Genomic DNA, 143857 nt, shown 5'->3' on the forward strand with positions numbered 1-143857 from the left:
TGCAATGTTCTCACGTTACGTTTTGGTGGATGCCTTGATTTAACGTGGAAAATCTATGAAGTCTTATTTTGAAAGTGGTAAAATACCTTTTTAGAGTAGATTTTCTCACATTCCCATGGTTCTGTATTAAAATTTTCTGAACATGTGCTCAATACTATTAGGTAGCCCTTTTCATGCATTCCTTGGCAATGAACATGAAAATTGGATTATTGTTTGGAGAGTATTTTTTGGAGAGGAAGGTGCAACACACTATTGTACTTTGATCGACAATGTCTCCAGTTTATGTCACAAAACTTGAACAATTCATGGCTGAAGATGGGGATCTTCACCTAGAGGCTAGTACACGGCCCTGTTTCAAGAGGACTTATGAAAGCTGGAAATGGAACTCTCACGATCATTTTTGCCGGATTGTTCAAGCACGAGATGTGTTCCAAAGGCTTCTAACTACAGACGTGGTCTCATGGAATGCAATAATGACAAGGCATACATAACATGGATGTTGGTTGATGTGATTTTCATGTGGAAAAATGAAGCATACTCCTTGATCTTTTCATAACGATGAGTGGTGATGGTGTGGAGGTGAGAAGCATATTCTTGAGTGCAGAGGAGGCGTCTTGTAGCTAACCAAATTGTGGATATATCTTTCTTACCATGGCATTCATCAACAAAGATTTTGAACAAATTGCAAGGATTTGTAAAGGGCAATGGAAATGCTCTTGCATATTCACCAACGAGAGGTTGAGATAGAATAACACTTTATTGTAGAGGCCCAATTCCTATTTGCAAAACAATCTTTTGAATATGTCCACAACATGTGTCACTTTGGTTGAAGGAAAAAGAGGTTTTTGAAACCATGTATGACGGATATTGCACCATGGAATGCATTGATCACATGCTATGCAAACAAGGGTAATAGCTTTGTGCCATGAAGTAACTGGAAAAAATCCTACGTGAGAAGGTGAAAATAATATTAGACTACATTATTTGTGGTTTTCATAGGTCATCATGGCTAGAGCCATTGTAATGTTTTAGCCTAATCATTTCGTCATGTATGCAGAATTCTACTAATGAAGAATATATTTTTTTGAAAAAGAAAGAAAGAAAGTGGATTGCCCTAGTGGTATCCCTTTTCATGCATTCCTTGGAAATAAATGTGAAATTGAATTGTTCTAATAGTTTCACAAGAGTAAAACATAGTAGAAAGTATGGAGAGATAATAAGTATCCTCATGCAAATTCACACATGTTCTTTAGGAATAGGCATGAGAAAGTATGGGAATTAATTTGGAATATTAAAGTAGTTGATCAAACACTTTGATATCTATGTGTTGATTGTGAAAAATCTCACAAAAAAGAAAAAGATTGTTTCACTCCAAAAGATTTAGATGGGTCTATCAACCAAAGAAATCATCCCACAATATGTCAATATAATGCCTAATAGGAACAAGGAAAATCGAAGTGTTGGCATATTTGTTGTAGCAACAAACATCTATGCCAATTGAAAATCAATTGTTGATGTTGGATTGATGGTATAAATACTCTATCATCATTTAATACAACATTGAATCCTTAGGCATGAAACATTATGGGTTTGTAGTCGTTACACTTCAAATTTAATATTAAGTAGCGTGGATTCAACACAATTGGCGATCAAATCATTCACCAAACTTATGGACTAGTAGCGTGAATCCAACACTAATGGTTATCAAATCATTCAAAAGTGATGTTGATTCTTGGACCATCTTTCCAAGGAATTCAAAAAGGGCTAACTTGAATATGTAGTGAAAGCATATATCTTACTTGTATCACAACCAAAAAGATTGTGGTCCATGTGTACCCATGTTTATGATGTTGATATTCCTACACGTTCATGTACATATTCATCTAGATGCAGAATTACTAACTAAAATTTATCGTAATTTACATTAAAAACCCCAAAACATCATTTAATTACGGCCATTAAGTGTATAAGATGTATGAACAAATGCAAGAGGTGGACGGAACTTTTTTTGAACATAACATGAGTCCAATGGGATGAAAATGATCACATTTGCAAATGTAATTTATAGACATCACAGTTAAGAGCTAATGGAAAGTATTTTTACACAAGAAGCAGTTCATCATGAGATGCATTTTTGTAAGAATTAGCTAATGTATTGTGGCTCACATCAGTTTGCATTTAGGGCTATCATGCAATATTACCAAGTCCTTCCACGAGTATATGTCAATAGTTATGCCCATCCCATAAATCTAGGTCACGTGTCAATACATATGAATCAAATTCACGTTTTCCAAACCCTCTTATGCAAGGGTTAATTCAAGCAATAAGAATATATCTGATGGTCAATCGTGCATATACACCATGTGGACCGGACACATAAAACTTGAAAGGGAGACAGAGAAAACTAGGATAAGACCCTAAGGTATGTCATTTACTTAGCGAAACATTGGTTGAGCGCTCGAAGTTTCAGATCGAAGAATATTTCAGTTATCAAGCCTATGGAGAAAAACAAGCAAGAAATGGTTTCAACTATGTAAATTCCTTGGAGAAGCTTGTGTTGAGACATGCATTGGAAAAGGCAGGCTTCCAAACAATAGCTTTAGATCCGGAAAAACAATGGGGCAAAAAATGAAAAACAAATGCAAATAAATAAATAAATAATAGCAATGCAAACAAATATGTGAGTAGGAGGTAAATTTAGTGAGTAAATGCTAAAATTAATAAATAAAAAAGTGAGTAAATAACCACACAAATAAATAAATTATATATGTATATATACATATACGATAATGCAGTCACCAGTGAATAAGTAATTAATCGAAGATAAAATATGAATAAATAAATAAACGAACGAATGCGTGGTCGTCGCCTAGCCGCAAAAAAGAGGAAGCAAAAAGAACAAAAAAAATCGTCCGGACGCCAAACAAATTTAAATGTGGTACAAATTCTATGCAACCCTTTTTCACGTCCGCCTTCTTTCTCGTTCTCCTTCCTTCTTCTATCGTCATCGTCTTCTCTTTTCTTTCTATCTGTCTGTCTGTCTGTTGTTTTTCTGTCTTTGGTATAGCCTTCTCTCCTTTTTACCTCACCAAGATTTAGAGCAGATTTTTCTCTCGAAGAAGTCATGAATTCAAGGTTTGCTGCTGTGGCTTCTCGCCTTCTTCGATCTGCTCTCCCAGGTTTAATCTCTACGTCAGCCCCCATGCTTCCATAACCGTAGCTTCTCCCTCCCTCTCTTTCTCTCACATTCTCCATGCTTCCTCCATAGCCATAGCTTCTCTCTATCTTTACATCTCTCAATTAGGATCTTTTTGTGATATTTTCAAGAGATCTGATCATGTCCAGCAATCTAGGATGATCTGCATGTTCCTTCTTACTTCAGTTTGATCAACTGAGTTTCGTAATCTGTTCCTGAAATTTTAGCTGAATTTTTTTCATCATTTGTGCAGCATTTATCTGTTATATGCCACATGTCTTCTAATACTGCATGATCTACACTTTCTCAGAAAATTTTGTGAAATTTCTGAGTTACTCAAAGAAGGTTTCTGATATGGTTAAGCCTTTCTTTGGAATGACCAATTTCGGTTTAGTTATAGGCAGAAACTTTAACGTCTAGCTTAATCAGTTCACCAGTTACAATGTCTGACTTGATCAGCTGAACTGCAAATATATATATATATATATATATACATGCATAGCTGTTTTCATGTAGTTTCATCTCTTCTTGCGTTGTCCAGTGGGTTTTCTTACCATCTGATAACGTTGTTAATGAAAAATGAGCAGCAAGCTTTCAAAAACTTAATTGATTCTGGTGACGAGAATATCTGATCCAGTCATCTGAGTGTGTGTTATTCTTCATCATAACATATAACTGTTTTACCTGCGTTTTCATCTGTCCATAATATTCTGTGAAAATTCGAGTGTCCGTTTTATCAGCCACAGTAGGATTTTGACGTGGGAGCTGTAAAATTGATTGTCTTCATCATACTATAATACACATGCTAAACTAATATAATACAAACTCTTATCTGCATTATAAGTCATGTAAATAATAGAGCCCTTATATGTGTAATTCCTGCTACTCAGAAGCAGGAAAGTTTACAGGGCAGCTACATTTTGTTTTGTAGTGTTTATCATGAGTTATGGTTCTTATCTAGATCCATCTCTCTATCTCATAAATCACAGAGCCCTTATACGTATAATTCCTGCAACTCAGAAGCAGGAAAGTTTAGAGGCCAGCTACATTTTGTTTTGTAGTGTTTATCATGAGTTATGTTTCTTGTCTAGATCCATCTCTCTATCTCATTAAAAAAAGCTCCACGTTAGTCAATCTTTTAAGCCTGTTTATATAAGACATGGCTAGATCTAAAATCAGAACTAAAATGTAGAATATGTGTATAGTGTTTATCATGAGTTATGTTTCTTGTCTAGATCCATCTCTCTATCTCATTAAAAAAAACTCCACGTTAGTCAATCTTTTAAGCCTGTTTACATAAGACATGGCTAGATCTAAAATCAGAACTAAAATGTAGACTATTCTAAACGTAAAATTCGTGTTTTATAACAAGTTATTACAACAATTCCTTTAAGGCATAGATTCGAAGATAAATTCCCACAGTCACTCGCTGCAAATCCCAAATCAACTTTGAATTGACACCCTTAAAAGGAAAAAAACTAAATAGACCAGTTGGTATAATTTTTTACCCTAGCAGAACCAAGGCTCTTGGAAACTATAGCATAATAGGAAATAAGAGACCGATAACCTAAGTTAACCAGAAACAGGTGCAATTTGATGTAAAATTCTGAATCTTTTTTGTTTAAGAACACCATAATGCTTGCGGAGTTAGACCTATTGATGTGTTTTTGTGCTTTGCCAAGTGAACCATGTGTAAGTGTTTTTCTAATTGTATAAGGAAATCTGTACATTGTGCTTTGTTCTGGCCCTACTTAATTCTTTTAGATCAATTGGTCGATCTGATTTTTCTTCCCTTACCTGTGCAGAAAGCAGAGCACTTTCAACAGTGGCCATAGCGAAGGCTCAAGCTCCATCAAAACTCGCACATTTTGCTCAGTCCGAAAACACTGGTTATAGTAAATGGATTGGCGCAGCTGGAGCTCTCATATTGCCTGCTGCAGGTCTGCGAAACGTTGTTTTTGCTTCATTTTTTAAAAGACCGTCATTAAAATCTAAAATAAAGTCATTAAACAAATAATCATGTATTTCTTTGGGCTCTGTCTATGAGAATAACACTGTTGCCTTCATAAGTAAGCGTTGTATTAGCTCACAAAATAAAGTGAAGGAATACGAAGAACAACTCATAAAGAATTAGTTTATACCTTGAGTATTAATGATGTTTTGGAAAGAATGCTCATGGAAGCTTTTTTCTGATGTTAAAGTATTGTAAGCATTGTTTTAAGAGAATGTTTCACAGAATTGAAGTAAAGGCAAACAAAGAACATCATGTTGATATTTATGATATCTAAGGAATGTGTAACCGCAAGCTTTACTTTGTCCATTTCTACGTTGATACTTTATATACTTTTAGTAACTAAAATAAAGGCAAACAACGAGACACATCGCATAAAAACTATGAAGTTTGTGTTTAATACATTCTTGGATATGTAAAGATGTGAACTGTTTCCTGCTTTGATGTTGTGTTGCAGTGATGTTGGCTCAGAATCCAACCCTTGAAGCTGCAGAAGTAATTGAGTTAACTTTTTCTCCTAATTCTAGCTCTCATATTGCTTAGTTTTCTTTAGCATTCTTCTCAAATTTGCTTCTCATTAATTTTGTCTACTCACAGCTTGAGAGAACCTTCATAGCCATCAAGCCGGACGGTGTGCAAAGAGGACTGGTCAGAATGAGTTTTATTTGTCACCTATGTGTTTTCTTTGTTAATATTATAGAACCAGTTTCCTGTGCTCAATATTTTTCATTCATGTATTTTCAGATTTCGGAGATAATTAATCGATTTGAACGCAAGGGATACAAGCTTGTCGCTATCAAAATTGTCATTCCAACTAAAGAGTTTGCTCAACAACATTACCATGATTTAAAAGAGAGACCATTCTTCAATGGACTTTGTGACTTTCTCAGCTCTGGCCCTGTTATTGCTATGGTAAGAAAACAAGACGCATACGTAATGACAATAATGCTCATTTTCTCCTATGGAAGTTTATGACTACATATACATGCCAATCCTATAAAATCCATAACGCTCATTTTCTCCTATTAAACTTTGTGACTGTACTACATGCAAATTTTTGTCCAGAAACTAGTAATTAAAATTTGTGACCATATTTAAGTATTACATACAAATATTTGTCCCAGAAAATCCTTAAAGACACAATGCAAATAATAATGATTATATATAATTACCGACTATCATTCTTGTATTTTGCAATTATGCTTTGAAATCATGAACCAGATGAACCCTTACGAGACACCATCTTGTTGTAATGGTCTTATAGGTTTGGGAAGGTCAAGGTGTGATCAAGTATGGAAGGAAATTGATTGGGGCAACAAGTCCTCACAATTCTGAACCAGGAACAATTAGAGGAGACCTTGCTATTAGTGTTGGGAGGTGAGCTTCATATATGTCATTTAGATAATATGAAAGTACAAATATAACCTTTGAATACATGGTGTGGTTGAGTTCATATAGTTCATTATGATCATACACAAGCTTTTGAACTGGAAAACTCCAAAATATCCCTTCCCTGCTTTTTTCATTATTTTTCCAAGATAATTTGGCAAACCCCGCATCTCCGGTCAATTCATCCCCTTTGTACTCTCTTTGTGGGGTTGATGAAATAAGAGCAACTCAGGGGCAGTTGAGGAAATAAAGAAAAAGTTTGGGTTATAGAGTTTTGATCAAAGGTTAATATATGAACCCTGTTAATCCTTTGTTATTTGCAGAAACATCATCCATGGCAGTGATGGACCAGAAACTGCAAAGGATGAAATTGGCCTTTGGTTTAAACCTGAAGAATTGGTTAACTACACCTCAAATTCTGAGAAATGGCTTTATGAACCTTGAATTCAAGGTCTTTTTATGGTATATTCTAGAAAACGAAATACTTCTGCTGCTACATTTTTGCACAGATAAAGATGGTTTGATTGAAGCATATGTTTTACACTTGAGGTTTGTTCATATTCATAATTCTGGAAAAAAGGATATGAATGGTGACATGAATAAATCTGTTGTAGCGGTAATCGAGAAATAAGACAAACATTTTTAATCTTTGACTCATGTAATACAACTAATAACAATAGGGATTACAAACTGTCATCAAATATGTTGTTATAAACACTAACTACACTTGTCGCTATAAATATTGTTGTGGTGGTTTAGTTAATAAAAAACAGTAATTTAGAGTAAGGGCTAATAGGTCATACCATACAGAATTTTAAATCATCAAAGGAAAGGTAGCAACAGTCTACAGAATTCTTGGCTTAATTCTTAGTTTCTGAAATGGAAATGTTATTTTCTCTCACCTGTTTCTTCCACATCAGTGTTAACACGCATCCTTCCTCTGTCTCTCTTTGGTGTTTGTTAGAGAGAACAAAAGGTTTGATTGATCATCACCAAATGGTTAGGCTGCTTTTGAACCCTTGGGAAGTTGAAAAAAACTTAATCTGGTCTCTCTTCTTCTCCTAACGTGTGACAAGTTTATATACTAAGCAACATCTCCTCACACATCTCAACGTTAAAATATGAGAGTACATTATGCATGAATGGCCTTCAGGTTTGCATAGCACCTTCTCCAATACTGTGTTGGGTTGCTTGAATAGCAAACCAGACTGAATTCAAAGGCAAAAATGGCTTGTATGTCATTAACAATGCCTGTAATTTCTTGTGGACTTAGCATTTGGTTTGGAGGTGGTTATGACTTGAATCCATGACCTTGACACACAACTAGTTTCTTAATATGTATTTGAGGATAGCAGCAAAAAATACTCGGACTAGAATATATTCTTTACACCCACTAGAGAGTTCCAAAACTACTTTTCAACTTTCCAACACAGTTGGGTTCATCTCAGTGCAAGTAGCCTGGAGAATGGAGTACCCTGGTCAGCTGCCAAAAGAGGAATGCAAGTGCCTGGCAATCTATACTCAGAATTTCTGCCTACTTGATGGCATGGATGGCATATTGCAATGACTGTGTCCACCATGAACAAGACAGCACTCTCGAGGAGGAGCATAGCAGCATCACTAACAACCACCTTTATTGCAAGACATGTAACAGGTACCAAAGCCTAGGCCAACCTACAAAGACGGTTCAAATATCACAACAGCCGACAGTGCCTCTAGAAGCAATCTGTTTTCAGCATCAACACAAAGGATTAGAACGAATTATAACAAAACATAATTAATGTTCTTTTTTTAAGATGAAAAGTCAAGTTAAATGAAAACATAATTAATATTATATTTTTAAGATGATGAGGCAAGTTACAAGAAATTTGCAAGTGAAACAGATAGATGTTAACCTTCCACCATCACACAGAGCGGATTATAAGTAAATGTATTAATATACATTGGTCATAATGCCACATAAACCGTTTCACCTCTGACCTTTCAAAGTTTGATATTCAAATATGAGAACAACAGTTTTCACTGTATCACACATCCAGTGTGACTTCATAGTCGTGTGCCTGAAATTTCTTGATTCGGTAAAATATTATACGGAAGGATGTATTGTTTATCTTCCTATGTACATACAGCTCCTTTCTTTATTTCTCAAGATAATGGAGAACGCATATTACGTTAAAAGTGAAGAAAACACAAGCAAAACGTTCTTCTGCATTGCAACTGACAAACATATTGTAATAATGGATATATCACATCAACTATAGCTACAGGTGTATATGTTGCAGTCAAAATAACTTGTTTAGAGTTTTAAAAACAACTTAGAACAAGGATAAAAAATTGTAACACATACTTAGCAAAATAAAGGATATATCACATAAACTAAATTTAAAAATGTATACATATGTTCCAGTCAAAATAATTGTTTAGAGTTTTAAAAAAACCTTAGAATAAGGAGAAAAAATTGTGATAACACATATACTTACTTTAAATATAACAATTTAGGTTAGTCTTTCAAATATCTGTAATATTAGCTTATTCTTGTCAAGTATTTGTTTGTAATATCTAACTTTATCATAAATTTGGCGAACCTTTCAGAATCCATTGTCATTTGAAAAAATAGGTATGCATGACAAACGGCCCCCTTCTTGTGCGTGTAAGGTGTTTGGCAAAGAATAATGGTAGAAATAGACCAGCTTGTAAACAATCCAGAAAATAACAAGTTAGGGAATAGACCGCATTTTAAAACTTTTAAAGTACAAGAAAAACGAAAACCGTCTTGTAAACAACGACAGATAGCACAAGTAAGAAAAATAAAGCCACCTTGTGAAAGAAATAAAATCAAAGAAAGCAAATGGAAAAATAGACCATGTAAACAATCAATGAAAGCGGAATAGACCACCTTGAAAACAATCAAACAAGAGAGAATATTGAGTATTTGGTTAATTACTGAGAAACCAAAGTATAACTTGTAGTTGTCAACAATCAACGAACACAGAAAAACAAAAGAAAATTTGATAGCTGCACATTACGATGACGTGAGAAAATCTCAGAAAACCAGACTGAAGTAGACGTGAAAACAATCTCAGACAGATGTGACTGAAGGGGACATGGAAAAAGACATATTTGTCTGTGTATCAAGAGTTGCCATGGTGTCGAAGAGAACATAAGAGTTATGCAGAAATTCAAGAGATTATTACTGCATCAAATTTGATCAAATCAAAGGGCTTTGTGAAGCGTTTACTGCTACTTTATCAGGTGAGACAAAAGAAAACAGACAAGAGTAAGACGTTGAAATCAAACCTCATGAAACTTGTAAGGTCTCATGTATCTCTATATTTCTTCTTCTCGTTGTATAAAATTGGTCACCGCAGCCATAGGCTTTGTTCTTCTGGCATGATGAAACTGAAGTAGCAAATTTGTGTGCATAGAAAGCTGGCATGGCTTAAAAGAAACACAAACATAAGACAGTTTCAGAGAGTTTCTGCACAATGAAATATTTCTGAGCTTTAGAAGCAGGAGAAAGCGAAAGGATTTCAAAGAAAACCGTGGAAAAGACTTCATCATAACAGAAACTTGACACGAATGAAAACAAACATAAATTTTAGACAGTATTCCAGTGATTTTGATCAAAAGGAAACTAGCTGCGGATTAGAAGCAGATAAAACTGAGAAATTTCGAAAAAAACTGTGGAAAAGAGAGAACAAACTTGACGTGAATAAAAACCAACATAAATGTTGGACGAAACTCCAGCGATTATACGCAGGTAAAGCGGATAAATTTCGAAGAAAATAGCACTGCACAGCAAACAACAGGAACGGGAAACAAATGTTGAGAGAGAGAAAGAGATGGAGATCAGGATGAGGATGAAGGAAAATTTAAGGAAACAGGAAGGAAATAACACTGCAAAGAATCATACAAGAAACAAGAAGAACGGGAGGATGTGTGTGTGTGTGTGTGTGTGTGTGTGTGAGAGAGAGAGAGAGAGAGAGAGAGAGAATTACCTGTGAATACCGTGCTAGACATGGTGAGAGAGTGAACGGTAGAGGCATGGTTCCTTGGCGAGGTTTTGTTATGTCAATTTCCTAGAATGCCCCTGGAGCCGTGTTCATTTCTAAACCCTTAAACCCCCACAAATTGGGTTGCTTCTTCATTGCATTTAGACTTGAACCTTTTTGCGCACACACTCCACATCCACCACTAAGTCGATTAAATCACATTTCGCGGAATTACCTACACGTGATGCTTGATTTTCTCGAAATTAAATCGCATTACTTGAGATGGTGTTGTGCCAATGTTTTGTGTCACTTGGTGGTACACATACATAGCAGAATTTGTCTAACTAATTTGTAGTGTACGAGATAGCATTACGTCTTTGGTGGTCATGAACTCTACAACAATGGGGTTTTCCTTTTATGTTTCCATCACAAAATTTATTCACATTTCTTGCTTGTGATCATCATCCATACTAATAAACTTCTCCTGAAGCATATGGATTTACAAAGTCATGGCTCACAAGTCACAACAAAGGGTTGAGAATGATATTGTTGCTACAAATGTAGAATGTTCTTGTTGGTTGGTGGCCATTGATGGGTTTTTATCTTCCTAGAGTTTTTATCTTTCCAACATTTATTAATGTCTAAGATTTTACTCCTAATTTAGTTAATCTTTGATTGTAATCACTAGTTCACTCGTGACTCATTTTTCAGTCTCTTTTCTACGGCATCACAAGTCCTCTTTGTCTGCAAAGACCATCTAGGGTATCGTGAGACCTCTTTGTCTACAAAGACCATTTAGGGCATTGAGATGATATCATAGAGAACAATGTGGATGGTGTCATGATGTGGCATGGGGAATGGAAGAAAAAGCAATGAAGGTAGATGTCATGACAACTCAAGAATTTGCACATGGTAAAGATTGGATCAAGAAGTGACGAAAAGGAGTATAACAATGAATAGTAGATTAAGGAGTAAGAGTTATCATCTGGGGATGTTCACGATTCGATACTTGTTTTAGATTTATTAGATAAAGATCAAGTAACATTGTGCAACATGAATATGGGTAACTATGTTAAAGAACTTACGAGCAACATCACACACCCATTCAAAAACGCAAGACAATGGCATAATCCTAAGGTTGAACGTGCACACACAACAAAACATTTATTGTAGTTACAAGGTGAGTAACTGAAGTTAACCAATACATATGTATACACAATTAAACATTGTTAGTAAGTTAACTACTTCTCTAAGAGAAGTCATGTATGCATAATTGGTACATAGGGATCCAGAATTATTCAATAGTTAATTATCATTATTAATAAGTCAACTTCTTGTGTACTTGGTAGATAGAGTTCGGAGGTGTAGGAAGATTACATCAAGTAGTTAGTGAGCATCTATATTTTATGCTCTATATACTTCCTCATGTTTTCATAATTGCAATTGAGTAAGTGGCCTACAAATTATGCTCAATATTATCCCACTGCTTGTCACAACTTCGATTTCCCCAAGAGGCCCATAAATTATGCTATATATTATTCCTTTTGTTCTCATAATTGTGTTTCACCCATGATGTCTATAAAAAGATACCCACTGAGAAAATATCGAACAAGACAAATCCTTCATTAATGTTACCTTCATAGTTGTTAAAAAACGTGTATTCTACGTTTAGAGTAAGTTTTAGAATACTCTGAAGTATTCTACATTTTAGAACACCGTTTTTTAAAATTTGACGTATTCTACGTATTTAACAAGTATTTATCATTTCAAAAGAAAAGAAGAAAAAAGAAAAACTTTAAATTTTAAGAAGTATTCTACACGTATTGTAAGTATTCTACACATATTCTAAGTATTTTATGTATTTTATCTATAAAATACATATTCTAAGTGTTTTTTTTTAAAGTTAAAAAACTTGTAGGATACTTAGAATATGTATTCTACACGTATTTTATGCTAAGTATTTTACAACAATGGTTACATTCTCTCTCTCTCTCTCTCTCTCTCTCTCTCTCTCTCTCTCTCTCTCTCTCTCTCTCTCTCTCGATGAATGGGTAAATATCCCATTTTGTTGTAAACCAATTGTCTCATGGGCCAATTTTGGCCTTAGAAGATGTTAATATATCTTTTTTTCTCTTGGCACACATATACAGAGAGACTCTACCATGTCCCGAACCAACCACCCATTCCATTGCCTTCCACACCTCAATCTACCATGGGGACACTTTTTACACCACAATGGACCATGAACACAGTGGCCCCTATACATAAAGGAGGGGACCCAATGGACCCAGATACATATAGGACCATTATGGTAGGTCATACGCTCGCTAAACTATATGGTGCAATAATGGAAGCGGAGCTCAACGGTCATATGGAAACCTTAAGTCTTCGAGCACCTGAGCAGGTTGGCTTTAGACGAGCTTTCTCCACTATTGACCATATCTTCACACTTAGATGCTTAATTGACCAGACGAAGGCTCGCAAGAAGAAACTATATTGTTGCTTTGTGGACTTCCACAAAGCCTTTGACATAGTTCCTAGGAAGCGGTTGTTTGATAGGCTTAAAATCTTGGAGATACCAAATGACATGATCTGGGCCATCTATGCTCTATATGAACAACTCTCTGGGTGTGTAATATGCCCATGTGGCCTATCCGATTGTTTCACCAGCACCATTGGTGTAAAACAAGGTTGCCCACTATCACCGACTCTTTTTGGGATCTACATTGATGAGATCATTTATTTTATTGCTCGTAGGGGAGGCAGTTGAGTAACCATTGGGGGTACGCAAGTTAGTCTCTTATTCTACTCAGATGACATTGTCTTGCTCTCGAAGTGTGAACACGACCTACAAAAGCATCTTAATGCCCTAGATGACTTTTGCACACAACGAGGACTGGTAATGAATCTAGCGAAAACAAAAGTTCTTATCTTTCATACATTGTCTCGAGTGAGCAGTAAATGTCACCTAATCCTCTCTCATAACCCAATTGAGGTAGTTGGATCATATGTATATTTGGGAGCCACTTTTAGTGCTCATTCAAGTGAATTCTCGATGACCCAAACAACCAAAGATAGGCTAATGAGAGGGTATGCATCCCTCTCACTATTAGAGACAATGCCACCAAGAATACTTTCAAGAGCCACGGACTACGAGATGGCTCTTCGACTCATTAGTGACCCCTTCCCTCATGTATACATCAGTAGTATTGGCTCTAGGTCTACCATCTTTCATGTGGACGCAATTAGAGAGACCTTTGGTGACGATGTTATCACATCAACTCCAAAGAAAATCAACAGTACCACATGACATTATTAGAGCAGAGTTTAGTTTGCCCCCGATGTTAGTAGAAGCACTTTTTCAAGTGGTAGTTTTTATTCATCGGATACATAGCCAACCACAAGATAGGATATCCAGTCAAGCTTTTGAGGCATCCGGATCCCTATACGCGTCCGAAGACACTAGCTCTTGTTATAGCATTGTAGTGAGTTGGTTACTTGCAAATGGTATAGACATTAATAACCTACTTCCCCTCAAGTACAACCATGGGACTGATGAAGCTTTAATCTCTCATGAAGACCGTAATATTAAAGTAATACGCCAAGAAATATGGCAAATTTACGCCCGATTTAAATGAAGACACTAGCTCTGGGTATAGCATTGTAGTGAGTTGGTTACTTGCAAATGGTATAGACATTAATAACCTACCTCCCCTTAAGTACAACCATGGAACTGATCAAACTTTAATCTCTCATGAAGACTGTAATATTAAAGTAATACACCAAGAAATATGGCAAATTTACGCCCGATTTAAATGGATCACCCCACGAGAGCCACTCTCATCTAAAATGTTGTACTATAAGGAACACTTCTTGCACTTCTCTAGGTTAGGTTTTATTACAAGACCAAAATATCTAGATACATTCTTACCAAATGCACTAAGGGTGGCCATTGGACAACTTAGGATATCATCTCACCAACTTGAGATTGAGAATGGTCGTGCTAATAGATTTCCTAGAGAGGAAAGGCTATGTAGGTTATGTCACATAGAGATAGAGGATGAGTATCACTTTACATGCAAGTGTCCAACTTATACCGAGATAAGGGCGAAATACCAAGACATACTAGGACCCTCTCCCACCCTCTCCAAACTATTAGATACCCCGGATATAAAGAGACTAAAACAACATAGGGAGAATAAATTACAAAGTGTTAACCATAACCCTTTTCACCAACATGTAACTAATGTAATTTTTCAAAAACAAGGGGAAACAATGAATGTGGACACACCTACACCACTCGGCCTCTCTCTTGATGAAGCAGACATTCAAAGAACAACCAAACACCCTCGGATGTTGGGCTTCAAAGTTCCTTGACATGGAGTAGAAATGATTAAGAAGATAAGGGAACGTGAGCTACGCCTCCTAGAAGCTATGGTTGGGGTACCTTTTACATTGGAACCACGGGCCACATCCACCTCGAAACCCTTTGACCTCGCGCTTCTTTTCGAGAGACTTGGATTGAAATGAAACTTGGCCTAGTATAAAGCCATTTCCTTATGGAACATGTTTTTTTACTAGAACTATTTAGCTTAAGCTCTAGTTTATTTTATTTTATTTTTACTTTTGATGAATGGGTAAATACCCCATTTTTGTTGTAAACCAATTGTCTCATGGGCCAATTTTGGTTTTAAAAGACGTTAATATTTCTTTCTTTCTTTCTTCTTTCTTCTTTCTCTCACGCACACACACATCAATGGAAATCCCCATAGTTCTGCCTCTTTAACGCATGTGGTGATTCGATGGTGGTGATGAAGTCAACAAATAGTCATAATGTTGGAATTGAAGTGAAGTGGAAAATTATAATGTGAATGGTAGCAAATTGCAAAGACAAAGACCATGAAGGGGAAGAATGAGTGAATGAAGAAGGGAAGGGAAGAATGTTTTTGTCGTATCTTTCTCTACCATACTCTTTAAATATCCTAGATTTTGTAGATGTATGCACTTCAGAGAAGGTTTCCTATGGGCATGCCAAGGTATTACTAGATCAGGCATGGTTAATTGATCATACATGCTCGCATAATAGAAATTTTAGCATAGTTACAATATGTGTAACTAACATAACCAATAGTTATCTAACAATTCGTCATTATTATTAATAGGTCAACCACTAAAGTAGTGTGTACGTAATAGAAAAACATCCAAGCTGTAGGAAGATCCGAGTCTCGACCATGTTACTAGTGAGCATCTATATTTAATGCTTTACATTATTCTTCTAAGTCATAATTGGGATTAACACAATAGGCCTATAAAAGGATATCCTTGCAAGAAAATTTGAATTAGGCACATGCATTACTATCATAAGTCATGTTGTTATTCTCTCTATTTTTGTGTCTTTTTCTTTCCTTGGCTCCACCACTTTAACAAAATGTATGGGGATGTGAGAGAGGTTCTAGATAAAGAGAGAAGCCTAACTCAATTGAACATATGGTTGGAGATTCTCATCCCTCAACTTATCTTCTCTCTAATAAAAAATTTCGAAATTTGCCTGTTAATTTAATTAGCACAATAATATCATTGCATCAATAGTTCAGTCATTGATCATCGATTTTCATCAAGTTGCAAGCTTTCATAAGTACAAAATGCGCTCATTTTTATGGGCCATGCATATAGGGAAGGGCCACATTTAGCCATTTGAGTTGTGGTATCCAAACACAAGTAAAATAAACATCCACATAATGTTCAAGTTAAATGTTCATACCCTATTTTTTTCCAAAAAAGAATATACTCCATTAGTTAAATATGTCCTTATGTACACAACTTTAGTTCCCTTATCGGGTAGTCATTGCCTAAATTATCCTATCATCCTCAACTATTATATATACCCTGTGTTGATTGTACAAAATCTCGCCACCAAATGTCTACTTACATTTGGGTGACATCGCATATTTATCTTACACTTTCGCATATGTCTCTATATCTATTTCTTAGTTATCCACCCACTATCCATACACTTCTCTATGTATCTCATCTCATTCACACCCCTCTTTCAACTAACGGGATACCCTATTTATTGTTAAGTATATAGGTACAATTTGATACATAAATTAGACTGATTGTTAATTCTCATGTTACGTTATTCTAGTAAAACATGTATCATTCTTTTCTATATCTAATTTTGGTTTCTCAATTACACTTCAAATATTTGTATCTCTAGATTATCACTAACATTATTATTATTATTTCTAGGCCTATATTGATTCAATAATTGATAATTTTGACTTGAATTGTATCATAATTCATTACAAGATGTACTCAACCTAATTTTTCGATCATGGAAGGAATATGCAGTCTTAAATTTAAATGAGCTTAGGAGTCAATATTAATTATAGTAGTTTGGTATTCATCGAATTCATGTGATATTTGTTATCCATTTTAATTTGCTATCAAAGGGGCACATACATTCTTCACTCGCTAATTTTTAGTGTTAACTTCTACTTTAATTGACGTAAAAATAACATAACTGAAAAATGATCCATAAATTTTGGCACAATCAAAGAATCTAGATGGGTTATTGACTCATACATAACGATTTAGATCTCTCACACATAAAGTAGTTTGCTTAATAATCTTCATGTCACAATATCCATCCCCACTGCTTGGCACATTACGAGTATGGCTATCTATATGTTGGCTCTAGAGAAAATTCACCCAAAATAATATTTAGGTGAATCCTCGAGGGCTAGGGTTTGTGCCTATATAAGAAGGCTAGGTACCTTGTCATCAAGGTAGGCTTGATATATGTTGAGCCTATGTCGGTGTGGCTATGGCTCTTGTTATTTAAGCATGTGCAATCCTTGAGGAAACCAAGGTACAACTTCCGTCAACACTTGATGGTATGGAACATTGAGGAGGTTCAAGTCCGTCTCACATTGTTGTTAGGGGATACAATCCTCAATGGTTGCAAGCTCAAAGAGGACAATCACATTGCATTGACATGGCACACAGATCATCCTTGATGACAATGGATTAATAGTATTTGAAAGGGAGGTGCTCCTATTATGAGAATGGGCACATATGGTTTATATTTCAAACAAATGGTTTGCCTCTAGAAAAATATTCAAACACCAAGAATTAGGTGTATGAACCAAGGAGTTGTATCATTTTGCAAGAAATTGTACTTATTGTGAACATTGTACACTAGCATACAATGTGTGAATACCAAACAAGTTCTTGTACAATAAATATACAAAAAGACGAATGGACGAAGACACACACAAACAAATATTTGAAGGGAAGTGAGGAGAATAGAAAGCAACAAGAGTGCAAATTTTGCTCAAAAACTAGAATTGCCACATTAAGATGTCTTGCCACTAAAATACCGCAATTCTTTGTTAGCCACAAGCTAAACAATTTTGGTATGTAAGCCTTTGCATCATCTCACTTTGCAAAGAAAGAAACTTAGTTACTATTCATAAGAAAGTGTGAAAACATTACAATCTTTAGACATATAAGAGCCATTCATCTTGAAGAGTTAATTGTAGGAACGCAAAGTTATAGATTATAAATCTCAAATATGAGTCATAATATGAATAAAATGATGAATATTGTCCATCACTCAGATTGTAGTCCAAGAAGATCTAATATGTGTTTATAATCCCCTCTTATTTATTCAAGCTAGATTAGTTTTTACCCATCATATTATGAATAAAATTAGTAATACAATTTTCTTTCTTTGCATTATACATAAACATGCACCTCATATAACCACACTTCGTCATTTCTCAAATGAGCTCATATCACATAATGTAGAAATAATTATACATTGTGATTATCTTCTACTCAATTGGAATCACTCACTTAGATTGTCTTTGAAATATTTATTCAACTAATATATGTTTGAGTAATCAGTCAAATGTATCAAGTGCACACGAGGTCTCTTATATTCATATAGCTAACATGAGGTGAAAGACTTCTCTATCTCTTGTATTCATTGTGAGAGATGCAAAGGCACACATTTCATACATTATATTACATATGTTGTACAAAACAACGAAACCATTTTCTTATCCAAATTAGGAAACCACACTAAATTATACATGTGGGAGCCCATCCCTTTGTCCACCATTTGCACCATTGCTTCCATACATCTCAACTCACCTTCTCTTACTCACCTTCTCTTCTATGTGAGATGAGGATGTCGCACACATGTAAGAAAATATTCTATGCATATTTTGCCTTGAGCTAGTTTGCAACATTATTCCTTGATACAAACTAGATTCAACCCTCTCCATACACATTGTCGCCCCAATTTGCTCCCTACTCTCATTCTTCTCACAATCACAATGTTTATTAGTAAATTTCTTGAACATCGAGAGTCACTAAATTCCATAGATACTATGCAAAATAATTCACTTTTGGTCTCATTGGTCATATTTGACCTCGGTAAACAATACTAAAATCTCCATCTCTATCTCTCTATACTTTTTTGAGGATTTAACTAAGATCTTTAGGCAATTGCAAAAGGCGATTACAATGGCTTTACTACCGTGCTAGATCAATGGTTCTTAATGAAACCATTGTTGTAACAACATTACACGTCAAAAGAGCCCCCACTAACTTTTACGTACACATTTTCATCAAAAAACTTCCATTTGTATAAAACAACTTTTATACTTTGATCTCTTATAACCAATAAAAGGGGCTCCATTATTAAAGAACTTTTCTTAGGCATCTTTCCACGGTCATATGGTATATTGTGTCTCAATGGATCAACCAATGGTCGTTTTTAATATTTAGTTGTCAGTCAATGTACAAACCACATGATAACACACTAATGGATATTTGATCAATACATGTTATGTAAGAAATAAAGCCTTATTCACAATTAACAAAGACATCGGATTGTGTAATGAGAATCAAGATCATATATGTGCTTTGGGAGTTGGAAGCATGTTTTCATCATCAATAATGCACGACAACTTTTCTCTAATGAGCATACAAACAAAAGCATTTTTGTTGTCTCAAACAATATTACATTATTATGAAATATAAAAGCAACAAAGTCATCTCACTTAATAAGGTTATGGAATATGGGAAAGATATTTATAATACTTTGGTAAGTTTCACGTTCATAAGATCTCGATGAACATGTATTTGTTACATGCAGCCATAACCTTCTAAACGAATTCTAGAGGATAGTTTTAATGGTTTTATGAGCAGGAGTAGTGAGAAACCGGTTACCTTAGGACTTAGGACTTTTTTTATTGACCTCTTGCCCCTCCGATATTACTCATGTAATATAGAGACGAGGATGTGCCAAATTCTTTGACAAATTTTCAAGTGTGATCATATTTTGTTTTCTTCATAAAAAAAAGAAAGTTTTACACATTTTATTCGTTTCTCTATTCATTTCATCCTAGAGTAATCATGTAAGGTATTATGAAAGAGCCTAACGACAAAGTACAATAGAAGATCATGCAAGATCATGCATTAGGTTTAATTTTGGTTTTCTCCAAAAGTACATTAAAAAGTATTCCCATTAGAGAAAACAAACTCAACTCAACGAGGCAATCACACATCCTTCTTGTGATGCCAAGGTCACATTATGAATCCTAACTATATTGTTTTGAATTTCCCACATGTGATTTACAAAACTCCCATCCTTTGTGTGACACTTTCAAAATGCCAACATGTGCCTCACATCCAAAACTCACACATCCCTTACGACTCACATCCAACCAGCATCCCACCCACACAAAACATGATAGCATCACAATGACTTTCTTGCCCTTTCGCTCTACTTCCAATGTGCTTGTCCTTGATATGCTAATATAAAATCTAAAAGGTGTCCTTGCATAAACTATTGATTTTCAAAATAAACTTGCAAAGCAGCTCCACGAATACTAATCATGGTTGTTTATATCTTTTTCAACCTTCAACCATATTGTTATTGCTTCATTTATGTTTCTATGGTTTGTTGATATCATGCTTCTTTATTATGACAATACATGATCATTTTTTTCCTAGCTTTGGTATTTGGCCAACATTTGTTTAGAGATATGTATAGCGCCTCGGCAACACATTAATATTTGTACGTGTTCTTGCTTTATACTCTACCTCACAACTATCATCATGGTAAGATCCAATATACTGTTTATGAGACTATGAGATAAGAATATGATGCTATTGAATATTGTGATTTCCAACTAGAAGTTCATGTATTCTCCCCTTCTCCAAAACAATTGGTCATCCCTTACTTATGAACATTTTGCAATCTTGATAGCATATAAATGTTTTCATGTAGTTGTGGACTTACCATCTACATGCCACATGTAAAAGGTAAAAACGAGCGAGAAAGGGTTCCTCAATAGAACCACTTGCTTTAATAAATTGAAGTAAAGAAATAATAATGCATAAACATATTCCGAGATTGAATTGATAGTATGCCTAATGCTTTTAATAAAGCACTCTAGACAATGCAAATGCACCCCCCATCCCTTTCTTTTAACATGGCGCCATTATCTTGGTGGTCAAAATTAGACCAACAAACACGTTCATTCATGACCATGCCACGTTCTTATTTCAAAGCACATGTTGTATTGGTGTTTCACATTAATGTCTCATTGTCCCATGAGTTCGAGACAATCAATTGCATGTCTCACAATATATCTGTCTCTAAAGAATACAATGCTACTAGAAGGCCATATTTTTACTATCCCATAGGTGTGGATTCGAAATCAACAAATTTCACATTGGTCCATGCCCTCGTTGTCTTTTTGACACACAAGAGAATGCACAACTTTAGCATAACCCTCAAATTGTAATTAACTTTGCATTAATAATTATGTAGAAATATTTGGCCATTTTTCCATGATTCTTTTTGCTAACAAATCAAATATTTATCATTTTCTTCTTCATACTATACAATGGAGCAAAATTCAAACTTAGATTTGTTGAGTGGGGCATTGGACAATTCTAATCAAAATGAACTTCTAGTAATGATATTCAGCTTTATCTTTAATTGAGAAAAGTATATTATAAGTGTAGCTAGCTTGTCTAATTTTCAGGAATGGTATAGCAAGTCGTCTTTCCTGTTGCACTTCAAACATGCCTAGATAGGGAACCTAAAGCATCTCGCTCCAAGCACGACATGTTACGAACATATACACTTCTACTAGTAGATGACTTCCTGTTATTGTGATTTTAGTGTGTATGCCAAGAAACTCATCGAAATGCCAACCCAAGTAAACATCTTCCCATCAACGACTCGAGAGTATAATTTGAAATCAAAGAGAAGTCTTACAAAATCCTCTATTTTCAAGTTGATTTAAAGATGTAAAATAAAATAAAATCTGGTGTCCGTACGGAAAAAGAAAAGGTTTCCATTGCTTTCATTTTTTTAATTGCCAATATCTCACCCTTTTCATCACCCAAGGATATCTTCTTTGCACAATGACCTAGGTCACCTAACACATGAAGCTTTGAGTTGTGTGTGTGTGTGTGTGAGGGAGATAGTGAACTGCTAAGATATTTGTGTCTCGGAGTGCCTCGAACAAGTTTATAAAATGCATCCTTTCAATAGCAAAGGGCATGTGCCTAGAGATGCATTAAAGGAATTTATGAATGCTATCTCCCCCATAGCAAATGTCACTTTCGCCAATGTTGTTACTTTTACCAGTTGTGTTCGTATACAACCTCTGTATAATACGCACCTCGAAGCCCTTAATGGGACAGACAACTCAAGTTTTACCTTTTCGTGGATGTGAGCTTTTGACTAGTGCTATCCAATTCCTCTAATAAAACACTGTATATTTTCAAGCTTCAATCATACACATTCCCATCATCTCTCAAGCAACCTTTCAATTATTAGTGGACGGAATGCAAATTGCATGTCTTTTCAATGTCCAGTAAAAAGAGAATTATGTTCCTTACAAACATTTCTACCATATGTTCTTACTTGGATTCTTTCCCCATTTATTGTACAAGTCGCTTGGTTGTTTATCTCCGAAGATGTTACTTAAACTTGTCCTTACCTAAGGGATAAAATTTGTGGTCCCGAGATTGTCACTTCCCTCTGCAAGTACATCATTACTAGACTGGAGACATTTGGAGGCATAAGGTTTTCCTCGCCTAGGGCCAACATTTTAAGTCAATGTTCTTGGCATCACCTCTTCCTCGATCATCACGAGATTTTTCGAAACTTTGGTTACAACTTACATCTTTAATGTCAATGTATCACAACTTCGTACTGGTACTAGTAATTCATAGTTTGGTAAACCCCAAAAAAACACATAACACATGTTGCCTAGATCATTGTGTTAATCAGATTAACTAGTGTATACATTCGTTTGTTGCAATTGGAAACCTGTGGCAATTTCTGCTTCCTTTTGGTTAGATATGGATGGCTGGAGCTCACAAGGACTGCTTGAAAGATGCATACGATTTTGCATCACTCCATCAATTTTCTCAAAGGATTTTGCATACCATCCTGTATCATCACTATAGTAGACAATACTGTAAACTCAGTTTGCTTCAATTGCATTAGATACCATATAGTTAGTTTTAGCAGGCTTAAGGATCAATTATCTCCCATTAGTTACACAGCAGACCCTTCAATCAAACCCCCCACTATTACTTGCATTCGTGATATTGTATTAAGCCCCGTGTATACATTCGTTTGTTGCAATTGGAAACCTGTGGCAATTTCTGCTTCCTTTTGGTTAGATATGGATGGCTGGAGCTCACAAGGACTGCTTGAAAGATGCATACGATTTTGCATCACTCCATCAATTTTCTCAATGGATTTTGCATACCATCCTGTATCATCACTATAGTAGACAATACTGTAAACTCAGTTTGCTTCAATTGCACTAGATACCATATAGTTAGTTTTAGCAGGCTTAAGGATCAATTATCTCCCATTAGTTACACAGCAGACCCTTCAATCAAACCCCCCACTATTACTTGCATTCGTGATATTGTATTAAGCTCATAAACCAACAGTTATAAAGTTTTCGGAAACAAGATTTCCCGTACCCAAACACTTTCGTAATAGCAACACTGTTGCTAACTTTCACTAAATTTGCTCACGTTCCTTCTCAACCACACTAATTCATCCACACATACACTTGGCAAATAACTCTATGCATAACCTTAATACCACGATTTCACTTTATACCACGATTTCACTTTGGGAGATTAACCTTGTCAGAAAAGCAGTAAAATCTATATATAATAATCCAAGTAATTCAACAAAATTCAATATACCAACTCTCATTCAAAACATCGTACAAAATTACCAACTGCCTGGAAGGCTCAATAGCTTAAAAATCCAGGCAATGGTTTACACACACATACAAGTATTTGCATACATAATAAACATAACATATACGGTAAGGCTTTCTATGCACCATGATTAGAGAGACCTCTTCGTGGGCATTGCTTCCTATCATATAGCACTAGAGTATAGTTAAATAAACAATATAAAAACATCAAGATCTTTTTCATACTCTGCATCCCTCTGCAACATTAATCCAGGCAAGCTCTTCCATATCAAGATCAAAATTCAAATCATTTATTGTTTCTCCATCATCGAACATAACATCTTCTAATGCGTCCACAAGCTCTGCCCCAATGCTTCTAGATAAGTCTAAATCAAAATGTCTAAACTCTCCTCCAAAACAAAGGTTCTCTTCAAGGAGGAAAGGAGACATTATTGAGTTGAGATCTACAGCCATCGCATCGAGCTTTGCCCGAGCCCCTCCTACACCATTGTAGGTATGATGAACATCAACACTATACTGTGAAACTGATTGTGATGAGGAACAAGGCGAGGAAGAAGCATCCATGTTGCTTAGACAAGAACTCTGGAGAGAAACTGCAAAAACATAATTAAGGTCTATCAGATAAATGCCCAAGAGTTTAGCCAGACATTCCGAACCAAGATCTAACAAAGACGCACAAAATTTAAAAGCACGCATCAAGCCAAATTAACAGAGGCGAATGGTGGGCAACACTCAACAGCAGATTCGAAACAAGGTCAATCCAATACTAGGTAGCCAAAAGTTTATCCAAACCATTAACATCTGAAGACAAAGATGCCAAAAGATAGTCAGACAAAGCACTCAAGATCTCTTTAGCAGCAAGAGGACCGAAATATTCAACAAGGCATCGTGGACCAGTCTATAAGACGCAGATGAAAATTGCTCGACCAAACATACTAACCAACAGATATAGTAAAACCAGGCATACCAAACCCAGGGATCTCATATTCCCAAAGAAAGGTGAACAGAACACATCGTAATAACAAAGACTGTCTAAGGTGCCCATACAAAACAGGGCATATCACACTAGGCAAAAAGTCTTCAGGATCCGATCGCACCCAAATCTTCAACAGGACTGTAAGGTGCCCATACAAAACAGGGCATATCACACTTACACTTAAGATCAGCATGATATACCCTGTTGAACAAAACAGGGCAAAAAGTCTTCAAGATCCAGCCAGGCCCAAATCTTCAACAGGACATTTAACAACTAAAGTCTCTCAGAGATAAACGGGCTTAAATTAAACAAGAAGGCATATCAAATAGAGCAAGATCTCAAATAGGCAAATTTGTCCAGGAATTCTAACAAAATGTCAAACAGAGCACTGAACATAGTTTAAATCATCTTATTTGATTCATAGATTATCTAATAGATGAGAAACAGCACGATCTGTAATAATCTCTTGTTAAGATTAGTACCATCTCAATCTTCAAGAGACCAAGTAGTATCTGGCTTCGTTATGGTTTAAGAGGAGGTGGGGTGCCCAAAGACTCAGACTAGAATCAAATCCGAAGGTAAAAGACATTTGCATGATACAATATCAAATCAAAAGACAAAACCAATTACCTGAAACGGGAGATATTATAACCTCTGATTCATCTGGAAGGTCACTTTCAAGAACAGATGAGGGAGACTTCAACAGATAATCAAAACCAGCGCAAGATTGAACCAATTCAATGTCCATTTTTGGTAGCTTGTCATTACTCATAGAGCTCTTCAGAGATAAAACACCATCTGAAGACGAACAAGACAGTGGAGATGATGAAAGCCCATTACATATCATGCTGATCTTACATGTACTTGTACTGTTCTTGGCCGATCCTTCCACAAGATAAGGGCTCTCTTCTGAGAATTTCCCAATATATCTATTTTTCTCCTCTGATCCGCCAACAAGATATATATTTTTCTCTGTGATATCCTTCTTATAATTCTTCTTCTTCTTTAAGCTTTCATGAGTATCACTCTTCTTTTCTGTCATGAAATCATCAGCATCGTGATTCTTAATAGAACATCGGATTCTTTTTGCAGCAGCTTCATAGGCTTTTGCAGCAGCGGTAGGACTATCATATGTCCCAAGCCATAACCGAACTCCCCTCGAAGGATCTCTTATTTCTGCAGACCATTTTCCTCTTCTTCTTTGTCTCACTCCTGTGTATTGAGACTGCTTCCGCAAAACACTTCTCTGCTTCAAACTATTACTATGGTTATTGTTCTGTTTTGTGTTCTTCAGATTTTGTCTCTTCATCTTCTTCTTCTTCATCAAAGCTTCAGTTTTCCTTGAAAGTGGCCTTATGAAGTCTAAAGATCTCATGGAGTTACAGCTGAACGATCCATTCTGACCAATTTCAGAACAGAAGAAAGAAGGAGAAGGGGGGGTTGTAGAAGGAGAGGAGTGGGCAGGTATATATACCTCCCGTATCAGTCGTTTAGGAAAGATTCTTTCCTCGTCATCGCTAGAAGAATCCGTGGCATCAGGATCTGTGCAGATCAGGCGAATCTTCTGTAACGGTTGTAGAGTTTCTTCTATACGAAGTTTGTCTGAAGGTTTAACCAAAGGTTTCTTTTTCGCAGCCTGAGAGCTCACCGCAAGAACTGTCATTGTGGAATCGAGCGCTTACAATAATATGCAGATGACTTAAGGCGGCTATGGAAGCTGAAAGTCCACAGTTAAAAAGAGAAAACATATATTTAGGTATTAAACAAAAGGGAGTTCCATAGATTTTCAGTTCAAATATAACAGAGATTAGCATATAGGGCAGAAATAAGAAATACTTGCAGAGATAAGAACAGATCAGGGAAGATGGGAAGAAGGGAAGAGACAGAAGGAAGATAAGAAATTGACAGAGACAGAAAAAGGAAAGGAAAGAAGATGATGGAAGGAAGATAACTTGCAGGGATTCCCAAACAATCAGGAAGATAGAAGTCGACAGAAGACTTCATAGCAGAAACTTGCACTTAACAAAAGAATAGAGCGAAGACATGAAGGATTTGAAGGAAAAATTCAAGCAAAGGTGAAGGAAGATAGGAAGAAGAAGAATGACAAGGAAGAATACTCTACGAGATTAGCATTAAATTGGAAGGAAAGAAAAGGTGGAAGATTTAATTGCAGAAATTAACAATGAAAATGAAGAATATGAAGGGAGATTCGCATAGACTTACAAACAGAAGGAAGGAACAGAACGATTAAAGAGGATTTCCCACAGAGATTTGCATGAAATGGAAGTAGACGAATAAGAAGACGATGGCTAAAAAGACGGAGAGGAAGGAGGAGAGAGAGAGAGAGAGATGAAGGAAGATATGTACTCACAGTGTTCTAGTCCTTGTAATCCTGTGCAGAAAATGGAGAAGAGATAGGAGGACGCTATGTCGCGTGCTTTTCAGGGACATGGAATGAGGCGCTGAGCTGGGATCAGAAGAAACTCTGATATTTTTGGGGCTTCTGATGCCTGAACCAGGGTTAGGGAAACCTGTGAAATTTTAGGGTTTCGAGTTTTCTCTAGGCTTTATACAGAAAGAAACAAGTTTTTCGGGATTTGAGGCTTTTTTTTTTGTTTATGGAGAGACTCCAGAATTTTGAGGACCTCTCGGTTTCACAGAAACTATATGGTTTTTAGTTTAACAGCAGGTACTCTGAGATTTTAGGGTTACAGACACGGTTCTTTTACAGAGTTAGAAAAAGAAAAGAAATTTTCAGGGCAGGGAAGCTTGGGGGGTTAGGGTTGTCAGGGTTTTTTTTTTTATCTAGTGTTTTGAAGCCTTGTGTTTGGTAAGGAAGGCGTTTTTCTTTCTCTATGTTTTTAATTAGGGTTTTGAGCTTCAGTTCTGCAGCACGCGAAGGAAGGAAGGCTAGCAATAAACCCCTCTTCCTCCGCGGTGCTGAGAAGCAGAGAAAGGGAAAGAGAGAAGGGAGGAGTGAATGAAGGAGGGATATATAGAAGAATTAGAATAGATAAAGAAGAAATTAATGGAAAAGGAGTCGAAGAAGTCAAGCCTGTCGCGAAAGGCAGAGACAGAGAGATAAGACGGAGAAAGAGAGAAGAAGAAGAAGAAGGAGAAGGAGAAGGAGAAGGAGAGGTATATGATGAAGCGTGTAAAAGCTATGGTAGCTTTTTTACTTTAACTCTGTCTCTCTCGTTTAGTAAAAAGTCAGTCTAGTAATAATTAGGGTTTTCGTTTCTCTTTCCCTCTCTTCAGTAATAATTAGGGTTTTGGTTTCTTTCAGCAAGAATTAGGACTCCTGCAGTATTTCTAGGGTTTTTATTTCTGTGTCTTTAATAAGAATTATGGTTTCCATTTCTTTCTCTCTCTCTCTCTCTCTCCGATTGTGTCCTCCGTCAGGCTTTCAACACAGAATTAGGGTTTCTGTTTTCGTAGTGACTTCACTTCGTTAAGAATTTAGGGCACCCCTTTTCTCTCAGAATCTCTTCGTTAAGATTTTAGGGCTCCTTGTCACTCTGTTTCATCTTCTGTATAATAATCAGGGCTTTCTTTGGCTGTATAACTTTTGCTTTTCTCACTGCGAGGAGAATTAGGGTTTTCCTGCGTCATGAAGAATTAGGGTTTCATTCTCTCTCACTTCGTAAGTTCTCTCTCATTCTACCTCTTCACAGTCTCTGTTGCCACCGGAATGAATTCTCTCTCTCTCTCTTCTCATTAGACTTTAATAATCGAACAATTTTCCTCTCTCCTCCACTGCGATTTTGTTTTTCCTCTCTCTTATTCGACGATTATTCTCTCTCCTGTTCTCGGAATGAATTATCTCTCTCTTCGCATTAGGGTTTAATAATCAAATAATTTTCCTCTCTCCTCCACTGCGATTTTGTTTTTCCTCTCTCTTATTCGACGATTATTCTCTCTCCTGTTCTCGAATGAATTATCTCTCCCTTCTCATTAGAGTTTAATGATCAAACAATTTTCCTCTCTCCTCCACTGCGATTTTGTTTTTCCTCTCTCTTATTCGACGATTATTCTCTCTCCTTTTTTTACGGTAGCCGCCTTGGGAGTGAATGAATGCCTTTTATGTATCTCTCTCTCTCTCTCTCTCCTCATCAGGATTTTTAACAATGGCGAATTTTCCTCTCTCCTCCACGCCGAATTTCGTTTTCCTCTCTCTTGCTCAGTCAATTACTCCTGCCTTTTTTCATTCTTGAGGTTGCGTTTGGCGCCATTTATTCTGGGGATTTGCACCAAAAGCAAACCCTTTTTATACATTGTGTTGGTTCATTATTTTCGTGGGCATGTCCTGCGTTCACACTTGGCAGGGTGTCCAATAACACCCGGTTAGGAAGCCCTGCTTGTCTTGTCTTTGTCTTTGTCTCTGTCTCTTGGTCTCCGAATCTGTCTCTCTCTCGGGGATTGGATGCGTAGACAATGAGTACACTAGGTGGACAAACATGTTTCGCTATGCTTCATACTTCTCGCTTGTGCCCACACCTCGGTGACCAAAACCCCGCGACACTCATCCAACAGTTGACAAAGGCACCCACCCTTTTGGGGGGTGTTTGCCTTTCTTTCTTGTCCACTCTCTTTGTGAGAGTGGTGGATAAGATGAGGGGATGCAATGGATGTAACAAACGGGTGGACAAAACATGTTATACGACCGCAAATAACCCTATAAGCATTCATCCCCAAAAACAATATCATGGTGCCATGCGCGACAAAAGCGAAGTTTTTTCTTTTTTTATTATATACATGCATATTTATTTCCGATAAAGTTTTCGTCAAAAGAAAAGAAATATCATGGGTTTGCTATGTTCACACAATAAATAAAAAGGAAACAACCCTTGTGATAGAAAACATTACGGCCCGGTTCTCAGAGTTCAGGAAGGATTTCGCCTTATTTTAGCCGATAGCCATTTTTATGTTCAGTTAGTTAAATGTGAAGGTCAAGAAGATTTTAGCACACTTTCCAATGCTTTTAGGTTGTCATAAAACACGTCCCCTATTTTAGTTAGCCCATTAGGTGCCTTGTTTTCTCGCTCTCTTGAAACCCGCACATCAAATCGATGAACATGTGTTTTATTGCATTTGCCCTAGTTTCATGGTCTTCCACATGTTCCTCAAGAAAAATGGGGTGTGACTAGTAGACATCCGTCCACCTTCAAGTTTCTAGCTACCGAGATTAATGTCTCTTATGTGGACTTTTATCATCTTTAATGTTGTCCTTCTTTATGTGTAAGTCTATCATTTTTAGCACAATCACCACATAGTAGTCTCGTTTGTGGATTTCTATCATTTTTTGCACAACTATGCTTCAAAGTTCAAACTTTGTTGCAAAGCCTCAAATCTAATGCGTTGTTTTTTTAATGCAAAGGAAAATAATTGTACTTAAATATGAGACATGTGGAGGATTACAAATTCAAAAACATCTTGGGAGTGAGTACATACATATATGGATTTTTATGCAACTTTTTTTATGTTAAAAATGTTGTAGGAATGGGGGACAATCCATGATCTTGTCCTTTGGGCATAATGTCTTGTCTTACCGACAAATTGGTCTAGATTAGGTTCACAAGTTTTATGTGACATTGAGGTGGCAAATGTTGTTTGAGCAATAAGCTTGGTGATGAAGGGCAAAAACGTAATAATTTGTGAATGTACTACCTATAGGAAATAGGCATAAGGGTAGAAGGAAGGAGGACTCGAGAGTGAATTGATTTTTGAGGAGGAAAGTGGAGTAAGCACAATGAATGTTTATTTTATAACAAAAGAAGAGATTAGTATTCCAAATCCAAAAGTTCATAACCAAAGGCGAACAACATCACAAATCACACAAATAAAAGGTAATTGCGCTTCTTCACAAGTTGAATATGTAACCTTGTCTTCCAAATTCTCATTGTTGATATATATGAGTTATGCAATTTTTTATAGTTAATTATCTATCTCTTTTTAAACATTGGCTTGCTTAGTCATTGGGTTTAATTGGATTTGTGTTTATGGTGCATTTAATTTGTTGGCACGCAAGTGAAGTAACGACACATTACAATTAGAGGTTAATATGAGATTATTGGAAAGTGTATCCACACTTTTTTTATCTTTTAGAAGTAAAGCAGGCATATATAGTTAAAGTAGAAAGTGATGTCCTTTGCATTTTCCACATACATCCCATGTTGAATGTAATTATCCTTGCGCCACTTTGTGAAATGAAGTAACAAAGTTACACAAAATCATGGAACATTGGTTCACATGATTTTAAATTATTATTTTTCACCTGATTTTATTTGGGGAAGAGGATTTTCCCTATATTCATGTTTTCTCCCTCTCAAAACTTATATTCGTGTCAAATTTACCCCAAATAATAATTTAATGAATGTGATTAGTGATATACTAGACCTCGACTAATGTATTTCATTGGGACTAGTCACTTGGAGGATTGGCATCAAGATGAGCTCCATTGCTCGAAGTGTGCCAACAAGTCATTGTTGAGTCACTCAATATCTTGGATGTATTTATTCGATTGGAAATAAATACATAGTTTGTCAAAGTCTTCATACTTCCTTCTTTATCTAATAATACAAGCATGATGTTTCATCATTATTTACAACCATCATTGACATTATTCATTACTGTGGAAATGTTCGAGACACATAATGACCACAAAATGTACTCCATACAAATGAGAGATTGTTCCGGATGGGTTATCTTTGATTGAAAAGCAAGCAACCTAAATAAATAGTACACATGACTTTCTAAGGGTTTTCAATGTGATCATATTCACGCTACAAATATTTAAAAATAAAATATTGGTTTGCCATTGTCACGAATTTGCCAATTTTTTATTGTTTTGAAGTTCAACAACTTTTAAGTATGCATTACTATAGTTAACATGTTTATCTTTGATGTTAATCACTATAACAATATTATTAAAGTTAACACTACATAATTGTAGATTGAAAAGGTTGAAACTTGATTTGAGATAATTAGAAACCCTTCATTGATTCATTAGTCAATGTGCTATACTCTTGTATGTTCATAAATAGTTATCGACACAATCATCCAGTGAAAAAATGCTTCCTATTTGAGCCCATGAGGTCATGCATCTTATCCTAGGACAATTGGTTTACATGTCAACGTTTCATCTAATATAAAAACCTTGAATGGCGCACTGTGTATAATAACATAGTGCAAATAAAATAAATACCTCTTAGTTTGCGTATTTTCACAATGCCCATTTGTCAAGGTACAACACATTAATTGTATTTGTCAAGGTGCCATTTATATGATTAGGATGAATGTATGTATTTGCATTTGTTAAGGTGTCATGGATGGTCATGGGTATGCAATAGACATGTCAATAATGTATCATGCATTCGTCGTGGATGTATCATGTATACGTCGTGGATTGGAGGGGAAAACAATTTTAAATGCTTGCCAATTTGAGATGAAATCTCATATTTATAATAAAGGGCCTACATGTAGAAGAATTAAAAAGCTCAAACATTGCTTGCTCACAAAGCAAATCGTACTCAACCACACCTTTGATGTATAGACTCGATCACTTGGCCCATTTAGTTAGATCTTAGAATCAATTGTGATTGCATACGAGATCGCAAGCAGTGTCCAATGCAATAATTGACATTTAACCACACTTATCAATTATCAATTAGTGGAAACCTTTGAAACATCCACAAGTTTGATTTATCCCCTAAATGCCATACATACATTTCACTACGTTTTTAGTAGTCCCTCTCTCTCTCTTGACAAATAAACAAGGTCAACATGCAAGAAATCATACAATCAAACTCGTCCCCTCCCCCTCGCCCCGCATTTTTATATTTTTTGAGCGTGAAACAATGGAATAAAGGGAAATGACAAAACAACTTGAGGTATTTATTTATTTATTTCCAAAATGAAGCTACTTTCCCATTAGTTAGGAAGGATTATTACATAGAGAGTCTACAAGGAGACTTATACACACATCGGGGAGTCTTCCTCCGATCAAGTAAAAGAAGATGAGCCTACTTACAATGCCTTGCGGCCTAACTTAATGTAAGAAGCTACCTATATCTAAGGCGATGCCCTTCAATGTTGCCTAGTACGAGTCGGCTCTTGGGGCCTACAACGAAGAGTGGGTGGCAGGTGAGTAGGAAACAACCAACGTGGGGGTTGGTAGTTCCACCTCGGGCCACTCCCGCCTTGCATCACCATAGTGTGTTTAGGAAACAAGTTGAGGTATTTTTTTCAAGAGGGGTTTTTTCTCCAACACCACGAAAGCTTTTCATTTATTTCCTTTGAAATGCCCTCGAGTTTTTCCCATTTCCTCGAAATGGCGATGTCCGGATAGCAGGGCCATATAATTGCTCAGGTAGTGGATGGACGGACGGCATGAATTCATGGAGAGTAATATGGGAGTCTCCTTAGGAATATATATGTATGTAAAGAACAACCGAGGGAAGGGTGTGCGTGTCTATGTGTCTCGGGGGGATTGGGGGGGGGGTCATGTCTAGGAGGATCATGCAATATGGATGTCCTGTGTAGACCTTTGGTTTGAAAAAGCAAAAAAGAAAAGAGTCAAGAGAGAGGTTGCAGTGTCCGGCCTGGCAAGACGCCCAAGTGTGAAACCAACAGTGGAAGTCCATGGCCAGCCGAGCTTCCCGCCGCGTTCGCTTGGACTCACTCACTATTGTTATTCTTTTTTGTTCTCCTCCTCCTCTTCTTCTTCTTCTCCTTCTTCTTCTTCTTCTTCGATCGATCGATCGATCTTCTTCTTCCTCTAGCTCGATCGATCCATCTGCCATCTCTCTCTACATCGCTTCCTCCTCCTCCTCCTCAGAAGAAAATCCTCCAGTCATAACCCGAGCTCGTTATTCCTCCTTAGCTCTCTGATCTCCATGGATGCTTCTTCTGCTGTTGCAGCGAATGAAGATCACCAGCTCCCACCCCCCGTCTCGGAAGCGAAGGAACTAAAGGAACGAAAAGAAGATAATCCTAGTCACTCGGAAGTTCCCGTGAAAGAAGACGGAGAGGAGATCCATATTCATGACGTACAGAAGGAAGACAAGATCGATCCTTCTTTAATATCTGCAGCTGATCCGTCAGCAATATCATCTGCTGACGTTGCCCTTGAACGAATGCCTGATGAGCCAGTATTCGATGGAACTGAGAAATCTCCAGCGGACATGGAGAAATCTAGTTCTCAGGCAGAGAAATCGGATAGTATATATTCTGGAAAAAGCCAGACTTCTGCCTTCGATTTTGCTCGGAAAGGCGTGGATTGGCCTGAGAAGGCTGCTGCATTGAAAACTTTCGTGAAAGAGAGAGGAGCTGTGGTATCTAATGTATTGAGAAGACTTTCTGATAAAATGGAAGATATTACATTCAATACTGAGCAACCAAATGAGAATATGAAGATAGAAAACCTTGAATCTGTGGATCCTTTGCAAGAGAAAGTAGTTGAAGGTCCTATAATGAAAGGCAGAATTACTGTCTTTTCCAAATCTGGATGTCAAGATAGTAGGGCTGTCAGATCGTTACTGAGAAAGAAAGGAATCAAGTATGTGGAAATTAATGTGGACGTGTTTCCACAGAGAAAGCTAGAGCTAGAAGAGAGAACAGGAACTTCTAGTGTGCCACAGGTTTTCTTCAATGAATCCTTTGTTGGAGGTATAGACGAGCTCAATGCCATGGAAGATAAGAAAGAACTAGATGAAAGACTCAAGGAAGTGTATGAGACGGAATGCCCGTCAACTGCACCACTTGTTCCTGTGTACGGAGAGGATGAACCCCTTAATTCAAAGCTTGATGAGTTTGCAGACGTTGTTGCAAAATTGAAGGAGAAGGTTCAAGTGAAAGATCGATTTTATAAGATGAGATTGTTTAGTAGGTGTTTCCCAGCTGCAGAAGCTTTGGAAGTGTTCGCAGAAGATCAATATTGCGAGAATGAAGAAGTAAGCTAAATTTTCATATTTCCTCCATGCTTTGGTATGTAAACTATGAAATTTAGTCTATGTTATGCCAGTGCATGAAATATTCTGTATCACAATTTATACATTCGTAGAACACACTTGAATTTTTTTTATCTCAAACGAAATTCTTAGAACATTCCAACATCTTTTGGTTGAACTGTGCACGCTGTTTTTTTAAGTAGATCTAGTTTCGCAATTTGTACATTCTTAAAATTCACAGTCAAATTTTTATTATCTAGATATTTTATCACAAACAAAATTCTTAGAACACAAAAACATCTTTTGGTTGAACTGTGCACGCTGTTTTTTTAAGTAGATCTAGTTTCGCAATTCGTACATTCTTAAAATTCATAGTCAATTTTTTATTATCTAGATATTTTATCACAAACAAAATTCATAGAACACGCAAACAGCTTCTGGTTCAATTGTACATTCGAACATTATTTAAAACGAGATCTTCTATCACAGACTGTGCATTCTTTGGACGTGCTAACAATTATCTATGTAGGTCTTCTATAACAAGTTACAAGCTCGCAGGAACCACTAACGTCTTTTGGTTCATTTTAATATTTATCCAGCAAGATCTTCATAACAAATTGTACATTATAGAAATTGTTATTGTTTCTAAAAAAGTCTAGAATTTCTATCACGAATTCTTAATAAGAAAAAGCCCATCATACTTTGTTCACCATTAGGCCTACCTTCTAATTCATAAGAAAAGGCTGACCAAAAATGTTCTGGTAATGAACTTTAAATTTGAGGTATTTTTGAATGGATTTAATAAATGGGCCTCTGGGAGTCATGAGATGCGTTTCAAGGTATAGTCTGGCCTCTTCGAGGAATCAATACGGAGACAGAATCTTCAAGGTTCATACCCCTTTCTTATCCTTCCTAACGTCCAAAATAATCTTTAAAAGAATTCCATGTAGTTTTCATCTTATTCTTGATGCAAAATGATGTCGAATTCCATCTGATGTAAATGAATATGTTATAAGTACAAAACTATGATTTTGAACTGCGAAAGCTGACTTGTATCCTCTGCAATCAACCCTGGGCTTGATGAGATGTTAAGTAAAAATTCAAACTCTAGAAAGTAATAGAATAGAACATAGTAGTAAATATACTTCTCTATTATGGCATTGTGATCAAGCAAACAAGTTTGATCTTTGTATGTTATAAGTGGTTAATTTTTTGTTTAATTGATTAAATCTCAATCTTGTAGGGAGTGGATTATGGAAGAAAAGTTGGGGCCAAACATTTCTTCCATCATGTCTTGCAGTAAGTAGCTGTCTATTTGGTCAATCCTTTTCCATTCTCTGATCCATAAAGAATGTAATCTAGTTAGTTTTTGCTCATTGCAGTGATAATGTATTCGAAGATGGTAACCACCTCTATAGGTTTTTAGAGCATGATCCTGTTGTATCATCCAAATGTTTCAATTTCAGAGGAGCTATAAATATCTACGAGCCACTTCCTGCTACTGAGATAGAAGCTAATCTGAGAAAATTTGCCCTTGCGATAATTGACTCATATGTTTCAGATGATGGGAAACATGTTGATTATGAACGTATTTCCAGCAGTGAAGAATTTAGAAGGTATGCTTCTCTTTTGTGTAATGCAACATTCCTTTATTTTCTGCTTTACTTGATATATAATGTAATTATTCACAGGTATGTGAAAATGTCTGAGGAACTCCACCGCTTTGACCTCAGTTCATTTACAAGGGAGGAGAAACTTGCATTTTTTATAAATTTGCACAATATTATGACCATACATGCAATTATTCTGATGGGACATCCCAATGGACCGTTAGACAGAAGAAGACTCTTTGGTGATTTTCAGTATTTGGTTGGTGGTTATCCTTATTCTCTGTCAGCAATTCAAAATGGAGTGTTACGTGGGAATCGGCGACCACCTTATCAACTTATCAAGCCATTTGGACCAAAAGACAAAAGATTGCCGGTATGAAATTCTTAAGAATATTTTTCTGTATGTTTTTCACACACGAAACATCCCAAAGAAGTGAAATAATAACTCAAAGAAAAATAAATAGGATTCTTGTGTGAGCTCAATTTCCATGTACCATTATTGGGAATAGCAATATATGAATGCCAAATTGGTATTCTAGCTATGAGTGTGGAAAAGTTCTTGTGATGATGAGTAATCAATATACTTGTAGTTTATACATGCACAAAAGTATGTGTATTGTGTGAGTTAATGATATGTAGAAAAAGTTATGAGTCCTTGTTCAAGGTAAACTGAACTCTTTTTAATTATTTGCATTTCTCCATCCTTTCTCTGTGTTGACATCATTTTGAATATTTGCTATCAGATCAATATGAATCATTGAGAAGGTGAGAAACATTTCATCATTTTGTCTTTATCAATGCCATCACAAAGTTAGCATTGGTTCGATGAAATTGTGTTTAATATGATTGTACTACAACATTGTTCATTATTTACTACAACTGTTAAGAAATGTGTCCGTGGTGGTCTACTACATCGTATTGTGTTGTAGGAAGTAAGGACATCGCTAGGTACCAGGTAATACGAATAACATCTATTCTTGTCTCAAGGAGTGATCAAATCAGTCCATTGGATCTTTGTGAGTGTAAACATTGATGATATGGGTGGGCATCAGAGAAGACAGCTTTTTGTTCAGAAGTAGCATGATTGCTTTGATAACTTCTGCCTTCTTGAGCTAGACACTCAAGAGAAAATGATTGCATTATAATTGACTGTTCTGTCTGTACATGCTTCTTTGTGGTTCTTTTCACTATATCGTGTATAATGTGTGTATGTACAAACTGTGCATTTGTACATACATGGATGTCCTTACTTTTTAGTGTACATACATTTCCTTACTTTTTAGTGTGCTTTAAGGCAAGGGGATGTGTGTAGACTGTAGAGATGTTTCCATGATTACATATGACTACCATAAAAGTAAAGCTAGTTTTGTGAGAACCATGCAACAAAGTTTCTACATGTGGCTTGTACGTAAACTCATCTTCCTCATCAAGCTCATGATCTTGATGGTATAGCTCCACTGAGCATGATATTCGATATGCCTGGAGGAAATCTATGTCTGTCAGATATAGAGAGGCTCAAGATTCTCCTTCTCTGCATTCTGCTCTTAAAATTTTCATAATTAGATATACCTATCCTCATCCTTCATTGGTATATGTGTTGAATGCAATTTCCATTTTCTCACATCCTCTTTGATTTTGGGTCCAAGAGTTGAGTTTCTTCTTGTAATATGTCTGAGAAAGAATGTGCTCTAGCTCCTCTTGCATGAAATGGTCACACATGATAGCCTATGTACGTGCAATCTGCTATGTTCTTTTACATTTACATGGGCAAAAGTACCACCATCAGCCATATATGCATGACTGTTTTTTGAAGGTGAGCTTGATCAGCCTTTCAGTGTCCCACCAAGTTTTTCGTCCTCCCTTCAGTCACCTCATCCAGCTTAAACCCTTTATTCATCTCTTCCACATTAAACCCTTCATTCATCTCAACATCTTAGCATCTTAGCATCTTAGCATCTTATGATCATTTCCTTAATGTGCTGCAAAATATGTCCTAAACATGTGTCATGGGATCAGTAAAAAGCCTATTTCCCCCTTTTTATCAAAGCTTAAAATTTTTCCTCCAAATTTAAAAGCATAGATGCATAATGTGAATTGTAAGCCCGATCCTCTTATTCTCAATTATGGAAGGAGCGAGTTTATAATCAAGTTCCATGGTGGCTTCGTCCATACCCTACAAACACTCTTTATTCATCTCCACCACATTAAAACTTCCACTTTGACAAGTCTCCACAGCATGATTTGGAAATGTCAAAATATGTAGAGGCTCTCCATCCCATTTATGGTTTGCCCTGCTGCTATTATGATCTCTTTATTGTTTTAACTTGATTTATAAGCAGATGGGATATCTAACATTTCAACTCTTTTAGTTTGATTTATAAGCACATCAGCTAACATGTGATCTATTTGTTGCTTAATCACTGGTGACTAGGTCGCATTAACAGAACCTGAACCATTGATTCACTTCGCTCTTACAAGCTCATCACAGTCAAGCCCTGCGCTGAAGTGCTACTCTCCTGGAAATATTGATGCAGAGCTTAGAGCTGCTGTGCGTGCGTTTTTTCTGGATGGTGGTGTGGTAATTGATATGGATTCAAAGACTATTCATCTCAGCAAAATTATCAGCTGGTAATAAGGATGTTTATTTCTACCAATGTATCTGTCGTTTTTTTAAATTCTCAAAGTACTCTTCACTCTCTATAATTTCTTTCTTGCAAAGATAATTCGCAAAGGAGCAATTGTAGAGAGTTGATAGGGTTTAGGGTTTCTGATTCTAGGAGGGACATTTGTGTATTTCTGATTATATGAGGGCTATTTTTGTAGTTGTGGTATCTTGGCAAATTTCCCTTTGTTTTTGTGAGTAACTATGTATTGCTTGTCTAATGCTTTGGAGTTTTGTATTATAATGACAGGTATAGTGCTGACTTTGGCAAAAACGATCTAGAGATTTTGAGGTGGCTTGTGAATCATTTAGATCCAACTAATGCTGAGAATCTATTGGAGTTGCTTGATGGAAATCAATTCAAAGTTGTATACCAACCTTATGAATGGGCTCTCAATGCATAGAGGAAATGTGAATTTGCAAAATCTCGTTCTGTTTACCCAGGTGACAATAATCTCGTTTGGGTTTTTTTTATGTATATCTACGTCAATCACATAATATGAGAGATCATATTCTATTTTTTGAGAAATTTCCCTTATCAGCCATTTTATGGTCACATTGAAGAGAGTGATCTGCACTATTATTTGTAGTTATAATATTCAGGTTGCAGTCATTTGGCGGTAACCTGTGCACAATTTATTATTCCTAGAATAGAAGTGCTTCTTTATCGTTCTTATTCAATTCATTCTTCGTATCTTACCTATTTTTACTTGTATATGCGCTATGTTGATTGTTAGGTCAGATACTTATTAATTGTTAGGTCAGATACTTATTAATTGGCATTCAGTCTTCTATAAACTGGATTTTCTCATTGGGAAGATAATCTCATATCAATTCCTGTTGAACTTTCTACGCTTGAGAGCTTCCTTTGATTTATAAGGAAATTTCACGTTTTTGGTCAGTTAACCTCCATTCTTTTTTGTGAACTTATTGAAAGGATGGATTTTGTTATCATGGTTTTGCGTGCTATGTTAGGTTTTGATTGGGGCATATAGTATTGTATTATTTTCTGACTGTTATGAATTGTGTGGAAGACACAGTTCGGTGAACTCTTAGTGTATATCCATAATCCTTCTCATACATCCGTATAACATTCCCTTATTAGCTTTGTAGGTGTGTTTGCTTTTTTTGCACAATGTTTATGAATATTGCTTTACATAAAAGGACTAATAACCATTAGGAAATTCCATGTTTTCATGATGGCCAATCTAAATATTTGCCATCAATATTGTCATATCTTTTGCAATGAATTAGCAGTAAACTGCAGAAAATTTGCTCCTTTTGATGTTCTAAGATGCAAAATTAAATATTGGATTACCCGGGAAAACAAGGTTGTGGTATTTTTGGAATGTCCATAAATACAGAAAATTTAGCATACCATGTTAGAGGTGACTTGTCTTGATCATTGGTATGTTGAATTGTTATATTTAGAGAGGATTTCAAATGTTAAATGATGATAAAGTTTTGAACATTTTTGTATGCAGTTACGTATTGTTACATGCTGATAATTAGATTGTTCCATGTCTTTTTATCCCCAATTATCAAGAGAGATGAGAGCTATAGAGATGATATAAATTCAACAATCGGATAGACTTGGTATTCTGATAATTATATTGTTCTACAGGTTTTTATCCCCAACTATGAAGAGAGATGAGAGTTACTGAGATGTAGATATAACTTTAATAATTGGATAGACTTGGTATGATTTGTTGTTTACCCTTGATGAGATCAGTAAACTTGATAAGCTTTTACAAGTGTTAGACAGCATGCACAGAGTATGTATGTACTAAATCTAATTACATGGCTTGTTTAACATGCCTATATAATTATTATAGGACAATCATGCATGATGTATGCGTGCACAGAGCATGTACTAAATCTAATTACATGGCTTGTTTAACATCCCTATATAATTATTACAAGACAATCATGCATGATGTGTGCATTATCCTGCAACTCATTGGTAAAGCAAAGAACTATTACAAAATTCATCTTAAGGCTCATATTATAGCATAGTTTTGGTTAACTTCAATGGCTAACCTGTTTATTGTATTAAATCCATTGCTCTTTTCGCTGGATCACAATTAAATGGTGGATAACACCAACCAATCATGCAACTATATTAATGAGAAATTTAGATATCAAGAGAGAAAAATGTAACATTCTGAGGAAAATGTGATCATGGTCGTGGTCTTGTGCACCACATTTTGGTTTTACAAACAAAGATTCACTTCTTCGTCATTTGATGAGTGTGAAATGGCTAGGAAACCTATAGAACACTTGATTAAGAATTTTGACTATTTAGGAGTGAGGAGAGTCATTAAAGTTGAACAAGGGTCTAGTAGCCCACCTTATATACTTGTATAAACCATATAGGATGATTGTATGCGCTTCTATTGCTTGTTAAATGTATGTATTAATATGTTGCGCTGTTGTGTGGCTTGCCAACCCTTGCGCCTACACTCCTCTTGTATTACCCAAACTATCGTGCGTGCACGAGAGGCTATGGCAGCATGGAGTGAAAGGAGAAGCATTGAAGCATTCGAGGTTATCAAGATTGCTCAAAGCTGCTTTGTCATCCTAAGGGAATGATTTTAAGAGTAGGAAGGTTATCAAGATGCCCTCAATTAGGTGCAGAATAATCTAATCCTTTGGTAGTATAACAAGTCATACATCTAAGCATGTTTGCGCAGGTCACAAAGAACAGGGTAGTCATAAATTATGCATGTCCATATACATTCTCTATCAGCAGGCAAATGTTTGTGAACTTGTAATAATGATTCACAAGCAAAACTGTTTTTTATCCGTGAAGATTGCATTCCTATTTATAAAATTAGAAGTTCACACATAATATTCAGGATGGAGAGAAACGCCACATTTTTTTCCTTCACCGGCATTGCCATCATATTCATATGCATAGGTGAGACTGTCATTTTCATGAACTCATCAACTATCATAGCGACTCTTCATTCTGGCTGGCTGAACTTCATGATGAGTATTCTCTAAGTGTATACTAATTTAGCTGCTCAGTTTTCCACGACTTTAATGCATCTTCACATATAGCTTCTAGCTTAAGGGTGAGACCAAAAATGTTGAACCAACTACCGTTTCTACCAGTACAGGAGTGCGCATCTCAAGTAAACTCTTTGCACCCTGCTTCCTATCTGTAAACGTAACAGCTAAACTAAAGAATTATACAGTAAAATATACGAGTATGTCTTAAGTAAACTATTTGCAACCTGCTGCCTAACTGCAAAAGCAACAGCTAAACTTGAGAAATGTTGAACCAAATACCGTTTCTACCAGTACAGGAATGCGCGTCTCAAGTAAACTCTTTGCACCCTGCTTCCTATCTGTAAACGTAACAGCTAAACTAAAGAATTATACAGTAAAATATACGAGTATGTCTTAAGTAAACTATTTGCAACCTGCTGCCTAACTGCAAAAGCAACAGCTAAACTTGAGAATTATACAGTAAAAATATAACAATAATATCACCTACATCGTTCTGTCACAGTAAAACAGTTTCAAAATAACAAAGGATTCAAAATAAACACATTTAAGGTTGTTTAGACTCGTCGTACTACATGCTTCCATGAACAAAATAGTGACTCAATTAGAATAGGAGAAAGTTGCTTTTGACAATGTGCTTCCCAAGAATTTATACATCCACCTGCCACAGATAATGAAAAAACAGAAGTTGAAACTCCTTTATTTTCTTTTTACTCGTACATGACTAGGTGTGTACATTAGCAAATACAACGCTCCTGAATGGTTCAGAATTTAGCACTGTAAGCAAATGGAAACAAACTGTACCTTCAGAACCTAAAATTGAAGGGGTAAAACCCATTGGGCTCTAGATGTGTAACGAAACTCTTGATTGCATCAAATAAATATGAACACAACATAAAGAAGCACCATACACTTTTCAACTCAAATTTACCCACATACAGAAGTATATGATCACTGGAATGTAGAGTCCTTATGTGGTAAGTGAATATTTAGAAACTCTCATGGCAAGCACGCTCTTCATGTCCATGTGCCATCAATATTAGCGACATAAAGTTCCAAAGCCTTTTTTGTCCACATTTCAAGCCATGATTTTCAGTCACTATCTTTGAAGTCGTAGAGCTGCCGGATATTTCCTGAAGCTGCAAGTTTATCATGTAAATTCAAAACTCAATGGACAGTATGTTCAGCAAATCAGCAAAACACACAGGTATATTTGCAAGAAAAATCAAAGGTTTTCAATTTTCCTTTTTAACAAAATATAGTATATGTTTGAAGATAGGGTATTTTCATGGTTTATTAAATCTCACAGGCATTCTAATAAATAATAATTCTCGTTTCTCCTAGAAAACAAGGGTGAATGGACTTGAATCAGACCAAGAATAATTGAAAAATCTTGGAACGTATGCTTAGCAATCACTCTATGGGGAACTCAATCTTATTTTCTTACCATGGAGCCATTCTCGAAAATGAACATGAATAGCTTGCGATAGGTCTTGTCTCCTGCTATCGTCAATTGATGCATTCCTCAGAGTCTGCCTTAAAGACTCCACAGCTTTGTTCTGTTAAAAGGAAGAAGATAAGGCATTTAGTTACTAGGTTAAATGAGTAAAAAGAATTCATGCTCTTTGAAGAGATGAAATGACCTAGTTAATTCCTTAAAATGGTTTCTAAAACAACGAATCATTGGCTCAACTGTAAAGACTACATATATGTTCACGGTATTAATAAACTAGAATAAAACCTAATCACCATATTTTTAGCACAACCATGTATCAAGCATTATTGCTCCAGACATAACAAGAAGGATTCTTGCTCCAAAAGATATGCCGTTAGCTAAGGATATTAATTAGTACAGTTACGAAAATGCAGAATGATTTTATTTCATATCACTCTTATAGTGAAATACCATCAAATTGAAGCCAAATTCCATATTAAATTAATCGCTTGCCATATAATTTAGGCAGAGCCACGCTCAGATATCTGTAGCAAACCAACCAGAAGTGTAAATAAATCACTAGCAAGGATTTGGACTTCTTGGTACCTCATGGATCATAGAGAATCATCAGTCCTCTGTAACTTTGATAAACCCTTATAGAGTGGAAACATAATCACAAGTAAAATAACAAATCATGAAGAACAAACATAGCACATCAAGTTTTATTCTTCCAAAGTAAGCATAACTTTGGATAACTTTGGTTTTCATTAAAATTAACAAACCGTTTGAAAGAATGGCATTGTCATTGTACACATACAAAAAGATTCAGAACAATTGATCAATAAAGTAAGAAGGAAAAAAAGTCAGGATTTCTATGCTTGGGGACATCCTTCGGCATCTGCCTACCCTGTCATGTACATGACTTAACACTCCTGGTTACACTGTCCTGCTCTTGGAGGTATCCTGGTTTCCACAGATATTATGTAGACTTCTTTAATAATTAATTATTAATTACAACCTTGCACGGATGATGACAAATCTCAGCACAAATAGCGACATATTCAAACTAATTTGATTATACTCATCACCACAATCTGATTTCTTGATCTTACTAATCAAGACTATACCGTAACTCCTCCAATTTCCATCTAGTCCTTAAACTTTAGCACAAAACGTAAGAACTTCATGAAAAATACAAATCTACCTTTTGTTGTTGAGCTGCCAAGTATGCCTTCGGCAATATAAATGGATTGGCTTCTGTTCTGGGCTGATGGTTGAGCTCGGCATCATTCCATTTTGGGATCTACTCATAATCACATCCCAAATAAATACTATACACTTGTCTCTTAAAAATTTCAGACAACTAATAAGATGTCTAGCTAAAGCTGGAAGCATATGGCACATACCACAAAATTCGTGTATCTATCCGGAGGCAAAAGTGATGCATCCTCTGCCTGTACATCTGCAACACCTGCTGCATGCGGTAATGAGTCATGTGGGTCCATAACGCCAAGAGTAAGAAATTTGTCCCATTTGTTGACTGATGGAATGATACCCACTTGAGCTAAATGTGCCTCTAATTTTGGGTAAAAGGTATTATAAGGTGCAACCTGAAACAAAGTACATCCATTACAATGACAACAATAAGTACTTTCAACTTAAGCTATTCAAGTGCAATAATGAATTTGTTATATATAGTAGTATGATAACAAAATTATTACTCAGAGGATGGAATTTCTCCTAAACCCTAAATTGACTAATACAGAATGCAAATATTTAATACCAATAAGTTTCTTCTAAAAAAATTGATAACTGGCCATCTCAAAGTTATCCAACAGACATCCACAATTTTCATGGGAAGAAATTTAACGTGCAATATGCAAAAATTTAAAGTAAGAACCCTCTAATACATAGCACCCACTTCCTTACAAAATACTGCCCCCACCCCCCCAAAGAAACCTAGGTACAGATTCTTTTCCTGCCATCAGACATCTTAGCTGATTTCATTTCTTTGGTCTCATTGGTTTTTGGCTATTTGAAGACGTTAGTATAATATTTCAAATCTATCTCCCTATCATCCAGTTTCAGTGGTCAAACTTATATTTGCAAAAATAGTATATTATTTGTTCTAAAGAGTGAAAACTCAAAGACTACCAACCTGTAAATTATGGTTTTCACCAATTAGTAAAGGTTTTTGATTCACAGCCATGTAAAATATACATTCCCGACAATTGGTGATACGTATTCGCATTGTTGCAACGATCAATTGGACTCTTTCACAATGTTCAATTCGCACCACCTGTATAATAAAACATAATAAAAGTCGTCCTCATAAATAAAGACCTTATGAAAGTATGTATAGCAATGTCAGCACATCAAAAGAGTGTACAAATGGTGAAAATAGGCAATGGGTTACTAAAATAAAGCTCGTATCTCAGTTGGGGAAATTGTAGGAACATTTTCAGCATCTCTGTTTTCATTCCAGTTTTTGGAGGAAAAAAAGTAATGCTTTCTTAGAAAAAATATTCAGAAAAAAGTGCAGAGTCAACATCCATCCAACATAATATGATCTCCCTCCAAACAAGACAATGTAAATAAGGAAATGCAAACATAAGCAAAGATGGCCAAAGATGCCTACACTCAAGCTCAGCATGTTCAAAGAAGAAATTATCGCAACAGGATAGAGGTGGTGAAAAAGAAAAACGAAACAACAATAGATAAGTTCAAAATGATGAATGCTACATTCGAAGAAGATGCCAAGTGGAAGGTTCATGCATTACATGTACAAGTTATTGGCCCAGCTGAAAAACTAAGCCCACAAGAGAATGCCAAGAATTTTGGAACAAAGATTGGAATATCTGATATTCCCTTTGTTGTCGTATGGCAGAGTGAGAAGCGATGAGTCTGGAGCTAAAGCCTTGATTATCTCTTTCACTGATATGGAAAAGAAGGGCACTCAAGGGTGACAAATATAGGTAGACAAACTCACTCCAGTTCAAGTAACACATCGCAAAGAAAACATGCTACAAGTGCTCGACACAAGAAAGGAATGTCTCTGATTGTTTACCCTTACTGCGAGTGGTTACCTGCTGTAATACCGGTTCTTCTGTCGTCCTGGTATCGACCACCCCTGTAAGGTTGTCGATTATTGCTATCCTGCCAGGGTGAATAATCCCTGTCATAATTGTTCCGACTATTGCGCCGATAGTCATCATGTCGGTCATCTTCCCGACATGTACATAGAGATGGCAAGGTCATTATTACAAAGCAGCGAGCCACATGATAGTGTACGGCCTATGAGACCTTACACATGACTATAAGGTCTTGCAATGGCTCCCTAAGAACAGATGCCAGGTATCTTAACGTAATGAGCACAGATACCACTATGTATAGAAAGATCCATCAATGCCCAATGTACAAGGATATAGATGGCAATCAGTATCTTGTCCCGTACCACAGATACCACAAATGAGCTCCATGATAGATGCGTGTTGTGCATAAGGACATAGATGTATCTTGTAGGTGGATACGAATCAAAAGAGGGCATCTTAGAGAGTTACATATTGCGATCTGCTACTTCTCACCTACCTACACAAGGTTTGCACCTCTCAAAGAATCAGCACATTTACCATTATACGATGATATCATGAAATTTTCTACTGCGGGCAATATAGTAATCTTAGAAAACTTCAACGTACAAACTAAGGATGACAAAAAACCATGTTTGACACAAGGCTATGATGAAGAAGGTATGGCAGAAGACGTTGGTTTAAAAGTGACAAGCTCAAGATATGAGTGAAGTAACAAAATATGGCAAAACCTTTTCTCACCTTGAGAAGTGCACATGGATTTGTGATATACAAGGTCTTTCACAATGGCATAGATCATATGATTTTGACATGTTAGAACCCAAAGGGAGATGTAAGCGTAGTCAATTACCTGATGACGTCCCCATTTCTTATACAGGAAATAATAGAGCTCACTATCTCTAGTAGACATATTGGCCTAGCAGCAGATCATGCATATCTACACTTTTGAGGTAAAGGATGTATATGCTAACAACTATAGTGGGCTTGCTAGATACCAATTTACCCGAGAGACAATTGACGTGTGTCGTTCTAGAGAATACAATGGCATGCACAACTAGAGTGAAACAAGGATGCCCACTATCACCCACACTCTTTGGTCACTATATAGATGAGATATCACATCACATAGATAGATTTGGCGGTTCAGGAGCATGCCTAGTGGGTATAGCTATACAAATGTTACTACATGCTGATGATATTGTGCTGATCTCCAACTCTCCGACACCTTGTAATAATTTTGCATAGACAAAGGTTTGTTAGTAAACCTAGGTACAACTGAATTGATGGTGTTTAAAACCACTCAAACATGGGTAACAAGATTAGAACAAGAATTCTTCTTGGGAGAAGAAAAGGTTGTATACCCAATCCTAGATACACCTACGAGTAACATTACGTGGCCTTGGTCCTCCTTACACGAGGGTGCCAATGCTTGACTTTCTCATAAATACATAACCCTTGGCACCCTTGAAAGACAATGTGCACATATAGAAATCCAAAAGCCGCAAACTAAATTGTGGCTATTTGATACACTTGTTACATTGGCTCTTCTCTACGGAGCAAAAACTTGGGGACCAAGTATTAAGACAACAAATAACTGGAAAGATTTGGAGAGACCTTTAGTCTTTACAATTGCCCCCTTGTTAAGGAGCAAAACATCACCATTATTTATGTGGAGATAGGAGCAACCCAAATGATCACCAAGGCATTGTTGCGATCAGTGAACGATATCCAACAGTTTTGGGAGTTGTCTAAATGAAGGGTCAAAGTTGGCACTTCTGTCATCAAAAGAACTTGCTGAACACAACGATAATCATTGTGTGAGTCATATGGCATAAGCATAAATGCAAACCCCCGTTCGAATATAGCTTGGATTATACCCATCTAAACATGGCCAAAGAGAAAATGAATAGAGTATTCCAAACTGATTATCAAATTGAATAATGTAAGATCATAGATCAGCACCACAAAGCTCTTGGTAGGAAGATGGCCCACTATAAGGCACACTTTATAAACATATTGTATGATGGTTTCATCATCAGGAAGATCTCTCCCATGTGTTATGCATTGTTATAGGGAGATTGTGTACCTCTTCACACCAGTTAGAGATTGAATTATGCAGATATGCACACACTCCTCAAAGAAAGAATTTGCCAATTGTGTCATAAGGGAATGGAATCTAAAAAGCACCCATCTTTGTCACTGCAATGTATTTTATTAAATAAGAGGGAGATATCATTGCCTCTTTAACCAAGGGATTGACCCACTATATAAGGTAATGGAATATGAGGACCAACGGTGCTTGGGGCTGTTCTTGTTAGAACTCAAGAGACACAGGGAGAAGTTGAAGGACAACAATACAACCACACAAGCTCATCAACAAAGAGCAATCACAACTTTCTTTAGCCAAGAGTCGATCAAGAAATACACAATTAGACTCCTAATTAGTGTAAGGAAGTATAAGATAGAATGACAGTTTTCTAAGATATCTAAAGGCAGAGATATAGAAACTAAAAACAATTACGGGGTTTAGCACATAGGAGGGATTAAAGAAGTAGAAACAGTTCTGCAAAACAAACAAGGTAGGAGTGCACACACACATATATATGTGCTATCCAAGATACATAGAATATGCTCTTAGCATAAGAGCTTTGAATGCTGATAGGACAACTAAGTCATGGCCTCATAAATACCTATTTAATGCTGAGTGGAATCTTGTCCAAGGATCTCATTCAAACTACATAATATTCTCTTTAGAAGTTGTAGTACAACTCTGAAACGAGAATGTACACCTTTGACAAAAATTAGAAAACATTAAATAATATAAACTCATTTTTCTGCTTAGTTAGAGAAACCTAAAGGGCCTTTAATCCCAACAAGGACATTGTAAAGGGGCTTATTGTTGGGTAATAGTGATTTGTGTGCACCTCGGCCTCGGCCTTGTGGAACATGATCTCGCCACCCTTGTCATTTATAGATACATGCCATTATCTCCCACCACCATAGGTGCCTCCCCCGTTCAAGATCTCTCCATTCTAGATCAACCCATGCTAGAGATCTTTTGAAGACAAAAATGCAAGCTATCTAACTTGAGAATTTAACATGTATAGATGATGGGATTCTTTAGTCACTTTCATTTTCATTTAGTTAAATTAAGTTTGGGTTTCTTATTCTCAAATATGAGACAAAATTTTAAGATGTAAAATCTTTTCTGATCCTATAGACCATTTTGGACTCTTACAGATGTTAATATATCTTTTTTTCTTTTTACACTTTGTTTCTTTGAAATTTTTCCTTTCCATGTTTTTTTATCAGAATGTTTGCCATGGCCATGCCATCACCATCCTACATAGCCCAGCCTCCTTCAATCTTGCCTATCTTACCTTACAAAGTTTTAGCCTATTGACGGTAGTCTTTTTCTTTAAGAATTTAAAGGTATCTGTGATACTATTTTAATATGTATAAATCATGATAATTGTCTGGACTTACAGTAATTTATTCCCAGTTCACTTTTTGTGGGAGGTGTTAGCATAAATTGATCAGTAATGAGAGTAGAATTTTACATTTTAAATGGGAATGATATACGACATCAACCCAGAAACTTAAGATTGAATAATTTAAAGACATCACAAACTTATCATTCCATCACAATGATTTAGTCAGACCTGTGTTTATAAGGATGCAACTTAAGCATATGTTCCCGTATAAGAATAGAACCAGAATGTCATGCACCATATATTTCAAATGCCTGTATATTTTCTGACCTTTTCAACAGCCCCCAGGATAATGATAGAGTCTGAGCACCCATATACAGAAGCATATTGCATTGGAGCTAGGATGTACACAACAGCATCATGACAATTAACAATCTGCATGAAAGGTGTGATGAGCACATGAGTCACCTGCTTACAGCATCAATAGTCTTACACATCCTAAACAACTCTCGTTATACATGTTCAATTTGTAGAAGCAATGTTAAGATAAAACTACTGGTCTACGAAGATGAGTAGTTTTATCTTTATTGGGATGTCTTATGTCCATCCCATGATTCAAAGAACATACAATGAGATCTGGTTACTGAATTACAAACAATATACATAAACCACCAATCAAAATAGGTCTCAGCATCCCAACACAATCCTCACCTTCACAGAACCTCGATTAATATCTTTCTCATCCTTGAGAATTGAAGCTTTAGTTATCCCATCAACAGATGTTAAATCACCCCCACATATATTCTTATACTTGCTAGTGGTGCTTACAAGATCTTCATTTGCAGACAGGGCAGTTGTATTTAGACAAGCATCAACCATGTTGATGTCATCAGCTTCCCCATATTGTCCTTTCTCTTTTAACCTCCCTTTTGGCCGATCTGATGAAGAATGAATATGCTCTAGAACCCAATCAACTACTGTTTGCAGAGGAACAGGAGCCGCTGGCATATCAGGATCTGAGTTTGCAAAAAAGGGCGCTTTTTGACTTAGAGGCAGCACCTCTGAGCCTTGGTCTTCCGACTTGAGTAAGAATCCAATATGGTTAAACTGTTCAAGTGATAGAACCTGCTATTTGACAAAACAAACTCAACAGACAGCCAAATAGGAAACAAACGAATTTACATTTTCTTGCAGTGGTGTGATTGACCTGATACAGCATAAAAGCATACAAACTCTTTGTAGGCACTAAAAATGGTGTTTTATCATTTGCATTGACACCTGGTGTATCGAGTAGACTTAAACCATAGGTACCATTGCCAAGTTTCACCACCATCGAGTTTTTTCCTTTACATACTTAATTTCATTTTGCCTTCTATTCGTAGATACGAAATTTACATTATTTGGAAATAAGCATCATTTAGTTGGCAGATGCAATCTGCCATATGGAATAATGTGAGTAAGAAAAGGGTATGGAGTTGGGTCCACAGGCAAGCAGGCATTCCCTCGTAAATACCATCTGTGGACAATGGATTATCAACTCAAGCAACTGATTCCAACGTTGCGGGGCATGTCAAGTGCTATGACTGGAATGTGGAATGAAAATGTGAGGAAGCAGTAGAGATATTTAAATTAGAAAACCGGTAAAGCACAAGTGGAACCCAAGGAAAAGACAAGTAAATGTCATAAAAGGACATTTGACCTGGTTATTGAGAGGCTTACTTCTATTCCAAGGCACTTTGTCAATTTATAATGCCTTCCAAAGGTGTCAAAGCATGAACATTATTAAGTTCTCAATATCATTAATTGATAATTGCTGATCCCAAGATATAATGCGTTTGTTGCTAATCTTACAGACATTTCTTTTGAGATAGTGACGATGAGAAATATACAAAGAGGACACACAATAGCAAGAAGTAAAAAAGCTTGTTTTGCAAAGGACAACAAAAGCAAAAGTTTATTTTTCCCTGTATGATTCACAAGAACTTTCTGGAAAGCTTATTCCCATCACAAAACTTTGTTGGTAAACATGAACTACAAGCAAGTTTGGAAAGAAAGCACAATTAAAGAGAATATTCCAGCTCCAAATCATAGAGAACCAACTAGCTGTAAAAGAGGGATTTTTTTCTTGAAGAAATAAAGAGCAAGTCGAACCAAATGTTTTACATGTGAAACCCATGGCTGCAATAACCAAGATCTTTTTTAAAACTTCCTCCAAAATGTCTTTTACCATTGTACTTTTTGCACAGAATAGGTGAAATTGATCAGGGTCTTGTTCACTTCCTCATAAACTTATGGCCAGTGTTTGTGAATATTGTTCATTATAAAGAACTTGCCTGCCTCTTTGCTGACTGAAAAAGGATATCCTAAAGCATCTAGTGATGCAGTCTTTAAAACAAAACAACAATATATTTGATATGACCTACCAGTGAACTTGAATCTCCTTCTGAGGATGTATCTGCTAAAAGTGAAAGCAGCATTGACAGATGCCTTTGCACATACGATAGCTGATGAGCTTCATCATCTGCTTGTGTGGGAGCATTCTTCCGTCCAGTTCTTACCTGGCATCAATTCAAATACATTGGATCTTTGCAAGGTTGAAATTGATCAAGTTACATTCTCAGAGGCAAACATACATCTCATCAATAGAGTGGGTTACAAATTCCTACTATTTTATGGAATGCTAAGCATATGACTTTGAAGAATGTGAAGTTTTCACTCCAGCACAAAGCTTGCTTTATACTTGTGGATTTATAGTACATTATGATAGGACAGATTCGGAAAAAAAAAGTTTATGACAGCACAAGACTGTTATTCTGATAAAATATTACTCACTTGCAAGGGTCAAATTCCAAAAGGTACACATCACTCTGCCAAATTCAGAATACTTTCAAATGGTAACAGGAAACAAATTCAAGGTCATAAAATTAGGTGAAAATTTTGAGTTAGGCATGGTCTTGCAAAATGCACTATAAATAGCCTCTCCCGCACCATTTTAGCTTTGCAATTATGGATTAAAGCTACGTTGCAATAAATCAGATGCTTCCCTTCAATGGTGGATTGAAACTGCACTGGTGTAGATGACAAGATTTCCTGAGAATGTTGGACTTTATAATAGATGACTAATTTGCTGGAGAATGATGGACATGATCTAAAATTACAATAGATGACATGCTAGCTTTGCACTCACTAATATGAACTACATTGTAACAGATATCCAGATATAGAAGTGAGCTTAAAAGTTCACTAGCTTGAAGATCAATTTATCAGATACCAATGAAGATTCTCAAGAGGCGAACTATACAAAATGACCCATGCTGATGTCTGCGTATTACACTCCAAACATTGTAATGGATTTGAAGGTACATTGTAATGGCCAGTGAATTTTACAAATTACACCCCAAACATTTCTTTACGATCATGAAGTTTAGCTACATTGTAAATAGAGGGTAAGCATCCTTTATCCTCATGGGTATCAACTACATTATCATAAAATAACCAAATTCCAAAAATAAACATACAAACAAAGAAACCTACTTGCAGGGGTGATAATGTGGGCATCAATCCATCAAATGCTGTTGTCGAAGAAGGCCATATATCAGCAACTGAAGCTGCATCTTTATGTGGACGAATTGGTGGCTTCTTATAATTCTGGATATACAGGAATAATAGAAGATCATCAAAGCTGACGCGCTTCTCCTCGTCAATAGGTGATGAAGCACTTGGTGACACGGTGTTATCAAGCTTTGAATCTTGCCGAACTGAAATTAGGGTTTCGAGCACGAGATGAGCTTCCTCGTCTGATAAATCCAGTATCTGAGCTATACCTTGAGAAGTTATAGTTGTGTTAGCTACGTTCATGGTTTCAGCAAGATTTGAACACATGACTTTATTTCGAAGAGCTTGAAGAGATGAGACCGGATCTGAGAAAATAAGGCTAGGGAGAGGGAGAAGTCCATATTCAAAAGGCTCTCGTCTCACAAGAAGAATAGTTAATGGTGAGGTATTTTGCTCGTAAGTTTGTTCTTGTTTAACAGAAGAAGAAGGAGAAAAAGAAGTCGAATAAGAAGAGGAGGAGGCTGTACTATCAATTACTGCGTTCATCTTCTCTCAGGCTTCTGGGGGCTCTTAACATTCATTCGTTTACAGCAGATAGGCTCTCATCGTCATCCATGGTTTGTGGATGCAGACTATGTATGCAGCTAAACCGGACGATGATGAGGAAGGATGACGAGGACCACGAAGACGAAGACGAAGACGAAGACGAAGTCTTCTGATGCTTCTGCTTCTGTTTTTTGCTCACGAGACTCACTCAGAAGAAACGAAAGCCTGTCTGTCAACGAGACTCTGTGTCTCGCCGGGTCTCTGTCTCTGTCTCTGTCTCTGTCTCTGTCTCTGCCACTGTAACTGCGTCTGCGCCTGCGTTTGTGTCTCTGTGTGTGCAATCATCCATCCATAGGCGAGAGAGAGAGAGAGAGATGGGGAGAGGATACATACATTCATATACCATACATACATAAATTCATATACCATACATACATACATACATATCTATGTGTGTACATATTTTGTTTGTATTGTACAGTGTATTGGTATTGAGCTCATATGTGTATGCTTTATTCACACATAGAGACTTTGTGCTTCAATGTATGAATACCCCCTTCCTCGGAAGGAGACAGACACATACATATCAAGAACACATGTATACTCTGGTCCCATAGGTCAAAAATGTCCTCTTTATGGACGATAAAATTTCTAATTCTCTCTCTGTCTCTCGCAGCAAGATGCTTTGATGTGAGCTATTCTCCCTAAGGGATGCCGCGAGTGACTATGGTTTTGTCTCTGACACAAGAGCCAGCCATCGCTCACTTAGTTTTCTCGGCCATTGATATGGTACCTCGTGAGCATCTTTGATGGCGAGTGGAAGAACTCGAGGTGTCACATGATTGTATGCTTGCAATTTCCCAAAATCTATGAGAAGGTTACAGGTTGTGTGCGTACGATCGATCGATTGTCAAATTTTCTTCGACAACACTATTGGTGTTAAGCAAGGAGGCCCGCTCTCACCAAGTCTATCTAATCTATTTGTTGATGAATTAGAACAAATGGTTGCCAAGTTTGTAAAGGAATGATGTGTTGAAGAAGTTGACATTGAGAATGTAGTCGTCGTGCTTTTGTTGTATATAGATTGATATAGAGCTTTTCACAAATACTTTAGGACATGTGCAAAAGCTTATGAGGGCATTAGAAATTTTGGCATGCATGGTTAATCAAGTGTCAATAACTCTAAAACAAAGATTACGCTTGTGACGTCTTAAGAAATAAATAAACCATGCATTGTGTACAATAATGAGCCACTTGAATATGTAGAAAGATTGCAATATCTTGGCCTTGAAGTTCCATGTACTCATAGATGGAATGGATGTGTTAACCGCCACTTGGAGGCAAGAAAGAAAGCATATTATGCATTTAAGAACACGTGCACTCATATTATGTCGCCCAACCCATTCCACTTCATCCCTCACATTTATCAACTTCTAATACTCTCTCAAACATGTTATGTGGACAACACATCGATGCTTACCTAACATGCCCCACCCTTCATACACATCCATCTCATTCTCACTCCCCCAATGCGCTCATTTCGAACCTCCTATCACAACACATCTTTCACTTGCTAATGTGTGGTGCATCCATAACATATCTTGACTTTACACGTTGCTTTATGCCCCTCGCCCCGTTAGCGTCAACAATAACATGTTTCAATGTTACCTTAGTATAGTCATATCCTCTTTGTAAGACCTCCGCTTCACTGCCCCTTCACCGAACACAAAGAACAATACCACGACCCAAGCAAAACCTAGAGCTTATTATTTTATGTGAGCCACATCACACCATGATTAAGAGCGTTCCTTAGCTATGCAATAACCCTCCAAATCGTTTGGATGACTCAAAGAATATATTCAAAACATGTTTTCTAAGTTAGAAATGAAAAAGGCAAAGTGAACCTTGCATTTCAAGATGTAGGGTGGCTTATAATTCACCCTATATGGTAACCTCCAATCAGTTTGGATGTCTCAAATTAGTTCATACACTTGCTAAAAATTCCTCGTTCTCCTTGGAAAGTCGAGTGGTAATTTTGATCTAATTGTTGTGACTTGAGGTCTCAATCATTTGGCTTCATGCCATATTTATCATGCCTTTATTAAGGGTAACTTCGATTTAAAAAATGCAAGTTATATTTTCGACTCAGTGTTCCTCACTCATGCAGTATGAGTCATAATATGTATTTAATTAAGCATTGGATTATTCATCATTTAAATCCTACTCACTCTTAGTTGCAAGTTTTGTTGTGAAGACTGTTTGTTGTCTACCAACAAGTTGAAACTCATTATTTATAATAATCCGACCCTTAAAAGGCAATGGTTAAAATGAACAATACCATGTTTTGCACATTGTGGTTAGTCACGTGTCCACCCAATCTTTTGATCAAATTTTCTTCAATTGTTCCCTTGTTTATATATCCACCGTTAATGAAGGAGAAAGAATAGGAATACACAAATGTGGTATATATAGGTGTTGGAGTGTCAACAATTATTTGAAATTCATTAACATGTTTAGTACATTATTAGCGTCTTATATGAAACTATGTTTCCATTCTCAATGGACACAATATGCATTTGTATGTCAAATAAATTTGAATGTTGGCACACATTCACTTGGTTCTTTGGTTGATTAGTTAGTTAAATTGATCATGTGGTATGGTTTATGTGAAATTAGTTGTTTCCAAATCGATTATTTGCTCTATGTTGTTTCGTGCTTTCTTTATGATGCGTTTAATGTTAATTTCCATGAAATCACGTGCTTATACTTTGAGCACATGGATTCAAGTAAGCGAAATATAGCCAACATAATTTCCAAAATGTGGAAACACATTTCCCATATTAATTAATAGGGATTTTATCAACATTGTCGGAACCATTTTCAAGGTAAAAAATTGTTACTCTACATGCTTCAAACAAAAATTATCAAGAAATTATCATACCAAAAATCATATAGCCTAACACATTTACCAATGTTCAAGCACTTGATCTCAAAAGCACAATCTACCTTAAATTTCAAACAAATGTATTATCTATCATTTATACACAATAAAGGCAAGTATCAAGCCTCTAAAAAGCCAATGCTTTCACGTTGCAGGCTGCAACATGTAATGCTAACACTCTCTCCATCTATATAGAACCTCATCAATATAATCTAAACATGGTTAAACTAGACGTCCATTTGTGTGGTTTTCATCCTAAAACAAAGTTAACAAGTGTGTATTGTAATATGTTTTGCTTCTCCTCAAAAGTCATTTACATTTGAGACTGAACCTTTATACATTTTTGTCCATATATGTCAATGCACTTATAGATTTTCGATGCAACACTATGGATATGTCAGAGAGCAGTTTTTGTTCTTACAAGTTACTCCTCGAGAACAAAACCAAATTGAATCGATCAAATTATTATTGTGTTATGAAACATCGTTCAATATTTCAACAATAAGAAATGTTGTGTTGACGTCTCCTAAAAAACAAGTAATAGTTTATATATAACCTTTGTAGATTTTGCTAGGTAAGCAATGTTCAAAGTCACAATTAGGTTTCTTACGCATCTTATGAACAATACATTTGTTGTATAGGAATATGTTACATGTTGTCTATTATTAGTAAATATATCAATAAATTATGAACCAATTTATAATAAACAGTGTGAAAGATACGGGATTTCACAATAAACAAGTTAGTTGTGATATTCCGTACGACGTTCTCTATCATGAATAGATGCATAAATTTCCTCTCTAAGCAATAGATCACAATAAAAACATTTATTTAATATTTAATAAGAATGTGAAACACAATAGACGTAACGAGACCCATCCTCGAACATTGGGTGGAGCATCAATGTTGCTTGATTAGAACCTTTCTCCTATCATTGGGCCCATCCTTGTTTGTACATTATGACATTGTCCTAATAAACAAACTCAATTATTTTTACAAAAGCTCCCAATATTTTCAATAAAAAAACAAGCATGTTTTTTATAATGAAATATAAAGTAGGTTTCTCAAAATAATCAACTGCCTATGCACAATGATACTTGACCAAAATGTATTGATGATTTGAGAATTGGCATGTACGATCATCAAGAGTGGAAGAGAGCACAATTAGAGTTCAACGGGATAGTGATAACTTTTTCTTTTTCCCCAAAAAAACTCCGTCCATTAGTTATAATGTGATAGCTTTATTTGTCTATGTGATAACCACTATGCACGAATTTGAAACAACATATATGTTTTCCACGAATATACAATTGATCTTTGACAACTTTGATTAAAGTTACATTATATTGTCTTCCAAGGAGGTTGCGGAATAATTTGATGGTTAGAGAAATATGCTAACAAATGTTATTTAACTTGCCCACTTGTGTTTTCTATGTTTTTCTATTTCATTTTGTAAATATTTTAGATCATGCAACTAACAACATGTTGGTGCTCACAAAGCTTTCTACTTGAAGAAATTTCATTCCAAAAAGTGTTATTATGTGGTTCTCATTCATAAACGTCCCATTTGGCATTAGGCTAGAGATTTATGCTCGCCTAACAAAACACGAGTCATGTTAGTTAGTGTGTACATGTTGGATTTACATATAGTTATGTACGACAACAAAATTTATTTGGAAAAGGTTATTGCTTCTCTTGCACGAGGTATATGGTTCAAGAGTATATAAATGGAGGACAATGATGTGGGCTGATATTAAGGATGAGATACAAGATTATGAAAAAAAAAGTTAACTTTGCATTTTATACAAGAGGTCGATATTGTAAAATGCCTCAAAACTCTCCTCCTATTTCCATTCCATCGGAATGCCTTTATACAACTTGGTAATACATTCCAAGATCCATTCGGTTATCTTGGCACACTTCTAGTTACTTTCCTCTAACTAACCTTTTACTAACTATAGCATAACTAACTAACTCAAGGTTTAACTCCCCTAACCCTGGTTATAGCCACTTGGGTTAGGTGAGGGGTTTTAGCTTGTGGTTTTACCACGTGACCCCACAACTCCCCCCTTCAAAAAATCTGAGCATGCCGACTGTGTCTGATGGCATCTCTACTCCTTGACTGTGGGAGCTACCTCCGTCGCGTTGCCATGGTTGAACGCGTCTCGCTTGCCTGTGTGTGATGGCGGCTCTGCTTCGTCTTGTTGGTTGGCTGCGATTGAAGGGTTTCCTAAGTTCTCCGCGCAGGGGATATCATGGTGAGTTTCTTCTTCTTGTGTTGTGTGAGTTGTTGATTGGAGCATATATGGCTTCATCCGTATCACGTGCACTTAGGTAATCCGTCCATTAGCATCTCGATGGAGGGAATAGGTGTTGGCCCTCATTGAACGGATGATCGTAAAAGGGCCAATCCATCGATGCATCATTGATTCACCGAGTTCTTGTCGCCGGATTGGGAAATTGACTAGGACCTTTGCTCCGGTTGCGTACTCTACTGCCCGACGACCCTTATCATAGCACTGTTTTTGTCGTGACTGAGCCAATTGTAGGTTCTTGTGTATGCTCATCCGTAAGATAGGTTGGACCTGTTGCAAGTGCAACCACCAATCCATTGCATTGGTTCGAGTATGTTTTTTGGGCAGATCCACCTTGATGTCGGGGGGTAAACGAGGGTCTCTTCGATATAGTGCTCTGAAAGGATTGATTTGAGTCGAGGCCTGCACCAAAGTGTTATACGCATGCGTGATGAAGGGTAGGATCAAGTCCCACGTTGTGTGTAGTGGATCGATGAATGCGGTAAGTTGTTGTTTAATCGTCTTGTTCATCCATTCTGTCAATCCGTTCGTTTGGGGATGATATGGGGAGGTGAATATTTGTTGAATGCCTAATTGTGTGGCTAATGCTTGCAATACCTCTCCGCTAAATTGTGGTCCTTGATTTGACAGGATGCAAGCTGGACAACCATGTGGCAAAATGATCCGCTCCATCAACTTCGTTGCTATGGTGACAGCTCGTGCATCCGGAATTGCGGCGGTTTCGGTCCATCACGTTAAGTATTCATATGTGACTAAGATATACTTGTTTCCTGCCTGGGATTCGGGAAACGGGTCGATGATATCCCATCCGATTAATTCAAAGGGTTCAGAAACAGTAATAGGCTGAAGTAGGCCGTCATTGGAATGGGGTGGCTTAATTTGTTGACATGAGTGACATTGTTTGATGTAGGTTGCAATCGTTGTACGTATTTGTGACCAATAATATCGGAGACAGATCTTGTCCAACACCTTGTGGAATCCAAGGTGGCCAGACATCGGGTGATCGTGAAAAAATTGCAAATATAAATTCCTCAAGCTTTGTGGTATGTAGATTCGTGGCTCTTTCCCTGTTTGTATAAAGCATAAGACATTGTTTTGCAATTGGAAATGGCTGTGTACCTTTTTGTTTGTTGTCGATTGGATGTCATGGGTGATTTGTCATATTTGTTCGTCGGCTTGTTGTAGGGCTGCTATCTGGGCCATCGTTGTGGGTAATTGGACTACTATAGCGTTGAATTGAACACATTGTGTTTCTACTCTTGACAACCCATCAGTGATCACATTTTGGACTCCTTTTTTATAAGTTAATGTGTACCGATACTCCCGTAAAGACATTGCCCATCTTAATAGGCGACCTGGTGGGTGTGGCTTGTTGATTAGATGGACTAGGGGTTGGTGGTCTGTTTCGACATTGACGTGGGTGCCGTGTAAATAGGGATGGAACTTTGTGAAAGCCCATACGATTGCTAACCATTCCTTTTCTGTTGTGGAGTAATTCTTTTCTGTAGGAGTAAGGGATCGACTTATATAGGCAATTGGGCGCTCCACTCCTGTTGCATCCATTTGTTGTAGGACGGCTCCCAATCCATGATTGGATGCGTCTGTCTCCAAAAGAAAGGGGCGTGAGAAATCTGGGTGAGCCAACTGACCTGCTTGGTGTAGTGTATTTTTTAATTGGATGAAGTTGTTCTCACATTTTGTTGTCCACTCAAACTTGGAGCCTTTTCGTAATAGGTGTCGTGGGGGTGCTGTCATGGTGGCCATATTCGGAATGAATCGGAGTGAAAAAGTCGCCATGCCTAAGAAACGCTGCAAGGACTTGACTGTGGTTGGTCGGGGAAAATTAGTCACGGCCTCGGTCTTCTTTGGGTCCATCTGTAAGCCTTCAGCAGAAATTATGTAGCCCAAAAACTTTAGTTGTGTGCTACCCCATCTGCATTTTTTTCATTGTAATTTCAAATTGTGTTGTTGTATTCGTTGTAGAATTTATTGTAATACCTGAATATGTTGTGGCCATGTAGAAGTATTAATTAGAATGTCATCTAGGTATACGAGCACTGTACCGTCAATGATCAGGTCTGCGAAGATTGAATTTGCCATCCGTTGAAATGTGATGCCTGCATCGGACAAGCCAAATGGCATCTTGTTGAACTGGAATAGGCCTCTGCGTGTTCTAAAAGTTGTCTTATGTGCATCTCTTGGGTCCATTGGGATCTGCCAATATCCGGCCGCAAGATCAATAGAGGTGAAGTACTTGGAGCATCCCAATTGGTCCAAGAGGTCATCTATTCGCGACAGAGGGTAAAGGTCATGGATGGTAACTTGATTGAGCTTGCGAAAGTCAACACAAAATCGGTATGTGCCATCATCCTTTTTGACCATGTGTGGCTCCGATACCCAATCACTATGTGAGGGTGAGATGATCCCCTTTTTAAGCATCTCATTCACCGCTTGGTCAATGCGTGCATGATCTAAAGGAGAACGTCGTCTTGTTGCTGTCCGGATAGGTGTTGCGCTTCCTGTGTTGATGACATGTTGGGCCGAGAATGAGACTGTAGTGGGCTTGTCAGATGAGTTGATTAGCTCGGGGTATTGAGCTAAAATCTTGTGGACATCATTTAGGCGAACCTCCTTGCTTAATGCTACCTGTGCATTGCTGATTTGTTGGTTGCATTTGCTTGTGAATAGGGGAACTGAACTTGCTTGTGGTAACGTGAGGCGACGCGTATGGAAATCGAGTTGGGCCTTGCTCTTGATGAACCAATCACATCCGAGTGTGAGTGGGAACAATTGATGTGGAAGTATGTAGAAGGTGTGCATGATTGTGGTGGAGCCTAGCTTGAGTGTGCAGGCGGTTGTGGTGTTGGACTTATATAGGCGTTGGTGATCGCCGAACAACACCTTGATTGGGGGGCTTTTGGAGGTTGAAAGTTTGAGGCGATCAACCAGATCTTGGCTGATAGAAGATATGCTACTACCGGAATCGAAGAGAACTTCCTGCGGGCTATTGAGAACTGTGGCCATGGCCGTGCACACGGGAGAACTTGAGGATGTGGATACTTGTATGTGCGGGGGTTGTGCTCCCTTCAACACCCCGTGACTTAGTTTTTCGACAAGTCGGCCCAATAACTGTTGTCAGCCAACTATACTTGCACATTCTGCTTCTGTGTCTGGTTGTTCCATTTCCGACAGTGTTTCTTCATGTGCCCATAGTTGTTGCAAAAAAACTACTTAGGTCATCCTTGTGCATCACGTGTTGGCAGGTTCCTTCTTGCTTGTAGTTGAGCATTCTGGATATCGATTTCCATCGACATGGCGTTGCTGTTGTACTGCTTCTTGGAATTGACATTGGACGACCAACTCATTTGGAGTTCTGTTTGCGTTGCTGCTTCAATGCGTTGCGCAATGAGGATGGCTTCTTGAAATGTTTTGGGGCCTTGGTTGCGCACTCGACAATATATTTCTGGGCGTAGCTGTGGCCATAAGAAGAATAACTTCATCGATTCTAGCATTGTTGGATTTGCGCGAGTAAGTAATTGTTGTAATCGGATTGTGAATTGTGTCACTGGCTCATGTTGTTGTTGTTTGATAGTCTCTAGTTGCTATAGAGCTATCTGAGTTGAGTCATGGTGAGCGAAATTCCCGATCATGAGGGATTTAAGTATTGACCAATTGTTCTTGGACTCCTCTGTTTGTTGTATGAACCATGTGGCCGCAATGCCCTCCAATAAGGTTCGCATCTCTAGTGCTTTCCGTGCTTCGGGCCACTGATGATAGCTTGCCACCATCTCAAAATGATCGAGCCAAGAAAGGATGTCCTCAGACGGCATACCTAAGAAGGATTTAGGTCGTACTCGTGGATATGGGCGATTAGTGTGCCTATCTGTCTGTGAAGAGAAAAAAGATAGCATGGCCTGATTACTCAAATTTGATTGTATTGCGATGTTAGATACCGCTTGTATTAGTTGATCCATCTGAAAAGTTTGATGATTTTCTTGGTGTTGTTGTAGAAATTTAGGATTCATGTCGATGCATTCTGTTGCACCGTTGTTCTGTATTGGAGATGCCATATGTATGTTGGTTTCGACTTGTTGTTGTTGCGTCTTGTTGTGTTGGGGTAGTGTTGCGGTTTCTTCTTCTTGATGTGGTGGTGTCTAATCTGTTGGAGTAGCGTCTTGTTTTTGCTTCAATTTTTTCTTGATTTGGTGTGTTGATTGTTGCCTGTCATCTCCACCAATGTGTGTAAAATGCTTCAAAACTCTCCTCCTATTTCCATTCCATCTGAATGCCTTTATACAACTTGGTAATACATTCCAAGATCCATTCGGTTATCTTGGCACATTTCTAGTTACTTTCCTCTAACTAACCTTTTACTAACTATAGCATAACTAACTAACTCAAGGTTTAACTCCCCTAACCCTGGTTATAGCCACTTGGGTTAGGTGAGGGGTTTTAGCTTGTGGTTTTACCACGTGACCCCACAATATGTTGAGGAAGTGTCACCATATATGTCTATTAACTTAGTACAGAATGGGGTGGTTTGGGAGACAATTAGTTCAATAGTCTTATGGGCTTTGTGGACTAGTAGATGTTGAAGGCTATTTTAGGAAATTAAATGGAATGTTGTGGATGTAGTAAAGGAGATTTGGCTAAACTTTGGTACATACACAAAAAGGAGAATACGATGCTATCAAGGGTGATTCAGATGTAGTCTTTAAAAAAGAAGAGGTTTTTGAGAAGACATGGGAAAGGATGAATGTCTTCTTCATGGTTAATGGTTGTATATGTTGGAGGTATCAACCACCTCTCTGTGTATTTCCTCCACCGACATGACGCATGTGGCCATGTACAACTATTCTTGGCAATGCTTTGGGAGGTATGTACGTCTGTGGTAGCCTAAGAGTAGTTTGGAAAAAGGTAAAAATTTGTGCTGAAGTTGTTAAAATATTTGAAAGTGTCCATGTATCATGTAAATTGCTTTGAAAGTGTCCCTCCATAAGTGGAGGTTGGTTTCAATTAGGACATAATGGGGGATATCTTACCCGCCACTAAATTGTATCATTATAGGCTTGTATTTGCTTATTGCATTGAATCACCTCACCTCAGTTTGCGACTTGCAATCCTCCTTCATCTCTTTGATGGCATCTACCTTTATAGCCTACACAAGTGCCCTAACAAAAGAATATCTAATTGCCCAATAGACAACTTCCTACTTGAGAATGAGAAATGTGCATCATCTTATCTCTCCAAGACTTTGTTAGAGTCTAACCAATTAATTAAGCAAAACATGATACAACGTATGTGCAGAAGCGTAAGACAACAACTTGGTTGTGTAACAACAGAGAAAGAGAGAGAGAGAGAGAGAATAATACATAGAATACAAAGAGTACTCAGGAGAGATAGAGAGAGCAGAACAAGAATCTAAATTCAAAAATTATATCAACACTCTGTACATACAACGTGCTCAACAACACTATAAATACAAGTCCTCATGGGACTGACAGAAGTACAACGTACTTCAATGCTCAGACGAGCGTCTGACACTAACTACGAGACAATAACTACCTAGTAATCTAAGTTATTACTAGGCTTCCGGTTACTGTTGGATTCGGCTAACGGGCTCCCCAGCTCACCGGCTCTTTCATTCACCGGGTGCTCATCGGCTCAGGCTTATTCAGCCGGTCCGGCTCCAGTTGAGCTTGCCGCTCAACACTCCCCCTCAAGCTCAACTTGAGGTCTGGTCGTAGTGTCAACGTCTGTGGCAACCGGTCCTTCTACCTGGCTCCTTCAGGCGTTGCTCCGCCTCGCTCGCGCTCCTCGTTCGGTCTGGTTCTGTTTGCCGCAACCCCTCTTGTTCTGTGCACCTCGACCTTCTCGATCGGCTCGTGTGCTCAATAGGCCCAATTCAACTCCCTCACTGTTGTGACTTCGGTGCTTGCCACTTCGCCGATTCCTTCGTGTTGGCGTCAATTTTCGCTGCCTTCTCGTCCTCTTGGCCTTGAAATGATCCGGTTCTTCCGAATCCGTCTGTTGAACTGAATTGGTTGTCTCCGATTCATTCCAACTCTTGTCCGAATCGGTCGCTCCCGATTCGTTTTCCGGTTCCAGGCCCTTCACCACATTGGACCATGTCCGGGTCTTGGCCTTCTCCTTCCGGTCAGCTCTGTCCTTCTTGACTCAGTTGCCGCAACCGCTTGGTCCGACTTGTTCGGATGTGTCAACTGCTTTTGTCGACTCCACTCCTTTCTTCTTCTCGTCTCCCCCTTTGTCGGTTCTTCCCTCACCGGCGCAATCAACAGTTTCCTTGCCTTTGCCCGTTCCAGTGTCTTTACCCGTTCTCCCCCTCAAGTGTGGCACGTCGAGATGCTGAACACCAAGCATTTTGGTAAAGTGTTGCAACTTGTCTGATCCTAACGGTTTGGTGAAGATGTCGGCAACTTGCCGATCCGTCTAAACATACCGAAGCTCTACTTCACCGCTCAGGACACGCTCATGCACGAAGTGGTAGTGCACTTCTATGTGCTTTGTGCGAGCATGGAATACGGGGTTCTTGGCGAGCTGCAGGCTGCTCATATTGTCGTAGTAGATCAGGATCGGGGTCGGTACCTCGATCCGTAGGTCTTGCGGCAGTCGCCGAAGCCAAATGGCTTCACAGGTGGCAACGGTAACGCCCCGATATTCAGCCTTAGTGCTCGACAGAGCCACTATTAGCTGCTTTTTGCTGCTCCACGCAACAGCCGCGCTACCTAGGGAAAACATGTAACCGGAAGTTGATTGGCGATTTGATGCATCGCCGGCCCAGTCGGCATCTGTGTAACCGACTAGCTCTTCGGTTATACCTCGCCGGTATAACAGTTCTCGGTCCTTCGTGCCGCTCATATACCGCAGTATTCGGTGCGCGCACTAAAGATGCTCTACGGTCGGCTTCTGCATGAATTGGCTAATCACAACGACCGAAAAGCTGATGTCGGGTCGGGTGATGGTCAAATATATAAGGCTTTCGACAATTTGTTGGAATTGTTTCTCATTGCAGGTTGGTCTGGAGTCGGGATGGAGCTTCTAGTTTCGGTCCAGGGGTATGGAGACCAGTCGGCATTTTGGCATGCCGAACTTGTACAACATATTCAACACATAGTGTCTTTGTGAGAGCAATATGCCGTCGGGGGTTCAGATCACCTCAATCCCAAAGAAATAGTGAAGGTCCCCCAGGTCCTTCATCTCAAATGCGTCCGACAACTGGGACTTGACTCGGATGATTTCATCGAGTCTGGGTCTGGTGATGACTAGATCATCAACATACAACAAGACGCAAACCGGACTGTTCGGACCTTGCCGGATGAACAGTGAAGAGTCAGATTTGGAGGCCACAAACCCCATCTTACGCAACCGATGCATGATCTTCGCATTCCAAGCTCGGGGGGCTTGCTTCAGGCCATAAAGTGACTTCTTCAGCCGGCATACCGCCGAATTGTTCATCTCCGACTGGAAACCGGGGGGTTGTATCATGAAGACGTCTTCTTCAAGATCTCCTTGAAGAAATGCATTCTTCACATCCATCTAGTGAAGATGCCACCCCTTGCCGCTGCAATCACCAGCACCACACGAACTGTCGTCATCTTCGCTACCGGAGCGAAGGTCTCGTCATAGTCGATTCCGTGGGTTTGCGCGTATCCCTTTGCCACTAACCGGGCCTTGTACCGGTTAACTGAACCATTGGCGTTGTACTTTACCTTGTACACCCACTTACATCCGATTGGTTTACAACATCGGGGAGGGTCAACTAGGTCCCATGTGTCGTTGGCATCAAGTGCCCGCATTTCCTCCTCCATAGTGGCACACCAATTTGCGTCCTTTGCCGCTTCTGCGTAGCTCTCCGGCGCACGCACTTCCGCCACCTTGGTCATGTACGCATAGTGATGCGCCATGTACTCATTGTACTCGTACCGCGTCACGGGGTTCTTCTGGCGGGAAGACTGGCGTAACTTCTTATTACCCGGTTTGGGCCCCTTCTTGGCCGGTGTGGTCCTCGTTGCCGAAGATCCGCCTTCTTTCATACCGAAGTCGGATTCGCTCTGACCCGACTCATCGTTGCCGGTTTTGTATTCCAGCATCTTCTTCTTCCCTTTCTCTTTGCGCGTGAACCGTCTCCTCGGTTCCTTGCGAGGGGAGAGCACGACAGAGTCTCCATTACTCACTGGTTCCTCATCTGACTGGTCGGATTGACCCAGTCTCTTGTTCGGCCCACTCAACCGAAACGATTCCGGACTCTCTTCTTGAGTCCTGGATTCATCATCTTCTACTTGGGCCAGTTCACGCTCACTAGCCTCATCCTTCGGCATCGAGTCCGGGTCGGAAGTCGGAGTACCATGATGTTGTTTCATCAAACTCGACATCGCGGCTAACTCGGACCTACTTCGTCCGAGGGTTATAACACTTATACCCCTTTCGCTCATGTGAGTAGCCGACGAGGATGCACTTCTCCAATTTTGCATCCAACTTCCTCCGCTTCTCATCCAGCACATGCACATATGCAATACTATCGAATATCCGAAGGTGTCGCAAATTCGGCTTGCGCCCGAAATATAGCTCATGCGCGGACACCTTGTCACCGATCCGGTTTTGAATGTAGACGACCGTCCGGACTGCCTCCGCCTAATAGAAATGGGGCATGCTCTTCTCTTCCAGCATTGCCCTTGCCGCGTCGACAATCAACCGGTTCTTCCTCTCGGCCACACCGTTTTGCTCCGGTGTGTATCTGTAGCTGAACTCTCTCCGAATTCCTTTTTGTTGCAGATAACTGTTGAATTGGTCAGAAAAATATTCTTTTCCGCCATCCAACCGTAGGCACTTGATCTTCCTCTTCGTTTCCCGTTCAACCAGACTTTGTAGGTTCCGGAAACACTCAAAGAATTCGGTCTTCCGCTCAATGAGGTAGATCCATGTGTGCCGGCTATAGTCGTCGATGAAGGAGACGAAGTATCGACTCTCGCCAAGACTCACGTTCTGTGCCGGTCCCCATACATCCGAATGAATAAGGTCGAGCTTGTTATGGCTACGGTTTCGTTCGGTGAGGAATGGAAGCCGGTGTTGCTTCCCGAGTTGGTAGGCTTCAGATATATGGGCCTTCCGGCCACTAAACTTCGGCAAACCGAAAACAACTTGTTTCGTTTGCAAGACTTGAAGCCGCCGGTAATTGACGTGACCGATCCGCTTGTGCTAGAGATCTATATCCTTTTCAATCTTCTGTCCTTTGGCAAACAACGCGGTGCCGACGTCATTGGTGTTGAGGATGAACATCTTCCCGTCTCTGCGCCCTTGCGCAATAACCTGGCCCTCATCCTTAATGAAGCACCCAAGGTGCGTAAACTGCACCTGCATCCCCTAGTCAATGATTTGCCCAACTGACACCAGGTTCTTCGTGATAGTCGGGACGTGTAACACGTTTATCAGCTTCCCCCTCTGTCCGACGTGGCTCAAAGGGACTTCTCCGACATGCACAATTGGGTGAGGAGTGTCGTCTCTGGTTTCGACGACCCCTGGTTGTTCCGGTTTCTCCAAGAAGGAGAACCACTCTTTGTGGCTCGTCATGTGATTCGACGCACCGGAATCAACATACCATACTTCCTCCGATTTGGAAGTGGTCTTCATCACCAAGGTTGGCCCCTTACCGGTCTTCCCGGTTCCAGATCCTTTCGATCCTTGCGCGTAGTGCAAGTTTTGCCGGTTCTCCCGACCGGTTTTGCCGAATCCAGATCTGTCCGAATTGGCACGCTTCTTGCAACACTCGGTTTCTTTGTGGCCCTTTTTGCCACAGTACTAGCATTCCGTGGTGGATTTTTCTTGCCGGCCTCCGGCACAACCTTGACTCCCCCTGGTTGTGGAAGTCCCGTAACTATTGTCGGCACGTTCTCTGTGCCTTCTTTCCTGCTCTTGTCGGCCGCCTCCTGTGCGTGCCGACCCACCTCATCCCCCACGCCCATGGGGTCTATCCGCCTCTTTGTACAGCATCCGGCTGCCCGATTGAGTGGACTTGGACCCACTCGCGTGGTTTTCTTCGACCATAAGCATCGATTGCAAAGTCGAAGAAGGTTGGTGGTTTCTCCCGGTGTAGATCGCTGTCCGGATTGGCCCGTACCTTTGCGCTAGACCACCAAGGCATATTTGTACCATTTCGTCTTCATCCACCGTCACATTGATGGACTTGAGCGCATCGCAAATCTCCTTTATTTTGGTGGTGTAGTCCGTAACCAACATATCTCTTTGTCGGATGTTGTTCAGCTCTTGCCGGAGCTGCAACTTGCAGGCTATGGTACTTGCGGCGAAAATCTTACACAGATTTTACCAGGGCTCCTTCGGCGTCTTTACATCCCTGATGTAGCCGAGCATCTGGTCGTGCACATAAGATGCGAGGCAGTATAATACTTGGCTCGCTCCTTGCTCCCATACCGGGAAGTCCTTGTGTCCAGGCTCTGGTGCTACCTCATTCGTTCCTTCCACGAAACTTCAATACCCATGCCCTAGTAGGTCCTGGTGCATTTTGTATGACTAGGACGCGTAGTTACTTCGGTCGAGCTTCTCTGTAGGAAGTGAACTCGCCATACCTCTGTCCATATTTTTTCTCTGTTTACTATTCTATTCTCACAACCTGTAGGGTTTGTCTTGCGAAAACAAATGTCGGTCGCAGAGGTCTTCAACCCTCGCGCTTTGATACCATGATAGAACGTATGTGCGGAAGCGTAAGACAACAACTTGGTTGTGTAGCAACAGAGAGAGAGAGAGAGAGAGAGAGAGAGAGAGAGAGAGAGAGAGAGAGAGAGAGAGAGAATAATACATAGAATACAGAGAGTACTCGGGAGAGACAGAGAGAGCAGAACAAGAATCTAAATTCAAAAATTATATCAACAATCTGTACATACAACGTGCTCAACATCACTATATATACAAGTCCTCATGGGACTGACAGAAGTACATCGTACTTCAATGCTCACACGAGCGTCTGACACTAACTACGAGACAATAACTACCTAGTAATCTAAGCTATTACTAGGCTTTCGGTTACTGATGGATCCAGCTAACCGGCTCCCCAACTCACCGGCTCTTTCGCTTACTGGGCACTCACCGGCTCACTGATCCGTCTCGCTCACTGGCTCAGGCTTATTCAGCCGATTTAGCTCCAGTTGAGCTTGCCGCTCAACAAAACATAAGGAATTATTGACCAAAGAAAGGAAAGAGGAGTAAACCACCCAATCACCCCCTAACAATGGCATGAGACTGTCCCGAACCTTCTTGATATCCCATACCGTCGAGGGTTGATCTGAGTTGTACCGTGGGTTCAATAAGGATCACACATGCTTAGCTAACAAGAGCCATAGCCACACAATCATAGTCTCAACATAAGCCAAGCCTCCCTTGATAAGAATGTAACTAGCCTCCTTATATAGGCGGAAACCCTAGGCCCTAGTGTGTTCACGGTTGATTGCTTTATTTGAAGTGGTCAAGTGATAACATGCTTAATAATTATCCCACACCGTAGAATTGAATATTACAATTTATGCCCTCCTTTCTTTCAGAATTAACTCACATGTACTCATCATAAGTGAAGAGATAGGACTGTAAGTAGACGAGAAAGATGTGTTGAAATATTCACACGGTATACAGAAAATAGTAAAATACACATTACATAGTTTTTACGTTGAAACCGTAAACATGGGAAAACCACAGGAACGGATATTTCACTATAGGCAAAAATTAAAGGAGACGAAAAAGAAACAGGTTACAACTCTCTGTAACTCAGAGAATACCCCTTAGCGTTTAAGGCAAGTTCCATTGAACTATGTATTGAAATTCCGTGCTCGGCCACAACCGAGGAACAGGATCGATTCACAGAAAACGGGAAATACAACAATGCACGAAAAACAATAGAGAGAAAGGTACACTGGATGTTTTACGTGGAAAACCCTAAATGGGAAAAACCACGGGAGTGCTCAAACTCCAACTATCACTATGAACAGGGATGTACACTGGTGAAGCTACAAGGCAACAACCTTGAGCTCACTGTCTTCGCCACAGGCGGCGGCAATACACAGAGGCAACGACCTCTTCGTCTCTCTCTCTCTCTCTCTCTCGGCTGCTCTCACTTCGCATGAAAATTAAGCAACAACCACATAAAACTGTTTGCCCTAAGTCATATTTATACATATATGACTTTCGGGATATTTACAAATATAGCCCTGCATCCGGATCTCTCTCCGGGTACATTCGTCATCCGGCTCCGTAGCCGGGGTCTTCATCATCCGGATCCGTATCCGGGTACTCTTCATCCGGCTTCATGCCGGGTACTCTTCATCCGGCTCCGTAACCGCAACCGGGCTTGCCGTCATTCATCTCCGGACATCCCATCCGGAGGGACCGTAATCCCAACAAACTCCCCCTTCACTTCGGCATGGGATGTCTCTCCAATCCGATCCTCTTCCGGCATGCTTCCAGCTTGTCGGGTGTGAGCACCTTGGTCAGCATATCCGACCCGTTCTCGTCAGTGTGGATCTTCGTCAGCACGAACTCCTCGTCTTCTATCCTCTCCCGGATCCAGTGGTATCTCCGCTGGATGTGTTTCGTCTGGGAATGGTAGGCCGCGTTCTTCGCAAGGTGGATGGCACTCTGACTGTCGCAGTAGAGTCGGTACTCCTCCTGTTGGATACCGAGCTCTCTAATGAAGTCCTTCATCCATATTATTTCCTTGCCGGCTTCAACAGCTGCCATGTACTCCGCCTCCGTGGTTGACAACGCAACCGTCTTCTGCAGCCTCGACTGCCACGAAACGGCTCCCCCTGCATAGGTCATCACATACCCTGATGTGGACCGGCTGGTATCTGCATCAGCCGACATATCCGAATCGGTGAAGCCGTCGAGTTGGGGCTTACCGGAGCCGAATCGAAGGCACACGTTTGCCGTGCCCTTCAGGTATCGGAGTGTCCACTTGACCGCGTTCCAATGCTCTTTGCCAGGATTGCTCATGTACCGGCTCACCACTCCGACTGCATATCCTATGTCCGGTCTCGTACACACCATGGCGTACATCAAGCTCCCGACGGCTGAGGCATACGGCACTTTCATCATATCCTCCTTCTCAGCCTTTGTCTTGGGGCTCTGCTTGCTGGACAACTTGCAGTTTGCTGGGAGGGTTGACCCGACCGGTCTTGCTTCCGACATGTTGAACCGGTGAAGCACCTTCGTCACGTACTTCTCCTGTGACAGCCACAACTGCTTCTTCTTCCGGTCCCGGATGATGTGCATCCCTAGTATTTGCCTCGCCGGACCCAGGTCCTTCATTGAGAAGGTTTGGTGAAGAGCCTTCTTCAGCATCCGTATCTTGACCTGGTCCCGTCCGACGATCAACATGTCGTCCACGTACAGGAGGAGTATTAGAAAGTCTCCTCCTTCGAACTTCTTCACAAACACGTAGTGGTCGGACTGCGTTTTGAGGTACCCTTCGTCGGTCATGAAGGAGTCGAACTTCCGGTACCATTGCCGGGGAGCCTGCTTCAATCCGTAAAGGCTCTTCTTCAACCGGCATACCAGGTGCTCCTTCCCTTTCTTCTCGAATCCTTCCGGTTGCTGCATGTAGATCTCTTCATCGAGGTCACCGTGAAGGAATGTCGTCTTCACGTCCATCTGTTCTACCTCGAGGTCCATGCTTGCCGCTATGCTCAGCACCGTCCGGATAGAGGTCATCTTCACTACCGGGGCAAATATCTCGTCGAAGTCGACGCCCTTCTTCTGCTGGAACCCCTTCACCACGATCCTGGCTTTGTATCTCTGGGGGTTTCCGGCATCTCCCGGTTTCAGCTTGAACACCCACTTGTTTCGAAGTGCCCGCTTTCCTTTCGGCAACTCCACAAGTTCATATGTGTGGTTCTCATGCAGGGAATCCATCTCCTCCTGCATGGCACTTAACCACCTGCGGCTCTGGGTGTCGTGCTTTGCTTCTTCAAAGCTCTCCGGCTCCCCCTCGTCGGTTAGCAGCACGTGCTCTGGTTCCGGAAATCTCCGGGGGGCCCTTCTCTCTCTTAGAGGATATCTCCGTTCGGGAGCTTCGGTAACCGGTTCTTCCGATTCTTCTTCTTCATCCGAATCCATTTCGGGATCGGGGCCGGTTCCGGTATCATTTTCATCTTCTTCGGCCGGTTCTGTTTCTTCACCGTCTTCGGCCGGGTCTTCGAGTGTTAACCGGTCCCTTGCCGGTCGGGACTGCTCCTCGTAGAGTTTATCCTCACCGGTCGACTTGGAGCTCTTCATCTTCTTCTCCGACTCCCAGTCGGCGAGCGTCTTGTCCTCCATGAAGATGATATCTCGACTCCTGAATATCTTCTTGTCGACCGGGTCCCATACTCGGTAGCCGAACTCGTCGTCGCCGTAACCGAGGAATATGCATGGCCGGGTCTTTGGATCTAACTTTCCTCTCCGGTCCTTTGCCACATGCACGTATGTGAGACACCCGAACACCTTCAGATGCCGGTAGGACACTTCCTTACCGGTCCACACTTTCTGCGGCGTGTCTCCGTCCAAAGGTACTAAGGGTGATCTATTTATCACATACGTCGCCGTCGACATTGCCTCAGCCCAAAATCCCTTGGGTAGTTTCGCATGCGCTAGCATACTCCGGACCCTCTCCATTATGGTCCGGTTCATCCTCTCGGCCAGCCCGTTCAGTTCCGGCGTCTTCGGCACAGTAAACTCGAGCCGGATTCCCTTCGAGCGACAGTACTCCTGGAACTGCCCCCGGTATTCCCCTCCGTTATCCGCTCGTATCGCTTTCAGCTTCTTGCCGGATTCTCTTTCCACTCTCGCGTGGAGTTCTCTGAAGACGGACAACACTTGGTCCTTTGTCTTCAACGGTGCCGTCCACAGCTTCCGGCTGTGATCATCAATGAATGTCACGAAGTACTGGGCTCCGCCATGTGACTTCGTTTCTACCTGACACACATCAGTGTGCACCAGCTCCAAGGGTGCGCTACGTCTCGTCGGTGGCCTTGAGTGGAAGGAGGTCCGGTTTTGCTTACCGGCCAGGCAGTCGGTGCACTTCTCCAGGTGCACATGCTTCACTGGAATAAGGTTGTCTTCTGCAAGCCTCTTCATCCCCTTCTCACTCATGTGGCACAGTCTTTTGTGCCACAGCTCACCGGCAGTGTCGGCTGCCACATTCAGCTCTTCCGGACATAACCGGGCATTCATCAGGTACAGAGTGTTGACCTTCCGGGCCCGAGCCACTATCAGGCTCCCCTTGCTGAACTTCATTACGCCGTTCCGGATGCTACCCGTGTAGCCTTCATCATCTAGCCTCCCGGCCGAGATCAGGTTCAATCGGACCTCCGGAACGTGTCGCACATCCTTCAACAGCATCTTGCATCCGGTTGATGTCATCAGCCACACGTCTCCTATACCGGCAATTCGGCATGTACCTTCATTTCCCATCCGGACAAAGCCGTGCTCACCGGCTGTGTAGGATGAGAAGTATTTCTTCTCCGGGGTCAGGTGGAACGACGCTCCGGAATCGACCACCCAGGTCATCTCTACGCCGGCAAGGTTCAACTCCCTCTCTTCGGTAATGAGCATTATCTCTTCTTCACTTGCCGCGAGTGCCGTCGTTCCTTTCCGGTCCTGCCCTCGCCGATCCGGACCTCTCCGGTCCGTGGCTCCCCGGTATGCACCGTTTCTCTCCGGTGACTTCTTCGAATCGGTGTCGTCGGCTCCGTTGTCCTTTCGGTAATGCCGACAATTCTTCCGGAAGTGCCCCGGCTTCCCACAGTGGAAGCAGATGGGTCTTCCTCTTGACTGCGACCGGGTCCCCGACTTCTCCCGTCTTTGCGGACTCCGGTTCCAGTGTCTTCCCCGTTCCGATTCGGTAAGCAGCGCCTTCGAGTCGGAGGCCGGTTCTTTATCTCTCCGACGCGCTTCTTCATTTAGAATACTTGTCTTTACCGTTTGTAGGGACAAGTTGTCTTCCGTGCAGGAGGTGCTGAGAGTCACCACCAAGTTCTCCCAGCTGTCCGGCAATGTACACATCAGGATGATGGCTTGCATTGCATCCTCCAACGGGAACTTGATCGCCGCAAGCTGGTTCACGAATCCCATGAACGTGCTTACGTGTTCCACCATACTCTCGCCGTCCCGGTACTTGAGGTTCACTATCTTTCTCATCAGGGAGGTCCGGTTCAACGCATTCTTCCTCTCATAGAGGCCCGACAGCTTCTTCCACATCTCATAGGCGTTCGTATCGTTCGCCACATGTTGCAGGACACTTACATCGACATATTGCCGGATCGTCGCTACTGCTTTCCGGTTCAGGAGCTTCCACTCCGACTCAAGTACTCCCTTCGGTATTTCCGACCTGTCAATCGGTTCGTACAGGTCCCGAACAATCAGAAGATCCTCCATCTTGATCTTCCAGTCGGCGTAATTCTGCGCATTCAGCACCATCATTCCCGGCTGCCCGCTGCCGCCGCCTTCCATTTTCTGTGTTACCGTCGCTCTGATACCACTTTATTGAAATTCCGTGCTCGGCCACAACCGAGGAACAGGATCGATTCACAGAAAACGGGAAATACAACAATGCACGAAAAACAATAGAGAGAAAGGTACACTGGATGTTTTACGTGGAAAACCCTAAATGGGAAAAACCACGGGAGTGCTCAAACTCCAACTATCACTATGAACAGGGATGTACACTGGTGAAGCTACAAGGCAACAACCTTGAGCTCACCGTCTTCGCCACAGGCGGCGGCAATACACAGAGGCAACGACCTCTTCGTCTCTCTCTCTCTCTCTCTCTCGGCTGCTCTCACTTCGCATGAAAATTAAGCAACAACCACATAAAACTGTTTGCCCTAAGTCATATTTATACATATATGACTTTCGGGATATTTACAAATATAGCCCTGCATCCGGATCTCTCTCCGGGTACATTCGTCATCCGGCTCCGTAGCCGGGGTCTTCATCATCCGGATCCGTATCCGGGTACTCTTCATCCGGCTTCATGCCGGGTACTCTTCATCCGGCTTCATGCCGGGTACTCTTCATCCGGCTCCGTAACCGCAACCGGGCTTGCCGTCATTCATCTCCGGACATCCCATCCGGAGGGACCGTAATCCCAACACTATGTTGCCACTCTCTCTCATGCATCTCTCTTCTTACCTTCATTATATTATGCACTACACTCACTATGTTTGCCCTAGGTCTATTTATACTCATACACAGTATGGGCTATTTACAAACATAGCTTTCATTATTATTATTATTATTAATCTTAGTTGATTAGCTAACTAATCGACTCCTATGTCGATTTTTCAGTCAGCCCGACTAGCCGACTCCCATCTCATAAGGTATTGTCCACCCCGATGCGAAGGAGTATCCACGTAGCACCCATCTGTGTGGACCAGTTCTAGTGCACATTGTCTCCCTTTTGGTGGTCTTGAGTGGAATACTGCTTTGTTTTGCTTTCCGACCAAGCACTTGACACACTTCTCCAAGTGCACTCCTTTTACTTCTAGAAGGAGTTTCTGATTGACTAGGATATGCATTCCCTTCTCGCTTATATGGCCAAGCCTCTTATGCCATATCTCTACGCTTGAGTTGTCAACCACATTTGCTTCATCCTTGCATAGCTTTTCTTGCATCATATACAATGTGCCTTGTTTTTGTGCTTGGGCCACTATGAGATTCCCCGACAGAACTTCTATTTTCCATTTCGAAAAATACCATTGTAGCCTTCGTCGTCCAATCTTCCAGTTGATATCAGGGACATGTCGAAGATCCCTCAGGGTCAGCCAACAACCAGTCGATGTTGTCATGCACACACTTCCAATGCCGACTATCCTGCATTCTCGATTATCTCCCATCTTCACATAGTCATAGTCACTGGTTGCATAAGACGAGAACCACTCTCTCAAGGGAGTTATATGGAACGATGCACCGGAGTCGATCACCTAGGTGCATTCTTCATTTGCAAGGTTTGCACTTGCTTGCTTGCAAATGAACAGGAGTTCCCCTTCGTTCGTAGCGACGGTTGTAGTGCCCTTCTCATTAGAAATCTTTCTGGCTTCAACATAATTCGAGACACCTTTGTCCTTAAGGTAGATGGGTTGTGATTAAATTACCAACACGATAAACACCATTTCCCCTACTTCAAAAAGAAAATCCTAAATCTTAGAGAGTTCCTTTTACAATTGCTAATGATTTGTTTTGCCAACATAATTTAAGCTTAATATCGTCATAATGGAGAGTTATTTTTTATGTTTTAAAAATTAGATAACGATGTGTGTTTATGATCATAGCCACAAGCTCATAGAAATGATAATAAGCCCAACAATGCCAGTTTTCGTGAGGGGGAACACAAAGATTTGCATACATGATTCTTTCTTCCAACACAATAAACACTACAAGGGACACAATCATAGAACTTCTAGTGATATGAAATTGTTGTTTGTTTTGCCAATGTAAGATCACACAAGTTAGTGATATGTGATTAGAATCATAGCCGCAAGCTCATGGAATCCATAAGAAGCCCAACAATACCACTTTTCATAAGGGGGATGCCAAGATTTGCATACAAGATCCTTTCTTCCAAGCCAATAAACATCACAAAGGATACAAATCATAGAGTATCTAGTGATATGGAATGTGTTATTTGATTTGCCAATGTAAGATCACACAACTTAGTGATGTGTTTAGGATCATAGCCACATGCCCAACAATGTTTTTTTCATAAGGGGGAACACCGAGTTTTGCATAGAAGATCACAATAAATACAACAGAGGATCATAGCCACAAGATCATAGAACCCATAATAAGCCCAACAATGCCACTTTTCATAAAGGGAACACTAAGTTTTGCATACAAGATCGCAATAAACAACACAAAGGACACAAATCATAGAACTTCCAGGGATATGTAATGTTTACTTGATTTGTCAACGTACGATCACAAGTTAGTGACTTGTGCATACTTGAGCACATGATTCCAGGATCACAAGTTAGTGACTTGTGCATACTTGAGCACATGATTCCAGGATCACAAGTTAGTGGCTTGTGCATACTTGAGCACATGATTCCAGTCTGCAAATCCTCATAGATGTTACAATAATTAAGAAAAAAACTATATATACACACACACACACACATTGCCATTGTTCCATAAAACCAATTCTATATGCTTGCTATATGCTATATGCTATATGACATTGTTCCATTGGATTTTTTATACTTTCCATTGTTCCATCATGTCGATTCTATATACTTGCCCTTGTTCCATGGGATTGATTCTATATGCTTGACATTGTTCATTCCATCAGATTGATTCTATATACTTGCCATCGATCCATTGGATCGATTCTATATACTCGCCATGGTTCCATCGGATAGTTCTACAGTCTTGTCATTGCATCCTGGAATTGATTTGTAGATGTAGATTCAACTACTTAGAAAACTCAGTATACACATGAGCACATGTTTCCACATCAATGCAAGAATTTGTTTATGTTATATATACTCGCCATTGTTCCATTTATTTGATTTCCGACATACACAGGTTTAAAATAAACGAAACGGGTGGCAAACTAAGTGTGTACATATTCCATCACCATGTCTGAGAGAGAACCTGCTTAGTTCACAAGATAATAATCAAAAGAAAGAAAAATAAAATAAAAATATGAGAGATAAGAGGAGATGGGGGGCTCAAAGTTGTATGGAATACAATTGAAGATGTGTAGCCATTACAAGATAGAGATGAGCATCAAACTGCGGGCTCAAGCTTGTCGGCTAGATTGATCTGCGAAGCGATTTTATCGAGCTGCCCTTTCACACTCATATCGATGAGACGAGAACCATCCTTACCGAAACGGACAACAAAACCAGCTATGATCGAAGGATCGATGACATTCTTCAGCTTAACGCTCTTCGATCCGGACATATTCTGCACTTTCTTACTGATAAGAGACAGTTGTGGCGGTAGAATCTCCACCGCGGATGTGACCACAGCTACTTGGGTATCGGTAAGTTCATTGTAAAGAACATCGAATTCCTTCACAAGCTCCCTTAGGACTATAGTTCTCTTCTTCTCTACAATCAAGTTGAGCAAATTGACAGTGGCAGGTTGGAACTTAGCTTCTATGCTCACCTCTTTCAGGATGGCTTTCTTCTCCTCCACCCTCGCGACAGGGTTGATTATGAAGGACCAGAACTGCTCATCTTGAACAAATACGGAGAGCTTCTCTACGTCTTTCGCGACACTGTCGAGGATGCCTTTCGCTTGGCCTACTTCTGCAAGGGCGGCGGCATAGCCAGATGCAGCAGATTTAGCCATGGAAACAACACAAGGCCTGCGGCTCCTGCTGCCTGCTTCGCCGTCGCCGTCGCAAGATGCGGCAGATCTTCCCTGCTCTTGGACCTTCGACTTTAAAGCATTCATACTACTTCCATGGAAGAAGGAAGTGGTGTTGGTGCTGCTTCCTCGGATCCTGAGGGATGAAGGTGTCCTGATGCAAGAAGGTAGCAGGGAGTTGCTTATGTTGAGAGAGGAGATAGATTGTTGCACTGTCTCCATGATTCTCAGATTGGGGCAATGGCTTCTGCTGCTGCTTTCTGCCTGCCTTTCTTCTTCTTCTTCTTCTTCTTCTTCTTCTTCCTGTCTTCCTTCAGTTGAGCAAAACAGAGCAAAAGGAAAGGGGCCTTATCCATATGGGCCAATGGTTTTTTTTTGTGTGTGTGGTTCCTACACCTCTGCCTATCCTTTAAACTTGAACCTTTCTCCTCCCTAATGATCCTCTCAAGACTCATAGTCTCATACTCATTCGGTCGGTCCCTAGGGCTCCATCTCGCTCTGAAGGCCCGATCCGATACCCGCTCGAGCACACTACATTGGCACACAATTCAGTCTTTGTCACCCCGCACTACCATATCATCTACTCATACTCATTCCGTGAGGTGAGTCCACAAAGCTCAAGCCCATTCTACGCTCAACTCGGAAGGCCTAAGCCAAGACTCGCTCGAGCACATTACTGTGGCATACAATCGAGACTTTTATCACCCCACACTCTTCGTTCTGGGGTATCATGCACTAGATCAAACACATGTTTCCAATACGTTACCATGGGAAGAAGGAGACACTAGCCCATCCCACATTTGGAAGGAAGGCTCGGGGTCAAGGCTCCTCTGAATGCTCGATATTGCGATTGAGATTGCCACAAACTTAGTGTCACATAGTGTCCCCCAAACTTGTTACCGAAGTATCTCTTTCATCAAAAGTTATCGAACATGATATGCGCCTAAAGTTATCAAACATGATACGCCTCTAAAGTTACTAGATTTTATACACATCTAAAGTTACCACACATGATGCCTCTCCAATAGGAAGTGGCACTTTTTTAAAACATAGGGGTATTAAGCAAAATATCTAGAATGTTAGGGATTATTGTGTTTCAACCCTTGATTTCAATGTCTTATAATCCTTGTGATTTACCACATTAACTTGAGGTCGTCAATGAGTGATAACTTGTTTCTCCAACACTTAGCAATTTTGTTGGTTGTAAGATGTGCAATTTGTATCTTCATATCCTGAAAATGTTTGTATTGAGATATAAGTATATGCATGATCCAAAACATAGAAAGAATGAGAAACTCTCTAGATGCCAAAGATTGACAAATCAAACCAAACACTAATATACACATAATCACTTTGGCAAACCTAAAAGGTGAGTCTCATCACGAGTAGTTGGCATGAACTTGTTAGGGTTCCACTTTCCACTTGCATTGGTTCTCATCCTTTTTCACACTACATGGGCAAATGCAACTATTTTAGTTGTTTTTGCCTCTACATCAATCTCACTTTTCAAGACTCGTGTATATATCGTGTCATGAGAATCAAGTATTTGAGACCATGTTAACTTACATAAATGCCATAAACAACATCACCACAGTATACACCATGAATAAATATAAGTATATATTTATATTAAACAAAGTGCTAAAGTGCGATTATTATAACAAGGTTTGATGCAATCGGAGCTACAATTCATGTGCTCTTAACTTGACGGATACAAACACAGCTCAAGAAATTACGCGAGTAACTAACCCTAGAATACATTTGACCAACTCATTAACCATATTTGATACGCCTCCCTTTCAATTGTCAACACACGAGATGGTTGTTGGCAATTCTATTCACACCAAATAAGGTTTATGTTAGTGTAATAGGATTACAATCTCTTTATTCTTGGCATTTGGTTTGATGGGTCTCGCCCTCGTTTGGATAGACATCAATGAGTATGGTGTAGTTTCCTTAATCCAAGGCAACATTGTAAGAACATATTTTGTACCTTCTTGATGTTATTAAGATGGTATACTTCCTCTGCTAATCTTTTACCCATATTATAATAAGATTTGGAATACCAATGCATGCTTGCAATGTACAAAGGTTTTTGTTATTGGATCAACTAGTGTTCACCTATGCATGTGTTAACACTATAGCTCGTGGTGATATTGAACTTATCCTAAGTATTGGAAAGACCTCATAGGTTTGATAATATTGCTCTTATTGGAAGCAAAGCATGGGTAAACATGGAGTATCATGCATACTCGGTTTTCGCCATGTTCCCGGGTAGGCAACACTTGGAGTCGGAATCCTTGATGATGTGAAGTGATTGCAATCGAAGACTCTTGGCATGTGTTGTGAAGAGAGTAACACATGGTGTGGATCGACCCGGAAGTAACATAACGAGATGTTCCGATAGAGTCTGTGGGTTTCAAGAGAAAGAGTCGATCGTAAGCACCAAAGTACTTGGGGGGTATAAAAGTACTTGCATGAAGAAATGCACTTTTAAGTGGTTGATGAAGCGTTAAAAATGAGTGTAGATGCGTGCATATGGATGTGCAGCTCGAGGAGTCCGTGGTGTTGAGCTATTTATTAGTATGGGGGGGAAAAGGTCATGAATATGACTCTTATGTAGTATCATGTATGTATGTGTCTACACACATGCATGCATGCATATTTATGATTTGCATGCCTATTTACATAACATATTAATAATTACACCATACCATACCATACCATACCATACCATGTCAAGTCATACATCCACACATCATCACCACTTACACCATCGCCATTGCCATCATCTAGTCGCCTTCTCCATATCATACACACACACACACACACACACTTCATCTTCATCTTCATCTTCATCTTGGTCTTGATCTTCAACTTCAAGAAGTTGAAGACATTAATGAAGGTATGGTATGGATTTACTTCTGCAAGAAGTTCTACAATAATAAGTAAATAGTAGCCGGATGATCCTCGCCATCATTAGCACTGGCAATATAGCAAGCATTTTGACCATTCCACATCTCTGATTCTTCTCATCCATCTAACCCCACTTTTCCATTAGATCTCAAATTTCAGTTACATGGGCATCTATTTATACTGGTAGAGCATTTGGATCTAAATAATCTCCAACAACACATGAATTTAATAGATCTCTCTCTCTCTCTCAATGTTTTTACTTCAAATCTGAATTTTCTATATATATATCTATATATATAACCAGGTGATGTCTTCATCTGCGTACTTACTCATTGTAAATCGCATCAAGCTAGGAACGTGGATAGGTTAAATTCTGATCTCTATCTCTATCTCTCTGTGTGTTCCAGTTTCTCCGACTCAAAGAGTGTGTGAGTGTTTCTGTGATGGCGCAGATGTCCATTATGACATGCGAGAAGAATGAAATCCTTTTTCCTACTTTGCCGGTTTTTCTCCACCAATGGTCCATCAATCTTTTTCTTTAATTAGTATGGTAGATTAAACGTACTTTCAAGAGACTAATGCAATATAATGACTCGAGTTGTGGTCCATCCACTCCGTGTTTTCGTTTGTGTAGTATAGTAGATTAAACGTGCTCTCAAGAGACTAATGCAATTTATAAAGGTTCGTGTTATAATGTGCAGATAGATGTTTTGATCAATTCCGGAAACATGGAGTCATTTAGTTAATAATGGAAAGGATGTTAGCGTTAGTCTAGCTTTTGAGTTATACGATTACTCGCTCTCATTCCTACCATTGCCATGTACTTAATTGGAATTAATTTATAATGTTGCCATTAAAGCTTCTAAGCTTTTATTCTAGTTGCTACAGGTTCCTAGTCTTCATAATTCATTTCCTTGATTGGTTTAGATTCTCAACTAAAATTTCCACTCATTTATTTTCACATAAAATTACAGGTTTGATTCTCTTTGATAATACAATATTGAGGAGATGGGTCTACCGAAGCTCGTCCTTGCGGATGCTGCCATCTCTTTTCTATGGGTCCTATATATTGCCCTGACTAAGCCGACAACGGTATTTCTGACAACTCTTCTGAACCTGAAAGGCTATGAATTTGCCATTGCCATTGGCCTGATAGCCCTCAATGTTTTCTTCTTTGGCTGGCTTGGTGGCATTTTGGAAGGGGCAATGTGGAACCCTGTTCCTCTACTAGCCTTTTACTCGGTTGGAGCAAGCAAGGACTCTCTTTTCTCTATGGCCGTTCGGTATCCAGCTCAGGTATGTGTATTATGATCGTGTTAATTGAAAAAACTGGCATGTTGTTAAGCACATCAGCATTTCCATGGTTTTCTCTGTTTTAATCACAGCTACATTACTACTACTACTAGCATGTTTTACTTTTAATCACATCAACACTTTTATGTTGCATTTAATAACTTCTCATCTTTCTATGTTTACTTCAAATCACATTAACACCTCTATCCCATTTTTAACCACATAAGGCCTCGATCTAATGGAGAAAAATAGCATAAACCTTCTTGTTGTGATGGAAATGGAGAAACTATCATTTCCAAGATCAGAAGTTTGGTTTAGTAATAGATAGAGGAGGGAGGGTCTATTTTATGTGGGCATTGCTGTTGTAGAGAATACAGCACAGCATCTCATAGCATTTATTTGTACAACTAGATTTGGACTTAGTTCCGAAATAAGGCACATATAAAACCATGTGAGCAAGAAGCTTATCATAATGCAAGTATCCTGTCTATATCATAGTCAGTGGAAAGATTGAGGTAATGTTCAATTTTGATGAAGACAATGAAAGCATGTCTACTGAGAGCATATCCTTATGGAAGAATGTGATTTAGAGTAAGTTTTATGTTGAATAGTTGTGTGAGCATGTATGTTACGTTGAACCAAAGAGAAATGTTGACACATTTGAAACTTCGCTACATCATCTCTTCCTCCATTGATGACCTCCGCTAAGGAACTGGACAGGTTGTAGATAAAGAATCAGAATTGTGCATGCAGATAGATGTAAAGCGGTGCACGAGTTTTTGTCCGAAAAAACATGTTAGTTATTACTTGATTATCACGAAAGATATAATGCTCTGTTGCTCTAGATTGTTGGGGCTGTAGGAGGTGTATTAGCAGCCAAAGAACTGGTCCCTTCACAATACAAGCATTTGCTTGGAGGACCTCAGTTGAAGGTGGATTACAAGACAGGAATACTTGCGGAGCTGATTTTGTCTTTTCTTATCACATTCTCTATTCTGCTCGTGATTTTGAAGGGTCCCAAAAGCAAGTTTCAAAAGAATTGGTTGATAGTTTTAGCAACAATAGCAGTGTTTACACTTGGATCAGGTTATACAGGGCCATCTTTGAACCCTGCTAATGTAAGGCACCTGGTGAATTATTACGTTATTCTATCCCATGCTAAGGACGATTTAACTCTCCATTTACCTAATGGTGCATTTTGGCAGGCATTTGGATGGGCTTATGCAAACCAAAAACACTACGAGAGGGATCATTTTCTTGTTTTTTGGCTTGCACCACTGGCTGGATCGTTGATATCTGGGCAGGTCTTTCAGCTACTTTTCCGAAATCAGCGTGCTAAGAAAGAGAAAGCTGCGTGAGCACTCTTCTGATGGAAGTCAAACCATATCAGCGTGCTAGGAAAGAGAAAGCTGCGTGAGCACTCTTCTGATGGAAGTCAAACCATATTATTATAATAGAGGCCTGATTTAACTAAGAATTGGTTTCTGTGAGCAGTCTGCTATGCAAGTTAAGACTATTGATGTTCCTGTGATCTATATGCTCTAAGTAGTGTTGTAACCTTTCCGATTCTTGCCTTATGCTATTGCTTGGATGTATGTCAACTTGTGTACATCATAATCTAGAATGCCAATTCCTGTTTGATGCCTTGTCAACGTAATGTAGAATATCCATCAAATAACAGGGAATGACATTTTGATGAAATGCTTGATAGATTCTTGTGAATGCAGACACTAATGAATTATATCTCTAACACTGGATCATACACATGGATGATTTGATGATCAAATGCATGGACGATTAGACAGGATCACATGCATCATCTCTGCCGCAATGAATGTCCTACTGCATTGGAATGTTTTGGTACTCAATCCCAAATATCCCACCATCACGTGATAAGTGTTGGTATGACAAAGATAAGGAATAGGCATCCCATAAATACTGTGAGTCGTGACTATGCACTCAAATAAGGTCATCAAAACTATGCAGCCCATGGAAATTTTGACTGCGTTCAACTTATAAACATCAATAATAATTTATTGACTGTGGATTTTGCACATAGGTACTGTCAGTAAGTGAACGAAAATATCGAAAATACAACAGAAAATTGATCAAGGCCATGGTTCCAGTAAATTCCCATATAAGAAATAGATAAGTTGTGAATGATTTGATAACATCATATAGATGCGTATTCATATTACGTGAAGTTAAGTAATAGCTTACAACCATCCGGAAATGCTAGACCTCTAACAATTTCTAGAGTAAGCTGATCACAATATGAAAGTTCCAATTTTTCTAATTGTTGGCAACATGCTGCAATCTTTATAATACTTGTGTTTGTTATGCCATGGCAATTATTTAGCTTGAGAATTTTTAATGGAGATGCACCACTTAGTTCTATGAAGCACCCATCGGTAATATTGGAACTCTCCAAATCAAGATGCTCAATTAGTGAGCAGAAAGTGAAAATCAACTTTACAGCTTCATCAGATATGTTTGTTAACCATCCTAATCCCAAGACCTTGAGAGTAGATCCACGGCATCTGACAATCTCCTTCACAGCTTCATCAGAAAGCTTTCTGCATCCATTGAGGATAAGGTTCTCCAGGTGTATACATTTTTCTGCTAGATTCATAATTATATCATCTTCGATCTTGGAGCAACTAGACAAGTTTAATGTCCTCAGCTCCACGCATCTCTCTGCAACACTCTGCACTCCTGAGCTAACCTTTAAGCACATGCTTAAATCAAGCACACGCAAAGATGTACATCCCTGTGATAAATATGTTAGTCCCAGATCACCAACATTGATACAGCTTTGAAGATTCAGCTCTACCAAGTGCTTGGAATGTCTTCCTATATGTTCCAAGCTCTTATCTGTCAGACGTTTGCAGCCACTGAGAAACAAACCTTGTAACTGTGGGCAGCCTCGTACTAAAGACTCAACCCCTTTATCACTAACAAGCTTGCAATCAGATAAATCAATCCAGCACAATGTTGACAGGCCACATCCTAATGCATTCAAACCAACATCTGTGATGCCTGCATGTCAATAACAAGGTTCATATGTCAACGGTAAATGTTTCTGAACACGTCACTGCATTTTAGCTAGCATAAAAATGATCAACAAACATGTATCTTATGCGATACAGTGGCTCAGCTATGATGAAGGCTAGAAAAAAGCAATGAAAAAAAAATTGTGCTCAGGAAGAGAAAATAAATACTATATAATAAAATAAGTTACAAACAAAAGAATGAACCATAAAATTACTCAAAAATCAAGATTGTCTAATATCTCCTCACAAGAGACCTGGGTATTGGGCTTTCATTCCAGTGTTCGCCTATGTTATCCTTCCTACACCGCCATCTATCTCTGTGTTATAAACAAAGAATGTACAGGCTATGCTACAAACTAAGAACAAACCAGACACTGAATGATGAGTCTGAATGAGGTCAGACAACTGTACAATTTGGTCCATCGGCATCAAAATGTTGAGAAACATAATCTCAACCCTTAAAAGCACTGCAAATTGTATGAAATGATGTCAAATCAATCGAACAAAGAAAAAAGCAACCTTCACACATAATATCACAAACGAATATGAAGAAAATCAATCTTAAATAGAAGATGAAAATCCATAGAAAATTTTATAAATTGTCACAAACAACTATGGACAAAATGGTAAACATGTTTTATACATCAATTCCAAACAACTTTTGAGTGATCATTTCTATACAACCAATCCTGTAGAAAATAGAAAAGATTTTATAATTAAACAGCTGCAAAGAAAATGGTAAACACTTATTTTAATACAAACAATCCTGGAAGGAAATAGCGAAGACTTTTCTACAAATAATGCTGAAGAAGACAGCAAAATGAAGTTGTTTATACAAATAATTCTGAATAGCATTCTAATGATTTTTCATTGTAGAAATTTCGAACATAGATAATTCTTCGAGAATAGAAGAAAACACTTTTAATTTTTCATTTCTCGAGATCCAATTGTGATCACGACTACATAAATACTCAAGATCGCAAACAATCACACGAAAAGGTCATAAATAACTCAAAAGAGAATTTCTATGTACAAACAATTTTGTAGAAATCTACATAAAAATTTCTGAAACAGATGATACGTGATTTTCACGCAAGCAGCACTGAAAAGATGAAACAGGTTAAGATGTTTTTGTAATCTAAATCAACAAGCACAAAAACTATGAAAGCAATAGAGACCTTTGCATTCACGAAGATTGATCCGTTCAAGAAGCCTGAAATTCTTAGAAACTGTGAGCAGATCGACATCACTAACACCAGGGAAGAAAGAGCGAGAGGCGGACTGAGTCAAGTCGAGGTCGATAAGATGAGTGAAGCGGAGGGCAAGGCGCTCGAGCATAAGGGGACCTGCACGAACACACAACCTCCGTCTCTCTCCATTCTGGATGTTCATCCAACGCTTGCAGACGAGGCCGAAGGCGTTCTTGTCCTGCTGGGTGGGGAGCTTGAAAAGGATGGATAGGAGATCGTCGTCTGTGAGGATGTCATTGATGCAGAAGACGAGGAGGAGGCCTCCATCGCCAGGGGCAGGGAGGTCTGGACAAGAAGAAGAAGAAGGAGAGGCTTCTTCTGCTCCTTCTTCTTCTTCTTCTTTCTTCTCGGCCATCTTCGTAATCTTCTCGCCCACTCTCCTCTCTTCTTCGGTCGCCCCTCTGTTTTTCGCCTACAGGCTCAGAAATTACAACAAACAAACAAACAAACAAAAAAACTTTTCTTGACTCGTAATTATATACATAAATGAAGCGAATGAATGAATGAATAACAACAGCAAATAACTATGCATTGAACCAAGTGTTTTTTTTTTAGTAAGAACAAATGTTTTTTAGTAAAGTGTACTGTGTACACACACACAATCCAAATAAATACCCATCCATAGCACTCTACCAATTGAGCTATATCCCCTGTGCTTTGGAAAGACGAGGTGGAGGAGAGTTATGCCTCTTTAAAGAAGAGGTTTGTCTCTGACCAATCGACTAGTTCCGAAGAAATGAAGAGAGAGGACGGAGAGAGAATGATTTTGTGCGCCCATGTAGAGGAAGAGGTCATGGGTTCAACTCCTACATTCCACACTAGCATCTAGTACATTACGAGATGCCTATGGAGTACATATGGAGTAAGAGTAATAGAGATCTTACAATAAATTAGGTTTTGAACCCGAGATATAGGATTAGTAGTGTAACGACTTTCCACTAGGGTAGACTAATTATAATAATAAAAAAGAAGGATTATGTATGTCAGCTTTGATTCGGTCCTCGTCTTGCCCATGACCTCTTACACATGGTGGTGGAAATTGTGATATGGTCCACCCACTGTTTAAACAAAGGGCTTGTATACATATTGTAGGAGGCCACTCGAATTGACTAACTAAGGCCCATCGCCCCTTTTTCATTCAAGGGCAATAATGTTTAACAATTCCTTTGTTACTTTTGTTTAGCCTTTGAGACCATTGCCATATAATCAAGTAAAGGTAATCCCCTTAAATGCGAGAACTTGGTCCAAACATTGTACTATGGTGTAGTCCACCAACCAATAACAATGGGTTGTAATGACAAGTTACCTTATCATGCACCGAATGTTGAGAGAAAGAGAGAGAGAGAGATTATCATGCACCAAATGTTTGCTTCCCACCTTCCTCTCTAAGATTGTCTACCAAAGGTGGATTTTGACATACAAACAAATATGATAGGGATAATGTTTCAAGGCCTTGGGGATGCAATAAATTAGATCTATGGGACCCACTAAAGAACACCACAAGAAAGTTTCCTCTAACGACATACGTGAATAAACCACATGTTGCTCATGTATATTTCTCTTTAATATGATGACACATATGCTCAATCATAGATTGAGCCATGCGTGATATTCTTGAGATTCGACATCCGTAATATTCGTGGTATTCGAGAATAGAAAATGGCCCTAAGAATATTATAAAACCATTCGTTTACATATACATATACACACATACATACATACACATACATATATACACACATACACAAACATATATATACATATACACACACATACATAGATACATATACACACACATACATATATGTGTACACAGACATACATCAATAATTAATTAACTCATTAATATAATGATTAATTTACTATTAACTAATTAATTCACTTAAACATTAATTGATTCACTAATAAATTAATTAATTTACAAATACATTTCTTAATTCATTAACACATTAATTAATTCATTGGAAAATATTAGTTAATTAATTAATAATCAATTAATGCATTAATAATTAATTAATTAGGGCTTTGGCAAAACTTAGGGTTTCAGTGAAACTTTGAATTTGTAGCGGACAACAGGATGTAGGATTAGGTAGAGCATGAGAGGGAGTCGATGACGCAGGCCGAAAAGAAGAAATTTTGTCGAAATTAGGATTATGATAGAAATTAGGGTTTTCTGTCGAAACCCTAATTTCTGGCCGAGAACAGGATATAGAGGGAAGCGAGGGTGTAAGTAGCACGCAGAGGGAGTAGGGTGAGGCGTCTTTGCTTCCTGTTGGCCACTGTTCACTCGCTCGTAAATAAAACACAATTTTATTTATTTATTTATTTTTAAAAAAAGAAGAAAACGAATATATTTACGTGTATTCGTATTCCTATTCGTATGGACTCGCTCGTAAATAAAACACAATTTTATTTATTTATTTATTTATTTATTTAAAAAAAAAGAAGAAAACGAATATATTTACGTGTATTCGTATTCCTATTCGTATGGATTCGTGGGGCAAGCCCCACGAATGCGAATATTTCAATCTATGTGCTCAATTATACAAAGAGCAAAGAAATATTCAATGCCTAGAGAGGAAATGACAAATGCCTTCAACTCATGTGGATGTGGAGTAATCAAGAGAGGAAAGGAATTTCTATCAATGGGCAGGAGGAGATACTACTTTTTTATTGTGATTACCTCACCTTATGGGAAGTTATTAGGGCTTAAAACCAAACTTTGTCACCTCTCAATTACTGCATAGATATCTTATTTTAGTATAGATCCTCCCTCCCTCTCTCTATGTATGGATATTGATATATATGCCTTTTGGTGTCCGTTTGATCTTTATGCATTTCACCACTACTCCACTGAAAATTCCCTCAAGTTCCTACCCTATGTACTCTAGCGCCAAATAGTTTCCACCACATGTTTGGGATTTGAAATTTGACATTTAAGAGAGAGAGAGAGAGAGAGAGAGAGAGAGAGAGAGAGAGAGAGAATGGAAGATAATACTCATCAATTTATACAATGTTCGATTGCTTGTTTGGTTTAGAGTTACATTTCTCAAATTTGGTAAGTTTTATCACGGTGTTATTTAACACCTAGGCAGTGGGTGTTTCCACAATTTACACAGGTTGGCCCGAAATCCGAGATGGAGATCGTTTTCCTATTTTTGAGATATTGGGGATTGCGTCATAATTGGGACAGGCGAAATGCCTTTGTATTCGATGGTAGACATAGAGTGAAAGCATATCTACAAAAGTTGAAGGGAGTACTAATGTGACAAATTTCTTTATTGGAGCAAGTGGAAATTCAACATGTTCCACTACCCATGTAGTGTAGTTAGTGGGTGACCATACTCCATTGTCACACTCATTGTAAGTAGTGTTTCCATACACATTTATTAATATAATTGCGTGTTTTCACCAAAAGAGAGAGAAGGAGAGAGAGAGGTGGATGTAGTTCAGTTGGTAAGGTTGCCCAATGGAGACTAGGAGGACATGGGTTCAACCCCTGCATTCTAGAGTGGCATCTAGTGAATTGAGAGATATGTATGAAGTACATAATAGATAGGTTTTTCGAACCCAAGATGTGGTGCTAGTAGTGTAAACGACTTATCATTAGGGTAAACTAATTGTAAAGAGAGAGAGATGTGTGTCGGACTTAGAGAAGTTTTTGTTAAGCTAGGGGTAATAGAGACGAGAAGACAAAGCATTGTCAGAAAGCTCGCCTGGGCAGCGACAAAACAACAATGTTGGTTTTATGTTCAGGTTTCTGGGGTGTTTTTGTTGTCTTTTTTTCGTGGGTTTTATTAATGAGCATCTCTGCCTCTCATTATTAATGTATATGTAGGAGGTAGGGTTTATGTGCGGGTGTACGAGCTACCTAGGGTTTATGAGTGTAATGTATGTATGTATGTATGTATGTGGATTTGTAGGAGGTTTAGGGTTTAATCTGCGGGTGTACGAGCTACCTAGGGTTTATGAGTGGTTTTGCAGTCCAGGAGAGTTAACAGCTTAAGAAGAGCAGGGATGCTCTGCTCTTCCTCTGGCCATGGTTTTCTGAGATTGCAGTAGTGAAGATGAAGGGCATCACCATTCGGTCTCTTGCTCGATTCCTCACTTTCACCTCAAACGGTCGTTCATTCTCTTCTCTAGCCGCTGCATCCTCTTCTTCTCCTTCTCCTTCTTCTTCTTACTCCTCCTCCTCCTCCTCCTCCTCCTCCTACGAATCTATCGCTGATATCCTGCAGAGAGAGCTCGGAATTACCTCGGCTGGTTATGGATATGGAGGTGACGGAGCCTCTGCTACCTTCTCCACCGTACACAAAAATATGCCTGAAAAGAAGAAAGCTTTCATAGAAGAAACCCTGGCTGCAGTAAACGAGATTGTAAGAGGGATAGAAGCCTCTAAATCCGCCAAAGATACACCGTTAAAGACTTCTTCCGAAGATGCATTAAATCCTCTTCAAGGTCCTGCTAGATTGTCTAGCTATGGTATCATCAGGTTGCTCATGTCGAGAGTTAGTGCAAAGAATTGGATTGAGCTAGACAGAGACATGAGGAATTATAGGATTGTTCTTAGGCCTAGCGAAGTGGCATGGGTTCTTAAAGTAGAGAAAAACCCCCATAAAGCATGGGATTTCTTCAATTGGGCTTCTCGTCGGACAGGGTATAGACATGATTCAGCTTGTTTTTTGATCATGATGGAATCTCTGGGAAAATGCTCAGCTTTCACGCTGATTGAAGATCTTCTTTCAGAGATGGAAAGGCTGGGGATTCCATATGATTCCTCGACGTTGAATAAATTGATTGAGATTTACTCATCGTGCACTGATTTAGTCAAAGTCGAAGGTTATTTTCACAAGCTCAGGGAGCTTCATGAGGAGCCAAGTTGTGAAACATATAAATGTATGTTGCTTGCTTTTGCTAAGACTGGAGATTTTGAGAAAGCTTTGGAAATCTATGGTTTGATTCGTAAACAACATGAAATTCTTGATGTTTCTATCTACAATGCTTTATTTGATGCGTTGATCACGAAAAGTGATAAGGTAAATATTTAATACTTCCACTTTCTGTTCTTAACATGGATGTTATATTTTATTTTGGGAAGCATTTATGCATGTTTGGACCAAGTTCAATGCAATTTGCTTTTACAAGAATTGAAGTCACTTTTTAAAATTTATGGAAGAAAAATAATTCTGATATTTTGGTATGAGACGTTTTAAAATAAATATGAAACATTGAGGTGTCTATCAGTAAATAATATCAACAACAAATATATTTGAAAGTTATTAATGTTCAACAATTTGTTTTTCTAACACTGGTTTAAATTCCCTGAAGCTTGTTGATCCATGATAATTTCATTCCTTACACCAATTGTTTCTTAGGAGAGTATCCATAATGGTATCAGGCTTTTCAACATGATGTTAGAGGATGGTATTGCACCTGATCCAGCCACTTGTCACACAGTTCTCAAATTGCTCTCTGAAGGAAAGCAAATGAATAGAACGATTGAATTGGTTAAATTCGTCAATGAGAAGGTATCAAAGAAGGAAGTTTATGAGAACCTTATAAAGGTATTGGTAGAGATGGGATATCTGCAAGATACATATGCTCTTCTCAGAAAATTAAAGGATAATGATATCAGATTGAGCCAAGTGACGTTCCTCGATGTAATTGACGCATTTTGTCGGGCAAATAAGCTTGTGGAGGCTCTGAACATCATGAGAGAGATGGAGAGAGATGGAAGTTATATACCGCGAATTGCGTACAACTCAGTCATGACAGTTTTATGTGATAACAACCAATTTCATGCAGCGTATGGTGTTCTTAAGCTAATTAAGGAAAGAGGTCCTCCAGATGATGCAATATGTCACAAGATTGTTTCAGGTTTGGCCAATTCAGGAGACTTTGAGATATCACTGAGTTTGTTTGAGGATATGTATGAATCAGGATGCTTATTAAATCTTGCATCTTTCAATTCGTTGCTTCAAACTGCGGCCAGTCAAGGTGATTTTGAATCTTCTCGGAAGCTCTTACATATGATGCATGTTAAGTCTCTTGTTCCAGATGTTGTAACATATAACAGCGCTATTGAATGCTTTGGGAGAGCAGGAAAGTTGGATTTGGCACTTCAGGTGTTTGATGAGATGAGGGAGAAAGGTTGTTCTCTTTCTGTCTCTACCTACAATAACATTCTTCTTGCTTTATCACAGTCGGGCCCAGAGGATGCAGCACTATCCTTCTATGAAGAAATGAAAGTGCAAGGGTTTTTACCGGATGCAATAACTTTTTCTATCCTGAGCACCATATCAGAGAATTATTCTGACTTTGACGAAAGGTACACCTTTTACTATAATTGTGCCACTTTAATTCATGCATTGAGGATGACCAAATAAGGCATTCTTTTTCATGAATATATCAGGAGGGAGCTTTGCTTTATCATACCATACATTAGTATTAAATTCTAAGAGCATAGGCTGACGGTTGTTCAGTAGGTTCATCGGAAACAATGAATGTAATAATGTTAAAAGGTGATAGTATAGCTAATTTATGGTTACGAGTTTATATCAGTACTAGTTTAGGGCATAACCGTAACACAGTGGCACTGTCCATATCCAAACTATTTTCAATATGGATGTATTATTGTTGTTATTCTTATTTTGATCTAATTCTTTGATGTATTATTACTTTTGTACAGGACTGATCTTGCTGTTGTGCCACTCTAACCGCAACACAGTAACATTGTCCATATTCAAACTATTTTCAGAATGGATGGCATTTGTCGGGATATTGTTACTGAGAGGATATATTTCTTGCAGCATGAGTAACCCAGGTCCATATTCTTATGACTGACACAATGGCATTGTCCATATCCAAACTCTTTCCAGTATGGATGTCATTTGCTGGGATAGTATTACTAATAGGATATATTTCTTGTGCCATGAGTAAAACATCTGAAGTGTCTTTGGAAAGGAGCTTTATTCAGGTGCTGGATAGAAATATGCATCAAGCTTCTCGGAAGGTTCTCTGCTTATCACTAGATTTAGCCTACACCCTGTATAAATTTTGGCCAATTTGGCATACGCCTTCAGTATAGAAAGGTTCTTGATGGAATGGTATGTTATATATAATATATTATATGAAATCAATGTTCTTGATGAAATAGCGTGTTTTATATCTAAAAATCACTGATACCTAAGGAATGCTAAGGGTAACTAGTTGCCCAAAACTAAAGATTCCATGATGCAGAAATGACCAATTTCCTGTGAGAAGGGGAAGATCAACTTGACTAGAGAGAGATGATGGTGATATATTAATGTCCATGGAAGGTCAACATGTAGAGAGGAGAGAGATGATATTCAATGTCTACTAAAGATTGGCAAAACCCATGTGATCAACAGTTGTCACAAAGACCGTTCCTCTACAACACACATATACACAAAGATGATTCTCCAACATTTTTGAATGTCACACAAACGAAATAATCAAGTTGTCGCCAACTATGACATGTGCTCTTTCATGGATATAATTGGAATTAGGATAATGAGAGTTTTAATGGATCTAATCATGATGTACGTAAGACCATTTGTTTTGTTTTTTATTGATTTCTTAATATTCATGTACGAGTCATTTTTGCCTTGCACGAGATATTATGTGATTGGGACATTATGGAAGCATTGCTTGCACGCATTATGTCATGGGCCTTACATTCCCACCATTTTGATAAAAACAAAGTACTAGCGTGCGTAGTTTATTGAATTTCATAGATGTAGATGATTTGGTTTAAGCTTGTGCTTTGCAAAGCTATTTCAAGTTTTGACTCTTGAGCGATGGTTTTATTGTACATTGATGATGAAATCTTCATGTTTTTAGATTCATATGAATAAATTTCTCTACTTTTTCTATGGCACAAGGCTTGAAAATGTTGGCATTCCATTTTTGTAAGCCAATGTTTTAATTTATGTGATGAACCACATTGACAAAATGCAAAGCACCATGCAATATATATATATATATATAAAACAAAGTGTGATTAGTAATTTCCAGGGAAGGACTGAATTTTAAGACACAATTGCATCATATCAAGATATGTTTTATAAAACATAGAGCTTTCTAAAGTTTCCAATGAGCAAATTTGTTCTTGTAGTTGCAACTCTATTCTATTGAGAGTCTGAATGTGATAAAATTGTCAATGGTACTCTCTAAAACACTAAACAATAGTTACCAATTTGGTAAAATAGTCTTCCATGTTACAAGGGATGTTTTCATCGCTACATCCAAAATATAGTATTGTTTCAAATTGAAATCATTGTCTTTGTATGTATTATGAAATGTTTTAGATGTTCCCCTAAACATATTGCTGAGATACTTTATATAAACATGATATTTGTATTTGTAAAAGATCGTGTTTTGCTATTGTGGTCCATTGACTTGAGCAATCAGTATGAACCTAAGTTCATCACAAACATTCTTCATAAATTTTAGCTTGCGAAAAGAATGTCTTTGCATTGTCATTTTTCACCATGCTAAGAATTGGTGCATTACCTTTCAAGGAACAATGATAATAAAATATACTATTTTGAATGCATTTGTTGCTTGATCAAAAAAAAAATGTGAAGACTCATATATCATAATAAAATAATATACTAATTTAGTATCACAATGCAAATTAACCAAGATAAGAGACATAATTAAGTCGCATTTTGCTACATCTTGGTGCACAAGAATTTCCAGGTATTTTCAAGTCAAAACTAATTATACACTTAAGTTAATGAAGGTCTTCTATGAAGATTATAGATACCTACTTAGCAATATAGGTACTTTGTTCTATTATTCTTGTTATGAGAGGGAGAGTAGCTTAGGTGTTGTCGACTATAGTACACTTGATGTTAGAGCTTAATCCTAATGTAAGCATGAGATAAGGTAATATAAGATAAATAGATAAGAGAGGAGAGAGAAAGAAGGGTGCGGATCCACCCGACCACCACCGAGTGAAGGGATGGAGATGGACTTGAGCCTCGATCGATGTCCCATACCATTGTCGTGGCATCGAGTCGTACCTGGTACTGGCACGCTCGCTACAAGAGTTTAATCACCACGAGTTCAATGTCTTGACATAGTCAAAATATCTCTAATGAGGGTAGCTAGACCTCATATTTATAGCTAGACCTAAGTTCCCCAGACAAGTTCACACTTGGCCCTTATGGGTTGTCCCAATTCCTAGGATTAAAAGTAATCCTCCCTTCTTTACACTCTCGTTTAACCCTCACACTTTATCCATGTGTATAAAATACTACGATACAATCTTACCATAGGATATTATATAGTCACGCCCACAACACTTGAAGTATGAGGAATGAGTCGTTCCTCGAAGGTCTCCATAGAGTACCACAACAAGCACTTTAGGCGAAAAGGAAAAAATGATTGGATCGGCTATCTCAATTGAGCTCTACGAGCACATTGTCCTAAAGAAGAGTTGCCTTTTTGGTCAATCTGGGAGGGGGGAGAGAGAGAGAGCTAGAGTAGAAGGGATTATATGATGTGACTATTCGATTTATCGGAGCGAGTGGGACTTCTCTAGTATGCGGACAAGTGTTTGTTTCTCTTGGTTGGTTGGCACTTCAACAATGTCCATATAGCGGTGATACTAATTTAGCCGTAATAACATTGTAGTGTATTCGTACATGGGATTGATATGGTTGTTTGTGTGTGTAAATGTGTATTTTTTATTCACCCCCCAAAAAAGTGTTGGGGTTAGGGGGGGTATTTGTGGAATTTTAGGAAAATCGAGTTTGGGGGGGGGGGGGTGGAGAGGAGATAAAACAAATAAAGAAGTAATTAAGTAAATAAATAAATAAGTAAGTAAATACATATATGATATATGTATGAATAAATAAATTTTATAGACTTATTTTTGGTTAATGAAGGCACTTCTCTTTTGTTCCACCACAGTCACACACACACAGTCACACACAGGGACAGACAGACGCGCGCACACAGGCAGGCAGACGATGCTTGGCGTAGGAGACACAGCGGCTATGGTGGCCATCCTCAGTGAGGATCGGACTTTGGAGGCTTCCTTCTCGGCCTTCGTCACTCATTTCAAGCGTTCTGCAATCTTCAAAGCTTGCTGTGCACTCGTTCTCCTACTAGAGGTATGCCTCCCCCTCCCTCCCTCGCTCTCTGTCTCTCTCTGATTAGACCTTCTGGATGAAGAAATCTGAAACAGAAGAACAAATAAGGAAATTATTTGCTTTCTCCGCTTCTTAACTATCCCGATTGGAAACCTGGATGAGTAAAACAAAAGGAGGAGTTGCCTGCTTTGTCTGCCTAATATACTCCTCTTGCTGGGAAATCTGGCTAGGAAGACCAAGGAAGAATGGTAACCTTTTGAATGACAAATCTGGCTAGGAAAAGCAGGAGTGGCGGCCAAGGAAAAGCAAATAAAAATTCATACCTCCTCTGGTTGCTAAAAAATCTGCCTAGGAGAAGCAAAAGGAACGACATTTTGAGGAAAAGTAAGGAAAAATGTGTGCTTTTCGCTATTAGCTGGGAAGTCTGGCCAGAAAAGTCAAAATGACTGGCATGCCAATGAAAAACAAGCACTGCTGATGGGAAACATGGCTAGGAAAAAGCAATATGATTGGTATTGCCAGAAAAGTATGGAAAATGGGACATTCTTCCTGTTTATGTATTGTAGATGAGAAATCTAGCTAGGAAAGGCAGGAAAGAAAGGAAAATGGTGAAATCTTTATGTGCTTGTAACCCTTAGATGAGAAATCTGTCCAGGAAAAGTGAAAAGGATAGGATAGTATGGGAATGGAAGGATACAAGTTTTCAGCATATTCTGTCATTTGTTTGAAAAAATGTGATTTGAAAAAGCCAGCGGAATGGCATGACTGCGAAAAGCTAGAAAAAAATGGCATGATGTCTCTCCTTGTACCTTTTGAATGACATATGGCTAGGAAGAGGAGAAAAGAATGGTATTGATAGGCAAGAAAAAAATTGCATGATCTGTGGAAACACAAGGAAAAACACTACGATCAGTGGATGAATCAAGCATAAAAGTCCGTATTTTGGTTCCAAGTTTTTCTTGGAAGATTTAGATTCTGTTAATGCAGTGGATTTGTTATTTGTCTCAGGATAAACGAACGTTGAAGCAACCTCAGCGTTTTGTTTCTTTTTATATTCTCAACGAGCTTTATCGAGCTGAACGACCTAACCCTTTTATGGCCATACTGGTGGAGGTATGTACAAATGGTATGTCAGTGGCATTTTTGACTCATAGTAACTATTTTGACGCAAATTTCTTGCATTTAATGTTTACGTCTTGTACAGGCAGCTTCAGATGAAAATTCTGAAAAAGTTGAAAGAGCCTTCGTTCTTCAGCTTCTCACTTCAACAAGCAACAAAGAGGTTCGGCTTACTGTGAGGACATATAACTAGATGTTTTTGCACAATTATTGTTGATCAACTCATGCTATTGATCTCAAGTGTTTTTCTCATCTTCAATGGTACATATGAGTTCCTCCAAATAAGAAATTTGGAAAGTAAGGCTCTAATGTGTTTGGACTTTGTCTGTCTATGTTTATTTGTTATAAACTTTATATCCATATATGACAATGAAGTGTTGTTCGTTTCCTGGAGGAATGATTGAATCATGCCTTCAGAGTGATTAGATAATGCTGTTTGATATGTAGCTTTTGCAATGCTTGCGACTATTACATTTGCAAAATCATGCAAATTTCAGTTAGAGTTATGGCAGATCTCTGTTAATGGTCTATATTCAAACTCACAATTGTGCGTGACTACAGATACAGAAGCGAACTGTCAACGAGTTTATTACAAATTATAATCCATCTTCTCATGTATGGAGATTCTTGATATTGACATTCTGTAATTATAAATAATCTTCTCATTTATGGACAACTACAAATCTTAATAGCGATTACTGTGATTGATGCAGAACTTTTTGAGCCGAGAAGCGTTGCTAAGACATGTCGCAGATAGGGTACCTTCAGAAACAAATATAAGCTCTTTCAACCGGGCAGCAATAAGTGTTTCTATACCTGATCCTGATGTTCCAGTTGGTTATGAGCTTGACCCCTCAGAGTACAACTCTGATGACACTTTTATTTACTAATTTCAAGTTTGATTATAAAAACTGAAATTGGTCTGATTTGAACCTTCTATAACAGGTCAAGATCATCTGCAGATCATGAAGGGCTTGCACTTGGATTGATTCAAAATTCTTCACTCAAGGGTTTTGAGCCACCATGGGTTCGACCAATTCCCCCACGATTGTCTACACAGGAAGGGGAAGTATGTAGCTCCTTGACTTTATATTTCTAATGAGTTTATGAAAAAATATTTAAGCAGTTAACAAGTATCTAAAAACTAAAGTCAGAATACGACAATCAACTCTCTCTCTCTCTCTCTCTCTCTCTCTAAAAGATCCACGTGGATCCACAGGTCACGTTGACCTTTTTAAAGATGTTAATATAACATTTCATTCCATCATTTCAGCTCTTTTATCTCCCCCTCCCTCTAGCCACTTCTGATGGCGTAAGTATTCTCTGCCCTGCAGGGTTTATGCGATAGCTAGCAACAATGATCAATGGGAGGGATCACACATGATGTTATATTCTTCCATAGTGTTATGGCTCCCTTCCATTTGTGATTCACTATTTGTCTTACAACCTTACATTTAGCTACTTTCTTTAGCTTATATCTGAAATTTCTATCAGGTATCAATATGGTAGGTGATTTTGATCTAATATCACATTCCTTTTCGGTTTTTCTTTTTTCTTTACACTTTGAGAGACAGGTTTTGTATATATGTTTTATATTGTATACATCTTATGTAATTTAGTTTGAAACTCCTCACTATATAAATTTATTTTAGTTAGTTTGAACCTGGTTAATCCTCGTCTTTAAGAGATGATGAGAACAGATGTAATAATGTCTAGTCTACGCTCCAGGACTTGCTTGTGAAAGTAGTTGTATCTTAAGTAACTCGGGAGGAATTATTTCAGTTTGAAAGGATCTTAATGTCCCTTGTACTCTGACAGAAATCTGATCCCTTGTACATGAAACATTTTATTTCACTAATATCTAATTTAGAGCTCTACCATTTCTACTTCACCATTTGTCTACTGTGTTAGCAACCTTTATTTCATGTGCCAAACATAATGGTTCTCAGACACATAAGCAATGCTCAGAAAGTTCAATTACATGTGTTTAGTATAAGTGAGAGCTATTTTATTTACTTCTCATGAATTCCATTAATCGTTTGAGCTCACATTTGTGCTTTGCCCATCAACTTAAAATCCTGACAAATGATTGCTATTATCGTTTTCTAAGGAGGGTCACCCATATAATCCATTTTCCATTTTTTGAAGTGGCCTGGGAAAGTTTAAGACCTATAAACTACAAAGATATAAGAAAAAAGCAACAAACCATTAAGACCTTGATTTTGGTTAGTAGTAGAAAGATGGCATACACTAGTACCTCTCTCAGGTGCTAGTAATTCTGGTTGATTATAACCGATTGTGCACAGCATGTTTTATGCAATCATAGGTGTTTTTGTAATTTGTAGCTTTCTGCAATTTTTTGGCCAGAGAGTAGTTTTGAAGGTTTTATGAGACACTGTTAATATAAGTCCTTTTTCTAGGATTGTGTAAGCTGAGTAGGATGGGGCAATCCGGCAAAGAATTGAAAATTATATTGAAATAAATGCATAGTGCTTTTGGAGAGGGTTCCATTTTTATGCCTCTTTTTGTTAAATATGCAACCTTCCTATTTCTATGATTCCACAGGTTTGACATGTTCATGTTTTTTTGATGTTTCAGATGGTGTGGCTCATGCCAGAAAATAATCATGAACTCCTTTGGGACCACGGGATGTGCGCAGACATAAGTAGAGGTGCAGCTGTTCGAGAACTAATTTCAAAGGCACTGAAAGGTCCATTGTCTCCTTCTCAACAGCAGGTGAAAAACCAAAAAAGCAGGATATCTTCATAAGTATACATGTTTTTGAGAAATACATAACATGTTAATATGACTGTATAGCAAGTACTAATCGAGCTAGAAGCAGATCCAAAACTTGTGTACCATTGTGGCTTGACTCCTCTGAGACTCCCTGTAAGCTACTATTACTATTCTTTGGTTTTCCGGAGAAAGCATTGCTTGGTCTCTGTTTTTACCTTCTCATTTCGGTTTTGATTCTAGGAACTTGTTGAGAATAATCCTGTTGTTGCTGTGGAAGTTCTACTAAAGCTTATGAATTCAGTGCAGATCTCAGAGTAGGTTCTAATCCAATACCACTGCATCTGATTCTAGTTCACTACCTGACAATGTCTTGGCAATAGAGTACAAGTATACATATATTTATAGAACTTTGCTTCCATATTTTTGATAATCGTGATGCGTCAATCATGCATATATTGTTGGCAGTATTCACTTGCATGCTTGTATCCACATGCATGTGATTTTTACAAATGCTTCTTTTTCACCATTGTTGATTGTTTGCACAGTTATTTCAAGGTCCTCGTAAACATGGACATGCATGCATGTGATTTTTACAAATGCTTCTTTTTCACCATTGTTGATTGTTTGCACAGTTATTTCAAGGTCCTTGTAAACATGGACATGAGCTTACATTCTATGGAGGTGGTAAATAGACTTACAACAGCTGTTGATCTACCCACTGAGTTTGTACACATGTACATTACAAATTGTATTTCCTCATGTGAAAACATAAAGGTATGTACAAGGATGATGAATATCCAAAAATTTGAAGGCAATCCCCCCCCCTCCCCCCCCTTAAAACAAGGAATATAAATAGTGTCTGAAGAAAATGCAGAAAACTATGGTTTTTTTATGATAAGAGCTAGAACTTTAGGCAGGGTGGCACCATTTGATGGCTAAAGGGTTAACTAATGAAAAGTAGTAATTGTGTCCTAGAACAACCACTTGACACCCAAATATTATAATGGCTAATCGTTTTTCTAAACTGTGTCAACAATCAAGATACTTTAAAGCAAGCTCTTTGTCAAGAAGGAAGCCTTAGAATATTTTAATACTAGGTGCAGCCTTTAGAAGTTAATTTTGTCATGCTTTGATTTCCCTTTTGGTGGGGTCTGTATTCTCTGGTCAAGAAACTTTAAAGAAATCTCCATGTCACGTTGTAGAATCTTTTTAATACCAAGAGTGGGCCGTTATAAGATGTATTATCTCATTTGTTCAATTCCCTGTTGGTTTGGTCTATCTGCTCTCTGTGGTTGTTTTATTGTACGTATGTTTGCTGAGTCTTATTTATCTACTCATAACAACATGTTTATGGCTTATCATATTATTTGGATATAGTTTAGCATCCTCAAGCCCTGCTACTTAACAAGATTGTTCTTATGAGCAGGATAAATATATGCAGAATCGCCTTGTGCGTCTTGTGTGTGTGTTCCTTCAAAGTCTTATTCGCAACAAAATCATTAATGGTAACTGTTAGTTCAAGTAAAAACATAAAAGAAAATTTTGCCATCTTGTGCTTGCTTGAAATTCACCTCTTTTAACATGTTGCAGTGCAAGACTTATTTATTGAAGTTCAAGCATTTTGTATCGAATTTTCACGGATCAGGGAAGCAGCTGGGCTATTTAGGCTGCTAAAAACATTAGAATGATTGTTACAGGCCAGGTTTAGATATTGTAAATAGGATTAGCATAACGGCAAAATTCAAGGGAAGATAAGCAACTTAGCTTAGATATCACAGGATGAAACATTCAATTGATGTTTTAGTCACTTCATGAATTTATAAAAATTACTTTTGTTAGCATCTGCCATGCAGCATACATTTTTTTGTTTTTATGGTTTCAAACACAACATACAAAAAGGTTAGCAGAGCTCAACTTGGCTTTGCAGCTCTCTATTATGTCGAGATCTCGGGACTATACACGAATTGTTGTCAACAGGGATTTACTCTGGATAGGGTGTTGTCACTCAACCTTGCGTTACACTTGATTTTGCCGAGATTTTTATTGAATTGTAGAGTAATGCCTTTGCACGGTCTGAACACGACAATCTGGTCATTTTCAGACATCTGGAAGTTGAGATTCAGATAAATGAAAGTTATTTCATTATTACTTAAAGTGGAAAATATGCTATGTGTCACTATCTTTAGCTGTTCTAAAATGCATATGTTAATTGGCTTGTGACACCTATTTTTGGTATTGCAACATCAGCTAACTTTTGTACTCCAACCAATGTGCTGTTGTGTGATCAATTAAAATAGAACATTAGCAAATTATAACCGTTCATAATCGTTGAATGCATCAGTTATCTTGGTTCTATAATATTCTTGGCACAAACGTTGTTCTTTTGAGCGTTTTTAATCATAGAGAGTTTGCCAAAAGCTTCATAAATTCAAGAGATCTAGACAACGACAAGTAAGGATTACAATAAAATAGCTCTTATTTTGCCAGTAGTGTTTTGGCATTTTCTTGACTAAGATCGGGCATCCAGGCTTTGTTAATTATAGATTTTTGAGGTTGTAATTTAGTCAATGCTTATGATAGTTGCAAAATTTGCTGACATTTCTGAAGGTGACAAGAATTGCATGAATAACTTACAGATCTTCTCGGAGTGAATGATAACATTCTCATTGTATGAACATTATAGTTATGACTTGACTTCCCATCAAGAGAGACTTTTTTTGGAGCTTTTCCAAGCTGGATTTATCATTCTCATTGTATGAACATTATAGTTATGACTTGACTTCCCATCAAGAGAGACTTTTTTTGGAGCTTTTCCAAGCTGGATGCATATGCTCTTGCAGCTTATGGACCCCCCCAGTATATGCTCTCTGCTTAGACCATTGGATCAGCCTTGAGAGAGATAGAGAAGCATGAATATGTGCTCCATATATCTCTTGTGCCGCTTAGCACACACATATTTCATAAGTCTTCACAGGACAGAAATTTTTAGGCACTTTATAGGCTCGTCTACGTTAGATACAGGATGTCGTGGCTGTCTGGAGGATTATAATAGCTCATCATCATCATCATCATCACCACCACTTTCTTTCGTCTCTCTTTAACATTCTTTTTCTTTAAATATAGAAAGCACAGAGATAAGAAGAACAGGATTATTATTTTTATTTAAGTAAACAACGTGAGTACTATTTAAGAGTAGTAATATATATATATATATATTAAGGTCAGTGTTTTCTCTTATATTACGTGCATAATGCTACATCCATATTTCTGCCTCTGTTTTGTGTGTCTCTCATTCATTCATATGGACCAGGGAACGAAAGTCTGACCATTCTAACCACCTCCTATGAAATAAAAATAATAGAGGCTTCTTTTGTCTTCATTTCCAAGTGGAAAGAGTGATTCTTTGCACACAAAGTCAAAACATATTGATGAGAAGAAGGAGCCAGACCATTATTATAATCCTTTTGGCCAAATGATCACACACACACACATCCATGATTAAAAAAGTCTTCTCTGTACGGGATAGAAAAAGAGAACAGGGAGGGACTCGGGAGGGAGGGAGAAGGGTTCATTAAGAAAATCCCAAGTCAATCCATCATTATTTCCCCACCTAAACATAATTATGAGAGAACTAGTTGGACTCACTAGATGTGAAGCACCATCAATTTCAATGAGATCATGGCCTTCTTTACTCGCAGTCATGTGCCTGATGATGATCGATCGGGCTTATTCATCATACCCCTATCATTCTTCTGTGCGATCCGCATTAATGAGTAGTGGATTGGAGCTAGATGTGTTGTATAGGTACTCACCTGACTTTGCATCTTCCCCCACCGCGCCTGAAGAAATTGATGATGATATGCGATGGGCGGAGGTCGGGTTACGGAATGTGAAGGGCGGGAGCATGAGGTTCTTCGAGAGGCTTTTGACTCATGATCACCACCGAAGGCGCCATCTCCTCAACTCCACCTCCGATGTCGTATCATTGGCACCCAACAACAGTACTTCCGAGATTGCATCCTTAGGCGGGTGGGTCATTGATTGTTGATTGTTGATTTTACTGTCTTACTTTGATTGATTCATTCACATGTCGTAGTTTTATTGAATTCAGTATGTAGAGATTCCTGATTATTGATTGACAAGAGTAAAAATGAACCATGGACAACCATGGATCTTGATGATAATGGTGACGAACATCACTTCATAATCATAATCATAATCATACTAATTGTTGTTGTGCACCATTAAACACAATGCCTGCTTTTTCTCAAAGTCTTTGCCGAGCTTAATTGGGCGGCAACTCTTGTGACCAATTTAATCAGCAAAAGAATGATTGTCGAGAATTTACCCAAGTCCTTTTATTGGCTTACAAGTTTTAGCTACAGATTGTCAAAACATCTAGCTACAGATACAGGTCTTACAGAGTAAAGATTGTTCGCCCAAACCGTATGATGGAGCCGAAATGTCTACACTTTTATACAAGTTTCATAGCATAAAACTTGTCTCGCCCAACCGTTTCACATTTAGTGATCGCCCACAGCCCTAAGACGTTTGCCAAATTTTCTAGAATTTCGTAGGTTTCATACCGTAGAAGCCGATCCTCCAACCATTTATATCTAGTGCGCGAATGCAAGTATCCGGATCAAGCAAGTCGAATGGGAAATATTTAACGATTAATGTGCAATTTGGAAAGTAGGGCGGCCTATAATAGTCTTGGAATTTTGTGGTTGAATTTTTGTTTAGTGCCTTGTCTTTATCTCATTGTAATTGGAGTGCCTTGTCACGATCATGGAGAGGTAATAACAGTGGTAAATTTTGTCGAAAATAACTTGTTCAAGGTAATTTACTTGATTTGGTGGTGCTTTTCCCTCAGATTGCATTATGCTATTGTCACCATTGGTTCCCCCTCCAAACAATTCCTCGTTGCCCTTGACACCGGAAGTGACCTTCTTTGGGTCCCTTGCCAATGTCAACAATGTGCTCCTGCGGATTGGTCTCTTTATGGCATCCAAGGTCTTCCGGTACATAATAAATCCTTCCTTAATCATCTCTTAATCCTTACTCATATACTTTAATAGAAGCATCAATATAAATTTATCATTTCCCTTCATTCAATGCAGTATCATTTGGCCTGAATCAAATAAGAATTACGTTGACCCACAATGTCCTTCATTAAATGTATCATGATTTGGCCTAAACCATATGGTAGCTAGGTTGATGCACAACGTCTATCTGAATTTTTTACACACTAGCACTTCTTTATAGAAACACAATCACACTAATTGAAGAAGGGTCTCTATTTCCAATAATTGGCGTGTTTGGAAGGTATGTTAGACACCTAAACATTAAGAAACAAGTGTTGAGAACAACTTCCAACAATACATACATAGGACTCAAGAGACATGTTGAGACATTAATAATAGGGAAAAGTACCAGGATACCCTTGGAAATTCGTCTATTTACTAGAATGCCCCTGGAAGTTCCAAAATTACAAAACTACCCCTATGTCCAAAAAATTACACTTTATAAAGTAATTATACACTCAAATATTTGGTAAATAAGACTAGTTCGGGTCCATTTCTTCTATCTTTGGTAAATAGGGCTTGTAGATTTGAGTGTATAATTACTTTATAGAGTGTAATTTTTTGGACATAGGGGTAGTTTAGTAAATTTGGAACTTCTAGGGGCATTCTGGTAAATAGACGAACTTCAAGGGGTATCATGGTACTTTTCCCTTAATAATAAAGTGTTTGACCAATCACTGATAATTGGTAGGCTACACCATGAGATGTTGATAGTTGGTGGACTATGGTTCTAATTGTAGCTTGTCCAAATGAAGCTTGTTCAATGGTAGATATGATTGAAATCAATATACAAAATTGTCTATCAAAGGAAGGAGACATTTTTGCAAAATATTCAACCTCGCCTTGTGTGCGCAATGTACATATTCTTTAATAGGCAAATTCCCAAGGTCATAGCCAAACATTCTTGCCAATGCTAAAGAGACATGCCATGACATGGATTGGCACATGCTCAGGCGCATTGAAAATACAGATTAAACTTATATTGAATATTCGGAAAAGGAGAATATGTGGTTGATGTTGCCTCAACTTACTAGAAACATGAGAACATGTCCCTTTAGAATGGCTCACATATGAGGACACCATGCATGATTTTGAAGAATTCCTACCAAGAGCTTATCACATGGACAAGTTCATTGCATGCGACACTAGGGAAGCTCACTGTTCATTTACTTAGCAAGTAAACCAAAGTCATGGAAGATCCAAATTATGAAATTAGGAGACAAGCTTAGTTTTATGTTTCCACTTCTACTTTTTCATTTTGCTCTATCATTGTAAATTTCCTACCTAAATGGCTAGGGAGAGCACCTCGTAGTGATAGTTGGCCTCAAGTGTTATGCTACCCCCCCTTGAAGTTTACGACTTTATAGGTATATATAGAATTGAGATGAAGGATGTGAGTCATATGCATGTTCGAGCAATGTTCAAATATTTGTGATAGCTTACGTCATGTCTCGTTTTATGGAGACTTCAACTTGCACAAATACACACACACACACACACACACACACACACACACACACAAAGACAACCCTCAAATGGGATGGTCTTCACTATGTAATGCAAGGGGTCTCTTTCTTTATTTCAATGTTAAGTCTTTATATTGATCCATAACCACAAGGTGGGTTTACATACAAGGGCTTTTGGTGTTGGGTTCGTTTAAAAGTTATAGTTGTTAACTTTTTCAATACTCATATCATGGGGAGATGAAGAGGATTGTTTAATTGGCATTAATGACAGTGGAACCGAAGGGAGGATTTAAGGTTAAATGATTGAAAAATCAATTAAGGTCATCACAATATTCAACCATTGTCTAAATAGAAAGTGGTGATGGCTTAAAAACTTGAATTTGTTTCTTAATTAGTTAATTAGTGTCTTGTATCACACACAAAATTAATTAACGTTATTTGTACATTCTTATTGTTATAGGAATAGCTTTAAAGAACCAAAGTTAAAGCCCAATTTTAGTGGATTAAGGGTGCTTAGCCACACCAATCACCCCGTAACAAAGGAGAAAAGATGAATATAGAGCACCATCAACGTCCCCTACCACCCAACATAGATTTGCATTATATTTATGAAGTTATGCAATGATAGATAAGAAGTATGAGAGTATTTTTAATCCAATGGAAGAGTCTCTTCACAACCACATCTTGATCTTATGCATTGTATGTCCTCCATTGGTTCTCCTAAGTTTTAGAATGATTGAGTTTCTACTTTTCCTACCCTTAAATCCATTAAATTTTGCATTTCATAATACTTTAGGTCACACCCCTAATAATAAAGATGTTATATTACCCTTGATTATTAATATGTATTTGGATAATGAAATGTACAACATGCCAAGTGTAATGTGTTGTGTATTGTATGTTGCATTTCTAATGCATGCTAGCAAAGTTTAGTAATTTTTCCACTATCACATAATTTTGGGCTTTGTAAGAGACGTTGATGTCATAATGGCTAAATGTTTGTGTAAACTTGTCCCAAACTCTATCATATGGCCTATGGTTTGGATTATAGAGCACCAAGGATCTATTTATTTGGAGTTCTTGTGTGAAAATGGTGACCTTTTTCTTACAAAGAGAACTTTGAAAACATACTCCACGGAGGTCCTTGTGTTAGTGATTGAAAGAGAATGATTTGGAAAGATTAAGAATGTGTAAACATCACAAATTGATGTTGTATAAAACCTAGTCTTCTTATTATAAGTTGTGAATGGTTTTTCTCATTGGATTGTATGAAGGAGATGAGATGACTAAAGATGTCACACAATAAAAATGCTAAAAGAAAGATGTAACTTGAAACCTTTACCATTAAGGGTAATTGGTACATAAGCTAAAATTACTCAAAAATCAATTTACATATTTTGATTATGGACAAATGCCCCTTTTCAAAGGAACAATAACCAAACCTCCTAGGAGTCTCTATGTTTGCACATATATGGAATGGATTCAATATAGTAGTTGTGCCTATATCCAAGGTTGGAGATGTTGCACCAAAAATATACATGGCTAGAGATACATATTGCACCAATATTCAAAGCTTGAACTTTGAGATTATTGCACCATTAAAAAGTATATACAAAATGAAGGGACTAATGATAAGACATCCTAACTGAACACATATTTCTTAAATCTCATAGATCTCCATTATAGCATTATGAGATAACCCTAATGAATACATCATGCTACTTTTATACAAATATCTTATGATATTAGAGATAACGCGTTCACATTATTCACGGATATACTTTGAACACGTGAACACAATGATTTCTCCTATAAACTGAAATTAAATGATTGCTTTGAAATTGTTTTTTTCCAGGAATTTGCAATTTATGATCCATCGAATTCAAATACGAGTAAAATTGTTTCTTGTAGTGATGGTATATGTGCCAACACATTGTCTCCCTATGTTTGTGTTGGGAATGGGCCATGTTCCTACAATGCAAATTATCTTTCAGAGAATACATCTAGCTCTGGAATTATAGTACAAGACGTTCTTTATTTAAACTCAGAAAACTCCATTGGATCATCAATTGAAACACCTATATATTTTGGGTATGTTCTACTTTATATTTGTGTCGGTTATTTTGTTTGGAATTTGACCTGATGATATTGATGTTTTTAATATGTTAGCCACTACTTCACATAAACTTTTGATACACTTTAGCCAAATTTTCGATAGGTGTGGACAAGTGCAGACAGGTCTTTTCCTTGATGTTGCTCCAAATGGATTATTTGGTTTGGGACCCGAGGTTTACTCTGTGCCGTCAACCCTCGCTGCCAATTCTATAGTCCCTAACCATATATTCTCAATGTGCTTTACATACACTGGGACCCGTGGAAGACTCATCTTTGGAAAGAAACCTCCAGCCTCTATTGTTTCTCAAACTCCACTCGTTCCTATTAATCCGAGGTATGTTTCAATCTCATCCTCTCACCCTTCCTTGTAATGGAAAGTCCATTCTGTAAGGTTACATTTTCATTAACTGTTTCAACTCCCCACCCCACAAAAATACGAAGGTTATAATTTGTAAATATACATTTGGCTAGGTAATGACAATATTCCCACATTTAAATGATGTTCAGCAAGCAGAATCCTCTACCATCATGAATCTTTACTATCACTCACTTCCCTATGAAGTACAATCATTTTTATCCCCTCCCTCACATCCCTACACAATTATTTCCATTTGTCCTTTCCTTCACCTTTGTCCTTCTAGTGGTAGTTTCTCTTACACTTTCAATAACATTTAATGCCTTGATTTGATTAGTTTTCACAATTTGTTGATTGAGTGTGTGTGCTTGTGTTTCCCATCCAAATACGTTTTGCCACTCAAAGCAACACTATCAACAAAACAAGAGTAATGTGTAGGCAACACCACCCAAATGTTGATTACACTTGCATAATGTCGAGAACGATGAATAAAAGAACCCCAGGAAAACTTGTCCTGTGAGAATTTATTGGGATGCATATATGTGTGCTCAACAAAGACAAGAAAAACTTATGTTGTTAATTAAGCAAAAACACATAATTGGATTCTTGAAATCATGATAATTCCTATAATTGTTGTAAAGAATCGATGGTGATTCTTGTGCAACGGAATAGATGTGCGTTATGTGCGAGAGAAAAGAGAACTCAAGATAGATAAAATGGGAGGAAAATAAAATACTCAAGAAGAAGGTGTATATTACACTAGTAGAATAAGAATTACAAAATGTAGCATAATGAGTCATAACCGACTTAGTATAATGTATGAGGAGGGTGCTTTATATAGAGTCACCCTCTCTCTTCATTAACTAACTACAACAACCACTCTCTCTCTTGGGGAATGTGAAGACTCATAGTCATGGGGAATATGTAACTCATTAGTTATGTGTCATAAAAAATGATTCTATGACACATAGTTAATGTGTAGAGAGTAGTGGTGTGACTCTTGACCTTTGAGTAATCATGGATTCTCAAAAGGTGTGTTCACACGTTGTGTTATGTTGAGCTTGATTCTCAACAATTGTTAATGAGTGACATAACTTGGGATGTGTTGCTTGCCAATAACCAACAATTGGCTCTTTTATAGGGAGGTTACATCTTGAGAAGTTAACAAGTTAGCATGAATGGAATATTCAATATACTATGGGACACTCTACACAACTTTGATTGTGGCTAGATGAAAGTCATCTAGGCAAAACTCATGTTGTTGAGTGTTAACAATTAGGTAGTTAACTAGGATTAATTATGTGAGTATTGATAAAGCAACGAAAGATTATGTGATATGTGTGAGAGGAAGAGAGAGTGTCATGAAGACATACACTTTGGCCTTACAAAGATTCGATCCCACAACATCTTGGTCTATATGTTAGACCTTTAACCATTACAGTAACATACATGATGTATAATTATAATAAATATATTATTAGTTATTACAAGATATTTAGAGTATTCTAGAACATTCTAGAATACTCCATAAGGACCTATAAATAGACGTCCATTCATTCATCACAACTCATTTGGTTCAACACTAGTCTTTAGCCCTTAGCCTACTCTTTGTAACCTTGTTTCCTCATAATATAATCTCATTTCCATTTCTTGTCTTCTCTCTCTCCTACTCAAGAGTCTTGACAGTTTGAACCGAATATTCTTTTCTTCTTCTCCAATTTCTTATTCTTCTTCTCTTAAACTTATTTAAGCGAATCTAGCAAATCTCTCTCGTAACTATGGAGTCCGTCGGCAAGCAAGAACATATGCGCGTTCTCTCCAAACTCGATATGCTAACAACCAATTTCGTGGCCCTAGAGCAAGAAAATCAAAGATTGCTAGGCGAACTACAACAAGTAAGTGCTGAGAAGGTACAACAATTTGAAGATTTATCTCAATGGGTGCATCAATTGGAGGGTACTTTATTGCAACGACAAGCGGTGGAAGTTCAAACTTCACCGAAAGAACCAAAGATTAGTCTACCAGCTAAGTTTGATGGTACAAGGTCTCAATTTCGTGGATTTTTAAATCAGGTACGGCTTGAGATTAAATTGCACCCTAGTCGTTACCCAACCGATGTTGCTTGTGTGGGACTAGTTGGCACCTTATTAACGGGTACCGCATTAGCATGGTTTGCACCACTCCTACAGAAGCACTCACCATTATTAGAAGATTTTGAAGGGTTTATTAATGAGTTCCAAGCCAACTTTGGAGACACTGATAGTATGAGGACTGCAATAAACAAAATTCGACGATTACTACAAGGAGATCGTCCTACTTCCACTTATGTTGTAGATTTTCGCCTTCTAGCATGTGATATTCCATGGGATGAGGCGGCGTTAATGGACCAATTCTGTCAAGGTCTGCACAATGATGTGAAGGATTTACTTCTTACCTTCCATGATGATCCAAAATCGCTTATTGAAGCAATAGGCCAGGCCGTGTGATGTGACAATCGCCTATTTGAGCGGTGTTCTGAGTGCCAACAAATGTTACGCTTCTGACCAACAGAAACATATGCTTCGGTGGTCACAACTCCACCCCAAGTATCAAAGTCAAGTTTGGTGGAAGGCCCTACTCCAATGGAAATTGAGACAACACGATGTCGAGGAAATTATCGGATGCTGAAAAGCAACAACGGCGAGTGAATCGTCTATGCCTCTATTGTGGTGGTCTGGGGCATATTGCTGTGAATTGTCCACATAAATCACGACGATAAGTTAACCAAGTAAGTGCTCATGACAATCCCATCTCAATTTCTGCCCCGCCTTCTCGTAACCCAAGTAGGCCTAGTAGTCCCTGTCATAAAAATATATTTGATGTCTTGAGCCAATTAGATGATGTGTTAAACGAGTAAGTCCAGCCAAAACACTCAAAAGAAGGTTGCTGACCGTCATCAACTTGATTCATCGACTACGTTTCAAGTGGGAGATCGAGTATGGCTTTTGCAAGGTCGCATTAAAACAATCCGACCTTGTTGGAAATTGGATTATCAACATTTTGGCCCATATGTGATATCTGGTAAGATCAATGATGTGGCATTTCACCTTGATCTTCCCCCTCATATGCATCTTCACCCGGTCTTCCATGTTTCACTTTTGGAGCCCTATACAACCAGCTCTATTCTAGGTTGTCTTACATCTCCCCCACCTCTAATCGAAGTTTCGGATGGCTCCGAATATGAAGTTGTTGCCATTCTCGACTCCAAGATCGTTTGCAACAAACTGTATTATTTGGTTGACTGGTTAGGTTATACACCTAATGATTGAACATGGGAACCTCTCGAGAATCTTGCTAATGCCTTTGAAGTGGTTGCTGTGTTTCACAACAAGTATCCGCATAAGCCAAGTCCGAGATCTTGTCTTCCGACTCATGTAACTCGTCGTCGAAAAGGGGGGATAATGTCATGAAGACATACATTTTGGCCGTACAAAGATTCGAGCCCACGACATCTTGGTCAATATGTTAAACCTTTAACCATTATAATATATATTATTAGTTATTGCAAAATATTTGGAGTATTCTAGAACATTCGAGGATATTCCATGATTATATTAAATATCATAAATATCTAAAATATTCTAAAACATTCTAGAATACTCAATAAGGACCTATAAATAGGCGTCTATTCATTCATTACAACTCATTCGGTTCAACATTAGTCTTCATAAATATCTAAAATATTCTAGAACATTCTAGAATACTCAATAAGGACCTATAAATAGGCATCTACTCATTCATTACAACTCATCCGGTTTAGCCTTAGCCTAGTCTTTGTAACATTGTTTCCTCATAATATAATCTCATTTCCATTTCTCTCTCTCTCTCTCTCCTACTCACGAGTCTCGACAAAGAGAGGAAGATACACTTATGAACAATAATATAAATGGGGGATGATTAACAAGAGTGTAGCTAAAGACCTTTGCTCTATATTAATAAACATCAAAATACAACGATATCCTCAATGAGGTATATATACATCTCATGTGCAAGGGTGCACATGTGTGAGGAGAATATAGGTACAAATGTGTAAGTCCTGTATTAAATGAACATGTGAGTGGAGTATCTAGAATGTATCCCACTCAAGTACAAAAACCTATTTAAGGCTTTAAGGTCAATACACTAACTAGATTCTATCTAGGTAACTACTAAGTTAAGTATGATGTGTTGCCTCCCTATACCCAACAATCAGCTAAGTAGGATATATTTTAAGATATTAACAATATAGTATTAACACAAACTGCAATATGCTAGGAACACCTATGTAACTTGCCTTAGCATATGTATCAATGAAAATCATCCAACATCACGATCTTCTTGCTCCGTGCTCGTTGTCTCTTGTTTGAGATTCCAATCTCAATTGTTGATGGGTAGAGTCTAGTATTGACCTTGATAACATGTACATCTACATGCACACATTACAATGTCATTTGGATGGTAGTAGACTGAAGACCTCAAACCACTATGATCAATACACTAAATATAATTTAGTATAAATATAGCAAGATACGACATATTATATATTACCATTGTATCATCCTTTTGTACAAGAAAAGGCCGATATGTTTGGAGATCTATATCTTGACATTCATAACTATTCTAATGAAAAGAATGAGTCAGTAGTTTCAGACATGAATGGAAGTATTAGACATATATGAGCAAATTGGAGATTTCTTACTAGGTAGTAGGGCCATGTGACATACATTTGCATGGAATACATTCCAAGTGGAAATGATGCTAATCTAATTTGAAGTACAAACGCAAAAAGATTAAGCATGAAAATTTTGATGATCTTTGTGAATCATTAAAAAACTCAACAAACGTTTTTTTTCCTTTTCGTACTTTGATAAAACAAAAAATTCCCTAGATCATACATGCAATAAGTTATTTTTTATGTGTTGCATCATGCAAAGATAAAGTCATCGTGACATGTAAAGCCAAACCAACTGATGTTTTTGATTGGCCATATAAGATGAGGTGGCAAATTTGGAGTACCTAAGTTGACGCATTAGAGGAGTTGATCATGTGTAACCTTATTCCATATTATATAGAGAATGCAAAATTGAATTGTTATGACCTTGCATGACCCATTAATGATATATTTATGACACATCCATGCCATCCAAAGCTACATTATCATGGCACATCCATGATACCCATGAGTCATGACCATCTTTTATACTCGTGATTCGTGAATGTCTATACCCTTAGAATTCATGGTAAAAATACAATCTAGATCATGGATCAACGTGCATTCTTTGGACAAACAAATCCTTCTTAAGTTTATTTATTATAATATTTAGTTTACTTCATATTTATACTTTTTTATTTTAATGGTATAGCAAATACGAGTTTATGTTAATGGAATGCTCCAATAAGAACTTTTATGTGGAAGACTCTTTAAACGACAGACACGAGGGTATAGATGGTCATGGGTATGTCATGAAGGTTGCAGTCTTGCAGATAAATCTCACCCATGTTCACAAATGTTAAAAAGGATTAGTCCAATGATTAAATAATGGATACAAGTATTCTTAAATTGAGAGATAACCCAAGGTTTTCCTTGAGACTAAATAGGGAATAAAATTCAACTCACCAACATTGCATGATTATGGTGTGATCTCGTCTAGACATTACCTCAAATGATGGACTAAAATAATGCACCAAGAGAGTCTGTTGCAAGTTGGTATTCAACCAAAACACAACACATTATTGATATTCTCGTTTATTTGCAAACTATAATTGAAAATAGGCGTAAAGTGCAACCGTCCTTTTGTAGATTTCAAGAAGTTTTTTTATACAATACCAATGTCAAAGTTATGAAAAACAATGGAAAAACGTGGAGTGACAATGTGAATGTAACGCTTTAATGGCCCAATTATCTCACCAAGTAATATGCAAGTTGTAGACAAATAAAGGCTTCTTTGGATAGTTGATTATCATCGTAGGAGTGAGACAAGGATGTGCTCTGCGACATACAATATTTGCATTGTGTGACAAACTAGAAGAACTCTAATATCACCAAAGTTAAATAAGAAATGTTTGTAAAGAAAAACAATTACTCATATGAGGGCATGGTATTTCTCATCATTTACTATAATTATTAATAGTTGAAACGAATTTGAGGGTCCCCACACATGTGGCCATGTACTTGCCAATAATAGAAAGTAGTAATTAAAGTTCCCTCATAATGTATTACCTCTATTGTGACAATAAAGTGTCTCATCTAACATTCTAAATCTCTTAACTACCCTACCATGTACCTATGGCTATCCAACTTGGTTATTACATACTTAGACTTACTTAACCATGCTCACGTTGAGGGTGCCTAGAATACAAATTAACCAACATTGCCAAACTTGATTTATGCCTACCATGGGAACAAGTTCAACGACATTGGCTTGTGATATGGTTCATTCAAAAGACATTGATGAGTCGAGCCAATTTGGTCGGTGCCTTCGCTGTTGTGACATATTATTCAAGATGGGGCATACCATCAAAGGTATGGATTTCTCAGTATGAGGTCGGATTTGCTCTAGAACACTAAAATGGATGCTCCCTAATGGAACTTTTCTTGGTGATGGTTATGTTGGTGATTGAATCTTCTTATCGTGGCAATTGGTCCTCATCAAGTTGCTCTACGACTTGATGCCAGACACTAGGCTCTTGATACTCAATCATTCTGATGGCCTCTCCAATCCCAATCCATAGAATGTTTGCAAACCATAAGCAAGTTAATGATTTTCTCTTTTGAGCCATTCACTTGCAATAATTGGTCATACTTTTCTTATGCATCATCGTGTAGCACATGCTCGTGTTGTTGACAACATGATTGATGACATTAAGTCCCACCAACTCCATGGTACACTTCTAATAACACTATGTATGCTCATACAACAATCATGTCTTGGTCATAGTGGTATAATCGTGGAATGCCTTTGCTTCCACTCACTTGATGCAATAATAGGTGGCTTTGATACTAGATTTGTTATTTATGTGGAATACAATTGGGTTGCATGGTCTAACAAATATGAGGCCTCATTTTGTAGGCAAACATGTTGAACACTTTGATGGCTCCAGATGCACGCATGTGAATTTACTCGAGGCATCAACATCTCTGTTTGCAACATTTCTCCTTATTCATTTGGTCCTTGAAACCCTCTTGGAGTCTACTTAGACAAAGGAAGATATAATAGAGTATATTGTAAACGTGAGTGTTTGCGGAAGCGTAAAACAGAGAAAAACACACAGAGAGAGAGAGAGAGAGAGAGAGAGAGAGAGAGAGAGAGAGAGAGAGAGCAGAACGTAATTTCCAAAATTATATCAAAACTCTGTATACACATTGTGCTAAGTAGCACTATTTATACAAGTCCTCTTGGGACTGACAGAAGTACCATGTACTTTAATGCTCACACGAGCATCTGACACTTACCACGAGACTATAGCTACCTAGTAGTCTATCCTATACTAGGCTTCCGATTGGACTGCCGGTTACGGATTGCATCCGGCCTCCACTGCTTGCCGGTTCGGTTGCTCATCGTCATACCGATCCGTTTCGCCCGATCCGTCTCGCTTACCGGCTCCGGCTTATTCAGCCGGTCCGGCTCTGGTTGAGCTTGCCGCTCAACACTCCCCCTCAAGCTCAACCTGAGGTGGGGTCGTAGTGTCGACCTCTGTGGTAGTCGGTTCTTCCAATCGACTTCTCCTGGCGTCACTCCGCCTTGCTTGCGCTCCTCGTCCGGTCCGGTCCCATTTGCCGCGACCCCTTTGGTTCTGTGCGCCTCGACCCTCTCGATCGGCATGTCTGCTCAATAGGCCCATCTCAGCACTCACGTTGCTGTGTCTCCGGCACTTGCCGATCCGTCGGCTCTCCCACGATGGCATCGACTTCCGTTGTGTCCGTGTCCCCTTGGCCTTCAGTTGATCCGACTCATCCGGATCCATCTGTTGATCCGAGTTAGCTGTCTCCGACTCGTTCCAGCTCTTGTCCGAATCGGTACACTCCGATTCGACTTCCGGATTCAGGCCTTTCACCACATCGGACCACTTCCGAGTCTTGGCCTTCTCCATGCTTCCCTCGGCTTCTTCAGCCGGTGAACCGAAATCGAATTCTTCATTCGACTCTGTATCATGGTCAGTACCGTCGTGATGACCTCCACTCAGCACGCACTTCTCTTCCTGAGTGCACGTCGACTCGGCTTCCTTCATCTTCTTGTCTCTTCTTCTTCCGGCTCTCCTCTTACCGACAGGTTCAACAATTTTTTGGCCTTTGCCCGTTTCGGTAGAGACTTTGCCCTTGCTTCTCCCCCTCAAGTGCGGCACGTCGAGATGCTGAATACCAAGCATGTCGGTAAAGTGCTGCAACTTGTCTGATCCGAGCGGCTTGGTGAAGATGTCGGCAACTTGCCGATCCGTATGAACATACCGTAGGTCAACTTCACCGCTCAGGACCCGCTCACGCACGAAGTGGTAGTGCACCTCGATGTGCTTTGTGCGAGCATGGAACACAGGGTTCCTGGCGAGCTGCAGGCTGCTCATGTTATCACAGTAAATCGGGAGCGGGGTCGGTACCTCGATCTGCAAGTCTCGCAGCAGTCGCCGAAGCCAGATGGCTTCACAAGTGGCAATGGTAGCGGCCCGGTACTCAGCCTCAGTGCTTGACAAAGCCACTGTGGGCTGCTTCTTGCTGCTCCACGCAACGGCCGCGCTACCTATGGAGAACATGTATTGGGAAGTGGAGCGGCAATAAGACGCATCGCCGGCCCAGTCAGCATCGGTGTAACCGACAAGCTTTTCGGGTATACCTCGCCGGTATAGCAGTCCCCGGTCCTTAGTGCCGCTGACATACCGTAATATTCGTTGCGCGCACTGAAGGTGCTCCACGGTCGGCTTATGCATGAACTAACTTACCATGCCGACCGGATAGCTGATGTTGGGTCGGGTGATGGTTAAGTAGATCAGGCTTTTGACAACCTGTTGAAACCGTTTTTCATTGTAGGCCGGTCCGGAGTTGGGACAGAGCTTTTGGTTCCGGTCCAGGGGTGTGGAGACAGGGCGGCAATCCGTCATGCCGAACTTATACAACATATTCAACACGTAATGTCGTTGTGAGAGCAATATGCCGTCGGGGGTCCGGATCACTTCGATCCCAAGAAAATAATGAAGGTCCCCCAGGTCCTTCATTTCGAATGCGTCCGACAACTAGGACTTGACGTGGTTGATTTCGGGAAGATCCAGTCCGGTGATGACTAAATCATCCACATACAAGAGTATACATACCGGACCGTCAGAGCCTTGCCGGATGAACAACGAAGAGTCCGACTTAGAGACAGCAAACCCCAACTTACGCAACCGGTGCGTGATCTTCGCGTTCCAAGCTCGGGGGGCTTGCTTCAAGCCGTAAAGCAACTTCTTCAGTCGGCATACCGCCAATTTGTTCATCTCCGATTGAAATCCGGGGGGCTGAGTCATAAAGACTTCTTCTTCAAGCTCTCCTTGAAGGAAGGCGTTCTTCACATCCATTTGGTGAAGATGCCGCCCCCTTGCCGCAGCAACCGCCAGTACCACACAAACCGTCGTCATCTTCACCACAGGAGCGAAGGTCTCGTCGTAGTCGATTCCGTGGGTCTGCACGTATCCCTTCGCCACTAACCGGGCTTTGTACCAGTTAACAGAACCGTTGGCATTGTACTTGACCTTGTACACCCACTTGCATCCGATCGGTTTACAGTGACGGGGAGGATCAACTAGGTCCCAAGTTTCGTTGGCATCGAGTGCTCGCATTTCTTCGTCCATAACGGCACGCCAATTTGCGTCCTTTGCCGCTTCTGCGTAGCTCTCCGGCTCACGCACTTCTGTCACTTTAGTCATGTACGCATAATGATGCGCCATGTATTCATTGTACCCGTACCGCATGACGGGATCCTTCTGGCGGGTTGATCGGCGCAACGCACCGTCACCTGATTTGAGGCCCTTCTTGGCCAGTTTGGTCTTCGTTGCCGAAGATCCGCCTTTCTCCTTTCCGGAGTCGGATACGCACCGATCCGACTCATCGTTGCCGGTTTCGAATTCCGGCATCTTCCTCTTCCCCTTCTCTTTGCAAGTGAACCGTTTCCTCAGTGACTTGCGCGGGGAGAGCACGGCAGAGTCTCCACCACTTGCCGTCTCTTCATCCGACTGGTCCAACCGACTCAGTCGCTCGTTCGGTCCACTCAACCGTAACGATTCCGGACTCTCATCTTGAGTCCCGGCTTCATCATCCTTTGCCAGGGCTGATTCAGGCTCACTGGCCTAATCTTCCGACATTGGGTCGGGATCGGAAGTCGGAGTCGGTACGGAGTACCAAGATGCCGATTCATCGAACTCGACATCCCGGCTAACTCGGACTTCCTTCGTCCGGGGGTTATAGCACTTAGACCCCTTTTGCTCTTGAGCATAGCCGACTAGGATGCATTTTTCCGATTTTGCATCCAACTTTCTCTGCTTCTAAAGGTGTCGTAAGTTCGGCTTGCGCCCGAAATATAGCTCATGAGCTGACACCTTGTCACCAATGCGGTTTTGTATGTAGACGGCCGTCTGGACCGCCTCCGCCCAGTAGAACTAGGGCATGCTCTTCTCCTCTAGCATTGCCCTTGCCGCTTCGACGAGTGTCTGGTTCTTCCTTTCGGCCACACCGTTTTGCTCCGGTGTGTATCTGCAGCTGAACTCTCGCTGAATTCCCTTCTGCTGCAGATAACCAGTGAATTGGCCAGAAAAATATTCCTTTCCGCCATCCGACCGAAGGCATTTGATCTTCCTCTCCGATTCCCGTTCCACCATCTTCTGGAGGCTCAGGAAACAGTCGAAGACTTCGCTCTTCCGCTCAATGAGGTAGATCCAAGTATGTCGAGTATAATCGTCGATGAAGGAGACGAAGTACCGGCTCCCGCCAAGGCTTACACTTTGTGTTGGTCCCCACACATCCGAATGGATGAGATCGAGCTTGTTACGGCTCCGGTTCTGTTCGGTGGGGAATGGAAGCCGGTGTTGCTTCCCAAGTTGGCAGGCTTCACAAATTTCGGCTCTCCGGCCGCTGAACTTCGGCAAACCGACAACGACTTGTTTCGTTTGCAGGTCTTGAAGCCTCCGGTAGTTGACGTGGTCTATCCGCTTGTGCCACAGGTCGATGTCCGACTCGACCTTCTGTCGATTCGCGAACAGAGCGGTGCCAAAGTCATTGGTGTTGAGGATAAACATCCTCCCGTCTCTGTGCCCTTGCGCAATGACTTCGCCCTCATCCTCAATGAAGCACCCGAGGTGCGTAAACCGCACCTGCATCCCCTGGTCGACAATTTGATCGACGGACACCAGGTTCTTCGTGATTGTCGGAACGTGTAATACGTTCATCAGCTTCCCTTTCTGTCCGACGTGGCTTAGAGGGACTTCTCCGACGTGCACGATTCGGTGAGGAGTGTCGTCTCCGGTTTCGATTACTCCTGGTTGATCCGGTTTCTCCAGAAAGGAGAACCACTCTTTGTGGTTCGTCATGTGGTTCGACGCGGCGGAATCAACATATCACACTTCCTCCGTTTTGGAAATGGTCTTCTTCATTGAGTTTTCCTTGTGATTCATCACCAAGGCTGGCCCCTTACCGGCCTTTCCGGTTCCGGATCCTCCTGATCCGTTTGCGTAGTGCGAGTTTTGCCGGCCACCCTTACCGGTCTTGCTGGATCCGGATTTGTCCGAATCGGCACGCTTTCTCCAACACTCGCTTTCCCTGTGGCCTTTTTTGCCACAATACCAGCATTCCGTAGCAGATTTGTCTTGCCGGCCTCTGGCACCGCCTTGACTCCCCCTGCTTGTGGAAGTCCCGGAACTGCTGTCGGCACACTCATAGTGCCTTCGTTCCTGCTCTTGCCGGCCGCCTCCATTGCGTGCCGACCCACCTCTTCCACCACGCCCACGGAGTCGATCCGTTCCCATGTACAACATTTGGCTGTTCGGGGATGCACTGGTAGATGCACCGGCGTGGTTCTCCTCTACAAGGAGCATCGACTGTAAGTCAAAGAATGAGGGGGTATTCTCCCTTGTACACACCGCAGTCCGGAACACTCCGAACTTGGACGCCAGGCCTCCGAGACATACCTGCACCATCTCGTCTTCCTCTACGGTAACATTGATAGAGGCGAGCGAGTCGCAGATCTCCTTTATCCGGCCCGTGTAGTCTGCCACGGACATGTTCTTCTGTCGAACATTGCTCAACTCCTGTTTGTGTTGCAGCTTCCGGGCAGTGGTGCTTGTGGCGAAAACCTTTTTCAGGTTCTCCCAAGCATCCTTCGGTGTCTTGGCGTCACGGATGTGGCTGAGCAGCTGATCGCCGACACTGGACGCGAAGCAGTACATCACCCTGCTTGCCACCTGTTCCCATACTGGGAAGTCCTTGTGTGCCGAGTCGGGCGCCGCATCATTCGCTCCTTTGACATAACTCCAATACCCGTGTCCAAGCAGGTACTAGTGCATCTTGTAAGACCAGGATGCGTAGTTGCTCCTGTCGAGCTTCTCCACCGGGATCGACGTAGCCATGCCTCTATCCATGTCTTCTACTGTGTCTGTTTTCGACCTGTTAGGGTTTTCTTCTCAAGAGTAAATGTCTGCAGCAGAGGTTCTCAACCCTCGCGCTTTGATACCATGTAAACACACAGAGAGAGAGAGAGAGAGAGAGAGAGAGAGAGAGAGAGAGAGAGAGAGAGAGAGAGAGAGAGAGAGAGAGAGAGAGAGAGAGAGAGCAGAACGTAATTTCCAAAATTATATCAAAACTCTGTATACACATTGTGCTAAGTAGCACTATTTATACAAGTCCTCTTGGGACTGACAGAAGTACCATGTACTTTAATGCTCACACGAGCATCTGACACTTACCACGAGACTATAGCTACCTAGTAGTCTATCCTATACTAGGCTTCCGATTGGACTGCCGGTTACAGATTGCATCCGGCCTCCACTGCTTGCCGGTTCGGTTGCTCACCGTCATACCGATCCGTTTCGCCCGATCCGTCTCGCTTACCGGCTCCGGTTGAGCTTGCCACTCAACAATATGCTTAGAGAATAAGTATCTCTTCCTTCTCGTATCAATACAACGAATTTGAGTTGTATGATGGTTTATTCACCCAACCGATGACTAGTTAGAGGGTCGCTACTCTCTTATTTAGGTGGGCCACCTAGTCCAAGGGCGAGGCATATCATTGTAGGATAATAAAAATAAAGAACCTAGGGCATGCTAATTCTATCAAATTGAACAATCTATAATGATAGAGAACTTGATTATAATATTCTTATAACTCCTAGATTTTATTCTTTAGCATGTCAATGATCATTCAATTATGGTTCTACCTCACTCATTCATCTTTAACATCGGAACATTTTTTATTGTTTTAGTCTTTTTTATGTTTTAAAGGTGTTAAGCTTTATGGTGGATACGTCAACTGTTAATATCACTAGAAATACCATTTTTGACACCGGAACATCCATAACACTCTTCCCTGCAAGTGTGGTGAAAGCAATTGGTGATATGGTAAGAGAAATCATGAATGGTTATTTTGTATGACATCGATGAGTTTAAAAACATGCCCAAAAGAAGTATTCATACTAAGAGTCGAGGAGTAAAGTCCTAGTGTGAGCCAATGACATTCACTCATAGATTAATAATTATGTACTCTTTCTATGAAACAACCTTTAACCTAGTTGTTATTGCACTTAGTTGAAGTATTGTTAAATCTTCCCATGCCCACAGACATGTGTGGATGCAACTCATATGCATCAAGCAACCATCCATGTGTAGAAATAAACTAGATGCCAAAGTATGGTGCCAATGGTATTTTTATTAAAAAATTATTGACAAATTTTTAAATGCAGTTTAATATAAAACTCGGATCTAAAGCATCCCCAATTGAAATTCAAGGTTTTACACTACGATATTGTTGGAACATCAAGTACGTATATGTATGCTTTATCATCTCATGATATCGATTGTTAATTGCTTTGTTGGATTAAAAGTCTATATGTTTAAATTTTCTAGCACTTTAACGGGCATTACAACATTGCCCACATTAGGTATTGTATTTGATGGAGGAAGTACGTGGGAAGTTCTACGCCCATTTGTGGGCATTGGAGATAACTCGGTAAACCATCTAATTTTTGTTTCTTATGAGTGTACATACATTATGTCATGTGAGTTACGATATTTGAATTGAGAAACATGACATATAAATGGTCTTAATTAAGAGTTTAAATTGTATCCATGCAACAGGGAAACCTATTATATGTTTGCTTAGGCATCTTAGAGGATCCAGACAATCGTTATAGCATAATTGGATGTAAGTGCAATAAAATAAGGGGATGATAATGCTTATGACATGGTTTTGTATTTCATAGTCACATTTTTACACCTCTTTCAACAGATAATTTCATGGAGGGTTATGAATATTTTTTTGATCAAGCATCGAGTATTTTTAGTTGGGTCCCTTCTAATTGTAAGTGTTCATATTGTTTTCGTTCACTGGAATTGTTTGATATAGGCATCCATGTCATGTATGTTGCATGTGTGTGTAGGTTCTGATTCTACTTCCACTACCACATCACAATCTTTACCAATTAAAGACTTCAATATAACTTCTTCACCGAACTCACCACCTGAATCATCCCAACCATCTACACCCTCTCCCACATCACCGACTTCAATGTCTGTAAATGATGGAGACAAGACGTTCCCTATTGTATCAATAATCTTCGTTATTTCAAATGCATTCCTTTGTTTAGTGTTGCAATTCTTATGTTGACAACATATTGATCAACCAACATATACGATGATGCCATTTTCTTACAATTCTCTGAGAAATATATACAACATTTTCTATTGATTACCAATTGGTAACCCTCATGGCAATATGCCAACAAATAAAGGTGTACATATATAACTTGATTGTGAGGACAACTACCCAAATTTGTAGTTTTGTTTATATAATTCAAGAAAACAACTACTTTGTGATGTACCATACAATGAACGAGGTTTTCCTTGAATCTTTTGTATCAATCTTTATATTTGTTTTATAATGCATGTTAGATGTAGAGAAATATGATTTGTGCTCACATTTGTTAGCTTGTGTATTTTTTGTGTTATATATATATATATATATATATATATATATATATTGATAAAAGATTCACTTCGGCATTAATGAAAAGATGCTCACATGCTACAAAGAACTCATATAGGTAACCATAACCATCATACCCTCATCAACCTGTTGGCATAAAAGGCTAACTCCTTCCACTTTGTATCCTTAGTGTGAACACATTATTTAGTTAAGGCTTGAGTATATAAGCTCAAACCTAACCTTATAAAAGGTGTCTTGGAGTAAAAAGAGTTATCTAGAGAAGAGAACAAGAGAAGACTTCCATGGAAGCTTAATTTGAGTCTACCTCCCTTCTTCTTCTTGTTGCATATCTGTGTTGTTTGCTATACACATCTTATCTTGCAGGTCCTTATCATATTCTTTATCTAACATATTACAATAAGTGGTATCAGAGTGACCTTATTGTCTAATGACGACAAATAGCAGAAAAACCTAGAAGAGAAGTCATCCAACTGAGAGAAAAAGACAAGGTCAACAACCTCTACTTCTAGTAAAAGAATGGTGACATAGTCCGACACGAGTATGGAAATCCAAACGTTCGATGGGAAGAAATTTGCCCTCTGGAAGGAACTGATGCAGGATGTCCTCATCATCCAACGACAAATTGAAGACATTCGGCATACCACCAAGCCGACTTCAATGTTTGTAGAAGAATGGCGATCTATGACAAAATAGTCAGCATGGCAACGACGACGACTACATGCTCTTTGTGGGAGAAACTACATGCAGTGTATGAAAAGAAATTCTCCTCATCAAAGTTGATACTGGTTCGACTGTTATTCAACATGAAGATGAGAGAGATGGATCCAACAACCTCCCACATCAACACCTTCAGTCGAGTGTTATCTGAGCTCTCCTCCCAAGGGATTAACTTTGAAGAAGAAGTTAAAGCCCTTGCCCTCCTTTCGAGCTTACTGGCGAGTTGGGAGGTATTTTGTATGACTTTTGCCACCAACAGTTCGAATCTAAATCTAGATGAGACAATCGAACAAGTCCTCATTGAGGACATTCGGTGAAAATTGATGGGACTCACCATCGAGGAGTTGGAAAAAGCCCACCATTCAACCGAGTTGATCGAGAGAACAAGTCGAAAGAACTGGTCGAAGCACCAGTTGACCAAGAAAGAAGGGAGACCGACAATAGTCGAAGTCGAGGAATAGTTGACCAAGTGATTTCTGCACCCACTACAGAAAAACTGGTCACAATGTTTTCGACTATTGGTTGATTAAAAGAAAGGAGAGCGGTCAATGATTCAAGTGGAATTCAGGACGTTCTGACTCGAACCATTCTCAAGTCAGTAGCCAAATCATTGTTGTCGACTCCCAGTTAGGAGAAATCCTCTCCCTAGAGGATTCGATGATCGGAGAAGTCCTCTATAGCATGCAAGACGCATGAACGTGGCTACTAGACTTCGGTGCCACATTTCACGTGATCCCAAATATCGAATGGTTTTCGAACTATTCGGCCGGAGCCAATGGCACTATCCAACTCGGCAATGGGCAGGAATGCAAAATTGCCGGAAATTGCGAGTACCAATTTGATTGACGAATGACAATACAATCGTCTTGCACCATGTCCAAACATTCCCAAGCTCAAAGGGAGTCTAGTCTCCATCAACATGTTAGACGAAGACAAGTACCGAACGACTCTCAATGAGTTGTCATGGATGATCAGTCGAGGAAACATGAAAATTGGGAACGGATGCAAGTATAATAACTTGTATCCATTAATGGCAATCAATCCCGAGGGCACAAGGAACTTAGCCGAATTGACTAACTCGAACATATGGCATGGCCGACTCGGCCATATATCTCAAGTTGAACTGGACCGACTAATGGCGAACGACTACATCGCCAACCTCCAGACAAAGGCGGGGTTCTGTGAGCATTGTCGTTACGGGAAACAGACCCAAAGTCCGCACTCTCTCCATTATGAGATGGTACGACAACCCCTAAAACTGGTGTACACAGATATATGTGGGCCAATGCTCGAAAGGTCATTAGGAGGCTCCCGACATTTCATCACATTCATTGATGATTGTCCACGGAAAGTCTGGGCTTACTCAATTAGGTTGAAAGATGAAGCACTCGAGGTCTTCACTCAATGGATAGCCAAAGTGGAGAACCAATCAGGATACCGAGTGAAGACACTCCGGTCCAATAACGGAGGTGAATACACCACATGAGCCTTCAAGCAGTAACTGGTCGAAAAAGGGATCCGACACCAAAAGACCGTTCCTAATACTCTCATTCAAAAGGGCGTGGTGGAACGGATGAACAAAATGATCCAAGAGAGGGTGACAACAATGCTCTAGCAATCCGGTCTAAAGTTGGAATTTTGGGTTGAATCGTTGTAGACGGCAGTATATTCGATCAAGCTGTCGTCGTCGAGAGCAATACAGCTTGAAGTGCCATAAGCACTATGGTCAAGCAAATGACCGACCTATGATAGGCGTTGTATATTAGGATGTGAAGCATAGGTCTTCATCCAAAGGGAGAAAAGGATGAAGTTGGCACCCCGTGCACTTAAGTGTATATTTCTTAGTTATGAAACTGATGGGGATTTTGGCTATTGGCTATGGGATCTTAAGAACCAGAAATTGATCTGGAGTAGTGACATAGTCTTCAAGGAAGACTTGATTATCTCTGAACGGAACCAACTGAAAAGGGTTGACAAAAAGGTCTCTTTCGACATCAACAAAGATCATGTCGTAGAAGGATCGACCAACTAGGCCGAATTGGAGATTCGACAAACAGTCGAAATTGATCGAGCTGGTGACCCCCTTGCCAAATACGAATTGACAAGAGGTGTACTAGTCTAAATTGATACAATTAAGAGATTGACAAGAGGTGAAAGAGAGAGTCGAAACAACCAAATCACTGAAATAGGTCAAGGTACCAATTTAAGGTCAAACAGAACCAACCAAGGCACCAACCACTCTGTCCATCGATCCCGAAGAAGGAGAGGATGATTTGTGTTGAGAACCGAACTCAACTTCCCATAGAGATAGTGTTCACACTAGCCAATGGACATCATACTAGGCTAGTTTTGTAATTAGTAGAAAGGGCACTTGCCCTAGACTAGTTGGTATTTAAACAAACACTTTGTAACTTAGTTATTGTTGGATGTAATCATATTTTTTCTAACATAGCTTCTTGTTCTAAGCTCTCTCTCTCTCTGCCTTGCCTTCCATTGCAAAGCACCACCTACGTCTCTCCTTCTTAACATGGTATCAGAGCGAGTGGTTTTCTTATCCAGTTTATTCAACTGACTTGCGCTACACACCGACGATCAACAGAACCGACTCAAGCAACAGAGAAGAAATCGACATCATGAACACTTAAATGGGAAGTGCTCTTCCTATAGAAGCTCGATAGGACAAACTTTGCATCTTGGGAGTACAAAATGCATCAATACCTTGTCGGATAAGCTTATTAGAGCTATATCAAGGGAGTTCATGAAACACAACCCAACCCAACACACGTCGACTACCTAGCCTTGGAGCAAGCCATAAGTTGTGTGTTGTATTGCCTTGCAGCATGCGTCCATGATCACATGCTCTGCTATATTCGAGAGGTGAAAACGCCAAAAGAAGCTTGGGGCAATCTCAAAAAGATTTTTGCGGCCAATATGGTTGCACGAAGGCTCCAACTCCGACACGAGTTGAATAACATGCAACAAAGGGACATGTCAATAACCTGTTATGCCTTGAAGATTAAGGAGTTGTGTGATGCCCTCAGGTCAATAAATGTCATCATCGATGATGACGAAATGGTGCAAATATGCCTCGGCGGCTTGGCACCTCCATTGGACATGATTAGATCAGCCATTCTCACAAGGGAGAACCCTCCTTCCTTTTTCGACCTTGAATCTATACTACTGGTGGAAGAAAATAATGCCTGACAAAGGAGCAATGCACTAGATGGTGAGATGCTCTACTCCCAGTTGGATCATAGAAGAGGATTCAGCCGAGGGCGATAGGGTCAAGCGACCCGAGAACGCAATTCCCACCAATGGCAAGAAGATAGGAACAATCACAGGGAGTTCGGCAGAAGGGGGAGGCATCCCGTCGGACCAAGCCATCACAACAACCTGATCGAATGCGGATATTATGGAAAACTCGGCCACTATGAAGAGGACTGCCGAAAGAAGAAGCGAGAGTTAGCTTCGACCAGCTGACAACTCACAAATTACGCCATGAATTCTGATTATGAAGATCATGGCGGAATGTTCGTAATGAGATACAAAGCTCATTTAATGTCTGGCACCTCATCCTTGGAAGATATATGGTTTGTAGACTTCGGAGCATCCAATCACATGACATATCATGAGATTGGTTCCAAGAGTTGAGAAAGCCCGATCAACCCAACTATGTCGAAACCGGAAACGACACAACTCATTTGATTCGGCAGATCGGAAATGTCCCATTCAGGAATGACGACAAACAAACCTACCTAAAGACCATATTGCATGTCCCAACCATCACGAAAAATCTAGTGTCAGTAGGACAAATTGTCGAACAAGGCATGCAAGTACGATTCAATAATGAAGGGTGCTTTATTGAGAAAGAAGGCCGATTAGTAGCTCACATTAGAAGAGAAGGCAAAATGTTCATCCTCAAATCGAATGAGGTGAAATCAGCCATGTTCGCCAAAGGCCTCAAAGTCAAAACTAACTTGAAACTGTAGCACAAGCGACTTGGCCACATCAATCTCCAAAAGCTTAAAGCAATGCAGTCGAAAGGAGTCATAATCAGATTCCCGACATTTACCGAAAAGGAGGTAGTTGGTGTATGTGAAGCCTGCCAATTCGACAAACAACACTGACGACCATTCCCGAAAGAGAGGAATGTGTGCAAAGGGATCCTGGATGTAGTACGTTCAGATGTGTGGGAACTAGCCCAGACGACAAGATTTGGTGGTTGCCGATATTATGTCACGTTCATCGACGACTTCTCGAGGCATACTTGGATCTATCCTATGTTGCAGAAGAGTGAAGTGTTCAGACACTTCCAAAGGTTTAAAAATGAAGTCGAAAAAGCCACAAGTCGACATGTTTGGTGCCTTCGACCGGATGGAGGCAAGGAGTATTTCTCGGATGAATTTACAACGTATCTCTGAAAGGGAGGAATTCGATGAGAATTCTCGTGCCGACACACACCTTAGCAAAACGGAGTAGCTGAACGGAAGAATCGGCATATAGTAGAGGTGGTAAGAGCAATGATGAATGAGAAGAACCTGCCAAAATCGTATTGGGCAGAAGTGGCTAACACAGTCGCCTACCTCATGAATAAGTGTACAACCTCTAGGGTACACAACGTAACCCCTAATGATAAGTTTTTCGGAAAGAAGCCAGATCTATCACATATCTAGATATTCGGCTCGATCGCGTACGTGCATATTCCCGACGAGAAGCGACAAGAGCTCGACCCAAAGTCGGAGAAATGTATCCTCGTAGGATACTCACTCGAACAAAAGGGGTACAAATGTTACAATCCGTTGTCGTGAGGATTGTCAGTTATGGTGAGAAAACCCGAGTGGGACGAATAAAACGGGATGTGCAACATTGCACATGCATTTAGTAAATTTGTAAAGTAAGAACAATAAAACAAACGTAAAAGGAAGGGTAAAATGTAATGTGCTAAAGGTGCACTACAAAGTTCATGAAGTATAAAGGTGATGTGCACTTAGGTGTACATGCACATGTAGACTAAAGAGGAGTGAATGGAAGTACGGGTGTAATAAGTAGGGGCATGGTTGTGTGTGAAAATGAGAGGAGGGCGAGTTAAGGCCACAACAATCTCTCCTCCTAAGATCAAGGCAAATATTCCCCCTTTGAAAGGAGTGGAAGATTTGAGCTCTCCTTTTTGTAATAAGCCTCACCTCTTTCTACTATAAAAAGTGTTAAGGGGTCACCATTGAGGGGGTCGTCATTTTGTCATTTAGAGGTAGACCGTTAGGGTTTTAGTTATCCTCATTTCATTTTATGGTTTTGCTTTGAGGTTCCTTCTATCATTTTCCTTTCTCTTGATTAGGGTTTAGTTCTAGTTCTTCTTCTCACTATCCGGTTAGTGTTTCGTCTAGTTATGCTTGAGTCCGGCCTATATGGCCGCGCTTGTAAATCATATGGTGGTTTTCGTAATGTAATTTGTTTGGTGAACCTTGTCTCAATCTAGCTCTTAATCTCTCTAATCTTCCCACGTTGTTCCTCACTTTTTCTTTTGTGCTTGGAGGCTCGGTTAAGCTCCCATTTCTTGTTCCCTTCTTCTACTCCCTAGTTCAAGACCTCGGTGGTCATGCCCGGATCCAACACGCACACGCGGATTTTCGCGACACCGTCTACCCGAAAAGTTTGAGTGAGTCGGGACGTCGGTTTCGACAAGTCAGCATCCTGGTACAAACCAGAGACAACTCCGATGCCGACCCAGAATCGGCCAAACGAGAGATAGAAAATGAAGATTGACTCAGGCACATATTTGAAGAAAGTCTGATTACGACAATGATGAGTGGACCAGAAGAGCCCCCGAGTGACCAAAGCACATTTCTCCTTCTTAATAATTTGACATCGTTGAAATCCTAATGCAGGGGTAAGTCATCTAGAAGGACTTGTCAGGACGGTTCAACTAATGCCGATCAGCCAACAGAGGCAATCGAAGGATCTAAACCAATGACCTCAGCACCCAGGAGATCCGAGCGAGTTCGAAGGCTTCCAAAGTTCTATTAATCAGGCATCGACTACATCAACTACACGGATGCAGGCGAACCAAGCTCCTACGAGGAATCTATAGCTGCGCCAGATGCCAACACATGGCTACAAGCCATCAGATTCCAGATGGATTCGATTCATTAGAATCAAACATGGGAGCTGATCGAATTACCAACTGGAAGGAAGTCGTTGCCCTAAAAATGGGTCTTTAGAGACAAATATGTATTTGTTCTGAGAAACCCATATACAAAGCTTTGCTTGTTGCAAAGGGATTCAAACAAGAACACGAGCTCGACTATGATGAGATATGCTCACCAATAGTCAAGATGACCACGCTTCGAATCCTATGTGGGGTCGTGGTGACTGAAGACGTAGAGCTCGAACAGTTGGACGTCAAGACGACATTCCTACACGGAGACCTGTAAGAAGACATCTATATGTCTCAACCGGCAGGCTTCACGGCGATGGGGATGTCGATTGAAGAAAAACCTTTATGGCTTAAAACAAGCGCCGAGGATGTGGTATCAGAAATTCGAAACCTACATTCGGTAGCTCCGCTACCGCCGGTCCGACCCCAACCCATGTATGTATATTGGGCAATTGGCCGACAAGTCTCGGATCTATCTGATCCTATACGTTGACGAAAGGCTCATTTCAGGGAGCAATCGAGCAAAGATTGGAAAAGTTAAATGGAGCCATTAATACGCCTACGTACTAGGCTAGATTTGTAGGCCTCTAACGGCCTACTGGTTACAATCCGGATCCGGTTGAGCTTGTCTGCCCAACATCCAACAACAACTCCATCCTTTCTTTCGCCCCTTCCTCCAACAGCTTCATCGTTGTTTCCGCCATCAACCATCCATGTTCCATCAACACCTCCGATTTCTCCTTCAACTCTGCTCGAGTCTCTTTAAGTTTTTCCTGATATCGGTCGTAGTTTGTCTCCAACCTTTTATGGTCTCTATACAACTGGTCAAAATCCTCCAATTTTTGTTTTAGACGTCGGTTGACTTGTGATGTCAACCGATCGTTGTGGTCCTTCTATTGTCAGAGTTCCTCCTTGAGCCACTCGATCTCTATCTCTGCCATTCTCCGGAGCTTGTCCTTATCCTACAACAACGTTTCCTTTTCCACCTTCAGCCAATCCATGCTGCTCTACAATCGATGGAGTCCATCTTCCATCTTCCGCTTCTCTTCCTCGGTTGTCTTCCGTAGTTGCTTTTCTCTTTCTTTCAGTATTGCTTGCGCGACCAGTTCCTCCTTGAGCACTTTAATTTCTTTTGTCCATTCGCGCTCTTTTTCCGGTGTTGTATTAACCACATGTTTTGTCTTTGTGACCGATGCTTCTTCGTGTGTTCTTACCGGCACTACCGCTCTGTCTCTTATGACCAATAGTTCTTTGGCCCTTTCCAACTCTTCTTCTAAACTTCAGATCTGATTTCGGGTCTTCTCTAAGTCTTATGTTGCCGTCAACAACCATTCTGTCCAGGTGGGCCCGCTTCTCCGTATTTGCTTTTCCACTTCCACCCGGTCAGCCAATTTGGAAGCCTGTTGTCCCAACCATTCTAACCATTGTCGGCAGGTCCCATGTTGTGTTAGTACAACGAACTGTTGTACTGTCTCTGACATTTTTTCATGCTCCTCTGCCCGTGCACTCTATGTTACCGGTTCTTCAAAATATGGTTTTGGTTCTGGTCTGTGCTCCTCCTCATTTGTCAGCTACGTGTCCTGACCTGGTTGTGTTGTTCTCTCTGACTAAGTTGTCTCAACCACTTCTGGTCTTTCCTTCTTAGCATGCTCGGTCGGTCTTGGCTCCACCATCGTTGAGCGGGTGGTCGGTATAATGTCCTTCTCCGGACCCGATCCATCCTCATGCTACTCATTGTGACGTGTTCTAGGACGCATCTGGAGGGGTTCTTCTTCTTCTTCCAGATCCTCGTCCTCCGCGGTTTCCTGGTGTGCCGTCTCTGCCCATTCCCGCTGCTCCTGCCTATCTTGCCTTAAGAGCTTGATTCAAATGGGTTTTGTTGGCTTGGCCGGTTCGTCTTTTCTGGGCACCAGAACTGTTTCTGCTTGCCAAGATGCTTCTGTTGCCCATCTGGGGGTATGCTTTGCCAGTAGCTGTTACCGTTTTGATGGTTGTTGTTGTTGGGAAATTGGTCCCTCCGGATGGGATCCGGTGATGAATAAAGTGGACCCGGTGAGAATCGGAAACCGGATCGGATAGACCCGGTGAGAACCGGATGAGAAGACATATATGTAAATATGTTTTGAGTAAGCCTATTGAGGCTATATTTGTAAATAGCCCTAAGTTCATATAAGTATAAATATAACTTAGGGCAATCACTTTGGAAGGTTGTTGTCATACTGTTGTATGTGCATAACTGTTGTATAGTGAGAGAGGAGATACAAAGCGACTTCTGTTGTAACCGTCGGTTGGCTAAGACATAGAGCTCGAGGTCATTCCCTCTGAGTCTCTGATTGTACCTTTCTTATATAGTGATAGTTGGAGCCCGTGGGCTCCCGTGGTTTTTCCCATTTAGGGTTTCCACGTTATCGCGTTACTACGCGCATGCGTGGAGAAACGAGGCGGGACCACCGGGGTCTTGAACCGAAGAGCAGGTGATAGAAGGGGAAAGAGAAAGAGAGAGACGCCTGGTTACGTATGAGCAAAGAAACACAGGGACACGGTCCGTCAACGCGGAAGACACCAATGTTTGTATATTAACGAATGACACATAAACAACAGAGCACGCGGGCGGTTACAACCGAACAGGCCGGCGAACAGATGTCGATGCCTGCTTGTCTGCGCACGAAAGGGGATAGGATGGAGGTGCTGCCGGAAGCACACGGGCGTTCCTCGAAGCAGCGCGAGCCTCCCGAAAACCTGCAGAGAAGAGCGATGGAGAACGAACAGAGGAGAAGCGTTCGGTTTCGGTTCGACAGCACTTCGTCCTCCTCAGAAAAATAAATGCCCCCCTTCTCCCCACGTCTCCCTCTCTTTTATAGCTTCAAGAAGGGAGCCGTTTCCCTCATTAGCTTCCTACCTACTGAATCTAACTACCTAGGATATACCTTTGTACCTAATTCTCTATTATATACATTAAAGGGCGCGCACGCTGTCGTGAAGAATTTCGGCCAGAGGCGGAAACCGAGAAACATTGGCTACATCGGCGGGGTGCAGCGTGTGTACACACCCATGTACATTTAGTGTGAATAACGAGGGCGCCTTTATGGCGCCGAAGAGTAGTCAAGTCGGGATAGACGATCCCATGTAATCGGGATTTATCCCACATTGTAACGCATCCCTCTCCTTGTTATATAAAAGGAAGGGAACGCCCTTTGTAAAAGGGTTGCCCATTTTGCATTAGAGGGTATACCGTTAGATTTAGGGTTACTTCTTCTTCTTCTCCCCCCTTAGTGTTTTCTTAGGGTTTGCTTCAGCTCCTCTCCTGCGCAAGACCCCGCTCGGCGCGACGAGCCTGTGAGCTCCCCGACTGGCGGCTTGGTAGCTGACGACTACTGTAACCTACCTTGGTCCGGCTCGAAGCCGGGGATGTATTCTTCTTTATATATATATACATTTGCGTCTGTCTGTGTATATCTGCGTCTCTGTTGGTGTCGGGTGCTTCCCCTTTCCTGCGTTTTCTTTACATAAGGGCGTGAGTCGGGTCGGGCTGTGTGTTCGTGTGCGCGCGTGTGTGTGCGTGTGTGTGCGTGAGTCGGTGTTAAGCACGCTCTCTCTCTCTCTCTCTCTCCCTTCGGTTGCTTCCGGGGCGTTTCTGGGATGCCCTAGAAACAGTGAAGCACGACTTCCTACGCTCCATCACTCCCTAGTCCAAGACCCCCGTGGACCCGCCTTTCTCCACGCACGCGCGTAACAACGCGACATATTTGGTGAACCCGACGTGAAAGGCGGCAAGGGAGGATGGAGTCGGAAGACGACGACCTTGCGGAGATGGTGGCCGAAGTGGTGTTGGAGTCGGTACGAGTGGTCATGAGGCGAGAAGCAGCGCAACAAGCGGTTGAGCGAGTGGTCGAAAGAGTCGGCCGTTTCAACGAGGACAAAGTCCCACCTTACTTGGAAGCCTACAACGCGGAAATGGAGGAGTGTGGCGTAGACGAGGCGTTGAGGCTGGAGTTCTTCTGTCGGGTCGTGGTTGTCCGGATGCATGCGGAAATAAAGGAGCTCCGTGAGGCTCATAGTTCGTGGGAGGCCTTTGAAGAGGCGCTCCTGAAGGCATACGGAGGACGGCGGAAGAGCCGGGGACGACACGACTTCGACCAGTGGGTAGCATCGGCAAAGACCCACCGGGGCGTGACGAAGGCGTTCCGGGAGTTCGAGCGACGGCTTGCTCGGCTCCCAGAGCGGGAACAAGGTTTGGTGGGGGCGGACAAGGTCCTATTGTTCGTCCGGTCGATCGACTGAGCGGAACGGGAGGCCATCGGGATTGAGCTCGAAGACGATGATGGAGCGAATGGGCTTACGGAGGACTAGTCAAAGGTCGGAAGGGTGTGCCAATGGCTAGATGATGAACGAGCAGAGAAGGCTAGGAGGAAGGGACGCGACGACGTGCCATCACAGTGGGAAGAGGCCGAACGGCAAAGAGAGTCAGCAAGGGTCGGCGTTGGGGCCAGGATTGCGGAGGTGTACGCAGCTCTCAAAGAGATGCGCGAGGAAGAGGGAAGATCGAGGCCGGAAGCCGAGACCGAGGAGACGGACTTGCCCCACGCGACGGCGGAAGATCGGTACGACGGTACCACGGGAGAGGGTGCGGAACAAAACGCCCTCTTGACTTGCGGAGATAGAACGGCCAAGGACGAGGCCGAGATACAGATCGCGGAACCGGATCATTGGGACCAACGGTTTCGGGCGTGTCAACCTGAGATCCCGGCCATTGGAGAAGCAAGCCCAGACGGGGCTTGCGCGATCGGTAAGAAGACGACCGCCGACCACGAAGAGTAGGTGGCTACGGACAAGGGCGTAAAACGGACGGGTGATTCTTTGTGTCTTCCCACACTTGCTCCCGAGACGATGGCAGTCGGGCCCGAGTGCCCACGTGAGTCCCAAGCGGAGGAAGGCGGCGGCGAAAGGGCAAGAATCGCCGGCGAGACGATACGGGGAAGGAAAATGAAAGCCGGTCCTATGGGATTCCTTGCACCGATCCGGCTGCAGGCCCGAGTGCCGGCATGAGTCCTATACGAGAGACGGTGGCGACAGGAGAACGAGACTCGGCAATCCGGAGAATGACGAACGGACCCGAGCGAGAACCGGGCGGAGCGGACTCCCGGATGACCATTCCGGGAGGGAGGAAGAGAGCAGGCCTACGAAGAGGCCGAGGACACGGTACGTCGGTACCATGGGAGAGGTGGAGTAAACTGCCCTCTTGGCATGCGGAAAAGGATGACCCGGGACAGGGTCGAGAAGACAGATGGGTAGCCTACGGAGGATCCTTCACACCGGTTCTAGAGACTTCGGCAGTCGGCAACGCGGTCGACGTAAGACCAAGATACTGACGGTGGCGGCGAGGTGACGAAGGCAATGGGCGTAAGGAAGTCCGGTCCTACTGGATCCCCACACTTAACCAGAGACTCCGGCAGTTCGACCAACGTGGCAACATGAGACCAAGAGAGAAGGTTGGTGGTGGCGGGAAACGAGACCCGACTAAGTGGAAGACACGAGGAGAGTCCGGGAGGGACTCAAACAAAAGTCACCCGAATGACGGCAAGCACAGAAACGGAGTCTGGTCCTATGGGACCCTCACACTGATCCGGAGACTCTGGCAGTTCGGCCAACGTGGCAACGTGAGACCGAGGGAGAAGGACGGTGGCGGCAGGGAACGGGACCCGACGACACGAGGTTTCGGAAGGAGCAGGTAGGGGCAAACACGGGGAGGTGTGTCGGGCCGGAAACGCACACCTGGGACGGGATAAGAGTCTCGCAAGTGGCCATCGCGGGCCGGATCAAAGCGTGACTACGGACAGCGTTCGGCGCAGGCGGTGCCGAACGATGGGAGCTAAAGACGGCACAAGAGAGGTGCCGGGAACGAGGGTATGTGGCACACGGAGGTGCCGGAGCGGAAAGGCGAGCGCGGAGAAGGTCGAAAGGGGATCCTCGACACCGTTCCGGAGACCATGGCGGTTCGAGCCGACGCGGCAACGTAAGACCATGGAGAAGGAAGGTGGCGGCGAGAGGGCAGTGGCCACGTGAAACAACATGGGACGACAACCAGGACATCACGAATGCTCAACGGAGGCCAAGCGGGCCACTACGGGCATGCCTCAAGCGGAGGACATCAGGCATACGGCGGGAAGCAGGGCGTTCATACAGCCGAACAAGGGCCAACGGAAGTACGCGTACTATGGAGATCGCGGCAGAGGACCCATCGACGGGTCGAACGAGCCTACGGGGAGGCAAGCGCGAAGGAAGAATCGAAGCCGACGGATCAAACCGGCATCGAGCCGGGATGCGGATCACGGAAGACCGGTTTCTCGCCGGTCGAAATCTCTCACCCTTGAACCAGATTTGGCACGTACCGGTGGACGTGCAGTTAGGCGGAAACCGGGAAACATTAGCTACATCGGCAGGGTGCAGCATGTGTACGCACCCATGTACATTTAGTGTGAATAACGAGGGCGCCTTTATGGCGCCGAAGAGTAGTCAAGTCGGGACAGACGATCCCATGTAATCGGGATTTATCCCACATTGTAACGCATCCCTCTCCTTGTTCTATAAAAGGAAGGGAACGCCCTTTGTAAAAGGGTTACCCATTTTGCATTAGAGGATATACCGTTAGATTTAGGGTTACTTCTTCTTCTTCTCCCCCCTTCGTGTTTTCTTAGGGTTTGCTTCAGCTCCTCTCCTGCGCAAGACCCCGCTCTACGCGACGAGCCCGTGAGATCCCCGACCGGCGGCTTGGCAGCTGACGACTACTGTAACCTACCTTGGTCCGGCTCGAAGCCGGGAATGTATTCTTCTTTATATATATATACATTGGCGTCTGTCTGTGAATATCCGTGTCTCTGTTGGTGTCGGGTGCTTCCCCTTTCCTGCGTTTTTTGTACATAAGGGCGTGAGTCGGGTCGGGCTGTGTGTGCGTGTGTGTGCGTGAGTCGGTGTTAAGCACGCTCTCTCTCTCTCTCTCTCTCTCTCTCTCTCTCTCTCTCTCTCTCCCTTCGGTTGCTTCCGGGGCGTTTCTGGGATGCCCTAGAAACAGTGAAGCATGACTTCCTACGCTCCATCACTCCCTAGTCCAAGACCCCCGTGGTCCCGCCTTTCTCCACGCACACGCGTAACAACGCGACAACGCGTGAAGAGCCGGTTCACGCACGCTATGCACCGATTGCGCTAAGGGACGGTTTTCTTCACGACATCCGCCCCCACCTAACCCCGCATCCACCGGTATGCGCCAAAATTGGGTTCTGGTTGGAGAAAACCGGTCCGGGTTCTGGTTCCTCGTCCATCGGTTCATCCTCCGTTTTGGACTGTTCGTCGTCGCTGTCCAGGCCTCTTAGATCCGGTTCGTCGTCGTGGCGCTTCTTGAACGCTTTGATCCGCTTCCCTGCTACCGGTATCGCCATCCTCGTACCATCAAGTTCCGCCAGGTGATACGTCCCGTTGTCGTTGGCGCTCGTTACCACGTAAGGACAGAACCACCGCTTTGCAAACTTCCGTGTTGCCCGGTGCTAGTTGTCGAGGTTGCTGTCGTAGACTAGCACCCAATCGCCTTCCTCGATTTTCTTTGGTCGGAGCCGGTGCGTTCGGTCGAACCGGGCTTTGTTCTTCGTCCTCGCCGTCCGAAGTCTCTCCGCCGCTCGGTCCACATCCTCTAGCCACTGCTCGAGCTGCCGTATATGTGCCGCTAACAGTTCTTCCCGACTCATCTCGTCTCTCCAGTCCACTATCGCCCAAGAGGAGATCGTCCGTTCCATCGGCATGATCGGCTTCTGTCCGAACATGAGCTCTGACGGCATGAACCCGGTTACCAAACTATGCGTTGTCCGGTCCGCCCACAAGGCATAAGGTAACAGTCGTGGCCAGTTCCCAACCTGGCCTCCACACGCCCGGACTAGCGCTTTGACGATCGGTCTTTGTCCGCGCACAACCTTCCCGTTCGCCTCCGGATTGTACGCTGTGGTGAGTGAGAGCTTGACCCCTAACCGGTCGAACAGCTCCTCGGCCTCTTCGGCGTCCAACTCCCCGCGGTTAGCCACGATCTTCCCGACGCACCCGTACCGGCATATCACGTCCTCGATCAGGAACCGACACACGGCCGCGGTCGTTTTGTTCTGAAGGGCTCGGCCTTCCACCTGGTTCGTCAGGTCCTCCCGGGCCAGCACCAGATATTGCATCTGCCCTACACCTATCGGCATCGTCACCAAATCTACCATCCATTTGAAGTGGATGGCCGGAGGGTATGTAGGGTGAAGCTCGTCCCGATGTCGGACTATGGAGTGTATCTGACAGCTCTCACAAGTTGCCACGAACCGATGCACGTCCCGGTACAGTCCCGGCCACCAGTACTTCCCCTTTAGTTTCTCGAACGTGGCCCACGTCCCACGGTGTCCAGCCCAGGGGCTGTCGTTATAGGCCTTCAGCAACTCCTCCTGTTCCTCCTTCATCGCCACTACTCGGAGCGCGATGTCGTTTCTCTTCTTCGGGTGCTTCCACAAGTATCCGTCCCGGAGAAAGAATCGGTACGCTTTCTTCCGGATCCGGTTGGCCTCGTCCTTTGTCCATGACGCGTCCGGCGTCATCGTCCTTAAGAATCCCCCAATCTGCAGCCACTCCCCGTCGTACTTGCTCTCGTTGAAATCGTTAAGCGCCGGAGTGCTCCCCCCCTCGGTTGTTACATAAGCCGCCTCGAAGAAGTCCACGCCGACTTCCTCGTCCTCCGAAACCATGCCGCCCTCGTCGTCGAATCGCACCCTCGAAAGCATGTCGGCCATGGCATTGTCTTTCCCGGAAATGTGTCATATTTCCGGATCTAGGGACTTGATGTACGCTATCCACCTGAGCATTGCCATGTCCGGGGTTGCGCATCCGGAAACCATGCTGAGAATCGGCAGGCAGTCCGTCTCGATAATCACCTCGGTCCTGATCAGATAGTCTTTATCGACATTCACCGCCGAAACGATACCCCAGAGTTCGCGTTTAACCTGGGCGTATCCTCGTTGTCGCTCGTTGAGGACCTTCGCGCCGAACCGGATTGGGAACCGAATGCTATCCTCATCTTCTTGGTTGACGACCCATCCGATCCCGGTCGGACTTGTATCTACCGTTATGTAGATGGGAGTGCCTTTCTCGTAGACAGCCTTCCGGAGTGCCGGAGCTGCAGCAAGAGCCTCCTTCATCTTTCGGACCGACTCCGCATGCTCGTCTCGCCACTTGAAATTTCGCCCCTTTTTCAGCAACCCGTATAGCGGCTCGGCAACGTGGGCGTAATGCGGGATCCATATGTGGTAGAAAGCGCATGCTCCCAAGAACCTCCGTACCTCCGTGACCGAGTTACAGTCGGGCTTCATTGCAGAGATGGCTTCCACCTTAGCCGGAGACGGTTTCCAGCCATACGGTCCGCATAGATGTCCGACGACCATGATCTTTGATTGCCACCGAGTTTATCCCTCCTTGTGGTAGGGTACACATCCGCACTAGGCCGAGAGGAGTTCGCATCGTCGTAATGTCTCTGCTCTCTACGGCTAGTTGGAACTGATCGTACCCCGAGTACAGATCACCGAGTACAGATCACCGAGTACAGATCACCGACCGAGTAGATCGACCTTCCGGCGAAGGCCTCTGCGAACTCGTCTATCGTTGGTCCGATTCCTGCATTCCGAATGGTCACTTTGTTGACCGGTTGTAGCTCTTGAATGAAGCGCAACGTCCCGTTCTTCTTCGGTACGGTAAACCACCAGTTCGAGTACGGGGCACTCGACGGTTCGAGGATGCCCATATCGACTTTCTGCCTCAACAGCTCCATCAGCTCCGGGATGTGAACTCTCGGTACCGGAATTGGTTTGAGATTCCACGCACATGCGGTACCGTGAATATCACCATCGGCTTCACGACTGTCTGGTCTACGCACCCGATCTCTTCCGGTGAGAATGCGAAGGCTTTCCCGTGCCTTCCGAGCATTCTCCGAAACCGGTCTTCTTCAGCCGACAGTAGGAACCCGCCCCCACCGATTTTGAGCTCCCATAACGTCCTGTCGGTGAAGGTGTGTCCTATGCAGGCCGGATCTCGTAAACCGGGGTCCGACGCGACCCCCTTGATTCGCAACTCGCTACCCTCCGGTAAGGGTGCCGCGACTGGCCTTACCTTCCGGTCCACAGTCTTGTACTTCGTGTTAACCCGGGCTGTCTGATCCGACTCGAGCCCTCGACTGAAGTCCGCGATGACTTCGTACATCTCTTCTGAACAAACCGGTATCGTCCGGTCCTCTTTAAGGCCTTCTCCGACCACCTCTCGCAGTATTCCCAAGGTATCGTCGAAGGAGACCGCCTCCACGGCTCCGTTGATTTCCTCGTTGGGCCCGAGAACTCCGCACGCCCGAAGTCGTTCTTCCGCCCTTGTCTTTTCTCGGCCAATGACGCCAACTATCGTACACCCTCCGTTGTCGGAGAAACAAAACTTCCTACTTATGGTACAAGATTTCTTCGGTTTCGC

At 40.4% G+C, this 143857-nt stretch overlaps 10 protein-coding genes and 1 long non-coding RNA gene across 13 annotated transcripts; 6 read left to right on the plus strand and 5 right to left on the minus strand.

Annotated features, from left to right (window-relative positions):
* Positions 1 to 3006: 3006 nt before the first annotated feature.
* On the plus strand, positions 3007 to 7242 carry LOC147867762 (nucleoside diphosphate kinase 3-like). Its single transcript, XM_087315571.1, has 7 exons — positions 3007 to 3179; positions 5002 to 5136; positions 5665 to 5702; positions 5805 to 5855; positions 5952 to 6119; positions 6472 to 6584; positions 6920 to 7242. The coding sequence occupies exons 1-7, from the start codon at positions 3125 to 3127 to the stop codon at positions 7038 to 7040; spliced, it is 681 nt and encodes a 226-aa protein (XP_087171697.1). The 5' UTR covers positions 3007 to 3124; the 3' UTR covers positions 7041 to 7242.
* Positions 7110 to 11030, minus strand: LOC147867763 (uncharacterized). Its single transcript, XR_015529375.1, has 2 exons — positions 10595 to 11030; positions 7110 to 8322 (listed from the first exon to the last, which is right to left on the minus strand). It is a non-coding gene; the product is annotated as an uncharacterized LOC147867763 (long non-coding RNA).
* Positions 11031 to 23837: 12807 nt separating this feature from the next.
* Positions 23838 to 27822, minus strand: LOC147867764 (uncharacterized). Its single transcript, XM_087315572.1, has 3 exons — positions 27222 to 27822; positions 25481 to 26567; positions 23838 to 24467 (listed from the first exon to the last, which is right to left on the minus strand). The coding sequence occupies exons 2-3, from the start codon at positions 26511 to 26513 to the stop codon at positions 24094 to 24096; spliced, it is 1407 nt and encodes a 468-aa protein (XP_087171698.1). The 5' UTR covers positions 26514 to 26567; positions 27222 to 27822; the 3' UTR covers positions 23838 to 24093.
* Positions 27823 to 33639: 5817 nt separating this feature from the next.
* On the plus strand, positions 33640 to 39743 carry LOC147867765 (uncharacterized). The gene is made up of 6 exons (XM_087315573.1): positions 33640 to 34800; positions 36041 to 36096; positions 36180 to 36413; positions 36489 to 36780; positions 38839 to 39035; positions 39320 to 39743. The coding sequence occupies exons 1-6, from the start codon at positions 33745 to 33747 to the stop codon at positions 39471 to 39473; spliced, it is 1989 nt and encodes a 662-aa protein (XP_087171699.1). The 5' UTR covers positions 33640 to 33744; the 3' UTR covers positions 39474 to 39743.
* Positions 39744 to 42755: 3012 nt separating this feature from the next.
* On the minus strand, positions 42756 to 54260 carry LOC147867766 (uncharacterized). 2 transcript variants are annotated; one of them, XM_087315575.1, is made up of 9 exons: positions 53571 to 54260; positions 52460 to 52594; positions 50748 to 51161; positions 50367 to 50471; positions 45675 to 45815; positions 44923 to 45126; positions 44721 to 44819; positions 43529 to 43640; positions 42756 to 43220 (listed from the first exon to the last, which is right to left on the minus strand). In XM_087315575.1, the coding sequence occupies exons 1-9, from the start codon at positions 54135 to 54137 to the stop codon at positions 43174 to 43176; spliced, it is 1824 nt and encodes a 607-aa protein (XP_087171701.1). In that variant the 5' UTR covers positions 54138 to 54260; the 3' UTR covers positions 42756 to 43173. The 2 variants fall into 2 exon arrangements, with proteins under 2 accessions (XP_087171701.1, XP_087171700.1); XM_087315574.1 differs by having other exon boundaries at positions 50748 to 51164.
* A 24803-nt stretch (positions 54261 to 79063) lies between these two features.
* On the minus strand, positions 79064 to 80090 carry LOC147867767 (ATP synthase delta chain, chloroplastic-like). The gene has a single exon (XM_087315576.1). The coding sequence runs from the start codon at positions 79986 to 79988 to the stop codon at positions 79179 to 79181; it is 810 nt and encodes a 269-aa protein (XP_087171702.1). The 5' UTR covers positions 79989 to 80090; the 3' UTR covers positions 79064 to 79178.
* A 2447-nt stretch (positions 80091 to 82537) lies between these two features.
* LOC147867768 (aquaporin SIP1-2-like) lies at positions 82538 to 85613 on the plus strand. The gene is made up of 4 exons (XM_087315577.1): positions 82538 to 82671; positions 83657 to 83978; positions 84821 to 85093; positions 85181 to 85613. Exons 2-4 carry the CDS (start codon positions 83691 to 83693, stop codon positions 85331 to 85333), a joined length of 714 nt encoding a protein of 237 aa, XP_087171703.1. The 5' UTR covers positions 82538 to 82671; positions 83657 to 83690; the 3' UTR covers positions 85334 to 85613.
* Positions 85614 to 86126: 513 nt separating this feature from the next.
* On the minus strand, positions 86127 to 88677 carry LOC147867769 (uncharacterized). Its single transcript, XM_087315578.1, has 2 exons — positions 88207 to 88677; positions 86127 to 87014 (listed from the first exon to the last, which is right to left on the minus strand). The coding sequence occupies exons 1-2, from the start codon at positions 88631 to 88633 to the stop codon at positions 86170 to 86172; spliced, it is 1272 nt and encodes a 423-aa protein (XP_087171704.1). The 5' UTR covers positions 88634 to 88677; the 3' UTR covers positions 86127 to 86169.
* A 3446-nt stretch (positions 88678 to 92123) lies between these two features.
* Positions 92124 to 95431, plus strand: LOC147867770 (uncharacterized). The gene is made up of 3 exons (XM_087315580.1): positions 92124 to 93314; positions 93654 to 94606; positions 94967 to 95431. Exons 1-3 carry the CDS (start codon positions 92346 to 92348, stop codon positions 94992 to 94994), a joined length of 1950 nt encoding a protein of 649 aa, XP_087171706.1. The 5' UTR covers positions 92124 to 92345; the 3' UTR covers positions 94995 to 95431.
* Positions 95432 to 98213: 2782 nt separating this feature from the next.
* Positions 98214 to 104100, plus strand: LOC147867771 (CCR4-NOT transcription complex subunit). 2 transcript variants are annotated; one of them, XM_087315581.1, is made up of 12 exons: positions 98214 to 98423; positions 99411 to 99515; positions 99607 to 99696; positions 100083 to 100136; positions 100235 to 100380; positions 100467 to 100590; positions 102120 to 102257; positions 102339 to 102410; positions 102498 to 102571; positions 102890 to 103031; positions 103684 to 103762; positions 103848 to 104100. In XM_087315581.1, exons 1-12 carry the CDS (start codon positions 98280 to 98282, stop codon positions 103943 to 103945), a joined length of 1266 nt encoding a protein of 421 aa, XP_087171707.1. In that variant the 5' UTR covers positions 98214 to 98279; the 3' UTR covers positions 103946 to 104100. The 2 variants fall into 2 exon arrangements, with proteins under 2 accessions (XP_087171707.1, XP_087171708.1); XM_087315582.1 differs by having other exon boundaries at positions 98215 to 98423; positions 99607 to 99684.
* A 1720-nt stretch (positions 104101 to 105820) lies between these two features.
* Positions 105821 to 126337, plus strand: LOC147867772 (aspartyl protease family protein 1-like). The gene is made up of 10 exons (XM_087315583.1): positions 105821 to 106286; positions 107131 to 107278; positions 110663 to 110898; positions 111026 to 111256; positions 124730 to 124865; positions 125207 to 125283; positions 125370 to 125472; positions 125601 to 125667; positions 125752 to 125823; positions 125903 to 126337. The coding sequence occupies exons 1-10, from the start codon at positions 105880 to 105882 to the stop codon at positions 126127 to 126129; spliced, it is 1704 nt and encodes a 567-aa protein (XP_087171709.1). The 5' UTR covers positions 105821 to 105879; the 3' UTR covers positions 126130 to 126337.
* Positions 126338 to 143857: the final 17520 nt, after the last annotated feature.

This window comes from Azolla caroliniana, unplaced genomic scaffold, assembly GCF_043228905.1.
Source record: "Azolla caroliniana isolate FFs.n. ecotype wild unplaced genomic scaffold, voAzoCaro1.0.p SCAF_2, whole genome shotgun sequence".
NCBI classification, from domain to species: domain Eukaryota; kingdom Viridiplantae; phylum Streptophyta; class Polypodiopsida; order Salviniales; family Salviniaceae; genus Azolla; species Azolla caroliniana.

What these genes read in the sequence shown, in the direction of transcription:
- LOC147867769 (XM_087315578.1), bottom strand. Translation starts at nt 88,633, where the DNA reads ATGGCCGAGAAGAAAGAAGAAGAAGAAGAAGGAGCAGAAGAAGCCTCT. An exon ending in CAATCTTCGTGAATGCAAAG is followed by an intron (nt 87,015 to 88,206) that starts GTCTCTATTGCT and finishes ATTGACATGCAG; the next exon opens with GCATCACAGATGTTGGTTTG.
- LOC147867762 (XM_087315571.1), top strand. Translation starts at nt 3,125, where the DNA reads ATGAATTCAAGGTTTGCTGCTGTGGCTTCTCGCCTTCTTCGATCTGCT. An exon ending in ACGGTGTGCAAAGAGGACTG is followed by an intron (nt 5,856 to 5,951) that starts GTCAGAATGAGT and finishes ATGTATTTTCAG; the next exon opens with ATTTCGGAGATAATTAATCG. An exon ending in CTGGCCCTGTTATTGCTATG is followed by an intron (nt 6,120 to 6,471) that starts GTAAGAAAACAA and finishes ATGGTCTTATAG; the next exon opens with GTTTGGGAAGGTCAAGGTGT.
- LOC147867771 (XM_087315581.1), top strand. Translation starts at nt 98,280, where the DNA reads ATGCTTGGCGTAGGAGACACAGCGGCTATGGTGGCCATCCTCAGTGAG. An exon ending in CACTCGTTCTCCTACTAGAG is followed by an intron (nt 98,424 to 99,410) that starts GTATGCCTCCCC and finishes TATTTGTCTCAG; the next exon opens with GATAAACGAACGTTGAAGCA. An exon ending in TCGCAACAAAATCATTAATG is followed by an intron (nt 103,763 to 103,847) that starts GTAACTGTTAGT and finishes AACATGTTGCAG; the next exon opens with TGCAAGACTTATTTATTGAA.
- LOC147867770 (XM_087315580.1), top strand. Translation starts at nt 92,346, where the DNA reads ATGAAGGGCATCACCATTCGGTCTCTTGCTCGATTCCTCACTTTCACC. An exon ending in TGATCACGAAAAGTGATAAG is followed by an intron (nt 93,315 to 93,653) that starts GTAAATATTTAA and finishes ATTGTTTCTTAG; the next exon opens with GAGAGTATCCATAATGGTAT. An exon ending in TATTCTGACTTTGACGAAAG is followed by an intron (nt 94,607 to 94,966) that starts GTACACCTTTTA and finishes ACTTTTGTACAG; the next exon opens with GACTGATCTTGCTGTTGTGC.
- LOC147867767 (XM_087315576.1), bottom strand. Translation starts at nt 79,988, where the DNA reads ATGGAGACAGTGCAACAATCTATCTCCTCTCTCAACATAAGCAACTCC.
- LOC147867765 (XM_087315573.1), top strand. Translation starts at nt 33,745, where the DNA reads ATGGATGCTTCTTCTGCTGTTGCAGCGAATGAAGATCACCAGCTCCCA. An exon ending in TTCTTCCATCATGTCTTGCA is followed by an intron (nt 36,097 to 36,179) that starts GTAAGTAGCTGT and finishes TGCTCATTGCAG; the next exon opens with TGATAATGTATTCGAAGATG. An exon ending in CTCAGCAAAATTATCAGCTG is followed by an intron (nt 39,036 to 39,319) that starts GTAATAAGGATG and finishes TTATAATGACAG; the next exon opens with GTATAGTGCTGACTTTGGCA.
- LOC147867772 (XM_087315583.1), top strand. Translation starts at nt 105,880, where the DNA reads ATGAGAGAACTAGTTGGACTCACTAGATGTGAAGCACCATCAATTTCA. An exon ending in ATGGCATCCAAGGTCTTCCG is followed by an intron (nt 107,279 to 110,662) that starts GTACATAATAAA and finishes GTTTTTTTCCAG; the next exon opens with GAATTTGCAATTTATGATCC. An exon ending in TGAAAGCAATTGGTGATATG is followed by an intron (nt 124,866 to 125,206) that starts GTAAGAGAAATC and finishes TTTTAAATGCAG; the next exon opens with TTTAATATAAAACTCGGATC.
- LOC147867768 (XM_087315577.1), top strand. Translation starts at nt 83,691, where the DNA reads ATGGGTCTACCGAAGCTCGTCCTTGCGGATGCTGCCATCTCTTTTCTA. An exon ending in CCGTTCGGTATCCAGCTCAG is followed by an intron (nt 83,979 to 84,820) that starts GTATGTGTATTA and finishes CTGTTGCTCTAG; the next exon opens with ATTGTTGGGGCTGTAGGAGG. An exon ending in CATCTTTGAACCCTGCTAAT is followed by an intron (nt 85,094 to 85,180) that starts GTAAGGCACCTG and finishes GCATTTTGGCAG; the next exon opens with GCATTTGGATGGGCTTATGC.
- LOC147867766 (XM_087315574.1), bottom strand. Translation starts at nt 54,137, where the DNA reads ATGAACGCAGTAATTGATAGTACAGCCTCCTCCTCTTCTTATTCGACT. An exon ending in AAGGAGATTCAAGTTCACTG is followed by an intron (nt 51,165 to 52,459) that starts GTAGGTCATATC and finishes TTTGTCAAATAG; the next exon opens with CAGGTTCTATCACTTGAACA. An exon ending in TTTTCGAGAATGGCTCCATG is followed by an intron (nt 43,221 to 43,528) that starts GTAAGAAAATAA and finishes ATAAACTTGCAG; the next exon opens with CTTCAGGAAATATCCGGCAG.
- LOC147867764 (XM_087315572.1), bottom strand. Translation starts at nt 26,513, where the DNA reads ATGACAGTTCTTGCGGTGAGCTCTCAGGCTGCGAAAAAGAAACCTTTG. An exon ending in TATAATATCTCCCGTTTCAG is followed by an intron (nt 24,468 to 25,480) that starts GTAATTGGTTTT and finishes ATGTTTTTGCAG; the next exon opens with TTTCTCTCCAGAGTTCTTGT.